General features: G+C 36.2%; 3 protein-coding genes and 3 non-coding genes across 6 annotated transcripts; 4 read left to right on the forward strand and 2 right to left on the reverse strand.

Annotated features, from left to right (window-relative positions):
- Positions 1–7,614: 7,614 nt before the first annotated feature.
- Trnan-guu (transfer RNA asparagine (anticodon GUU)) lies at positions 7,615–7,688 on the reverse strand. Its single transcript has one exon. It is a non-coding gene; the product is annotated as a tRNA-Asn (tRNA).
- A 234-nt stretch (positions 7,689–7,922) lies between these two features.
- LOC131845620 (uncharacterized) lies at positions 7,923–56,323 on the forward strand. The gene is made up of 10 exons (XM_059194699.1): positions 7,923–8,359; positions 39,968–40,124; positions 40,774–40,936; positions 44,223–44,356; positions 45,162–45,321; positions 46,311–46,434; positions 46,800–46,877; positions 47,804–47,921; positions 49,098–49,285; positions 56,128–56,323. Exons 1-10 carry the CDS (start codon positions 8,184–8,186, stop codon positions 56,303–56,305), a joined length of 1,476 nt encoding a protein of 491 aa, XP_059050682.1. The 5' UTR covers positions 7,923–8,183; the 3' UTR covers positions 56,306–56,323.
- Trnae-uuc (transfer RNA glutamic acid (anticodon UUC)) lies at positions 8,397–8,468 on the reverse strand. The gene has a single exon. It is a non-coding gene; the product is annotated as a tRNA-Glu (tRNA).
- Trnag-ucc (transfer RNA glycine (anticodon UCC)) lies at positions 40,991–41,062 on the forward strand. Its single transcript has one exon. It is a non-coding gene; the product is annotated as a tRNA-Gly (tRNA).
- On the forward strand, positions 42,065–42,583 carry LOC131845622 (probable small nuclear ribonucleoprotein E). The gene has a single exon (XM_059194700.1). The coding sequence runs from the start codon at positions 42,183–42,185 to the stop codon at positions 42,468–42,470; it is 288 nt and encodes a 95-aa protein (XP_059050683.1). The 5' UTR covers positions 42,065–42,182; the 3' UTR covers positions 42,471–42,583.
- An 84,694-nt stretch (positions 56,324–141,017) lies between the features above and the next one.
- Positions 141,018–143,052, forward strand: LOC131845679 (uncharacterized). Its single transcript, XM_059194769.1, has 3 exons — positions 141,018–141,305; positions 141,469–141,560; positions 142,307–143,052. Exons 1-3 carry the CDS (start codon positions 141,068–141,070, stop codon positions 142,850–142,852), a joined length of 876 nt encoding a protein of 291 aa, XP_059050752.1. The 5' UTR covers positions 141,018–141,067; the 3' UTR covers positions 142,853–143,052.
- Positions 143,053–144,179: the final 1,127 nt, after the last annotated feature.

The following is a 144,179-nucleotide window of genomic DNA, read 5'->3' on the forward strand; positions in this document are numbered from 1 at the left end:
TAAAAGGTAGTCGTAGGCATCATGTCAAACAATTCATCAGAACACAGTCCGTTGTATATAATATTTGTATGTATATCTTTTTCTGTCACCTTTACGAAAGTGGTTAGGGGAAACTAGTCGTATGATTGTTAAAAAAGAACTATAAAAACAAAGTAAAATTTCTTCAATAGACGCATTCAATAGCGCCCTTCATCTAAAACCGTGTAATAGTTTTTAACGTGAAAGAGTAACAAACATCCATCCAACCTAACAAACTTTCACGTTTATAATATTAATGGATTGTAAACTTAATGAATAATATTAGATCACCGTTGATCTTGTTCATAAATCATTTATTATTTGCTATTAAAAGAAATTTCCAGATACGTATTCAAGTTCTTTAACAAATAACTAATAAATCAATCTCTAATTTTAACAAACAGCGTTAACAGTTAACAATAACTGTTGGGAATTCCTTGATAGGTTTTTATTCTAAATTTGAACTTTATAATCATATTCTTTTTGTTACTTCATCATCATTATCTAGTATAAAATAAAGTCGCTGTCACTGTCTGTCCGTCCCTATATATGCTTAAATCTTTAGAACTACGCAACAGATTTTGAAGCTGTTTTTTTAATAGATATAGTGATTCAAGAGGAAGGTTTATATATTTATTTATTTATTTAATTCAGGCTACATGGCCCATATTATAAATACCTTATAGACTAACATACATAAGAAATAATAATAAAATATGAAAAATAAAATTGTCTCTATGGTCACGGCACTGACGACGGCAATCTGCCACGGTAGCGCCGATAGACCACCCCCTGCGGCCAGTAGTCCTCCTTCATGAAGGTGGGCAGCATATCGGTGGGGACCAGGGCCACGAACGCTTTGAAGCTCGCGTTGTGGCTCGATTCCAACTGCGTCACCCTCAATGTCAGATTGCTTTTAGTCCGGATGTAGTCAACAATGTCCTGTTCCTTATATATATAATACATGTACCGGGTGTACATGTATTATATATATAAACCTTCCTCTTGAATCTAATTTTAACAAACAATAACTGTAGCGAACTCCTTGATAGGTTCTTATACTAAATTTGAATTTTATAATCATATTTTTTTGACATATTCTTTTTGTTACTTCATCATCATTACTTAGTATAAAATAAAGTCGCTGTCGCTGTCTGTCCGTCCCTATATACATATGCTTAAATCTTTAGAACTACACAACGATTTTCTTTAATAGATAGAGTGATTCAAGAGGAAGGTTTATATATATATAATACATGTACACCCGTGCGGAGCCAGGGCGAGTAGTTCTATTATATATCGCTGTCATATTAGTCGCATTTTATTTTATCTCCGTATTTTCCTTATTAAAATCCTCAGCACCTCTCACTCATCAAACAAATTAGGTACCTCCGCTTCGATAACCTTGAAATACACAAATAAGAGGCAAATAAAAATACCACAATTAAAGGAAACCATTAAGCCATCATCGAGATAGTTGGGGAAGCCGTTTAGCCTCCGGTGCAGACAAAAGAAAACAAACTCGACGAATTATTACCGGGGCTTGTTCTATCATTATTTAGTAAAGTTAATGTATGGTGACGTTCATAGAAACCAGACTGGTGCAGCCATATATCCGTCGAAGAACCTGCCGCACACTGTGAATAATGAACCATCTGTTTAAATAATAGTATATTTTTATCTATTGGAACGTGATCTATCTCCACAGAACTCGTAATTAATGAAGACACTTAACATTATAACAATAAGACACAGTTTCGTTCAAAATCATTTTAACATGTCGTGGTTTCGTGGTTCACCATCCCGTCTTACGTCCTCAATGTCGTATATTCAAATCTAGTACATATGTTATGTACCTGCTTTTTGTTATGGATGATAATGGAATGGTACACCCGCCTGCACTAAAGGCTGATGAAGATGCACCGTGCAGTCAGATCAATTAGCCCATTGTGGCAAATTTGTCACGAATTTATGAAGATGCCGATAGTTTTAGAGTGAACTGCGGGGTCACCTAAAATAGTGCATAGCTAGCAATGGAGTCAATCTCCTTCTCCTCTTTTGTATATATTTATATTTATAACTTAAAATCTGCTAAAGGTAACATAACGAAATAAACAAATTTATCACTGAGACTGAGGGAACCCAGTATCTTAAGAATTTGTGTAAGTAATTTGGAGGAAAATATACATACAAATATACAAAACTATTATAAAAAAATCTCCAAATATGACATTCAATCGTAAGTTAGGTTTCATTGTAAAGATTGACCATTCCGTACTATTATACACGTCATTAACTTTTTTACAATTAACAAGACAATATTTATCAGTTGACATGTTATTTATTGCACTTCTGACATGGTGCAAAATTGGTTCTGCAGTCATAATAATATCACACCACAGGTAAAATAATATTACGTAGAATCTAAATATATATAACTCAAAGGTGACTTACTGACATAGTGATCTATCAACGCACAGCCCAAACCACTGGATGGATCGGGCTGAAATTTGGCATGTAAGTACATGTTATGACGTAGGCATCCGCTAAGAAAGGATTTTGATAATTCTACCCCCACGGGGATAAAATAGGGGATGAAAGTTTGTATAAATCTTCTTAGATTTTCCACTGATTGAACTAAAATTAAAGATTGGAGCTACTATGATGAAGACGTTCGTTTAAATAGGATTTTGATAAATTCAACCCCCCCGGGAATAAAATAAGGGATGATGCAGAATGTAAATGTATTAGTTTGAACCTATCAGTACCTAATGGAACGTACAAATTAAGACGAACAAAATAATTTTTATTTCCTTAGGCTACTTTTATTTTAGAAAAATAAAGTTACCTACTATGTTCTTTAATTCTACTATTTTATTTAATTCTTTCAACCGCTCATTCGGAAGCAGTCTCATTACAAGAAAAACGAGAAAGAAACTTGCGTGTTGATTTCTTCAATAATTTAGTTGTAACATTATAAGTTAATGTATCAATACAAACTACCAACTAGCAATAATTCATTAGAGTCAAATATTAAAAACAACTAACTTAACGGCCCCTCGCGACATGAAATTTTAAAGGCCACTAACGCCCTTTACGACCTCAGTCGAGTTGGACGATAACATTATAACATCTTATGTTAATGAATTTGAACTATTGCTGTACCAGTCGTAAAGAGTACGGCAAGTAATATATGTGAAAAAAATAATTATCGCCCTATTTCACTAGCTACTGTCTTGGCGAAAATATTTGACAGTCTATTAAACTCGCATCTGAGAAATACTCTTAGTATACATGACGCTCAATTTGGTTTTAAGCCTGGCCTTTCAACTGAAACTGCTATATACTGTTTGAAGCACACTGTCAAGTATTATTTAGACCGTAAAACACCTGTAATAGCTTGTTATTTGGATTTGTCTAAAGCTTTTGATATGGTATCTTATGAGATCCTGTGGGAGAAGCCTCAGACATAAAATATTTCCAGTGAACTTGTTACAATTTTTAAGTACTGGTATGATAACCAAATTAACATTATTAAATGGGCGGATTGTTTTTCAGATGAGTACAAACTGGAGTGTGGGGTGAGACAAGGTGGTATATCCTCACCCACACTTTTTAATGTGTACATTAATAGCCTGATCGCTGAACTTAGCAGTATGCATGCTGGCTGTTACATAGATAGATAGATAAAAATCTTTATTCGTATCCCGATAACAAAGATAGTACAAACAAAATTCAAATAACACATAAGAATAGTAAATAATTATAAAAAAAATACAACACATAATACTTTAACTTCCACATAAAATAAAAAACATAAAATAAACATTAAAATATATATTAGGTGCCACAGGGATACGAAAGGGTTGAGCTACTCAGTGAACAATTTGCTCAGCGAGCAAAACACTGATTTTCAGTAGCAGCCCAGTGGTGGTGCGATCGCGTGCAGCGACATATTCACTCAACAATCTTAATGTTACCAAAATTTAAATTAAACTAATTCTTAATAAAAATAATAGAAGAAAAAAATAATAAAATAAATAAATCAAAATGTATATCAATATCAATTCAAATACAAATAACTGTTGACGCGGACCATTACCTAAGCGACCAAAGGCTTTCAAAAAATAATAATAATATATAAATGCTAGGAATTGTCTAGTAGAAAAAGTTTTATCTTTTTCTTAAATACCTGTTTTGAAGTAGATAGTACATAGATGGAATTGCCGTTAATAATCTGAGTTATGCTGACGACTTGGTGCTGCTGAGTCCATCGATTAGTGCGCTACGTAAAATGTTAAATGTTTGTGAGCAGTATACCATGATACATGGCTTGAAATATAACACAAATAAAAGCGAATTTATGTTTTTCGGTTTAGGTGGTAAGAATCCTACAATTCCACCAATTATGTTGTATGGTGTGCCTATTAATAGAGTAGCCAAATTTAAATATTTAGGACATATTATTACCGACGACCTGAAAGATAACGCTGATATTGAACGTGAACGCAGAGCGTTGGCTGTAAGTGGTAATATGTTATCTCGCAGGTTCGCTCGCTGTTCGACTGAAGTAAAAATAACATTATTTAAAGCTTACTGTCAATCTTTCTACACGAGCAGCTTGTGGGTTAACACACAGCAGGCATACAGCGCTCTGCGAGTTCAATACAATAATGTTTTCAGAATGTTGTTGCGTTTGCCGCGCTTTTGTAGTGCATCCACAATGTTTGCAGCACCATCAACAGACGACCTGTATGCCATCAGACGCAAACGGATCGCTTCTCTATTGCACAGACTGCGGGGCAGCAGTAACAGCATTCTAAAAATGCTGTGCAATAAATTTGACAGCCCAACACTTTGTTTTTGGACCTAAATTGTTACGGGTGCCCTTAAATGATAATATGTAATTTTAGATATACTAACATAGGCTAAGTACAATTGTTACTAAATAAATGGATCTCTGTTATCTGAATAAATAAATTAAAATTAAAATTAAAATTAATCTAAAACAATGAACCTTACAAATATTGAAATAATATTTTAAACACCAATTGTGAATAAATACAGGCAAACACAATGACAGACAACTGGCAACACTGTAACGCAAGCGAGTGGCGTTTCAGGAAACTAACTGTGGCAGCCGAACGGTTGCAATTTCCGAGCTGTCATTCTGTTAACAACTAAAATTTAAGTTTCGATTTTATATAAGTTATATATACGCCTCGTGGTTTCACGCGTTGTTCAATTTAATATAGATAGAATAGAAATTATTGAAAGAAGAAAGAAAGAAAATAGTTTATTTGGTAGATAACAATATTAAAAATATTTTTTAAATTTTAAATTACATTTCATAGTATGTATGATATATGATAACATACTATGTTATCTGTGATAGTACCAAATAGGTCTCCGCTCAGCATATGTCGTGACGGGGTGCCACAACGCTTGTATTCTGCGGATACCTTATGAAGGTATATCTATAGATATAAATAAAATTGGAGTGTCTGTTTGTAACATTGAAATAACAGTTTTTTACTGCATGCATATGAATGCATATACACACGGTACATATACCAAAATAAGATTTTTTTATAATTTTTGTCTGTCTGTTTGTCGGTCTGTTTGTTCCGGATAATCTCTGAAATGGCTGGACCGATTTTGACTGGACTTTTTTGGCAAGTAGCTGATGTAATGGGGAGTAACTTAGGCTACTTTTATTTTAGAAAATTAAAGTTAAATTATATCATGAAAATGTTTGTACTGTGCGAGGTTCCCGCGACCATCGGAAATAAAGCGGTGTGCTAATCGCTGGACCACCGAGGCCGGCCATAAGTGTACAATAAAAACTAATTTTAGAATCGTAAACAAAAATTGTAGAAAGTAATTAAAACTCAAATATAACAATATCATCCGATGTTTGCACGTTGGTTACACGCGGACGAAGTCGCGAGAACAGCTAGTAATAAATATAATAATTGTGAAAGATGGAGACCAAGATGACGAGCAAAAGAAAACTTCACAGGTATAGTCGTAAAATAATTGTGTAATAATTGACTTATGACATATAAAAACAATATAATATTATAAAAAAATATGGTCGAGCGCAGTGGTGGCTGGCTCTCCGTCATACTCGTGAACGGGTGCTGCTTGTGTGGACTGGTCTGCTCTAATCACTATGACTTATTTTCTCTTATTAATTGTTTAACCAGTTCTTGTATATTGAATGTTTTTTCTATTTTATTATTTCATTGAATTAGTGCTAATCGGTGGTTTGTATTCACACACTTAAACTTAAATTGTAAGTAAGAATAAATTATTTAAAAGAGCAACACACAAGTTTCTTGCTTGTTCTTCTTGTGATGAGACAACATTCCGAATGAGCGGTAGATTAAAAAAAAAATGTTATGACTATTCAAAAGTGCTTCAATATAAGTTTATTTGAATAAATGATAATAAATGGTCTGAGAATCAGCTACTATCTATTTTACATACCCCTAAGTGGTAAGGGACCCCTAAATATTTTTTTTCGACATCTTATTTTATTTTCATTTTATTATTATTTAGGATTGAAAAATACATACAACCCTAAATTTTCACCCTAGCCTGCCCCTAGCATCAACCCCTATTTTTTAATAGCGATTTTAATTTATATGGCAAAATAACGTTTGCCGGGACAGCTAGTATGTATAAAGTAGAAAGTATAGTGTAGAAAGCAGTTTATATCGTGCTCCGTAAGTGCCGGAATGGCAACATTTGTGTGGTTTTTTTAATGGAATGGAACCTAAATCTAAATATATATAACTCAACTCCTTGCCTTGCTCCTTACATGATAACTTTAATAGAATAGAATAGAATAGAATAGAAAATCATTTATTCAAATAAACTTAATTTAAGACTTTTGAATAGTCATAACAATTTGTTTTTTATCTACCACTCGTTCGGAAAGCTGTCTCATCACAAGATTTAATAGTTAATTAACCCTATTTATTTTTGTATGGTTTTGTTACATTGTACACTTAATTTAATAAATATAAAGTTAAATAAAATTTTGTTAATGACTGAATTGATGCCTCATGAACATAATGCTGACGGCGCACGAGTGCAAAGTACATAAACCGTACACTATGTAATAATATCTTATCTGTGTAATTGCAAATATTATCGAATATATATCGAAAATAAAATATTAATTACTAATATAAATCTTAGTATTTCTCTGTTTGTTCTATCTATACACACGCATTATATATCTAACCATCCTCAGGAATATCTGTATCATAATATATTTATTTTAAATACATTAATGAATTCACAAAATGGCAGTATTCAAAATGTGTTTCGTCTTGTCTTGTAGACAAATATTTAAAGTTTTAAAATTCTTTTAAATTATTTTTCCCTAAAAGTTTTGGATTTACACAGAAGTATCTATTATATATCATTTTAAAAGTATTTAGATAATAATTAAGACGGCGTGGTTAATTTGATTGACTTATATAAAAGAAGGCAATTCTAGCTTCTATATTTGAAAAATGACATTTTAATATTTAATCGACGAATTGTTAAATAAAAAATATCAGTTTGATTTTTCAAAAAAGACGCCCCCGGGTGGGCTTGAACCACCAACCTTTCGGTTAACAGCCGAACGCGCTAACCAATTGCGCCACGGAGGCAGACAACTCATATTGTGAAAATTACAATTACAAGCGTATATAAAAACATGATGCCATCCTAACTATATCAGACAAGGACAAGTATATCGGTAGGACTGTTTTTACCTGCGAACAGAAATGTTTGAAGTCAAAACCTGTTTTAAAGCGTCTTCTATGGAAATTCCAAGATTTACTGTGAGATTTCTGTGTCATAACACAATACAACACTTATTCCCAGGTCGAAACACAGTGTACTGTTGGAATACAGTGTACACAATTAAGTTGCTTTTGAGGTTATGTTGACAACTTTAGTTTGTTGAAGGAAGTCTTTGCTAAGCTTTTGTTTATAAAACATTTAGTGCAGTGTTTTACTAAAACTGTAAGTGAATATTAATAAATTTGTGTGAAGTTAGTGGAAAATTGTTAAATATCACTTCATAAATTTGTAAATACATTTGGCGTCATAGGGCAGTGAAGGGACGCGATTATAATTTTGGCCTAAAAAAACTGTAGTCTATGGCGAATCGAGTGGCTGGAGCGTGCTGCGCCGCGTCTGTTGAGCGAGCCGGTCTGCCTGGCTTGCTGAGAGATTTACAAAGACTATCCGAAGATCATGACTCAGCTGACATAATTTTTATCCTCGGTGCTGCGGAAGAAAAAATCTATGCGCACAAAATAATTATGGTTGCCAGGTAAATATTCAGCTGTTACAAAAATACAAAAAGTTTATTCCCGTACCGGGAATCGAACCCGAGCCTCCTGGGTGAAAGCCAGGTATCCTAGCCACTAGACCATACGGGAGATGACTGTTTTGGTCAAATATTCCATTATATTCTTAAGTACATGCTTATTAAGATGCCATAAATTTTATGTCTGGTTATTTTCAACGATTATGTTAGTAAATGTCTTTGTAAGTTTTACAAAAAGCCATAATAAGAAATTTTACTTGATTTCCAATACACGACTTTGTTACCATAGAATATATTAATATTATTTTTTATATGATATTTTTTATTAATACGTGCATATGTGTATGTAGGTACATAGATTTTTCTATAATTCATCGCGACGGTCTTGTACAGTATAAACAAATAGAAAATAACCCAGCCACCGTCAGGGTACATACTTAGAGTTGTTCTGGGATTAAATTTGAACAAAAATAACTTTTCAATTGCAAATTTTCTAGAGACAGTGAGTTGCAAATTGCAACCTTTCATGATTGCAGTAAATTTACTGTTTCAAATGCAAATGTAGTTTCGTCGCAGCTGTGAAGATGCAATTTGTACCATTACCAGAGCAAAGTTAATGTAACGAGCTAAACATAGACAGACATGTTCAAAAATTATTTTATTTTTCTATATATATAATTGCCTACTCAATTTAATTTGTAAAGACACATTTCGTATCATGTTGGATTTTTCAATATTGCATTTAATAAATATTACGAATAGCGCCATCTGTTGGTGGTGATTAAATACTGACATTCTTGTATAGATGTCGCTACCTATAAGGTAGGATCTGTAGTAATGTTTTAAAAAACTATTCCGATTTAAATCCTGAATTGTATATATAATTCTTTTATTAATTAATCAGAAATGTCTTTTTATTCTAAAGTTTGTATTTATAGTTTTAGTTCAGTTCTTGACAATATCTAATAATAATTATCCGTACTGGTAGTGTTTTACCTATATATAAATATAAAAATAACACTATAACAGACTTCAAGCCTGCAACTCTCACCAGAGGAGAGAAAGAGAGTCAATCTCAAAATCGAAAAATGTTCTCACAGATCATAGAATTTGTTTTGTATATATTTTTTATGACATCTTGAAAATCGATACACAATATCAACATTCAAACCCAATGTACATTGTTTTATCATCTGCTTCTTCCTTATCCCATTTATTTGTGATCGTCGTAATATGTTTTTCTCATCCATTCGTCCCTGTTCGTAGTCATCTCGTTATTTACTCCCTTCTTACCATAAGATATGATCACACAGTTTATCCATCTCTTTTTTGATCTTATGCCCAATTTACACTCAGCCCGAGTGGGCAGGGAAGTGAGCAGCGCGAGAGTGGAAACACTGCCCATGCCATTGGCGCTGCACTCGCGCTGCCCGGCGCTCCCTCGATAGTCGGTTTTTCGTGTGCGGGTCAAAGGACTGGCAGCGTGTTTTTACATTCAGCCCTCTCACTCAGTTGTCGCCCGGCAATATTTCCGGCAGCGCGAGTGGCAGGGGAAGCGGCTGAATGGAAACGTAACATTACTCTATCCTTATAACCTCAAATCTCATTCATATGTATTTCACCTTAAAATATTTTTTTATCATTATTTAAGTACTACTACTAACTAATATTGTACTAACATCTATTCAAAAGAGCAACACACAAGTTTGTTGCTCCTTCTTCTTGTGATGAATCTGCATTCCGAATGAGTGGTAGAATAAAAAATATGACTATTCAAAACTGCTTGTATTGAGCTTATTTGAATAATGATTATTTTTATGTCTATTTAAAAAAATAAACCCAATGTACATTGTTTATGAATCTATATATATATACATGTAACTCAAAGGTGACTGACATAGTGATCTATCAATGCACAGCCCAAACCACTGGACGGATCGGGCTGAAATTTGGCATGCAGGTAGATGTTATGACGTAGGCATCCGTTAAGAAACGATTTTGATTAATTCTACCCCCAAGGGGATAAAATAGAGAATGAAAGTTTATATGAAACTTTGTTCATTTTAAACCGATCGGGCTGAAATTTGGCATGCAGGTAGATGTTATAACGTAGGCATCCGCTAAGAAAAGATTTTGATTAATTCTACCCCCAAAGGGATAAAATAGGGAATGAAAGTTTATATGAAACTTTGTCAATTTTAAACCGATCGGGCTGAGACTTTGCATGCATAAATCTACTATGACGTAGACATCCCCTAAGAAAGGATATTGATAAATTCTACCCCTAAAGGGATAAATTAACGCGAGCGAAGCCGCGGGCAAAAGCTTGTTAATAAATAAAGTATAATCGGCCCAGATGATGACATCCAAAATACCATTGCTACCGTCGGCGTTGTACCATAGAGGTTCGGTACCATATTTTCCTCACATGATTAATTCTAAAAGTTTCCGGCTCCCGTCGCGGCCGCTCTAAATATGCAATCAATCTTCGCAATGACGCCACTCTTCTATCAGCTACCTTTACACGTACGCTCTTTTACACGCGTATCAGCTTACACGCAAAAATGTTTTCCGATCGATCGCCCGTCCAATTCAAACGGGGATCGATATTACGACGGCCTGAGTCGAGATTCGAACCTCTCGTATTCTTCAAGCTGGAGTTGGCCTTCAGCCGCTCCACTACTACTCTAATGCTATTAGTGAAGCGGTGAAGCGGTGAAGCTGTAGAGGCCACTCTACAGCTTTACCGGACGATAGGGGGCGACTGCAGATGGCACTCCAAGCCAAAGAAAGGACTTACGGACCGGCTGAAGGCCAACTCCTCACTGACGGATGCGACTTTACTCTGAGGACACCGCTAGGGGTTGAAACCTCGGTTCAGGCCGTCGTAATTGCGATGTCCGTTTGAATTGGATAGGGTATGGATTGGTAGGTTTGTGTGTCTGTGTGTGTTTGTATATGTGTGTGTATACAGAGGGATACGTTTGTGGTTTTGATACATAATATTAATACTAGATTTAAAGATAAACTTGCTGTCCCCAAGTATCGTTTAGAAAAAGTCTTTTATGGGAATAGGTATAAAAATTTACAATAAGATACCAAAGAATATATTGGAATTACCCTTAAATAAATTCAAAACATCTGTTAAATCATATTTACTGAGCAAGGCCTATTACTCACTAAACGATTACTTGAATGACGAGCGTGTTCATGTTCGGGATTGTCATTTAATGTTAGACATAGACAACTATGCATTGTAAATAAACTGGCTTTTAAAAAAAAAGTAATTCAATTGAGTTTCTTGCCAGTTCTTCTCAATTAAATCTATATACCGAACTGGACGGTAGGGAAAAAAATTAAAATGTAAAAACTTGACGTTCATAAGCGGCTAAAATGTCCTACATGAATAAATGATTTTTGAATTTGAGTTTGAATTTGAATATGTGGTCGTGTGCTTTTACACAGAATCATCGACTAAATACCTGAAAATATTATATGTTGCTTCGATAAAACTTATAAATTTATGTATATGTAGTATGTAGAATATTATTGATAACAGTAAATTTAAACATCCCGCAGATTATATAAGACTGGGTTTTATTTGATAGATATTATCTATACATCTATACATAGATATAAATAAAATTGGAGTGTCTGTTTGTAACATTGAAATAACCGTTTTTTACTACATGCATATATTATGCATGTAGTAATATAAATACGGTACATACACCAAAATAACATTTTTTACAATTTTTGTCTGTCTGTCTGTCTGGACAGGGGATCGATCAGAGGAGATGAAACAGGGTCATTATTCCCCATTACAAATAGTCTCCTCCTTGTTGCGACAACTTATGACATACCCTCATTAACAATACCAAGGAATAGCTACATCAAACAAATTGAGGACAAAATGGGAGTCGTGTCGTATCAAGAATTAAAGAGCATGATGGAAGATCGCGGAAAGTGGCGAGAGCTCCACCGACAAAATTAAATTATGAATGAATGAATAGAAAAATACGATGCTATGCGTGTATCATAGTTACTTACAGCTTGCATTATTTTGTGTTGTGTATCTATTTGTTGCATGTTGTTATAGTTAATTTTAAACTTTCGTGTTTAATATACATTATTTAAATTATTAACTGGGTCTTAACACGAATAATTTTATTGCAAATAAAGGTATTTACAGTCAGTTCAGTTCAGTCAGCTCGTGACCACGGCTAGTGCAACCTAGTCGAAACGTCGAGAGAGGTAAATACCTTTATTTGCCATAAAATTATTCGTGTTAAGACCCGGTTAATAATTTAAATAATTCATGTTGTTATGTATGTATGTATATATATATTTATATACCTATATATATAATATTTATATCAATGTATACTGTTTATATATGTAATATGTTATTCATTATTATTAATTTGTCATTATTATTATTATGTTTTTTTCTTTTCTATTCTAGTGCCACCTCCCACCTTTTCTCTTTTCTCCTCTACCCAAAGGTTGCCTGGAAGAGATTGCATAAGCAAGCCTTTTGTGCCCTCTTAATTTTAATTAATGTAATTTTCCTGGTGCAATAAAGAGTATATAAATAAATAAATAAAAAGTCAGCTTTACACTTTCCCACGCGAAAACTCGCGCGCTACTGTGCGCGCGTGAAAAAACGTATCGTGTAAAGGCGCGCTAATATTAACTTGTAATTTCCACGCCTTCCTCATTTACTCGTTATATTTTCGAATCCAAGTTTGTTGCTAATTGCTTTTATATAATTATAACTTCTACAGGTCTACTCTGCTTAATATTAAATCCAATTTTGTAATCTTGAAAGAAAATCAAGGCTAAATCCCATAAACAAGTGGCAGCTAGTTCTTTATTGTCCACTAGCTGTTCCCGCGACATAGACCGCGTGGAATTTAACTTTATTTTTCTAAAAAAAAAAAGAATTTTTCTAAAACAAAAGTAGCCTAAGTTACTCCTTATTACATCAGCTACCTGCCAAAGAAAGTCGCGTTAAAATCGGTCCAACTATTTCAGAGATTAGCCGGAACAAACAGACAGACAGACAAAAATTGTAAAAATGTAATTTTGGTGTATGTGCCGTATTTGTATTCATATGCGTGTAGTAAAAAACGGTTATTTCAATATTACAAACAGACACTCCAACTTTATTTAATGATAATAATAATAATAAACTTAATTTATATGTATAGATGAAATATTAAAGAAATACATTGCTAGTGTATATTAAAAAAATGTATAAAAACAATATGAAACAGTGCAATCCAATGTCCTCTCTGATCAATGCCCCAATTCATACGAGAATCGAAATTACGACGGACCGATGATGAGTCGAGTGAACGGACGAACGATTTTGACGGGACTTTCACACGCAGATAGCTAGTGTTATAAGTAATAACTTAAGAGTACTTTTATTTTAGAAATTTTATTTATATTAATTTTATTGATGATATCAGCTAATTCCAGTATATTCATTGACGCTATACAATACAATATTAGAGTAAGCAAAATAACATAGGTATACGATTATTCATTTATATATGATAAATACTAAAAGTGTTATTACAATAACCATTCTGGGGAACCATTTTAAAATGATTCTGCAGAATTGTTGTGTAGTAGCGGTACGCACATGAAGAAGCATTTTCATGTTCCTCACGTACCTATATGCGAGAACAGGATCTCATTATCGAAGCGGAAACCACATTCGCCAGTTGTTAAATGCTCAACAAATAACGTAACGTTAATGTACCTACATATACTTGTTTATACGAGTGCGAAATCCTGCGGATTGTTTGGGACTAGCTTACAGAAAGACTGCTACAATACTGTGTACGCCAGTAACGTTCTATTAGCAATAATATGCAATACTGATAATATTTGCTAAGAAGATATTTTAGGCGCTTCACAATTTATAATCTACTATATGTGATATTATTTTTTATTCAAATACACGTCCCGTCAACATCGATTATTGGCATTGTTATTTTAATAATTCATAATTCCTACATATATTTATACCAACAGAACTTATACTTTTTTGCGAATTTAGCCTTAGTTTAGCAACAATCTGCAGATTTTGCTAAATAGAAGAGGAAAGGCCAATACACATCCTATGTGGTTGTAGCTCACTCATGCATAAACGAAATCTCCTTTTGAAAGTGTATAATATATTATAAGAAGATAAAAACCATCGCTCCTAAGAATACCCTTCAATTCTCGTGAAATGAACCACCTGCCGAGGTTTTCGAGAGACTATAGTATGGAGCATCAAGAGAAGCTCATTGCCGTATATATCAACCCTTAAGATATCTTAATATAGGTTTCTTAAGAGTCGGCAATGACCGACATGACACCTCTGGTATTTCAGGCGTCCATAAGCTACAGTAAACATTTATCATCAGATGGGCCGTATGCTCGCCACCATTGCAGTATGAAAAAAACTATTATATTCAACTTGGTAAAATAACGGCTTCCGGAAAATCGGTACTGATTGAATATTTTCGTATTAATATAGAATTTGTAAAGACATCTTAAGATATTAATATCGTAAACGTCTAAGAAGCATGTTTAGGATAAAACACCGTAACGGGAACCAATATATACGCAGGTGTTTCAACATTTACGCCTGGCTTTAATAAATTTGCATAGCAAAGTGTCGCTACTGTTTGTCAGTGTGAAACGACCTTACCACACCTGCTTGTTAATTACATAACTCATTCATTCCACTCTCAAACCCTCATAATCATCATCTATCTCTTACAGAAAGCTAGAGAACGAAAGAGATGGGAGATTCTCGTCGTAAATCGAGGGTTTCGGTGAGCGTATCCTGGTACGGGGTGGGAATTATTGGAGACTTAATTATAGCATCGGGAAAGGGTTGATTGATGATTCAGTGACGTCAGTTGTTTTGTACGTGTGTTGTGTTCACAATATGCTACAATCAAAGTAAAGAGGGCGCCACTCTAATTTGAATTCTGTAAGATGAAATATAAAACTTAAATTACAATTTGCTTTTAATATTTTAAATTGACTGCAATTTTGTTTTTTTTTTATATACATAAGGAACAAACTAACTTGCGGCTCACCTGATGGTAAGTGAATACTGCCGTCCATGAACACTGGCAACGCTAGGGGAATTGCAAGTACTTTGCCGTCTTTTAAGAAGGAACAAGCTCTTTTCTTGAAGGTTTCAATATCGTATCTGTTCGGATATATGGCTGGAAGGCGATTCCACAAAATGCGTGGCAATTAAAAAAAAAACTTTTCTCTGTCATAGGTAAGTCTATCTTATCTGTTCACAATAAAAAGTTATAATACTATTATTAATATGTACGTATTTACAAAAAAATGTATCTATGTATTTGTATCAGTTGTCTAATACCCGTATCACGAGCTCTGCTTAGCTTGGGACTAGATGGCGCTGTGTGAATTGTCCTGAGCTATTGTTATTATTTACTAGCTGGCACGTTTACAGCATGAAATTTGTGGCCTATTATTCTGATGTATAAGCTATTACTGTTTCACACTACTACTACTATGTTAAAGTTTCATCAAAATCCGTTCAGTAGTGTTTGCGTGAAAGAGTTTTGGAGTCAAGACATCGGGGTCACCAATTTGGAGTCATTCCTTGCCCTTGTTTATCACACCTGTTTGAGATTTTAGTTTGGAGGTCGTCAATAGACGGACGGCAGAAAAACTCGTACTTGTTATCCAATATATATTCATCAATCTTACAATATAATTAGTACTTTTACTAATTATATTGTAGGATATACTTATCTGCGGAGCTTTATTACCAGCTGCTTACCCAACTTAGTCCGCAAGCATTGTCTTGCATCATATTCGTCATCATCAGTCTCGCGGAGCCTTTCACCACATCAATATATGTGTAATCCTTGTTATAGTATTTATGTAGTATAAGTAGTTTAATAACATAATTCATCACATTATTTACAGTTTATTCATACTTTATATATTTTGATAAACAGCTCGAAGTTTAATATTTATGTCATTTTTTAGTAATAAGTATAGTATAAGTAAGGAGCCAACTGAATATCAGCGCTGCAGAGTTATTTGTAGCATTATGCTGAGTTGGATACCTGTTCAGTTTTGCGGCACATAAAGTCACCTACATTTCTTTTATTAATTCGTGTTTTTTCTGTATCTCATATATATTATGTGTCTGTAATTGTTAATGAAGAATTTATCTATCTATCTTTTACTTACTTTCTAAAAAACACCAAAAACAAGCGACCAGAAATTCTCTGTTCCTTACGATAGACGCGCACTTGCATGAGTTGATTGATGTCAGGGTTGCCAACCTAATGTTAGTGTTATGTATTAATATTGATGGTAGTAGATAAATATATTTTTTTTGTACACCGTCATATACAGTACTTTGTATCGGCCATTAATAAACCTCATTCCGTTATCGTCTGTCTTTCATTGGATACATTACAGTTAGGTTTTTTAACATTCTATTAGATATTTTTTTATATTCTAAATATCGATCAGTGGGAACTGGGGGCCCTTTGATCCTCGGGGCCCTGGGCTGTATTCTAAAAAGCCCATAGGTAGATCTGCCCCTGAGCTGTTGGAATAAAAGGAAAAAAAGCTTGGAGTGGAAAGGGTTAATTTAGAGATGTTATTGTTAATTTTTATATTAAACACTATTTGACATTGGACTCAGCAGTCATCAACTCTGTCTGTTATTTTTGTCCGGCCTTTTCGCGGGAACCGACTGACTGTCAAACTGACGGTGTTGCCACAGAGTAACAAGCGTCCATCCATTTATCTATCCTATACTCACAAACTTTCGCCTTTATAATTTTAGTAAGAAGTAAGATTTCATTCATATTGCGTTTTATATTCAACTAGCTTTTGCCCACGGCTTCGCTCGCTTTAAATTTATCCCCTTAGGGGTGGAATTTATCAAAATCCATTCTTAAGGGATGCCTACGTCATAGTATCTTTATGCATGCAAAGTCTCAGCCCGATCGGTTTAAAATTGACAATATTTCATATAAACTCATCCCCTATTTTATCCCCTTGGACCCCCAAGGTCATCGAGAATTAATGAAAATCCTTTCTTAGCGGATGCCTATGTCATATCATCTATCTGCATGCCAAATTTCAGCCCGATCCGTCTTGTGGTTTGTGCTGTGCGTTGATAGATCACTATGTCAGTCACCTTTGAGTTATATATATTTAGATGTACCTCTTTCTATTATAAACCCAGGCTGAGTATGTAAATGATGTTATTAAAAACGTCACAACGGTACAAATACAAGTCTGTAGCCACACTTGTTCAAATAAATGAGAAAAGTTTAAATCGCTCAGCGCAAAAAACAATTCAGGTGTGGTGTACGGGTGCGGGCGGGCGGCACCTATCGGCAAAACAAACAAACCCGTGGATTGTAATTACAACTCGCGTTTGCCGTTCACGCGAACCGCTCGTTTTGTGGTGACCATCGGTTTCTTTTGATCACGGATTGTATTGTATTTAAATAATAATAATAATCTCAGGACAATTCACACAGCGCCATCTAGACCCAAGTTAAGCTAGCTAAAGCTTGTGTTATGGGTACTAGATAACTGATACAAATACACAGATATTTTTTTTTTGTAAATACATACATATTATATATAGAAAACACCCAGACCGATACAAACAATCATACTCATGAATACAAATGTTTGTACCGTGCGAGGAATCGAACCCGCAACCATCGGTTGTAAAGCGGTATTGTATTTGTAAGATATATCAACTCTATGTACTAGTAAAAGTATGTATTATACTAAAATAACAACTATATAACATTAATTTAACTATGTCTCTAACACAATTCACTTTAGCAATTAAAATACAACCAGCACATCCTGTGCTGAAAGACCGAATGCCGCGGCTTACAAAAACCCTCCCTTTTATACAGAGAAGATATGAGTGGGGGTTATATGCAACTAGTTTAACGATACCGAGTAATAATGAAACTACCTTCTTTTAATATAAAATATCAGATTTTTCGACAATATCGATGTGAACCCTAACATATTGTATGTTGGACTCCAGTCTCCGCAATTAGCCTCTCATTCTCCATTCTCATAACTCCATTTACGGTATGGGTTCCAGGGAGTCATTGCGAGAGTGTTTTAAGGAATCAAATATCCTCACCGTTGCTTCTCAATACATTTATGAAAATATCATCTATGCCAGAAGGAATATAGATAGTTACATAAGAGTTAGTGATTGCACTAATAAAAGCGTAACAATAACAAACTGATTTTACCTAAATGTCGTTTGGCTAAAGTTAGTAATTCGTTTTATGGCAATTGCGTAAGGTTTTACAATAAAATACCAGAGTCTGTTATAAATCTGCCAGAAAAAAGATTGAAATGTCAAATAAAACAGTTCCTTTGCAAAAAAGCTTACTATAAAATTGAAGAATTCGTTAACGATAATAATGTTTTTTTAGAAAAACTTTAAATCCATAGCATTGACAATATTATCTGATTGCATTAATAATGAGTGCGTAGCGACTTCTATGTTGATTATCGCATGCCTCTTACTTGTTATACTGTAATTATTTATATAAAAAAAACATCTATTAAAAAGAGCAACACACAAGTTTCTTGCTCATTCTTCTTATGATGAATCTGCATTCCGAATGAGTGGTAGAATCAAAATATGACTATTCAAAAGTGCTTGTAATGAGTTTATTTGAATAAAGATTATTTCTATTTCTGTTCTATTCGGGCCGTTGTGCATGTAGAGCCAGACTACTAAAGTAGCCAGCCAAGCTCCTCCCAAAAGCGCAGAAGTCTCTTGATGTTTTCACAGGCTTCACGGAGCGACCTCACCGTTCCGAGGATTTGTTTTCGTTGTGGGGCCACTGCAAGCACTCCAGGATTACGTGAGCCGCCGTTTCTTCAGCTTCAAAGCAGCCCCGACAAAGGGGGCTGTCTGTAGCATCTATTGTGTACAGGTGATTGTTTAAGGAACAATGGCCCCTTTGATCACAGATACCGAGTGAATATTTTACTAATCATTACGGGTTATTTATTAACCCTTTCCACTCCAATGTCGAGTGACACTAGTAATACCTTTTTTTTAGCGTAGAGCTGGTGCTAGGGCGGATCGTGAATTTGTGGGGCCCTGGGCCTACTTAGGGGCCTACCTAATTATATTACTCAACTAAAAAAATACACCGACCAAAACCAAGCGACCAGAAATTCCCCGTTCCTTCCGATAGACGCGCACTTGCATGGGTTGATTGATCTCAGGGTTGCCAACCTTATGATAGATTTTTTAACATTCTAGATATTTTTTTATGTTCTAAATATCGTTTCAGTGGGAACGGGCCTTTTGATCCTCGGGCCCTGGGCTGCAGCCCAAAAAGCCCTTAAGTAGATCTGTCCCTGAGCTGGTGGAATAAAAAGGCTTGGAGTGGAAAAGGATAATTTAGAGATGTTATTGTTAATTTTTATATTAAACACTATTTGACATCGGAAACAACAGCTCCAACTCCAAACTTAACTATTAGGCACATTGATTGTGGAATAAAATTGTTGCTAACAGTTACGTCTTATGTGCTACTGTGATGTAATCCGGAGTAAATTATATTTGCTGCTGTATATCCAGTAAACAGCCTCCTAAACACCACCCAAATATATATAACTCAAGGTTACTGACGTAGTGATCTATCAACGCACAGCTCAAACCACTGGACGGATCGGGCTGAAATTTGGCATGCAAGTAGATGTTACGACGTAGGCATACTATTGTCATAATATTGGTCTTGAGTGTGCAATTTGGTCATTTTTGCTGTAACAATGTTAAATATAATTACAATCCAGTTATTTGTTTGTTGTATTGTATTGTACACCATGGTACCACATTTAAGGTAACCTAAATCTAAATATATATAACTCAAAGATGACTGACATAGTGATCTATTAACGCACAGCCCAAACCACTGGACGGATCGGGGCACAGCCCAAACCACTAGACGGATCGGGTTGAAATTTGGCATGCAGGTAGATGTTATGATGTAGGCATTCGCTATGAAAGGATTTTGATTAATTCTACCCCCAAAGGGATAAAATAGGGGATGAAAGTTTATATTAAACTTTGTCAATTTTAAACCGATCGGGTTGAGACTTTGCATGCATGAAGCTACTATGACATAGGCATCCCCTAAGAAAGGATTTTGATAAATTCCTCCCCTAAGGGGATAAATTAACGCGAACGAAGCCTAGCTAGTGTATTATATATATAAACCTTTTTCTTGAATCACTCTATCTATTAAAAAAAACCGCTTCAATTTCGCTTCAAACAAGATTTAAGCATACATAGCGACGGATAGACAGCCACAGCGAGTTTATTTTATTATATCTAATGACTTACCATTACTGTTAACATCTGTCGACTTCCTTATGCTAGTGTAATAAAAACTTTTGACTGCTCATGCATAAATAAATTACTTTTTCATTTATTACATGCCATAGATCACAGTGTTCACTCCACGCAACTTATCTTGTTTATGGTATATATTGCAAGTAAAGCCGTCAGAGTGATGTGAACATAAAACTTTGTTCCCACAAGTGAAATAAAGTGAATTGGAAAATAACATATGTGGATACATATCTATGTACATTTATTCATTCATAATTTAAGAGCTGTGCTCTTGTCGGTGGAGCTCCCGCCACCTTCCACGATCTTCTATCAGTCTTTTTAGCTGTTGATACGACACGACTCCAACTTTTTCTTTAACTTGCTTGATATAGCTGTGTCTCGGTCTTCCCCTTCCTCTCTTCCCATCTATTTTACCTTCAATAATGTTATTAATTAGTTCGTCGTGTCGTATCAAGTGCCCCAACATTTTCCCCGCCTATTCTCAATAATATCTATGATCTGTCTCTTTTCTTTAACCCTTTCAAGCACTTCTTCATTCCTTATTTTATCTTTCCAGCTAATTATTTCCATCCTTCTCCAACACCACATTTCAAAGGCTTCCAGTTTGTCTCTTTTCTTTTGTGTATCTATGAACATAAAGAATATTATTTATTTATTATATTATTATATTTATTTTGTAAAATACATTTTACACGATTATATTTACAAATAATAAAAACTTATTTCAAGAGCAATTTACACAGCGTCATTCACATAGACTCAAGCTAGCCTTATTGAGATATATTATTTTGTTTAATTCCGCTACAATTAGCATGTGTGAGACCACAAATATTTTCTTTTTTTATAACACAGGGGACAAACGAGCATGCGGCTCACCTGATGGTAAGTAATTACCGCCGCCCATAAGCACCCGCAACACCAGGGAAATTGCAAGTACGTTGTCGGCCTTTTAAAAAGGAATAAGCTGTTTTCTTGAAGGTTTCAATATCGTATCGGTTCGGAAATACCATTGCTGGAAGGTGATTCCACAATGTGGTTGTGCAAGGCAAAAAGTTTCTAGAAAACAGTATTCAGTGTGGAAAATTGACTACCGTTACGACCGGTGGACCGATAATTATTACCTATACATATGTACAGGTAATATCATTAGCAGAGGCGGATCGTAATCTTAGTGGGGCCCTGGGCTAAATCTATTTAGGAGCCTATCTAATTATATTACTCAACTAAAAAAATTTACAGACCAAAAACAAGCGACCAGAAATTCCCCGTTCCATTCGATAGACGCGCACTGCACGGGTTGATTGATCTCAGGGTTGCCAACCTTATGATAGGTTTTTTAACATTCTAGATATTTTTTTTATATTCTAAATATCATTTCAGTGGGGACTGGGAGCCCTTTATATCCTAGGGGCCCTGTGCTACAGTTCAAAAAGCCCTTAGGTAGATCCGCTCCTGTGCTTATATTAAGTTTATTTGAATAAACATTATTTATATTTCTATGATCTATCTTGTCTATATGCAATACTAGCTTTTGCCCGCGGCTTCGCTCGCGGTAATTTATCCCCTTAGGGGTGGAATTTATCAAAATCCTTTCTTAAGGGATGCCTACGTTATAGCAGCTTTTTGCATGCAAAGTCTCAGCCCGATCAGTTTAAGATTGACAAAGTTTCATACAAACTTTCATCCCCTATTGTATCCCCTTGGGGGTAGAATTAATCAAAATTCTTTCTTAGTGGATGCCTACATGTTTGACACATCTACCTGCATGCCAAATTTCAGCCCGCTACGTCCAGTGGTTTGGGCTGTGCGTTGATAGATCACTACGTCAATCACCTTTGAGTTATATATATTTAGATTTAGTCTGGTTTGAAATTTAGTTAGTCTTACTTAATTTGCGCCCTGAGGATACAAAGGGTCCCCTTTGTATCCTCGGGGCGCTGGCTGCAGTTCAAAAAGCCCTTAGGTAGATCCGCCCCTGATCATTAGTATGCTTGTTTGTATCGGTCTAGGTGTTTTGTATATACTCGTATTTACAAAAAAAAACATTATCTAATTATTTATATCAGTTGTCTAGTACCCATAACACAAGCTCTGCTTACCGTGTTACTAGATGACGCTGTATAATTGTCCAGGATTATTTATTATTCATTTACTGAATTATTAGAAATCGCATATCCAACTGTCTACATAACCATTTACAAATGACCGTAGTCTCGCTCATGGGAGACTACGGCAATTAAATCATTAAAATGACAATCAAATTTAAATTCAAAATTCTTTTATTCATGTAGGACATTTTAGCCGTGTCCAAACGTTTTTTTTTTATATTATATTTATTCTTTATTGAACAAAAAAAAAAATTTTGTACAACAGGCGAGCTTAATGCCGTATGGCATTCTCTCCCAGCTAACCTTAGGGTATAAACAGAAAGCGTAGTGGGGTATTAGCGAGAGCTGTTTTAAATTATAATATGTTCCCTACCATCCAGTTCAGTATATAGATCCAATTGAGAAGAACTGGTAAGAAACTCAACTGAATTATTGGTCACCCGAGTGGCGCAAACAAAACGCGGATTCCAACCGCGAGCGCTAACTCACCGGAGGAAACGGAAAACAATGGCGCAACGCAAACGGTGCTCCAATTATTTTACTTGATACGTTCACACGTTACAATAAACAATACAGTCTTACATTGTAACGTACAATATGTTATTTTAATGTGCTGTTATTTAGTCCTGGTTGTTTAGCGGTTTAGCACATAGCTCCACCTTCAACTCCTTGTTCCTTATATCTGATGGATTATGACCTAAGAGACCTAAGAGACACATTTCTCATTGAGAACAACAACCACTCCTCGCGTAACTCATCTCTCTCTCTCTCACTCAACCACTCCATCTCTGTCTTAGATTTCCCTCTCATTCCGCTACCTTCTATTATAACTCTCTCTGTCCTGGCTTGGGGACAGCAGCAGGTTGGGAAACTCACTCCCCTCTTGCATTCGGAGCACTCAATCACATGCCAGTTTTGAAGCCACTGTCGAGTCCCATTTTTTCCCTTTTAATTTCTTATAGTCCTTTTAACTAACCCTTTTTCATTTATTCCAAATGTATGTTATGTTGCATATATATATATACGTATATGTATATGTGTGTTGTTATTTTATTGTGATGCATAAGCTATATTGCTGTAAAGCTTCATCAAAATCCGTTCAGTGGTTTTTTCGTGAAAGAGTAACAATCATCCATGCCTACTCCCAACTTATATATAGTAATATGTATATTGTACAAATGCCGTATGACATTCTCCACCAGGTAACGTGCATATATATTCATAATATTTATTAAATAAATATACATGTCTATATTTATAGACATGTATATTTATTTTTGTTTATTACGTGCGCCACCTACACTTACTACCTACCCTTTTCTTATTTTTACTTTCTCTATCCACCCAAAGTTAGTACCTAGCGATAAAACCGTCTTTTGTATCTAAATATGTATAACTCAAAGGTCACTGACATAGTGATCTATCAACGCACAGCCCAAACCACTCCTGTTTACATTCTCGCGCTGCTTACTTCCGTGCTCGCTTCCCTGCCCACTCGGGCTCAGCCCGAGTACTAGTACCCGAGAGAAGAACTAACTTTGGGTGTAAATGGGGCGTCATACCTATTATACTATATTTTGCAGTCGCTGTATTCATTCCGTTAACTAACAGTGCATACTTTGTAATCAAACTCGCTCCATGATTTATGTCCTAAACAAAGTCTTAATTATAAATGCATTCAATAACTCCAGCTCGTTATATTGTCGTTCCTCTAAGTCATGCATACACTTTGCATAAGTATTTTTTAATGGAAAACTTAATGAAATTAATGATGTAAATTCAATTCAGAAATCCGATGCAGAATTCATTATCCACGGAATTAATACAATTATTATTTAAATGTATATGTACTATTTAACGTTTCTTTGTTGCATTATATTTAAAACTAGCTTTTGCCCGCGGCTTCGCTCGCGTTAATTTGTCCCCTTAGGGGTGGAATTTATCAAAATCCTTTCTTAGGAGATGCCTACGTCATAGTTGCTTTATGCATGCAAAGTCTCAGCCCGATCGGTTTAAAATTGACAGTTTCATACAAACTTTCATCCCCTATTTTATCCCCTTGGGGGTAGAATTAATCAAAATCCTTTTTTAGCGGATGCCTACGTCATAACATCTACCTGCATGCCAAATTTCAGCCCGATCCGTCCGGTGGTTTGGACTGTGCGTTGATAGATCACTACGTCAGTCACCTATCTATATACATATACATATATGTAGATAAGTATTTCAAATTAATTAATGGGACAGTTTTCAGTATGAGCGGTAGATTAAAAAAAATGTAATGACTATTCAAAAGTACTTCAATGTAAGTTTATTTGAATAAACGATTTCTATTCTATTCTGTAATATAGTATCATTTATTCATATTCAAACACACAAATATAAAGTTGATTATACATTGGATCCAAACTTTAAAGTTAAATAGGTTAGATATAGGACGACCTCTATGTCTGATAAAAGCAATCTAATCTAAATTATATGTATCTGTATGTAGTAAAAAACCCGCATCTTAGTTTTTTTTATGAGTAATGGAGGCTGCCTGAAAACCAGCGCTGTATAGGTGCACCTCACTAAGGTTGTGCTTATGTCAGCAACAGCTGAGGCAGCTCCTATTGCCAACTTCCATGTTATTATTTCTTTCTTGTTTTGTGTCTTATTGTAAATTGTATTATTTGTGTTATGTTGGCAATAAATCAATTATCTATCTATCTATCTATAAATTCCTGGTAAATTTGTTACTATGGGCTAACTAAGCTGACCTCATGCTCATCTTATCATCCTCCACTAGCGCCCCGCCAGCGTAAACCGTTAGCGCAGGCGGGTGCACCATTTCATTGTAATCCATAAAAAAAAATATTGTATGAGTACTTATGACATTTTGGAACTGTACAAATAGATGGCGACTTTGTAATAATAGAAATTGTTGAAGAGTGCATATCTTAAAGGGTAGTGGGAAAGTTGGAGCAGTGTCGAAATGTCAATTGCAGTCTGCAGTAGTGCGATACCAGATTGGGCGTATTTTCCCACATTTGGGGGTATTTCTGGCGATAGCGGGACTAAATATGTGAAAAAAAAATCTTGAGGAGTTTGGATTGCTTATACATGTCCTTGTAGGCATAAAAACAAAAACACAAGCCTCCAGGATAATAAATAATAAATACAAGAAAAAAATGGCTAAATCAATCTTCCCACATTTGGGGGTATTTCTGGCGATAGCGGGACTAAATATGTGAAAAAAAAATCTTGAGGTTGGTTTTTTACATGTCCTTGTAGGTATAAAAAATGGCTAAATCACTAAACTCTTGAACTGTCTTAGATTAAACAGCTTCTTAACACGTTAAAGATCGCATTGAAAAATCTTATTTCTCACATAGGTACCGGCATTTTATTTATTGTTAATTACGTAGGTAGAACTTATTTAAACCCTAGATTGATTAAAGTCCCCTCCGACCGATCCCCCGTCCAATTCAAACGGGGATCGAAATTACGACGGCCTGAGCCGAGGTTCGAACCCCTAGTGGTGCCCTCAGACTAAAGTCGTATCCGTCAGGCAGGAGTTGGCCTTCAGCCGCTCCATAAGTCCTTCCTTTGGTTTGGAGTGCCATCTGCACTCGCCTCTAACGTCCGGTGAAGCTGTAAAGGCCAACTGCGGCATTAGAGTAGTCCGAAAAAAAGAAAAATTTAATTAACATGCCCACGAGTGATTTCCCTAACTTGTTAATTTACTTTCGTTGCGGAGTGACCCACTGGTCTTTAAAGCGTTAAAACTGGGGGTTTCCAGAACAGATCGAAGGGTATAAAAATAAGGACTTACAGATCAAGGCCCAAAATAAGGTCGTAAGAATGCCAATATATTTGACGGGATTTTTTTTAATTAAAAACTTGAAACTTGACTGAAGACATGCTCACGTTTTTAATAAGTGCACTTGTAAATATATTTTTTATAAAAGAGTAAATGCTTATTATTAAAATCGTCTCTCATAGACCTGACATATGTATATATACCTATTTATTTATTCATTTATTTATTTATTAAAGGAAAACCAAGGCTATTCAAGTACATCTTAAATAAAATCAATATATATGTCATAATAATCCACTGACAGGCTTTCACTAATAACAATAGACTAATTCTTAAAAAAATTACATCACTACGTATAAAGGCATTACAAAGTTAACAGAGAATATGAAATTAATTAACAAGAGTACAGTAACAAATAGTAAATTTATAGAAATATATACATATACATGATTTTCAATAATAATTAATTGTTATTTAAAGAAGGGCTCACTTATTTGGTGTCTCGTTCATTTAATATTATTACAAAATATATCTATATTAACTGTTTTAGATAGTTTATTAAAATTGTTGCTAGCTCGCCAGAGAAATGAATTCTGCTTATAGTTCGATGACACTAGGGGAACAGATAGGAGAGGATTGTGCCTTGTTGATACTCGTGGTACATTAATGGATAATTTACCCAGGAGATTCGGGCAGTCGACAGCACCAGAGGCTATTCTCATGAGATATGTAATATCCGCGATTTCCCTACGCTTCTCAAGAGGCAGAAGGTGGTGTTTTTACAAAACTCAAGATACCTAGATGAATCATACGGATCTCGTAATCTGTAGGCTAAAAAACGAATAAATTTCTTTTGGATAGTATGTATTTTATATATTATATATTTTATATAATGTTATTTAATTAAGTAAACCGCCATCGAGTACGTCAGCACTCCCTAATGTTGGTAGTGAATGCTAATAGCATTAAGTATAATAATAATAATAATAATAATCTCAGGACAATTCACACGGCGCCATCTAGACCCATGTTAAGCTAGCTAAAGCTTGTGTTATGGGTACTAGATAACTGATACATATACATAGATATTTTTTTTTTTGTAAATACATACATATTATACATAGAAAACACCCAGACCGATACAAACAATCATACTCATGAATACAAATGTTTGTGCCGTGCGAGGAATCGAACCCGCGACCATCGGTCGTAAAGCGGTGTGCTAGACCACTAGACCACCGAGGTCGTCGATTAAGTCCACATAAAGTTTACATAAATAAATAAAATTTTGGGGAATATCACACGATCACCTGGCAACACTGTATGTACTTTGTTGCTCGACGCCGCGACACCGTCGCACTCGCATCCCGGCCATCTCAATTCCAATAAAAATCCCGTAAAACGTGAGATTTCATTTCTACGGTGACCAAATAATGCAATCTCCACTGCAATATTGCAGGCTCCGTTGCAAATAGAGGATTTGTCGCGACGTATCTAGTTGTAGTATAGAAATGCTGGAATCCCTCGCCGAGCTACAATTTCAAATATACTATGTAGTATATCAATAAAAATGTCATAAATAAATCTATACATATAAATAAAATTGGAGTGTCTGTTTGTAATATTGAAATAACCCTTCTTTACTACATGCATATGCATATAAATAAGGTACATACACCAAAATAATATTTTTTTCAATTTTTATCTGTCTGTCTGTTTGTTTGTTCCGGCTAATCTCTGAAATGGCTGAACCGATTCTAGCGGAACTTTTTTTGGCAGGTAGTTGATGTAATAAGGAGTAACTTAGGCTTCTTTTATTTTAGGAAAATAAAGTTAAAATCCAAGCGAAGTCACAGGAACAGCTAGTTATAAATAAAAATAAGAACTATAATCGTAGATTGGGTAGGCAGAGTCTATACGGAATGCACTATGTTATTATTGTATATTTTTTGTAGTTCATTTTATTATCTACATTAATTAATATTATAAAGCTAAAGAGTTTGGTTGTTTGAACGGGCTAATCTCAGGAACTACTGGTTCGAATTGAAAAATTCTTTTTGTGTTGGATAGTCCATTTGTCGAGGAAGGCTTTAAGCTATATAACATTACGCTACGACCAATAGAAGCGAAGCATCAGTGAAAAATGTTGCCAAAGGTGGGGAAACGAAACGCAGACGAGGGTCAGCTAGAATTTTATATATTAGAAGTAATTTATTAGGGTCAAATATAAATCTAAATATATATAACTCAAAGGTGACTGACATAGTGATCTATCAACGCACAGCCCAAACCACTGGACGGAGCGGGCTGAAATTTGGCATGCAAGTAGATCTCCGTAGGCATCCGCTAAGAAAGGATGTTGATTAATTCTACCCCCAAGGGGATAAAATAGGGGATGAAAGTTTGTATGAAACTGTCAATTTTTAACCGATCGGGCTGAGACTACATGCATAAATCTACTATGACATAGGCATCCCCTAAGAAAGGATTTTGATAAATTCCACCCTAAGGGGATAAACGCGAGCGAAGCCGCGGGCAAAAGCTAGTATACAATAAGATTAAATCAGTCGTAGTGATAAGAGCAGACCAGTCCGTACAAGCAGCACTCGTTAACGAGTACGACGATGAGCCAGCCATCACAGCGCTCGACCATATTTTAGGGTGCCCAATGACCCGTCCAGAAGAGAAGTCCAGAAATTAACTGCAATGCTTTCTAATGGGTGTACAGCGAGGATGTCCACCTAATATAATAGTAATTTTACCACCTACCTACCACTTTTGTTGTATTTTCTCTACCTAAAGGTTGTCTGGAAGAGATTGCTTCTAGCAATAAGACCGCCTTTTGTATTTCCATATCTCTTTTCTGTATAATTCTTATGTATTAATTCTATTGGTGCAATAAAGAGTTTATAAATAAATAAATAAATATAAATAATTTTCCCATGATTGTTAAATATAAGCCAACTATGTAGTTCTTATTACTAACAATTTCCTGCCCTAAAACACATTTCGGATACAACCCTACATTTCAAGAGTCAGCAATTCCGTTGTCCACACTCAATTACATTGTTGTGCAGAAAACCGGATAGATACGAGAAAACCGTATATTTGAACCGGCGGCGCTGTTTATGCAACTATTTATTTTACGATAACGTCCGCTTCTGTCCGCGAAATTTACCAAAACGTAGTTTGGTATTTTCACAGGCGAAATTCTTTGTAAATTGTAAGCGACATTGTGCTGCGTAGTAAAGTCAAATTTAAAACGATTTCCAGAATCTCTTGCTGTAAATATATAAACAAATTATTTATATTTTATATTAGCTGTACCCGCGACTACGTCCGCGTGAAATTAAACTTTATTTTTCTAAAATAAAAGTAGTCTAAATTACTCCTTATAACATAGCTATCTGCCAAAAAAGTCCCATCAAAATCGGTCCAGCCATTTCAGAGATTAGCCGGAACAAACAGACAGACAGACAAAAATTGTAAAATATGTTATTTTGGTGTATGTACCGTATTTATATTCATGTGCATATAGTAAAAAACGGTTATTTCAATATTACAAACAGACACTCCAATTTTATTTATATGTATAGATTAAGCAATAAGTCACATAAAATAAAAATTTCCTCTTAATTGTCAACTCCTAAAAATAAAAGTAGTCTTATAGAATGCTATATTGAGTAATTTATGCTAATTTTATAGACAACTAATGAAAGATCCGTCAAAATCGGCTCAGTCATTTTAGAGATTAGCAAGAACAAAAAGACAGGCAGACATTTTTTTTATGTAAGTACCATATATACTTTTCTATGCATTTAGTGGAAAATTGTTAATTTTAAATTACAGATTAAATTTTATTTATTTATATATGTATATATATATACAGGCGACGGGAGCCACTCTACAATCATATTTTCCCCTCCGACCGATCCCCGTCCAAATCAAACGGAAATCGAAATTACGACAGCCTTAACCGAGGTTCGAACCCCTAGTGTTGCCCTCAGACTAAAATCGTATCCGTCAGGCGGGAGTTGGCCTTCAGCCGCTCCATAAGTCCTTCCTTTGGTTTGGAGTGCCATCTGCACTCGCCCCCTATCTTCCGGTGAAGCTGTAAAGGCCAGCTGCGGCCAACAGCATTAGAGTAGTCCGAAAAAAAAACCTAGCACATTATCTTTAGTAGTTACCTTAAATAATCTTAATGTCCCACTTGAAACTTATTTACAATAAGATACCAAAGGATATGTTGGAATTACCCTTAAATAAATTCAAAACATCTGTTAAATCATATTTACTGAGCAAAGCCTATTACTCACTAAACGATTACTTGAATGACGAGTGTGCATGGCAATAGTTGTTCATGCACTGAATTTTCATTTAATGTTAGACATAGACACCTATATAAATATACATTGTAAATAAACTGGCTTTAAAAAAAAAAAGTAATTCAATTGAGTTTCTTGCCAGTTCTTCTCAATTGGATCTATATACCGAACTGGACGGTAGGGAAAAAAATAAAATTATAATGTAAAAATTTGACGTTCATAAGCGGCTAAAATGTCCTACATGAATAAATGATTTTTGAATTTGAATTTGAATTTGAATTTGAAATTTATTACATATAATAGTATTATTAGAATAATAATAATAAAAACCAGCAAAGGCTGAGAGAGGGAGACGATAGAGAGAATAATAATAATAATCTCAGGACAATTCACACAGCGCCATCTAGTCCCAAGTTAAGCTAGCTAAAGCTTGTGTTATGGGTACTAGATAACTGATACAAGTACATTGATAAATTTTTTTTTCGTAAATACATATTATACATAGAAAACACCCAGACCGCTAGACCATCGAGGTCGTAGATTAATTACATACGTTTATTGACGACCTCGGTGGTCTAGCGGTCTAGCACACCACTTTACGTCCGATGGTCGCGGGTTCGATTCCTCGCACGGCACCTACGGCATGGAGTATGATTGTTTGTATCGGTCAGGGTGTTTTCTATGTATAATAAGTATGTATTTACAAAATTGTCTATGTACTTGTATCAGTTAAGTACCCGTAACACAAGCTTTAGCTAGCTTAACTTGGGACTAGATGGCGCTGTGTGAATAGTCCTGAGATTATTATTATTATTACATCCTCGCTCCATAACTTATCAGACACCACAATTTTCAAGATTGAATTACAGCAATCAGAATCATTGCAAATGGCAATTTCCTAAAAGAACATGAATAGTGGATTCGTTATTAGCGGCGTCCTGCAATTTGTGCTGGACTTAATAGTAGTGGCTGTGAATGCTTTGAATGAGTCGAATTAGGCGAAGTTCACGTGTGAATTACACTCCTCGCTAACTGCGTTGCAGGGGGGCGGGGGGTGTTAGTAATGTGTGTGTACCATGTCAGGTCGACCTCCACGCGGTCCCCCCTGGAAAACATCGTGATAAATTCCCTGTGAATTTGTCACGTTGGGCTAACTGAGCTGACCTCATGCTCATCTTATCATCTTCCACTGGTCCCCGCCAGCGTATACCGTTAGCGCAGGCAGGTGCACCATTCCATTGAGGGTGACGCAGCTGAAGTCGAGTCACAACGCGAGTTTCAAAGCGTTTGTGGCCCTGGTCCCCACCGACTTGCTGCCCACCTTCATGAAAGAGGACTACTAGCCGAAAGGTGTGGTATATCGGCGCTACCGTGGCAGATTGCCGTCTTCAGTGCCGTGATCACACAGACAATATCATTGTATTCGTTTTTAAATATTATATTATATGTATGTTAGTCCATAAGGTATTTATAATATGGGCCTAGTTATCTAAAATAAATGAATAAATAAATAAAATATCATCCTCAAAAAAAAAAACTGCGTTGCTGGACCACCGGCGACTAGGGCTGTACGAATTAAGGTTAAAAGACTCTTTTGAGTCTATGTTTTCTTAAATAGCTCTTGACAATGCTTGTATTGTTATAACAGGATACATTGTAATATCACACGCCTCTATTACGAATAATTTTTATACCATGATTGTGGCAAACCAGCTTTCGACCCATCTGATATATCTAAATATATATAACTCAAAGGTGACTGACGTAGTGATCAACGCACAGCCTAAACCACTGGACGGATCGGGCTGAAATTTGGCATGCAGGCAGATGTTATGACGTAGGCATCCTTTAAGAAAGGATTTTGATTAATTCTACCCCCAAGGGCATTAAATAGGGGATGAAAGTTTGTATGAAACTTTGTCAATTTTAAACCGATCGGGCTGAGACTTTGCTTGCATAAAGCTACTATGACGTAGGCATCCACTAAGAAAGGATTTTGATTAATTCTATCCCCAATGTCATAATATAGGGATGAAAGTTTGTATGAAACTGTCAATTTTAAACCGATCGGGCTGCGACTTTGCATGCATAAAGCTACTATGACGTAGGCATCCCCTAAGAAAGAATTTTGATAAATTCCACCCCTAAGGGGATAAATTAACGAGAACGAAGTCTCGGGCAAAAGTTAGTTTTTATTATAAATCTCATCAATTACAAATAGAAAATTAATTTCCTCTTTGTTATCAGTTAATACTAGAGGCGCGCACATTTCTCGTTCTCCGTCAGGGTGTCGATGTCTGGTGAATACAATACATACACTGATTAACTTGTCCGTCTGTCCGGTACAGATGTCGGCGGGTAATTGACGGGTAGACCGAGCTCCGCCCCTTGCCAATCGCACTAATTTCTTGTATTCAGGAAAATATTCAGAAAAATATCTGTACATTTCTGATAAATATTACTGTACTGCGTTATGGAGGGGGGGGGGGGAGGTAAGGGGGTTGTTAGTAATGGTTTTTTTTTATTGATGACTAGCCGTTCCCCGCGACTCCGTCCGCGTGGAATTTAACTTTCATTGTCTGAAATAAAAGTAGTCACGTCAAAATCGGTCTAGCCTTTCAGATATTAGCCGGACCAAACAGACAGACAGGCAGACAAAAATTGTAAAAAATATTATTTTGATGTATGTACCATATTTATATTCATATGCTTGTAGTAAAAACCGGTTATTTCAATATTACAAACAGACACTCCAATTTTATGTATGTATAGATAATGGAATGCAAGACAACGCTGGCAAGGCACCAGTGGAGGATGATAAGATGAACATGAGATCAGGTCAGTCAGCCCATCATGATATATTCACTAAGAATTTATCACGATGGTTTCCAGGGGAACTACATGGATGCTAACCTGATATGGTACATTGCTAGAAATAGGGTTATTAGTCGACCTTACTGACAATCCCACTCTCCCTAGTAATGGGGACAAGGATTGCTAGCAATGTATCAAGTCGACCTCTACGTGGACCCTAGAAACCAAGTGATTTCATCTAACGATGGGCTAACTGACCTGACCTCATTCTCATCTTATCATCCTCCACTGGTGCCCCGCCAGCGTAAACCGTTAGCGCAGGCGGGTGCACCATTCCATTATAACACTTTAAAAAAAATACTGCTGTAATTGTATTCTGCAGTTGTTTATTTAGAAATAGAAATAATCTTTATTTAACTGACGACCTCGGTGGTCTAGCGGTCTAGCACACCGCTTTACGGCCGATGGTCGCGGGTTCGATTCCTCGCACGGCACAAACATTTGTATTCATGAGTATGATTGTTTGTATCGGTCTGGGTGTTTTCTATATATAATATGTATGTATTTACGTAAAAAAAATCTATGTACTTGTATCAGTTATCTAGTACCCGTAACACAAGCTTTAGGTAGCTTAACTTGGGACTAGATGGCGCTGTGTGAATTGTTCTGAGATTATTATTATTTAAACTAACTTAATATACTTTTGAAGAATGTACTACTCATTCGGGACGCAGACTCATCACAAGAAGAACGACCAATAAACTTGTTTTTACATTCTATAAACAATAAAAATACCAAATATTTATTCAAAGACCTCTTTCCCTCTCCTATTAAATAAATATTAGAGTGAACCCCAAATATACTAATATTTTATTTAGTTAATTTAAAGAAATTGCTACACCATCAACTTCTGAACGCTTAACCAACAAACAGTCCCCTGGCAACTTTTCAATTTTTTAAGAAGCGTAATCACTCATGCAGTGTCGAGAAACTCTAAACATAATTTGTATCGGAGGCAGGGTACTGTCGAGCGGGCTGTCATGATTGATGACACTTGGGCCGCAACGCGCGACACTTCTGGAACGCCGCGCGACACTGCTGACACCGAGTGACACGCAATTTGCATTATCACGATTAATAGTGGGCACACCGCGGCTGACGCTGACTCCCATACAACTATAATTAATCAAGGGCTGCAAAGCGATTTTTTGCTGGATTTGTGTTTTATTTAGGTCAGATTATTAGGTGACGATGCAATTTTCTAAATGATACTTACGAATACCTACCATAATCGTCACCAATCTTAAGTTACTGTGAGATTTACTTGTTTGTTTAAATTTAATAAATAAATAAAATTTATATCAATTTAATAGGTTGCTAGTTATACTGAGCTATTTATACTGTGTATATTAATACTTAGTTGCTGAGCGAGAGTCATTTGAATTGCCGCCGTAACACAGTTTCTCTTAACAGGTAGTGTTTTTACTTTGGTACTTTTAAAAGCACGAAAACTAACAAAGTTCAGAGATTGTTTGTTAAAAAGATACCATTTTTTTAATGTAATATTTTCTGAATAAATGTAGTATATTCTATTCTAATTAAATATTATAAATATGATGAGATTAATTACTTACTGGTCTAGCTATTTAGCACAGCTTAGCCTTACTTCCGATGGTCGCGGATTTAATTCCTCGCACGGTACAAAAATTTGTATTCATGAGTACGATTGTTTGTATTGGTTCGGGTGTCTTGTATTTATTATATTTTATTATGTATGTATTCATAAAAAAATGTATATAAATATTTGTATCAATTGTCTAGTTCATAAGACAAGCTCTGCTAAACTTAGGACTAGATGGCACTGTGTAAATTGTGTGTGTAAATCGACTAGTCTTATTATTAGTACTTGCACTTCACAGAAATGTAAACGTTTTTATGATATCATCATCATTACATAGTGTAAAACAAAGTCGCTGTCGCTGTCTGTCCGTCCCTATGTGTGCTTAAATCTTTAAAACTACGCAACGGATTTTGAAGTGGTCTTTTTAATACATAGAGCGATTCAAGATGAAGGTTTATATGTATAATATATATACACCCGGGCAAAGCCGGGGAGAGTAGCTAGTTATTAATAATATACTACTTCCATATAATATAGTAATATAACCAGATTACACAAAGAATGAGTGCGCAGCGGTTTCTATGTTGATTATCGCATGCCTCATACTTGTTACTATGTATTTATTTATTTAAAACAATATTTATTTAGATTCTTGTTCAGTCTTCTTGTGATGAGCATTCCGAATGAGTGATAGAATAAAAAAATATGACTATTCAATAGTGCTTATACAGGGGCGGATCGGGAATTTGTGGGGCCCTGGGCTAAATCTACTTAGGAGCGAACCTAATTATATTATTCAACTAAAAAGATACTCCGACCAAAAATAAGCGACCAGAAATTTTTCGTGTCTTTCTATAGACGCGACTTGCATGGGTTTTTTTTTATTAAATATTTTACGGCCTTGGAAATTTCCTTTCAGCCAAACAATTACATTGTACAATACTCAGGGCTGCCACCCTTGCGATAGGTTTTTTAACATTCTAGATATTTTTTTATATTCTAAATATCGTTTCAGTGGACTTGTATTCTAGGGGCCCTATCCTATAGCCCAAAAAGCCCTTAGGTAGATCCGCCCCTGTGCTTATATTACGTTTATTTCAATAAAGATTATTTATATTTCTATTATATGTCTTGTCTATATGCAATACTACTTTTGCCCGCGGCTTCGCTCTCGTTTTTATCTTCTCTTTCCCCTTGGGGGTAGAATTAATCAAAATCCTTTCTTAGCGGATGCCTACGTCATAACATCTACCTGCATGCCAAATTTCAGCCCGCTCCGTCCAGTGGTTTGGGCTGTGCGTTGATAGATCACTACGTCAGTCACCTTTGAGTTATATATATTTAGATTTAGTCTGGTTTGAAATTTATTTAGTCTTACTTATTTGAAATTTTCCCCCACAAAAGCGGTCACGGTAGGGTGAGCAACACTCAAGTTATTAATTAAAAACCGATAATCTTGCTCGAGCAATAATAAGCGTTTTGAAAGCTCTAAGGAAAAACTTTGTGTGTCATCCGAGTTACGCTATAAGTTTTATTTTTTTATTAATATGTTTTACGGCTCTGGATACAAGTCCTTTTTAGTCCAACTTAACAAGTACTCGAATTCACCGCAACTCAAGTTGACACATCTATATATATATCTAGTAGGATTCAACTCATGTACGTATAGCATGTCGCAATTGTCTCCACCTAAATCTTGTACACCATTGATTGGATTTGTACATGCACCGAATTGGATTTAATTTGCAATATATTTAGGCAATCAATTGTGCTACCTGCCGTCACTGCAGCCGTTCAATTAAACGGCGTCGGAGTCGGCTAGACTGGGACATTCAAATTAGGTGACTGAGCAAATCAGGCAAGTCTGGCATGTTAATAGATACCAACACAATACGTCTTATCTGCATATACATAGGATCTATCTATATATCTCTACCTATATCTCTCTGTCTATCTCTGATCTGTCTGTCTAATTGGTAGTATGTATTCACACAGTTTAATTTAAAAATGTAAAGTAAGAATAAAATTATTTAAAAGAGCAACACGCAAGTTTCTTGCTCGTTCTTCTTGTGATGAGACAGCTTTCCGAATGAGCGGTAGATTAAAAAAATGTAATGACTATTCAAAAGTGCTTCAATGTAAGTTTATTTGAATAAATGATTTTCTATTTCTATTCTATTCTAAAAATTGGGAATATTTTTTTGATTTGGCGAGATTTTTGTAAAATTTTTATTATAATTTTTCATTATCAGTAAGAAAATTGTGAAAATGTCCATTTCTGAAATAAGATATGGAAAAAATTAACGCAAACTAACTTTACGATAGTGTTCGACTGTATTCACAAATGGATGTTGCTATACTAATCGTTTATTGTGATATTGTTCCATGGTCGTAAAATGACATTGCAATCGTATTCGATGATTTAACTGACTTTAATGTTACGGCAAAAGTAAATTATATTTTTATTTGATGATCATTTTTAGTTGTTATGATGGTAATAGCCACTTACTGGAGGGAGAGGATTGTTAGTAATGTGGACTAATGACCCCATTGCTAGCAATGTACCATGTCAGGTCGACCTCCACGCGGTTCCCCCTGGAAACCATCGTGATAAATTCCCGGTGAATTTGTCACGTTGGGCTAACTGATCTGACTTCATGTACATCTTATCATTCTCCACTGGTGGGCCAGCGTAAACCGTTAGCGCAGGCGGTACACCATTCCATTATAATCCGCTAAAAAAAAATAGCCACTTACTCTAAAATGTTGACTTTTGAGATTTTTTAACAGGTTTTTGAGTTATTGATCGTAAAAATTTTTCACTCACGTTGTCGTTGAACAAAAACATAAAGATCATTATTGAATGGATAAATCCAAAAGTATTCATCGTCCGATCTTAAAAAATATCTCGAATGATGTAATAGGGTGTGTAGGTAACGAATCTTTAATAAACCCGATTCTATCGTAAAGTACGATTATTAATTCCAGTCAGTAAATTGACAAGTGCAACTGTCACTGATACAAAAAAGGGTGACCATAGGTGACAATAGTGATGTTCGGCCATCAATAGACTTAGACATTTAGTCATACTTTATTTTATTAGGTATCAAAACCTTTTTTTTTTAATTTTTAATATATAATACATATCGTATTAAACATGAATATGGTCCTTACCAGGAAGGCATTGGATGCGAGCAGCGCAGGACCGATCGTCGTGGAGATTTTTGGGGGAGGCCTATGTCCAGCAGTGGACGTCTTCCGGGCTGCGATGATGATAATGATGATGACCTTACCAGCATATTAAAATTTCTCACTATAACATTATTACAAAAGCTGGGAAAAAATGTAAAAAGAGATTCAGAGAAATTAATACTAGAATTTTTATTTATATAAAGGCAAATTGATATTGATTAAAAAAAGTGTAATCTCGACTAACTTTTAATTATAAAAACTCGATTCTACCACATCACTATTTATTTGGGACTAAAACCTTGCAACACTGGAAATGTCATTTTACTGACTGGAATTAATAATCTTACTTTAGTAGCGATTACCACAGTCGTCGGGGGCGGCGATGTTATTCCGATGTACATATATATAAACTAAAGTAAAGTTTTTTATCGGACTACACTAACGCTTTACAGCTTCACCGGACGATAGGCGAGTGCAAATGCACTCCAAACCTTATGGATACTTATGGAGCGGCTGTAGGCCAACTCCCGCCTGACGGATACTACTTCCGTCTGAGGGCACCGCTAGGGGTTCAAACCTCGGCTCAGGCCGTCGTAATTTCGATCCCCGTTTGAATTGGATGGGGGATCGATCGGAAGGAATTACTGTAAAATCCGATCAGTAGTTTTTGCCTGAAAGAACAAAACTTTCGCGTTTATACTATTAATAGGATATATTTTTTAATAATTTATTTAATTCAGGATTCATGGCCTATATTATAAATATTATTATATACTAATATACATACTCGCAATTCATGTCATATTATAGAATAGAAATTAATTTATTTAAATAAACATAATTTAAGCACGAATTTTGATGAAATTTTAAAGCAATATAGCATATACATCAGAATAACATTAAGTTATAAATTTCACGCGAGTAAAACCGCGAGCACAGCTAGTAGAATAATAATTTAAGTTACTAATAAGTTAACAACAAATAACCGATTTAAAACGGACCGCGTCGTAATAAAAAAATGTGTACTAGTAATATTTTTACTATATAATTAGATTATTATAATATGCTAAAAAATATTCCAAATTTAATCATCATTTATCATGTAGGACATTTTCCATGCACGCTCGTCATTCAAGTAATCGTTTAGTGAGTAATAACTGGCTGTGCTTAGTGAATATAATTTAACAGATGTTTTAAATTTATGTAAGCGTAATTCAAGTATATGCTTTGGTATTTTATTGTATGTTTTTATACCTATTCCCATAAAAGACCTATTGACTTTTTTTAAACGTTAGTTTTTCTTTCGTACACAGATGCAAGAGTTTCCAAAATACTAAGCGAGGCGAGGTGTGCCGCATCCCCGGGTGTACGGTAACGCCATCTGTCGGCGCGCAGCCTACACCGATACGTATGCCACACGTCCAACCGGAGACATTTCGATTGTTTATACAATATGTTTATACTGGAAAGGTTTGTAACCTTAATTCTCGTCAATTACAATAATTACTTATTATATTATATTTTAAATAGATTTTTAAACGATAATACTGTTAGGAAACTGCTTTTAATTATATGTAATATAGTTTTATATTCTATGTAAAATTAAATTACGTCAGCGCCATCTAGCAGCGAGTAGTAGAAGTATTAAACCATATACTTTTCTTGCTAAATGAAATTTACCTTGCAGTATTCTATAGTTTATAAATTCGTACTAAAATGAAAAGTATATTTTTTATTAATTTATGTAATGTGACTTTATTAACTGTTCTATTATTAACTAAAACTCACATTCATGAAGACGGAGGTCCTTTAAGATAATTGTGCTTTTTAAATTTATTAACTAAGGCGCTCACTAGATGGCGCAAATTAAGAAAACTGCGAATTAATATTTTCAAACAAATAATTTTAATGTTTAAGAAATATTAACATTATATACCTTTAAACATATTACGGCATCAATCTCTTGACACTAAAAATAATTGCCAATAATGATTCAATTGGCAAAGTTATTTCGTATAATATATGTGATATATGAAACATGCAAACATACAAACACAAGCAATATTTTCAAAGCATTTATTTTTCTAGTAATTCAGATATAAAAACGAATTGTTAACAGTTACTCCTTCAAGATTCTGGAGTATTTGAGATGATGACTCTGGCGGCTGATCTAGGAGTTGAAGATTTGCGTGCAGCTTGCGAAGATCATGTTACATCAACGCTTAGTGTAGAAAGTGCCTGTACTTTATTAGCTGCTGCTATGGAAATTCAAGATCGGCCAGGTAAAACTTATTGAATTTGAAAGTATTCATTAATTTCGATTACTTATACCAGATGCGATGGTGGTGTAATGGTCAGCATAGTTGCCTTCCAAGCAGTTGATCCGGGTTCGATTCCCGGCCATCGCACACTTTTTGTTCTAGTATACAATATTTTTAATGTTAATTCAAACGTATGTTGTTTCTCGATTGATATTACTCTCATATTTAAATAAAATGATTATATTGACATCAAAAATATGTGCTAAAATAAATATTTTAGCACGCATTTTTAAAATTACATTCATCTTTTAAAAAAATTATCTTTTAAATATTTAAAATTAAAATTACATCACAGTTATTACAATTTACATTACATATTATTACATAACTTAAAAATATTTAATACTTATATTAAACGTTATTGTAAATGTATATTAAACTCGTTTTTTTTTTTTTACTAAAACTAGTGACAAAAAAATATTTGTGTTCTGTTATCTACCACAAATGTACTAAACGTCTATGGTCAATATTAAGAAAAAATAATATCGCAGTGAAATTTTTAGTTGAAAGAAGATTGTGCTATTTAGTTACTTATTTATTATGCTAAGTTTGAATTCGTGCTGATAATAAAACTCGGAAGATCAAATATTTGATAATATTCGGGAAGCCATAACACATATTTTCGCGGATGATAGTGAGAAAAAAATAAATAAATAAAAAAAATGGCATGAACCTACAGCCTATGAATGATAAGGGCGTAAAATAAAAAAAAAATAATGCTCATCCGAAAAAATAATTAAATAACTATTATGTAGGCACGACACGTATTTCATATATATATATTAATATATATAAAATACGTGTCGTATATTAATATATATAAAGAATATCAGCGAAATCATATTCATGTGAATATAGATTGATGAAATAATAAAGTGTAAGATGTAACACGTGTTGAAACCCAATTGAAACCCAACCTGCAAACCGATGAGCTCAAAAAATATAATGTAAATGCAAAATAGTAAAAATTAATATATGCATTACAAGTTTACATCAATATTTATTATTTCGCAGTCATGATTTATAGAGATGGAATAATTTGAAAAAAAGATCTGGCAACACTTCGCGCTCTCGCCTCTGGCGGCCATGTTGGTTTGTCTATGAAAGTAGCGTTGTTCTCGTTTTTCTGACATATCGAAGAGAAACCGGCTTTGCCGCTTTTATTTTGCAATTTTTCCTTTATTGTGTTTAAGAAAAATATATAAAAATGGCTTATAAGGGCCCACCGAAAGTACAGAAGGTGATGGTACAACCCATAAACCTTATCTTCAGATATTTACAAAACAGAAGTAGAGTGCAAATTTGGTTGTACGAGAATGTTAATTTGAGAATCGAGGGTCACATCGTGGGCTTCGACGAATACATGAACATTGTTTTGGATGATGCAGAGGAAGTTCATATGAAGTCAAAGAACAGGAAGCAGATAGGAAGAATAATGATGAAGGGAGACAACATAACGCTCATTCAAAATGTGAATCCGAACGCTACAGTGTGAATTGTTAGGTTATGATAAACAATAGTGTGAAGAATGTAAAATAAGGATTAAGTGCGAATACAAACACCGTTTACTAATCTGGTGATTTTCATTAAATTTTAAGGTTTAAACAATTGGCTTTTATTCCATATCCTTTTCTAAAACAACACGATACTTACATATTAATAATATGAAACTGAAGAATAATATACTCTTTATAAAAATGTAGTTATCAAGAACTAAGGTTTTAAATGAAACTTCACGAGGTCTACCTGCACATAGCTTATTTCCATAGTAGTGATTTAGTCTAATAAATTAAATATAAATATAGCCCTAAAATCATATAATACATAGTTATAGTATTCATATCTAAGTCAGTTATCAACTGTGCAAATGGGCAACAGATGTTTATCATTATATACTATAGGGTAATTGCAGTACTGTTGTACATGTTGTAAATAATAATAGAATAGATCATGTTTGATACTTGCCAAGTATGAGTTTGTAAGCTATAGGCCTTGGTCTCTGCTACAAGAATAATACTACCTATTAAATAAAATTGTAATAATATTTTTCATAGAGTAAACATACATTTGCAGTTGATATAAAATATAATGTCTACTAATAATTTATTCTAATAAAAATATCTCAATATGTTGTGAAAATAAAATGATCTTCAATTTTTTATGTGAGTATATTTCTAAGTATTTATTTAACTATTATTAATATTATTTAACACTAAATAAGCTGTTCTTTATAAGATTTATAAAGATGAATGAATAAGAAATTAATGAATCTATCTTGTCAGAGATTTTGTTGTATATTTTAGATTTCTGTATACATATATAATAACATCATTTGTAGTACTCTAAACTCTGAAGTTATGAATGTTGGAAGTCTATTGCATAAATGACTAATATGAAAAATAGAGTAGAGAATAACATGTGGAGTTAATCCAGCGAATTGACAGTTAAACGTGACGCAGTAATTTGTGAATATTTTTAAGCAATTTATTTGTGAATATACTCGAAATAAAATTACTTTAGACTAAATGATTATCATAGTCAAATGAGTAGTGTAGTCTAGTGTTAGTGTATTATATAATTGAACAATCTGATTCCTGTAAATTCCTCTACATAACATTTCTTCAATTTTTGCTACATTTTTCATAGCAGCTCTGCTCCTACAAATCATAGTGTGAATAGAATAGAATAGAAAATCATTTATTCAAATAAACTTAATTTAAGCACTTTTGAATAGTCATAACAATTTTTTATATCTACCGCTCGTTCGGAAAACTGTCTGATCACAAGAAGAACAAGCAAGAGACTTGTGTGTTGCTCTTTTAAATAATCCTTGTAAGTTTACATTTACAAGTCGAAACATGTGAATACAAACTACCAACCAGCACAAATTTTTTGGGTTAAATATAAATATACAAGAATATATTTATAATAAGATTAAATCAGTCCTAGTGATACGAGCAGACCAGTTCGTACAAGCAGCACTCGTTCACGAGTATGACGAATGAGCCAGCCATCACTGCGCTCGACTATATTTTAGGGAGCCCAATGACCTGATTTTATGTAACCTATAGCCTTCCTCAATACATGAGCTATCCAACACTAAAAAAAATCAAAATCTGTATAGTAGGTCCAGAGAATACCCATATAATTTCACAAACTACCTCTTTATATTACTAGTATAGATTACTTGTAGTTATTCTCAATAATTACAATATCACCATTTATAGAACCACTTACAATGTTCCAGGTGGCAAAAGCGCATCATCATTTATGGAGAGGTGTATTGCATTCATTGGAGAGAATGCTGCAGACTGTGTCAAAACTAATGCCTTCCTCAACCTGCCCAAGGAAGCTCTCATCAAGCTTATATCATCAGACTTTGTTAGTACCTATTTTTACAGGTTTTCTGAGAATTTTGTTGAGTATACTTATTTATTAAATTAATAGTTTGTTGAAGGTTGGTCACATATTATATGTTTATTAGGAAAATTACTTGTTTTATAGATTTTAATGTGTGGATAGTAAATTGGTTGTCTTGTAAACTTTCAGTAATTTCACTAATATATCATTTAATGCAGTAACTGGCTGTGTCATGCGTCGTATTTGTAACTTGTAGGAATGTATCTTGTTGATTTATGTTATGTTTATTATATCCAAGTTATTTAACATTACGCTACGACCAATAGAACCGAAGCATCAGTGAAATACTCTGATAAAAACGGGTAAAATTATTCATATTTCCGTTGCGTGCACTGCGCGAACAAGTTGTACAGTTAGTAAATCTAAATATACATATATAACTCAAAGGTGACTGACATAGTGATCTATCAACGCACCGCCCAAACCACTGGACGGATCGGGCTGAAATTTGGCATGCAGGTAGATGTTATGACGAAAGCATCCGCTAACAAAGGATTTTGATTAATTCTACCCCCAAGGGGATAAAATAGGGGATGAAAGTTTGTATGAAACTTTGTCAATTTAAAACCGATCGGGCTGAGGCTTGGCATGCATAAAGCTATTATGACGTAGGTATCCCCCTAAGAAAGAATTTTGATAAATTCCACCCCTAAGGGGATATATTAACGCGAGCGAAGCCGCGGGCAAAAGCTAGTAATATATAAAACATGGTAAGATCCCGTAATTTCTTCTTACGTATGGTGTGTGTGTGTTGCGTTGCTGTCAGCTGTGCCTGGAGGAGGAGGAGGTGTGGCGGTGCGTGCTGGCGTGGGCGAAGCAGCGCGCGGGCGTGACGCAGCCCACCGCGCACTGGGCCGAGGAGGAGCGCGCGCGCGTGCTGCTGCACCTCGCGCCCCTCATGCACCACGTGCGCCTGCTCCTCATCGGTACGTACCACGGCACGTCGTCCAACGTCGCCCGAAGCACGTTCTCATTGACCCCGACGACCCCATAACGGCAGGTAACCTCCCACGGGCCCACCCATTCCACCCCGACCACACTTTTACCCACACACACGACACCGTCCTCGCCGGCGAAGACGATGACCTCAAACACACAATATCGCGCATTCAACCGGGCGCTCCACACCGGCGCCTCCGGGCGCCCCTCCGATCGATCCCCCATCCAATTCAAACGGAGATCGAAATTACGACGGCCTGAGCCGAGTTTCGAACCCCTAGTGGTGCCCTCAGACTAAAGTCGTATCCGTCAGACAGGAGTTGGCCTTCAGCCGCTCCATAAGACCTTCCGCGGGTTTGGAGTGCCATCTGCACTCGCCCCCTATCGTCCGGTGAAGCTGTAAAGGCCAGCTGCGGCCAACAGCATTAGAGTAGTCCGAAAAAAAAAACGCTCGTCGTCACCAAGCAGCACTGGACCGAGGAGGAGCGCGCGCGTGTGCACGCCCCCTCATGCACCACGTGCGCCTGCTCCTCATTGGTACGTACCACGGCACTTCCATATCTCTCCAAGTGGCCAGAAGTTTCTCGATGCTTTGGCATGATTACAATGACGCCACACCTAAAGGTAAGTGACAGTCGTCAAATGACCAAAAATAATTTATTCATGTAGGATTTTGGCCGCTTATGAACGTCAAGTTTTTTGTGTTGCTGTAAGTTGGTGTTAAGAAATGGCAAGAAATTCAACTTAATCTCTTTTTTTAAGCTAGTTTATTTAGTAGACTATATAGGTGTATATGTCTGACATACAATGAAAATCCCGCATGAAAAACTATATGAACTACAATTGCATGTTGCATGCGATGTTACGCTCACGCATTTCTATTTAATAAGACTATGGAATAGAAATACATGAAAATTAAAATATAAAGCGTACGGGACAAAATGGATGTGTGTGTGTTTGTGTGTATGTGTTTCAGATAGCGCAGTGTTCGCGGAGGAGGTGGAGCCGACGGGCGCGGTGCCCATGGAGCTGTCGCTGGAGCGCTACCGGCGCGCCGCGCTGCTCGCCCCGCGCCCGCCCGCCGCCGCAGACCGCCCGCGGTAACACCCACCACCACCACCACCACCCTCACCACCACCACCACACTCACCACCACCACCACACTCACCAACACCACCACTAATTCCAATATTTATTTTATTAACAATTTTTCTTGTCTAGCGGTTTAGCACACCGCCTTATTTCCAATGGCCGCCGGTTTGATTCCTGGCTCGGCACAAATATTTGTATTCATAGATATGATTGTTTGTATCGGTCTGGGTGTTTTTATGTATAATATGTATGTATTTACGAACAAAATAATTATGTATTTGTATCTGTTATCTACTACCCATAACCTAGGGCTGTGTGAATTCCTCAGAGATTATTATTATTCAAAAATAATGAAACAAATTATTCATTTCAGCTTGGCTGTGAACATGTTTGCGGGAAGCATCATTTTGCAGCAGGACAAAAGCGCATTTCAAGCTGTCATCAATAACTGGTAAGGCGAACAGCTGTATGGGCTTAGACTCTTTGCCTTTCCTATAAGGGAAACAAATTTCTATAAAAAAAAAAAAAGAAAAAAAACTAGTGCGGCGAAAAATTGTTTTACAATTATTGTACGGAAAAAAATAAAATAATTCTATCATTTCAGTACATATATAAAAATAAAAATTGTTCATTATGGTTTATTAAATTTGTTTAATTTATCTGTGATACACTACTCTGTACGTTTTCGATTGAAATTGGATTACATTGTATTTTTCATTAGTTTTGTATACCTTTTTGGGATAAAATAGCGGATGAAAGTTTGTATGAAACTTTGTTAATTTTAAACCGATCGGGCTGAGACTTTGCCTGCATAAAGCTACTATGACGTAGGCATCCCCTAAGAAAGGATTTTGATAAATTCCTCCCCTAAGGGGATAAAATTTTGTAGATTTTCGACTGATTGAACTGAAATTTAAGATTGGAGCTACTACGATGAAGACGTTCGCTTAAATAGGATTTTGATAAATTGAACCCCATGGGGATAAAATAAGGGATGATGCAGGATGTAATTGTATTAGCACAGATAATATAATATTGAACCTGTCAGCTTCTAATGGAACGAACAAATTAATTTTTAGTTTTTTAGGCTACTTTTATTTTAGATAAATAAAGCTAAATTCCACGCGGACAAAGTCGCGGGAACAACTAGTAAATTATATACATTCTTTATTGCACTTTTAAAGAGTAGAAAACTTAATTATATACAAAATGGGCAAAGGTCTTATCTCTAAAAGAGATCTCTACCAATCAACCTAACAGCGGCTGTATGGGCTTAGACTCTTTGCCTTTCCATTACGGATAAATAAAAAAAAAAAAAAACCTAACAGTGTGACATAGCTAGTAGTGAGTGGGTATTTATGTGGTGCGGTGTTCCAGGTGCGGAGGTGGCAAGCAACCATGGCGTTTGATATTCCGCGCGTCGTCTCATGGCTACTCAGCGCAGGCGTTCCACTCGCATTGTGATGGACACGCGCCCGTGCTACTGTTGGCGCAGGTAAATTTCACCCTCGATCCAGCGACTCCGGCCATAGGCGCTTCGTCGGGATACCTTGGAGTTTTTAGTGAGTAGGAGTCTCACAGTAACCCTGGCCTACCCCCGGGGCCAGCGGGTCTCCATGAGGGATTTTCTCCAAGTAAAAAAAAAAGGTAAATTTCACCCTATAGGGTAATAATGCCTTCGGCTCATCTTCAATATCATCATCATCATTTCAGCCCTAGGTCCACTGCTGAACAATGGCCTCACCCAAAGATTTCCATTCCATTGGCTCATCTTAGCTTAATAACCTTAGAGCAGATGGATGGTATAAGGGGTCCGGATGGGACTCGTCCTGGCCGTAAAACATCGCGTTGGTGGCCCACACCTGCCGTGACTCAGTCTTGCGGATTGGCCATGTCTCTGAGTGGCCGGCAGTCTCAGGGTTTTTTTTATGGATGATAATGAATGATGCATTCGCCTGCGCTAACGGTTTACGCTGGCTAGGCACCAGTGAAGGATGATAGGAAGTTAGGTCAGTTAGCACACCGTGACGAATATATAACGCATATCTAGTACAATACTGGTGAATATCATAAATTTAATTTTTTTTAAAATAGACTTTATTACTACATTTAAAAAAGTGGACTTTCCAAAATTTGTAATTTTTGAGTTAAGCCAGTATTATAATAAGTGTAATAAGTATTATAAAGTTTGAGATTATCAGTTTATTTTTTAAATTTTGTCACTAAATTATAACCTGGATGAGAAATGCTGAAGATGGTCTAGTGGCGTGCCTTGCAAGAAGTGCCCAATGGCGTGCCTTGATTGAACCCTATATCCAGCAGTGGACTGGGTGATGATGATGATGATGGTGAGTGGTGATGCAGATGTCCCGCAATTGGGTGGACCAACGACACGCGTAGGTTTGCAGATAATAACTGGATGAGGAAGGCTGAAGATGGTCCAGTGCCGTGTCTTGATTGAGGCCTATGTCCAGCAGTGATCTGATGATGATGATAGTGTGTGGTGGTACAGGTGTACCGTAGTTAGGTGGAGAGACGACATACGTAGGGTTACGGGTAATAACTGGATGAGAAAGCCTGAAGATGGTCCAGTGCCTTGGGAGCGGCCTATGTCCAGTGAACTGCAGTGGATGGTGATGATGGGTGATGATGATGGTGCGTGGATGTGCAGGTGTCCCGCGGGGAGGTGGTGGGCGGGTACAGCGAGGTGTCGTGGGCGGCGGGCGGCGCAGGAGGTTACACTGCAGCTGACCACGCGTTCCTGTTCTCCCTCCCGGCCGGGGGCTCGCAGGCCACTACTGCCACTCCTCAACGGTTCCCGCTCGTGAAGAAAGCCTTCGCACTATGCTATCACCCTGAGTGAGTATCATTACCATTACTGTGGGGTACACAATTAAAAGATCTTCGATTTTCAAAATGGACTGTATTTCAATTTGTTTCTTATTCTATGGGTCGGCCGGCCGGAGTGGGGTTTTCTTGGTCGTTGCGCCGGCGGTGGTTCTTCGTCGGTGGCGTATGCGTAAGAGAGCGCGATCGAGAACCAACCCGCCTTTTACGGGCGCCCGAGCGCGTCCTTCCCCACCCCCGCCGAGCCGTGCGCGTCGGCCGTCCCACCCTCCCGACAATTCCTGCACATGTCGGTGACCGACGGGCCGGAACAGCGAATACGCACACATTTAAAATTAAATACAATAGTAACAACACAAAAAACTACAAAAAACCACGTGCGACTAAATGCCACATGTTCAGGCTACACTAAAGCTGTGATCCCTAAGAATTTACACAATGGGCGGACATAGAATTCACAGTATCTATGCCGCTACAAAGGGTATATGGTACAAACAATAGTCTAACCTAAACAATAGTCAAAACACTGGAAAAATACAAATTTATACACAAATTTATTTACATATTTTCGATGCCGACTCGTGGTCCGCAACAGCCTCCCCCCGGCGCAGATCTTCGCAGCCCTTATCCCTAGGGAGGACCACCAGCCTTCGGGTCGGCCTTCGAAAAATTCCCTCGCGTTCGTCCGTCCGTCCGCGTTCACCGCAACGCCACTTGACCCATTTCCCCGCTTCAGCGGGGCGCTCCCGGCCCAGCTTCCATGCCCGTCGCCTGTATTCTTCTGCGAGCAGCAGCACCTGTGCCGGGGTCCTCCTCACTCGGTCATATGAGGAGAACCGCATTCTGTCCATTACGGGCTTTGCCTTCGCCCGGGCACGGGCTACTGTCTCTGCAGGGACGGGCTTGCTTTCCTTGGGTCGTTCTTTCTCTGGAGCGTATACAAGCGCCGGCCCGACGGATCTGTCGGCGGCGGTCCGTATTGTATATCTCGCGCGGGTCGCGTCGTTAGTTACGTCGTGGGCGGTCGGTACCCAGCGCCACTGTGTTGGTTCTGTATGTTCGGCGCTTTCTGCCATCCGGCGGGCCGCGTGTGGATTGTATCGAGCGGTGTCGTTCCTAGTCCAATGTAGCGTCTTCTTCGAGACCGTCCATAGGAAGACTTCGGCCGCGCGACGACGTCCTTTCAGTACGTCAGCGGCCAGTCGGGGTCCTACCAGGCTCGCCTGAAGCTCCATCCGGGGTATACTCTGCGCTTTCATGGGCGCTACCCTCGCTTTGGCTGCTACCAGGACGACGTTAACGCTACGATCCTCGCGTTCCGTCCTCCAATACGCGGCTGTGGCATATGCCTGTTCGCTTGCGTCCGTGAATACGTGCAGTTGCGACCGTTGGCTGTCGTTCGTGCCATACCATCGCGGCAATCTCAGTTCCTCTATATAGGCTAAGTCATCTCTCCATTCCTGGAACATCCGCGCTTCCTCGGCGGGCAGAGGGTCATCCCATTCGACCTTCTGCACCCACAGCGCCTGCAAGATGATTTTTGCCGTGATGGTGTAAGGGCTCAGCAGCCCGAGCGGGTCGAACAATGACATCACCGCTCCTAGGGCTTCCCTTTTCGTCGGTATCCGTGTGCCGTGCTTCACTTCTCGTGGGACGCGTGGCATGCCGGTGTTGAACGCCAGCTGGTCTTCGGCTGACATCCACAATAACCCCAATGTCTTTCCGTATGGATGTGCGTTGGCTCCCAGTTCCTTCGGCGTCCTCGCTCGCTGGTCCTCACTCACATTCTCTAGCAGGCTCGGTCGGTTTGTATTCCAACCCGCCAGCGTGAATCCTATCCCGCCATGAACCTCTGCTACCTCTCGTATGGCGCGGGCTGCTTCCTCTTCGGAGTCAAAGCTATCGACCCAGTCGTCCATGTAGTGGTTCCTTGTTATGGCGGTGTACGCTGACGGGTGCGACTCTCGGTGCTCTGCCGCGTTCCTGTCTCGAACGCTGTGTGCGATGAACGGTGAGCTCCTCGCCCCGAAAATCATTGAGGTCATTACGTATTTCTGCGGCGGGTTAATCCTGTCATCTCCTCGCCACAGAAACTGTTGTGCTGCTCTATCTTCTTCCCGTATCTTAATCTGCAGGAACATCTCTCGTATGTCCGCCGTGATAGCTACGGGCTTCTCGCGGAAACGGTATAACACACCGTTAAGCGACCGTAGCATATCTGGCCCATCCAGCAGTGCGTCGTTCAAGCAAATTCCCTTCGAACGGGCCGCGGCGTCGAATACGAGTCGCAGCTTTCCGGGTTTATTCGGATTCGTCACTCCGAAATGGGGAAGGTACCACGCGCGGTCGTTGTCGAACCGGTCGTCGGTTACTTTCTCGGCGTAACCCTTGTCCAACAACTTGTTTATCTCCGCGGTATACGCCAGCCGGAATTCCGTAGAGCGATCCATCCGCCGCTCTATTCCCCTCAGTCGGCTCGCTGCCATGTCGTAGCTGGGAGGTAGAATGACGTTATCTCTCTCCCACGGCAATCCTACGACGTATCGCCCATCCACTCTCGTCGCTGTGCAGTTGAATGTGGCGACGGCGCGCTCCTCCTTAGCGATGGGTAATCTCTTCGACGATATACCCAACGCGTCGATGTCGTAATGCGCTTTTATTATGCCCTCTATATGCCGCATGTCTGGCTCGGCGTTGCGCTGTGTCAACCGCACGTGGAGGACATGTTCCTCGTCTTCCACGACACTTCTGGGTACCGTTCCGTGGATGACCCATCCCAGTCGTGTCAGCGACGCTGCGGGTTGATCGTGCCTTCCTGTGAGCAGCTTCCGCGTAACAATCAGATGCCAGTTGTCTGACCCGATCAAGACCTTGGGTCTGGCATCTTCGTAGCACACTTGCTCGCAAGTGAGTTGTCGCAGGTGTCCGTACGCGAGTATTTCCGGGTTCACTCGCTGCGTTCCTAGGGTGAGATCCCGGATCGTACGCGCCCTCACCGAGTGTTCTTCGTCCGTATGGTGTCGCCCTCTGATGATGACATCAGCCACTCGGCTTGAGGCTTCGTGCCAGCTCGAGGCCGCTCCCTGAATTCTCAGAGATCGCGTCGGACCTTCGGCTCCGATCTGTTCTGCGATCTCCGCATCGATGAGTGTAACCGTCGAGCCTTCATCTAGCATCGCGTACGTCTCTACTTCGCGTCCCGTCTTGCCTTTCACGATGATGGGACACACCTTTAACAACACTTGGCTGTTCTCTGGCAAGCGTGCTGCGGCTGTAATCGCGGTGTCCTCTTGCCGCTTCGGCGGTTCTTCTGGGGGTGCAGCAGGGCGTGGTGTGGCTTACGACACTCTCTCACACCACATTTGCGTGCCTTACACTTGAGCCTTCTGTGCGTGCTGTTCATGCATTGGAAGCACATCTTATTTGTTTTCGCCCACTCCCATCTGTCCGATAACGACATGTCGTTCAGCTTCTTACACTTCGGCGTTACGTGTGCGGCGCCGCAACAGAGACATTCGGTACTCTGTTCGCTCTTTTCTACGGCGGCGTATACGGCCGCGCCACGATCCGTCATCTGTCGCCGAGGTGCCGACATCGTTGCTTTCGGTATGGGTTGCTTCGTGGGCTGCTTCGTGGGTAGCGCGCTCGTTCGTCTCGTTGGTGATGCTATTCGCAGATGTCGGGTCATGAGATCGGCTTCGCTCATTAAAAACTCTGCCATCTTGATGATCGTAGGTCTAGTGTCCTCCTTGTTTTTTTCAGCGTAGTGACACCAGTGGACCTGTAAGTGAGGGGTCAGCTTCTCTGACACTTCACTCTCAAGCGCGGGATTATGTAGGAATCTCGCCCCCCTGTCGATATCCGCGACGATGGTGGTGATGTTCTGTAGTTTAATGGCGAAGTCAATCACCTCTGTTGTCGATGTTCCTATTACCGGCATCCTTCTCAGATCTTTGAGGGCGCGGTCGATGATGGCCTCTGTCCGGCCGTACCGCTGCTCCAACGTCCTCATGATCTGCGACGGTTCTGTAGCGGATACGAGTAACGCTGCGACTGTCTCTCTCGCTTTTCCACGTAAGCAGGCCCTCAGCCTGGCCAGGTTCTCCGCTGGTGTGATCCTGTACGTTTTTGTAGACTGGTCTACGGCCGCCTTAAACGCTAGCCATTCACTTGCTTCGCCGCTGAAGGTCGGGAGATCTTGGGCTTGCCTCGGCGCTACCCTATCCGCTCGTTCGTCCACAGCTCGTTCAATAGCTTTGGCCAGCCGGGTGAATCCTTCTTGCATCCCGGCTTCAGGAGCGGGGGACCTCCGTCTTTGCTTCGGCGTCCTCGGCGGTGAAGCTTGCCTTTCTGTTGGCTCTTTCTGCGTAGGCGGTGGGGAATTAATTCTCTGCTCCCCCCGTACTTCGGTACGTTGAAACCAATCCGTTATACGTTGCAGGCCGGCACCTTCCTCGGAGCACACGCTATCTCTATCGGTCTCTTCATGTACCGCGGCGACATCGGCTGCCAACTTCTTTCTAATTAAATCAGCCTGTAATTTCGCCATCTGTAGCGCTGCCTCGTACTCCAGCCTCTTTAATTTAGCTATACCGCTAGCGGTGGAGCGGCGCGATCGCACCGACGCGGCCCGGGCCGGACGTACATCTGTCGTCGGCGGCTGCGACGGTGGCGCCGGTGCGGAGTCCGAGGTAAACGCGGCGCGGGCGGCTTGTGCCTGTGGCGCGCTCGACGGCGCGGCGGACGCGGACATCTGCGTGGTTTCTGAAGGGGACGCTTCTGTCTGTTCATTTTCCCGCGTGGTCTTTTTCTCTGCTCCCGGGGCTTGGCTTCTCGTAGTCGGCATCGTGTTCTGGCACTTGCAAGCCCCTAACCTACCGGTCCCTACCTACCTAACCGTCCCTAACAATCCCTCAGGATAACACCCGAGGGGATGGACTATGGGGATAGGAGGGTAGGAATTACCCCGCAGTGGTGCGTATGTACAGACGGGGCGCTCAGGGCCGGTTCGGACTTTCCGACCCCTTTGGCAGTGCCTACAGTCCGGCCCCCGCTATACGATACACACGTACAGGCGTAATAGTGCTATTCGGTTGCGCCACGGTAACAAGCAACAACCGGCAGTGACACACCACTCACTGCACCGCTCAATGGCGTTAACCCACACTCCGACCGTTTGACACCGTTAGGTGGTAAGAGATGTGAGCCGCGGACACACCGCTTAGACGTTATCTATCCTATATGGCGTAGACGTTATTTATCCTATCCTCGCTGCACCCTCAAGTTTTCACCTTACGACGGCAGCTAAATTCGGTAAGCTGCTAGCGTCGCACCGTTGGGTGATCTTCCTCGGCGAGGTACGTCGCACCGTTGGGTGATCTTCCGCGGCGAGGTACGTCGCACCGTTGGGTGATCTTCCGCGGCGATTCGTCGCACCGTTGGGTGATCTTCCACGGCGATTCGTCGCACCGTTGGGTGATCTTCGGTCTTGATATCCGGCTCGAAGGACCACAAAATTGTGGGGTACACAATTAAAAGATCTTCGATTTTCAAAATGGACTGTATTTCAATTTGTTTCTTATTCTATGGGTCGGCCGGCCGGAGTGGGGTTTTCTTGGTCGTTGCGCCGGCGGTGGTTCTTCGTCGGTGGCGTATGCGTAAGAGAGCGCGATCGAGAACCAACCCGCCTTTTACGGGCGCCCGAGCGCGTCCTTCCCCACCCCCGCCGAGCCGTGCGCGTCGGCCGTCCCACCCTCCCGACAATTCCTGCACATGTCGGTGACCGACGGGCCGGAACAGCGAATACGCACACATTTAAAATTAAATACAATAGTAACAACACAAAAAACTACAAAAAACCACGTGCGACTAAATGCCACATGTTCAGGCTACACTAAAGCTGTGATCCCTAAGAATTTACACAATGGGCGGACATAGAATTCACAGTATCTATGCCGCTACAAAGGGTATATGGTACAAACAATAGTCTAACCTAAACAATAGTCAAAACACTGGAAAAATACAAATTTATACACAAATTTATTTACATATTTTCGATGCCGACTCGTGGTCCGCAACAATTACATAGTATAAAACAAAGTCGCTGTCGCTGTCTGTCGGTCCCTATGTATGCGTATATATTTTATTTATTTATTTTTTAAATAAAAAGTATCCTATGTTCATTCTAATACTTTCAAGGTCATTTGTACAAAATTTCATGATGATCGGTTCAGTAGCTATTGCGTAAAAACATACCTACTATCATTTATAATATTTTGTCTCGTTCATTACTTTTAAATTTTATTATTCTACTAGCTACCCGCCCGGCTTCGCACGGGTTTTTTGATAGATAGAGTGATTCAAGAGGAAGGTTTATATATATAATAATTGTTAAAGTCTGTGTTCGAATTGAAAATATATTAATATATAGTAATGAATGAGACAAAACGGTCTAGAACTCAGTGGGGGCAGTGAGTCCACCCTCTCTGCTATTCTGTTATAGCCTTTAAATAAAGCCAGTAAATTAATACAATAAGAGATTAATATTATACTAGCTGTATTCACGACTTCGTCCACGTTGAATTAACTTTATTTTTCTAAAATAAAAATAGCCTATGTTACTCCTCATTACATCAGCTACCGGTTAAAAAAAAATCCCGTCAAAATCAGTCTAGTCATTTCAGAAATTAGCCGGAACAAACAGACAGACAGACAAAAATTGTAAAAAATGTTATTTTGGTGTATATACCGTATTTATATTCATATGCATGTTTTAAAAAATGGTTATTTCAATATTACAAACAGACACTCCAATTTTATTTATATGTATAGAAGAGATTTTTTTTTTATTTCAGTTGCGGTCCGATCTTCGGTGCCGGCGCAGACCTTCTGATATCAAGTAATTGCAACTCCAACACGGAGAGTTACAGCAACCTGCACTCGTACGGCGACCCGGAGTCGTCCGCCACACTCGTCTCTGATTACAACTTTACCGTTAGGGACTACGAGATATTTACATACAAGCACAATTAATATTTTTTATATTACTAAACAACATGTCCACGCCTAAAATGGAGATAAGGTTGGCAACACTGTACGAGTGTTGCCCCCTTTTTTTGACACATTGTTGTGAGCGCTCTCTGTACAAACTCAATGAACAATAAACGATTTAAAAACTTGTAACTCTTTTATATCAAGTAATGATCGCAATGATCATTTGGCGACCGTGACAAATTATATGAATTTATATTGTTAATTAAAAAACTTAAAAAATACTTATATAGTTAAAAAAAAAAATTGTTTACATAAACTATTAATATGTATGTGCTTATTTTTTACTATTCGGGCTTAATTTAAGGTTTATTGTATTTTATAAAAGATAATTCAAAATTAATCTTACATTTTTATTCACAATTAATTATATCAAGTCTTATAAGTCGAATAAACAATATCAATTAAAATTATATTATATTACGATATCAGTACGCTATGATGGTTATAACACACGAGCCGGAATCGAAGGTGTGGGCGTAATAGAGCCAAGTGTGTTACACTTGGCTCTATTACGCCTTAATACGCATTAAGGTGTGGTTAACCAAAATACGCATGCAGTACATCGAACGTTTTTCAAAACACTTGATTTTAAATAAACTCAACCAAAAACTGTGGTACATTGTTGCTTTCCCACCGTTTTACTTTTTTAAAATCAACGCGCTTTTTCTACTGACGGGCTCCACGAGTTTGGTCAGTACGATTTTTAAAAAAAATTGCTGTGGTTATCAAATATAATTTCACTATTTGAGTTTAACGCACTTGTATTTTATGAGCTGATTTATATATCGAAAAGCGTGAATTTATACTTATCTATTTATCGAGTACGTGTGTTGAAAATATAATAACTTAAGTATAAGAAAATATATTTGTTATACGTACCTTAATATTGCGTTTAGTGCATTCATATTGTATCAGCTGATTTATATATTGAAAATTGGTGAAATTATATCCAGGGGCGGATCTATTTAAAGTTTTTTTGGGCTGCAGCCCAGGGCCGAGGATACAAGGGGACCCCAGTCCCCACTGAAACGTTATTTAGAATAAAAAAAATATCTAGAATGTTCAAAAACCTATCATAAGGTTGGCAACCCTGAGATCAATCAACCCATGCAAGTGCGCGTCTATCGAAAGGAACGGGAAATTACTGGTCGCTTGTTTTTTGGTTGAAAGAAAGAACGAAAGAAAGAAAATTGTTTATTTGGTACACTGAAAATAATTTTGAAATTTAATTTACATTTTATATTAATAATTAGAGTACCCACAGAGTTGAGTAATATAATTAGGTAGGCCCCTAAGTAGAGTTAGCTCAGGACCCCACAAATTCACGATCCGCCCCTGATTATATCCACTTTACGAATAAATGTGTTGAAAATATATACCGATAATCATCAAAATATGTTTGTAATACATAATTCCGTAACAGCGCCCTCTGTTAGACATCTTGAAATATACAAAGAGGTAAATTTCCTTGCTTTATCAAAAACGTTATTTAATTTTAGGCATTGCCAACAGATGGCGCTAGTATATACAAGTTTGTTTGAACAAGTCAGTGTTAGCGATTAAACCAGTCTTATTTTCGATGGTCTCAAGTTTGATTCCTCGGACAGTACAAACATTTTTTTTAAGGGATGGAAACGGAATTGTTTAGCAGCCTACGCTCACGGTATACATATGTTGGTGAGGCACCAGTGGAGGTTATGTATGAGGTGAGGTCCGTTAGCCCATCGTGGCTAATTACCTAGGAATTTAACATGATAGTTTCCAGGTGGACTGCGTGGAGGTCAACCTGAGATGGTAGACTGCTAGCAATGCGGTCATCAGCCCACATTACTAGCAATTTCCTTCCCCCCAGTCTTCTGCCGTTCAGTCTTTAAAGGATAATGACTAGACAGACAGACTATTTATAATATGGATTGAAATTATATTGACTACCTCGGTGGTATAGGGATTTAGCACACCACCATCATCCGATGGTCGCCGGTTCGATTCCTATCAAAACAATATATTTTTTATACTCTTACAACTGCTTAAAAATAAGAATAAAATTATTTAAAAGAGCAACACGCAAGTTTCTTGCTCACTCTTCTTGTGATGAGACAGCTTTCCGAATGAGCGGTAGATTGAAAAAAAAAAATTGTTTAAATGATTTTCTATTCTATTCTATTCTATTCTACTGTTTTCACAGGTTTCACAGTATTGTTAGTAATATCGATTGTGGTGAATGGGAAATGGCCATGCAGCGCCAGCGGAGGGTACCTGACCAGAAGTTCGCCAGAGTGGGTTACCCTGACTTCACTTGGGGAGAAAGGGATTTCGTACAGTGCACTAATAGTATATTTCTAGCTCTGTATCAAATCAGGTTGACCTCCGCGCGGTTCCCTCTGAAAACAAGACAAACTCCTGGCGAATTTGCCACGGTAAACTGACCTGACCTCATGCTCATCTTATCCTCCACTGGTGCCCCGCGTAAACTGTTAGCGCAGATAAGTGCACTGTTGCGGGTGAATAATAAGATGTTGTTGGTCGAGACGATGTATATTACATGATGATGATAAACTGACAATATGTACATAGAAATAATGATCTTATATACTAAATAACAATAGGAAAATGTAAGGTGGGGTGACACAGTTTAGATACAGCAGTGCCTAGTACACAATATTGAATTTCTTTTACTAGACATTATTAAATGCAATTATTATTTTGATGTATCTAGGTGACTGTGTCCCATATGCACCATTACAATATCATCGATTTAAAAAAAACTGCTGGACTTGGAAATTTTCTACATCCTATAGTTTCCTTTTTACCTTTACCATCCAACCGTAACCGTTTAAAAATAGCCAAGCTACTAATATTGACGTGCCAGATGACTTTATACAAGCTGTACCTCGGTGAATCTAGATTAGTTCTAGATTTAAGTAACGTTGTTTTTTTGTACACGCTCAGTACAGAATAGTCTTGCGCATAGTAGTTCACGACTGGGATCTCTCAAAATAGTTCGCAACTCTTGTGAACTAGAACTTTCGCTCCTAACTCGAGTAAACTGAATGCCAGATTGCTAATTTTATTTATTTATTTTCACATTTTTATTTTACACAATAAAATAATACTACTTATTGTTAAGAATTAATTAATTTTTAATAATAAATATTGTGTCATATAAGACAGCCTCGGTTTAGCACACCGCTTTACTATCCGAAGGTTGTGGGTTCGATTCCTCGCACGATACAAACATTTGTATTAATGAGTGTGATTGTTTGTATCGGTCTGAATATTTTCTATGTATAATATGTATGTATTTACAAAAACAAAATGTACCTATGTATTTGTATCAGCTATCTAGTACCCATAACACAAGCTTTAGCTAGCTTAACTTGGGTCTAGATGGCGCTGTGTGAATTGTCCTGAGATTATTATTATGGTCGAATTTCGATCACTATATTAATAATTACACTACTAATAATTACTAAATTTTTAAACATTTTCCATGGATTTTTCTCATGTGTTTTTGTGTTCTATTCAAACGAACTAAAGAGCGAAAGACCTACGAACTAGTTCGCGCTGCTCGTCTCAGTGATCGCTCTACTAGTCCGCATTAGTTCGTGAACTACACAAGCCCAGTAAAAACCCTGAACTTATAGTAGAAGCTTGACTAATCCGCGGAACGGGAACAACGCAGTCGTAACTAACGTTTACACCCCATTTCCTGCAGAAAACAGTAATATTATTGAAAAAAAATTCACACAAACGTCGACATTTCGAACTGTATCTGTAATGAGCCGATCATTTTGCATTTGATTCACTTATAAATCGGTTGAGTTGCTTTCGGGATCGATTTATTGAGGCATAGACGGGATTCCCAATGTGTTTCTCTAATATTTATAGAAAAGAACTATAATTGCGTTCAGCCTTATTTAATACTAGCTGTACCCGCGGAATCGTCCGCTTAAAATAGTGATCTTGACCAAATAATTAAAAAATATTTAGTAGGTAAACCTAATTTTATTACGACGACGAGTGTGCATGGCAATAGTTGTTCATGCACTGAATTTTCATTTAATGTTAGACATAGACACATATATAAAAATACATTGTAAATAAACTGGCTTTAAAAAAAAAGTAATTCAATTGAGTTTCTTGCCAGTTCTTCTCAATTGGATCTATATACTGAACTGGACGGTAGGGAAAAATAAAATTATAATGTAAAAATATGACGTTCATAAGCGGCTAAAATGTTCTACATGAATAAATGATTTTTGAATTTTGAATTTTAATAGAAGCCAAATGAAAAAGTTTCATCGTTCTAGCTTCAATAATGACGAATTTATATACAGCTCAATCAACAGCTCAAAAAATAAGTTTCAATCTGCTAACTTTGAAAATAACGATACTTCCATACAAACTTTTAACGAAGAATCATTTATTAATAATCTTTTACGAAAAGGTTTATTAGGGGTTGAAAGGGAGATGCCCTTTCAACCCCTTAAAAACCTTTTCATCATTTATATTTAATTAAAAGCCTAAAAAATTTCAACCCTTAAAAACCTTTTCGTTTATATTTAATTAAAAGCCTAAAAAATAAGTTACTGGTTCTAGGTTTAAAAATTAAGATAGATCCTTGCATCTCCCCTTTCAGCCCCTTACAACCCTAACTTCGCTTTAAAAAGCAGTCTGTCTTTTCTCGGGGTCTAGATTAAGTGTGTACCAAACTTCATTTAAATCAGTTCAGTAGTTTTGACGTGAAGGCGAGACAGACAGACAGAGTTACTTCAGCATTTGTAATATTAGTAAGGATTATAAGTCGTAACCAATGACTTTATTTTACTTTTTTAGATAATAAATAGCCGTCCTCACTATACAGTCGTTTGCATTTTTTTATTGATGACTAGCTGTTCTCGCGACTTCGTCCGCGTGGAATTTAACTTTAGTTTTCTAAAATAAAAGTAGCCTAAGTTACTCCTTATTACATCAGCTACCTGTCAAAAGAAGTCTCGTGAAAATCGGTCCAGCCATTTCTGAGATTAGCCGGAAGAAACAGACAGAGAGACAGACAAAATTGTAAAATATGTTATTTTGATGTATTTATATGCATGTAGTAAAATACGGTTGTTTCAATATTACAAACAGACACTACACTACAATTTTATTTATATGTATAGATTGTGTAGTGTAATTATAAACGTGTGACATTGTAGATTCCGTCCCAGGTTCGATGCTTGGTCAATTCAATTAAGGAAATAAACTTTTGTATATGAACTCGGATGTGTTATGGGTTCTACCGCAGATTTTCGTTTTAGGATTTTCCAAAACATCAACGAATTATAGTTTGAGGACAATTCCAGTTTTTTTGTTAGTTGTTTTTACATGATATATAACTTAATAGCCTTATAACTTAAAATTATGAAAACATGAACCGTACAACAGAAATATTTTAATACCTCTTTCATATATCTCTGTATGTATGAATAATAATAATTTTAATATATTTAAAACATTGTAAATATAAGAAATTTTTAAGGCATTCATATGTTTCGCTAGCAAAGAGATATCATGCAATAAAAAAGCTATTTGTTAAAATCTATTATATAATACTGTACAACTAGCTTTTGCCCGCGGCTTCGCTCGCGTTAATTTATCCCCTTAGGGGTCGAATTTATCCAAATCCTGCCGACGTCATAGTAGCTTTATGCATACAAAGTCTCAACTCGATCCGTTTAAAATTGACAAAGTTCCATATAAACTTTCATCCCCTATTTTATCCCTTTGGGGGTAGAATTAATGAAAATCCTTTCTTAACGGATGCCTACGTCATAACATCTACCTGCATGCCAAATTTCAGCCCGATCCGTCCAGTGATTTGGTCTATGCGTTGATAGATCACTATGTCAGTCACATTAAAAAATTAAAAAAAAATCAATACCCTGAACAATTGACACAGCGACATCTAGTCCCAAACCAAGTACAACTTGTGTTATAGATACTAAACAACTGATATAAATAATTAAGTATTTTTTTGTAAATGTATATACAATCTACATAATACCCAGACCGATAAAAGCAATCATACTCTTGAATACAAATGTTTGTACCGTGCGAGGAATCGGACCGGCGACCATAAGATGTATGGCGGTGTGCTAAACCCCTATACCACCGAGGTAGTCAATATAATTTCAATCTACATTATAAATACTCTGTGACTGGAGCGGAACACAACTACTATTTTAATTAAAAATCGAGTAATAATAAAAAATGTGTATTTTCCCAAAAGGGCTAACAATGAAAGTAACAATAAATAGTCAAAAGTGACATATAAAAAAATAGATATCAAACATAGAATGGAAGACATGCTCCCAGCAACATATTCTGTCTGTCTATTCGTTACCCTTTAACTACTAAACGGCAGAAGACTGGGGGGGGAGGGAATTGCTAGTAATGTGGGCTGATGACCCCATTGCTAGCAATCTACCATGTCAGGTTGACCTCTACACAGTCCACCTGGAAACTATCATGTTAAATTCCTAGGTAATTTGCCACGATGGGCTAACGGACCTGACCTCATGTTCATCTTATCATCATTCATTCCATTACCATACATAAAAAAAAAACATCGCGGGGCCCTGGGCACATGCTCAGCGTGCCCAGTGGGTTAAAGGGACCTGGCAAGGAATCGAACCCGCTACTATCGGAATTAAAGCGATGTCTAAACCGCTAGACCACCGAAGCCGTCAGTACATAAGTTGTTAATTACCGTTAAATTAAATATGTTATTAAGAATAGAATAGAATAGAAAATCATTTATTGAAATCAATTTAAGCACTTTTGAATAGTCAACATTTTTTTTTAAATCTACCGCTTATTCAGAAAGCTGTCTCATCACAAGAAGAATAAGCAAGAAACTTGTGTGTTGCTCTTTTAAACAAGCAGACCAGTCCCTACAAGCAGCACTCGTTCACGAGTATGACGGATGAAGTCTCAGCCCGATCGGTTTAAAATTGACAAAGTTTCATACAAACTTTCACCCCCTATCTTATCCCCTTGGGGGTAGAATTAATCAAAATCCTTTCTTAGCCGATGCCTACGTCATAACGTCTACCTGCATGCCAAATTTCAGCCCGATCCGTCCAGTGGTTTGGGCTGTGCGTTGATAGATCACTATGTCAGTCACCTTTGAGTTATATATATTTATATATTACACTGCAGTCATAAAGCACTGCATTACTTAACTAGTATAATGAAATCAACGTTTGTGGTTTTTCCTGGGCTCGGCCAACGACCCACAGGTATCACAAACACTCTCAAATACTCGTAACTAGGTTTGAAATTATGCAATAGCAGATTACAATAAAAAAACGTTAAGTGACGTTATAGTTCATTTATTGCCCAATATTTTTTTTTTCGGACTGACCTAAATGCTGTTGGCCTCAGCTGGCTTTTACAGCTTCACTGGACGTCTGGGGCGAGTGCAGATGGCACTTCAAACCCGCGGAAGGACTTATGGAGCGGCTGAAGGCCAACTACCGCCTGACGGATACGAGTTTAGTCTGAGGCAACGGCGGGTCCAGGGGGGGGGGGGGGGCATGGGGGTCATGACCCCCTCCCTCTGAGTTGAACATAATGATTTTATTTATATATTTTGACATACAGATTTTATGTAACTACATATCATCAATATTTTATTAATTATATTTAAATAGTGCTTCTGTGGATGTCTTCAAGAGAAGATGGCAATATGTACGTGTATATGTACAAGTTATTATGTGTTAAGTTTTTCAAGTGTACAATAAAGAATAAATATTTTTAAATACAGTACTTACATACAATAATAAAATGTCTACTTTTTACTTGTATCTATTGTTATCAAAATTAAATTATAAGTTCTTGACTTGACCACGACTATGTAAGCTCTCCTGGCGCCAAAGCTGGATCCGCCCTTGGTCTGAGGGCACCGCTAGGGGTTCGAACCTCGGCTCAGGACGACGACCTGGCCGGCCTACATGAGATAAGTCATAATATAAAATAAAAAAGCTATTTATTGCCTACAATGACAAGAATATTAAATGCATTTACTAATTATTTATATAATTGAATAACAGAACATTTACAGACTTAAAAAAAATATTTTGAAAACAATATCCTACTAATAAGAGTATCTATCATTATCCTAACCTATCATTATCATTACATAGTATAAAACAGTCGCTGTCGCTGTCTGTCGGTCCCTATGTATGCTTAAATCTTTAAAACTACGCAACGGATTTTGATGCGCTTTTTAATAGATAGAGTGATTCAAGAGGAAGGTTTATATATATAATACATGTATACCCATGCGAAGCCGGGGCGAGTAGCTAGTTATACAATAAATGAGAAGGTTTTTGATGATGTCTGCTGCTCAGTTTTCAGTAACAAATTCCTTTAATTCTAAACTTCCCAGTATGCTAAGGTAAGGGGCCGTTCAAGTATTACGTAAGCACTACAGGGGGGCGGGGGGTCTTTTCTTTGCTTATTTTGGATGACATGGGGGTGGGGGAGTCTGTATGATGATTACGTCATCGGTCGTAATTTACTTTTTTACACGAATGGCAACCCTCACATTGTCTTTGCTAAAAAAACAATACATTAATTGAGAGATGTTTACGTAAGCATGGGTGGAGGGGGTAAGAGCTTTGCTTACTTTTGCTGACAACGGGGGATGGGGGGTAAATAATTGTGATAAATCTGCTTACGTAATACTTGAACAGCCCCTAACCTAATGCACAGATTTTTAACGGCCTCACATTTCTAAGTGTATGCAAAACATATTTTGGGATGCAGGCGGCATTACACTCACTTGACATTCATCATTATATTAACCATAATATTTATTGAATTATAGCCTATGTGTTATTCTGATATATAAGCTATATTTCTGTATAGTTTCATCAAAATCCGTTCAGTAGTTTTAAAGATTTAATACATAGGGACGGACAGACAGCGACAGCGACTGTTTTATACTATGTAATGTAATGTATTGTTCTCAAAACAATTTTTTTTTAAGTCTGTAAATGTCCTGTTACTCAATTATATATATAATTAGTAAAATCATATAATATTCTTATCATTGTAGGCAATAAATAGCTTTTTATTTTATTTATTTTATATTATGACTTATCTTATATATTACGACCTGAGCCGAGGTTCGAACCCATAGCGGTGGACTCAGACTAAACTCGTACCCGTCAGGCGGGAGTTGGCCTTCAGCCGCTCCATAAGTCCTTCAAGAGTAACAAACATCCGTCCATATATATAATAGTAAGTATAGATTTCAGTAGCAAATTCCTTTAATTCTAAACTTCCCAGTTTACTAATGCACTGGTTTTTAACGGCCTCACATTTCTAAGTGTATGCAAAACGCATTAATGCGATGCGCGCGCGCATAAGTAGGTTTGAAATGTTGAATATAAAGCACGGCAAAACCAGTCAAGGTGGATTTTCCTAGGAAACTGTGCGGATTAGCGGAATCCCCTTATTGATGCTGCACTTTCCCTCAGACAGCTGTCACTGCAGTTGACAACGAGTGGGCATTAATTAACATAAACCCCACGTTTGAACCTATCTACTACAGTAATCTATACATCTATACATCTATACATATAAATAAAATTGGAGTGTCTGTTTGAAGACAGAAATAATGTTTATTCAAATAAACTCATTACAGCCACTTTTGAATAGTCATATTTTGATTCTACCACTCATTCGAAATGCAGATTCATCACAAGAAGAATGAACAAAAAACTTGTGTGTTGCTCTTTTGAAAAAAAAAACTTCTTTTTTTATTTGCACCTTCCGAGGCACGAACCTGCGGCCATCGGAAGTAAAACGGTGGGCTAACCGCTAGACCACCAAGACCTTTCCCGTATTCTTAAGGAATAAGGTATAATGTCTCCGTACATTAATATTCTACTTAGCGTTTCATTAGTTAGTTACACCTAACTGTACACGCGACTTCGTCCGCGTGGAATTTAACTTTATTTTTCTAAAATAAAAGTAGCCTAAGTTACTCCTTATTACATCAGCTACCTGCCAAAAAAACTCCCGTCAAAATCGGGTCAGCCATTTCAGAGATTAGCCGGAACAAACAGACAACAAAAATTATAATAAATGTTTTTTGGTTTATATATCGCATTTATATTCATATGCATGTAGTAAAAAACGGTTATTTCAATATTACAAACAGACACTCCAATTTTATTTATATGTATAGATTGCGCAACGCACATTTTTCATTTGTTTTTTTAAAGGAAAACGCACGAAAATGCGTGCATGCATGCACGAAATGAGTGCATGCCCAGCATGTCATATGACATGCTGCTGTAATGTCATCAGGTTATTGTTATTCTCAACCTGATGACGTGTGAATTAATTGTAATTAATTATTAAGTAATACAATGTCTCATTCATACATGATGCTGTGATCTGGGAATTAGGGTTGTCAACTGAATGAGACTGGCCATGCGGGTGCAAAATTTTTGATCTTTCGTGTAACAGAACGCTCCTAGGAATATCCTTCAATTCTTGTCCCTGACGGGTCCAGGTAGCGGACTCTGAAAAAGGTCGAGCATAATAAATTTATGTAGGTCGCAGTGCTACAGATCCAAGCACCTGACAATAGCCCAATAAAAAAAATAGATAGATAGGTTATGGTTTAACTTGGTCATGGTTTCCTTTACAGTGTAAGTCTCATAATAAAGTAGCACAAATGACACAATGACATCATCAGGCAATGCACAATTACTAGTGTAAGAAACACTAATTATGATGGAAAGAAATATTTGTAATTCAATCATGTGATAATTAGGATAAGTTTTTTAATTTTTAATATAATAAGTGCCGTCGACTACAAAATATAAAACAACAACTTTTACCTATAAACCAGTAAAACATTATTTTATTGAGGATTTTTTTTACACTACTGGCAATTTTCTTTTATAGCTTAAACCTCTTGCCATCTATCCTACAAAATGCAGAAAGTTATCCATTTTTATACGACTTCATACTCAATAATATAAGGACGCTATAGATGTACCTAGTAATTAATAGCTGATTTCCAGGGCCGTAAAATACTTAATAAAAAAAAATTCCAATATTATATTGTCTAAAATTTGATTGAAGACTGTTTGACAACTGACAGCCACTTTAAATACGTTTAAAGAGTTAACCGTAGGAAATCAGAAATTCAGTATTTATAAACGTGTTTACCGAAATTTGTAGTGATGAAATGCAAAATGAAGGTTTGAACATGTTTAAGTTTTAATGGCGTTCAGTTTGAACTAAACACGATTAACAAAATGAAGGTTTGAACACGTTTAAGTTTTAATGGCGTTCAGTTTGAACTAAACGCGATCAGTTTCTTTGGTGAAATCCGACCTTAAGCTTTGAAGCCGGCTACCAGAAGAGAAACCCCAAATAGCGCCCGTGACTTGTGACACGGGTGTAGGTTTAAAAGGCCCTTTTAGAATGCATTAACACTCACCTTCACTACTTGCAGCTTTCCAGGCCCAACTAAAACCGGGATAAACACATTTCTAATAGAATTCACTTTAGTATCCAAAGTACAACCGGCACGCTCTGCGCTCGTCGACTGAATGCCGTGGCTCACCCAATAAAAGAGAATTATTCAACTACCGACCTCCGTATTTATAGTAGATGCGTTAATATTATACTGGTTCCAAAATTCGACGACCTATGGTCTAGTGGTTTAGCACACCGCTTTACGTCCGATGGTCGCGGGTTCGATTTCTCGCACGGTACAAACATTTGTATTCATGAGTATGATTGTTTGTATCGGTCTGGCTGTTTTCTATGTATAATATGTATGTTTCCGAAAAAAGGAAAGCGTGTCCAGAAGGCGTGTCTGTACAATCGCCTACATTATTATAACTTATTCATAATTATAAACTCGGAATGTTTAAGCTGTTTTATACGAGAGAAAAAGTTTTAAGAATGGCAACCCTAACTATGACATATGTGAAGGACGGAGAATCACGTTCAGTGAATCACCTCAGAGAACGAGTTTGCTAAACACGGGCACGTGTGTGTCGCGTGCCAGGTAGAATGTTGCCAGTGTTTATTACGCAATAATTACTAACGCAGAGTTGGTATTTGATACAACTGTACAATATGACGTATCCATATGTTCATATAAATAACCCATCATATGAAAAATGTTGCGTTATTTTTCCAAGTTTAAAACCCACGAGGAAGTTCATATACTATGCTAATTGTTGCACAATTACAATTATTGTTTACCGTTTCCTCCACCGATAATACCTAAATACGATGTGATTATTTAGTAAACAATAGTGTTGATAAATAAACAATTCTATAATTCTATACTGCAATCAAAAAACAATTTTAATTTATAAAGCAGAATTAAGAAGAATATCTATGGGACACAAGATAATTCTATAATGGAAACTCTTCATTCAAATGACAGCCTCGGTGGTCTAGTGGCTTAGCACACCGCTTTTCTATCCGATGGTAGTGGGTTCGATTCCTCGCACGGTACAAACATTTGTATTCATGAGTATGATTGTTTGTATCGGTCTGGGTGTTTTCTATGTATAATATGTATTTATTAAAAAAAATGTATCCATGTATTTATATCAGTTGTCTAGTACCCATAACACAAGCTCTGCTTAGCTTGGGACTAGATGGCGCTGTGTTAATTGTCCTAAGATATTATTATTATTATTATTCAAATAAACTTAATTTAAACACTTTTGAATAGTCATCAAAATTGCAATAGAGTAGTCCAAAAAAAAAATTTAGTATGTACGATCAATATTTTTATATATGATCAATATTATATTATTATCTCCTATCACAAATATTTAATTATGCTTACAAGGAGATCCTTACTTAACAAAATATATAAATAAGAATATACCTATATAATAATAACCTTGTCGATATGTAACAGAACCACATTGTGGAATCACCTTCCAACAATGGTATTTCCGAACCGATACGATATTGAAACTTTCAAGAAAAGAGCTTATTCCTTTTTAAAAGGCCGACAACGTACTTGCAATTCACCTGGTGTTGCGGGTGCTCATGGGCGGCGGTAATCATTTACCATTAGGTGAGCCGCATGCTCGTTTGTCTCCTGTGTTATAATAAAAAAACTATGTAAAACATCTTGGTTAATGAAAAAAAAAATATTTTCACTATGGTCTCACTCGCATTTTCTCAATTTATTATCAGTTAATATACATCGTCTCAACCGACAATTTCGTATTACTATCCCACAACAATTATATTAACTGACAGTTGATATCAATCCATCAATCAAAATATCTTCATTCATGTATTATATGAAGACATGGCTGTATGGGCGCTTTTCCCTTTGCCTTTCCCATAAAGGATAAACAGAACCAAAAAAAAAAATCATTCATGTAGGTCTATTACAGACTCTTATGATATGTCAAATCTACCGTCAGTTCGGAGTGCTTTCGAACTAAGAACTGACAAGAAACTCAGCTCGTATTCTTTTTAGCTCGTACTTGATTACAGAATTATAGATTCATTTTTTAGATATATCTAGATTTATTAGCGAGGTTAAGTGACCAGCATGTGCTATTGAATTTTTGTTAAAAGCAAATAATCTAATCAGTGATTGTAAACCAAACAAAACAATCCTGCTGTTCACGAGTATGACGGTTGAGCATAAATTATTTCATTTATATATATTTTTTCATTACTAGATAGCGCTGTGCTAATTGTCCAGAGGTTATTTATTTTCGCGACTTAATCAATTATTATTAAATATATTTGTGTTTATTGCGTAAATAACGTATTTTCCTTTTTTGGTTTCCTACATTTCATCCCAGTACGTAGAAACGAAGGAAACCCTGTGCGTAAACATATATTCTTTCCCGTTGAGACATATTCAACGACAAATAACTGTCAATGGCTTTTTGTGATGACACGCGTCGACGCGAGCCTGTTTTCCCGCGGAAACTTGTATCTTACGCGCCGCGCCTCCAACGCTCTTCAGTGTTGCCAACAACGTACGGGCAAGTCCGAGCCGCGGTTTCGAAGTTTAGGTAGCTCATAAAGCAACCAAGTTTTGCTTTTATAATTATTAAGCCATTAAATGAATACTGGATTACAATTTGGCATTAAACGAATGTTATTTCTTATTGAAAATATTAGATATCTGTTCCATAAACAAATAAGTAAGTATTTTGTTTCTTTTATAAAAAAAATATAAGAATCATAAAAATCTTAATTTCAATCGATTGTAATAAAATGAGGTTTTTAATTCGACTATTATTTTGTGTGTTTGTTTTCTATGATAACTGACTTTGAAAATTCATTTTTATTTGAAAACTGGCAGGTGTGGTCATAGTTAAATTCGATGTAGACTTGATCAGTAGTCTCATAGTTGTAGTTAATAATGGTATTTAATCAATACCGTCTTTGCCATAAGGGCACACGGGGCCCGTGCCCAGAGCCTCCATTCTCAGGGGGCCCCCGAAGGACTGTCAATTTTTCTCACACATTTATTCTCAAAAGATTTTAGTCGGGCACACTACACTTTTTACACAAATCGGTAATGTTATTGTTCTTATTCCTACCTAATGAGTTTTTTTTACTTTCCAAAAGGGCCCCGTATTCTTATGTGCCCAAGGGCCCCAGTCTAGTTTAAGACGGCGGAATTTTTAATACGGTATTGCATATTGTTTTAAAATCGGATATTATGCGTACAATTATTACCACATTTTATTTATTTGTATTTGTTCCCGATATTTCGGCAGTGTATCAACCATGATCAAGGGTCAACTGAAGAGCAGCTAGCCTAGTAAATTGAAGATAAAACGGTATTTTTAACGAAAAAGTAAAATAATCACAAAACTTTTCCAATGACCGAATATTCAATGTCTAGCAATGGAGGATTTAATCTACCAGATTTTGTGGTAAACCAGTAAGGTGGCAACACAGCTCCTCGAGTCATTGCCATAGTCGTGTCAGTAGTACGATCTCGGGCGATCTCGTCACGCGCTCGTAATTTATTTTCCCAACAACCAGTTCAACTGGATGACGTATCATAAAGTTGCGTAAGGTCGCGCGTCCCTCTTACATTTGCATATTTTTTACGCTATTACCTCTAGCTACGCATAGATAAGAGAATTTATTATGTATACAGAGGACAGGTTTGTATTTTTTTTTTACGGATGATATTGTAATGGTGCACCCGCCTGCGCTAACGGTTTACGCTGGCGGGGCACCAGTGGAGGATGATAGGATGAGCATGAAGTCAGGTCAGTTAGCCCATCGTGACAAATTCATCAAGAATTTATCACGATGGTTTCCAGGGGGAACCGCGTGGAGGTCAACCTGCCATGGACAGGTTTGTATTTTAATTTCCAATAGTTAAACTTAATGTATACATTCAGCGAGCATTATGGTCTTTATATCTTTGCCTTGCGGTAGAGATGGGTCAACTCGAGTTACTAACTCGATTTAACTCGAGTTGGGCTGAATTCGAGTTAACTCGAGTTGATTTCTCCCAACTCGAGTTGTCTTATGAAGGTATGATTATGATCGGAAAGCTTCATGTCATTGTTGGTTTCATTTGGTCGATGCAATGGCGAGAGTATCTACTAAGGCATGAACTTAATGACAGAAGCATGCTCTCGCTCTTTCACTTGATTCGTTTATTTATCGGTTGACTCGAGTTGATTTCTCCCAACACGAGTTGCGAGAAATCAACTCAAGTTAACTCGAATTCAGCCCAACTCGAGTTAACTCGAGTTGACCCATTTCTACCTTGCGTGACACTCTACATTATTGAGGATTTTGTGTCTCAGTATTCTAAATATATAAATATTTGTTTATTTATATATTTAGAATTATTTAGAATTAATCTTGTTAAATTCTAATGAATAGAATGCTAAATCAGTCTAAGTACACGTCTATACGACTTTGACGACCTCGGTGGTCTAGCTTTCTAGCACATCGTTTACGACCGATGGTCGCGGGTTCGATTCCTCGCACCGTGCAAACATTTGTATTCATGAGTATGATTGTTTGTATCGGTCTGGGTGTTTTCTATGTATAATATGTATATATTTAAAAAAAAAACGATGTATTTGTATCAGTTATCTAGTGCCCACAACACAAGCTTTAGCTAGCTTAACTTGGGTCTAGATGGTGCTGTGTGAATTGTCCTGAGATTACTATTATTATTATTATTGTACATATAAATAAAATTGGAGTGTCTGTTTGTAATATCGAAATAACCGTTTTTTACTACATGCATATAAATATAATTACCAAAATGACATTTTCTACAATTTTTGTGTCTGTCTGTCTGTCTGTTCCGGCTAATCTCTGAAATGGCGGGACCAATTTTGACAGGACAATTTTTGGCAGATAGCCGATGTAATAAGGAGTAACTTAAGCTACTTTTATTTTAGATTAGGTTACAGCTAGTTATTAATACGTTTGATGATGAAAAATATAATGTAGATAAACAGTTATCATCATAGCCCTAATAGAATAGAATAGAATAGAAAAGATTTATATTTTATAAAATTAAATATCTCTTATAATGAAAAGGGAGGAACGACTATTTTTTTTTTTCAAAATTATCATATCTGATAATTGTATGTTGTATATACATATATACGAATATTTTTGCAATCAAAGACAAGGTTAAAATTTTGCAATGTAAGGTTGAAATAATGTCGTAGACACTTAATATTATAGGACGTAAAACTGGGGGCATTGCTAGTCATGTACCATGTCATTAAAACATCATCATAAATTCCTGGTGAATTTGCAACGATGGGCTAACGTGACACCCCGGTTGTTTCAGGCGTCCATAGGCTACGGTAACCATTTACCATCAGACGGGCCGTATGCCTGTTTGCCACCATAGTAGTATAACAACAAAAAAAACTGATCTGATTGAAAAATTAAAAAAAAAAATCCGTCATACTCGTGAGTGCTGCTTGTGGAGACTAGTCTGTTCGGTTTACGAACACTGATTAGACTATTTGCTTTTGCAATAGCATATGCTGGTGGTGACTCTATTCTACCAAATTTGAATTTAGAAATGAATCTGTATTATTGTAAACATGTACAACATTTATTTGAAAGGAATACGAGCTGAGTTTCTTGTCAGTTCTTCTCATCTTGAAATCATTCCGAAATGACGGTAGATTTGACATATCATAAGAGTATGTAATAGAACATACAACCTACATGACTTACATGAATAAAGATATTTCGAATATTGAAAAAAATGGTGAATAGATATCTTCAGGGTAAGCGCGCTACATCCTAGGTCTTGCCATCATTTACCATCAGATGAGGTAAGACCAAGCGCAATCCCATTATTAAAAAAAAATATCATCGCTTAAAAAATCCATAAACTTAAAAAAATCATTAATTAACAATGTTTTAAAGAAGACTGCGTATTCTTAACAGCATTACGTAATTCAGCTATAAGATGTAATACTCGTAGTAATTACAAATTGTGTAATGGTTTCAGGGTTGCCAACCTACGAAGATCCTAGGTCGTGCCATCATTTACCATCAGTTGAGATAAGACCAAGCGCAATTCCATTATTAAAAAAAAAAAACAAAGATCCTCGGACAAACACAAATGTTTTGGACTTTATTACGAGGACCTTTTCATCTCTTTTACAAACCAAATTTTCACCTATCAAAATCTAATAGGTTATACACAAATCGAGACATACTAAACGTTACCAGAATGTTGATTTCTTAACAGGCTGAAAGTTTAAATGTTGGCAACCCTGCGTGGTTTACAACAATAGCCGGGTATTTGATTATTGCAATTTTAATTTCATCAATGGGATCCTACACAAATAGAGTGATCGGCCGCCATCCGACCGTGAAATGATTGGGAAGTACGCCCGCGGGGTTACCAGCTTTTTATTGTTTTTAAACATTTGTTTATTCGACATATAGGCCGCATCTATTCAAAGCGAATCTCGATGAGGGGGGGAAGGGCATTGTCAGTAATGGTGTAGTGTCAGTAGCCCCAGTAGTGCCAGCAATGGGACCGCTGGAAACCATCGTGGTTAATTCTTGGTTATTTAATCACGATGGACAAACTGATCTGAGCCCATGCTCATTTTATCCTCCACTGGTGCCCCGTCAGCGTTATCATCCATAAAAAAAATCGATGTAGTATTAAAAGATATTAATGGAATAGTGCACTCGTCTTTGCAACCGGTTTACGCTGGCGGGTCATCAGTGGAGGATGATAGGACGAATATGGGGTCAGGTCAGTTAGCCTTAGAATTTTTCATTATGGGGAGTGATGGGAAACCGCATGGGGGAAAACCTGACAAAGATAGATTGCTAGCAATAGGGTAAACAGAAAATCCATTTGCCCCCTAAATTTGAAGTAGTAGCTCATCCATACTTATATTAGTACTTAGAAAGTATGTATGTTTGTTAATTTTTAATATATAACTGCTGAATAGATTTTAATGAAATTTTATATGAATATCTTTTGTTTTAAAAAAGAAGACGAAGACGCGAGGAAAAGCTAGTATGTTGTAATATTAAAGGAAGTTCTTCGAGTTTTTTACAATTGTAATTTTAATGGTTAGATAGACTAGATCGCTGTTTCCCAATTAGTGGTACGCGTACCCCCAGGGGTACGTGAAGTTGCATCAAGGGGTGCGTGCGGCTATCAGTAACACAAACATACACACACACTCACAAACTCTTACATTTATAATATTAGTGTGATTGCTACAATCAGGGGTACACAAGGTTTGAGGTCTTTTTTGAAGTGGTACGCAGCAAAAACTATTTAGGGACCACTGGATTAGATATATCTAACTTTAGGTAGTTTAACTTGGGACTAGATGGCGTTGTATGAAATGCTTTTTTTTTCCATTTTTTCTTTTTTTTTTACGTGGAGAAATTCTTCATAGATTCAACCACCCGTCCAGGGGAACGGGTGGGATATGTGAGATTGTACTCACTACAAACTCCACGGTGTTCCTTAGTACGCCAAGGCATGGGAAGTACGTTTGCATTCTACCGCGACTGCTATAGCGGCGGCTCGGTCTGTTGTGAGATGTTTAGGTCCGATCCCTCCTCATTTCAAAACCCTAAAATTAAATGTATGTGTATGAAATGTCCTGAAATTATTTTTTTATTACCGTCCAGTTCAGACCACAGATTCAATTGAGAAATAATCTAAATATATATAACTCAAAGATGACTGACGTGATCTAACAACGCTCAGCCCAAACCACTGGATCGATCGGGCTGAAATTTGGCATGTAGATAGATGTTATGACGTAGGCAGCCGCTAAGAAAGGATTTTGATTAATTCAACCCTCAATAGGGGATGAAAGTTTATATGAAACTTTGTCAATTTTAAACCGATCGGGCTGAGACTTTGCATGCATAAAGCTAACGTAGGCATCCCCTAAGAAAGGATTTTGATAAATTCCACCACTAAGGGGATAAATTGACGCGAGCGAAGCCGCAGGCAAAAGCTAGTTAAGTATACGAGTTATTATTCTTTTAATGATACGTCAACAGTAGCCCCGCCCCGTATCAAACCTTAGTTCCAGGACCCCATTTCTCGAAACAATGCAAGTTATAAATATTTAATCATTACTTTGAAAATTTTGGGCCACACCCCGCCGCTGGCATTCACATGTCTCGCACAGGATAAATGGTTTATTTTTATTATTTTTTCGGCTCTAGATGCAAGTATAATATGATATTGAAACAAAAGATATGCTTCGAGAAGAAAAGAGTAGTTCCGCTTTATAAAGCCGACAACAGACTTGTCATTTTCCATCCATTATTTTTTTGCGGCTCTAGATGTAAGTACATTATGATATTGAAACAAAAGAAAAGAGTAGTTCTTCTTTAAAACCCACCTGCCATTTTCCTGGTCCAGCAGCTTGCTGGACTATATGCTCGTTTAAAAATGTATTGAGAGAGAAATCCTTATTTCTCAAAGTAAAAAAACATTAAGAGACGGGGAAGAAATTTATAATTCCATACAATTCAGAACAACTTTATTCATGTAGGTCTATTACAGACTCTTATGATATGTCAAATCTACCGTCAGTTCGGAATGATTTCGAGATGAGAAGAACTGACAAGAAACTCAGCTCGCATTCTTTTGAAGTAATTGTACCTGATTACAATAATACAGATTCATTATCATATCATAATCTATACATATAAATAAAATTGGAGTGTCTGTTTGTAATATTAAAATAACTGTTTTTTACTACATGTATATGAATATAAATACGGTACATATACCACAATAACATCTTTTACAATTTTTATCAGTATGTCTGTCTGTTTGTTCCAGCTAATCTCTGATATGACTAGACCGATTTTGACCGGACATTATTTGGCAGGTGACTGTAGAAATGTAGAGTAACTTAGGCTACTTTTATTTTAGGAAAATAAAGTTATATTCCACGCGGACGAAGTCGCGATTACAGCTAGTCAAAAATAATAATAATACAATTATTTGAATGTTTTATCACTTTCTATCAAATTTAAAAAACAACTGAATAGAAAAGGACAATAGAGTTTAATAACTAACGTATTACACTATTAACGATTTTATGAATCAGAGGGTTGGTGTTGCCATATAATCGAAAACAACAAAAAACAATTTCGAACAGCATTTTCAGAGACTGGTATCTCTTCCAATGAACTGACAATCAGAATGCAATCTCACGGCTTGTTATTTGACTCACCCGCTTTCCATCTCAGTGCGGCCGATCTAAAAAGACGAGAGTGCGAAAAAAATCCTTTTGTGTAACCGTTTGTTATAAATCAGCGTGGTTGTTCTGGAGACATCCGCTCTTTGATCAGTTCCGAGTATCGGAGGCTGCAGCAATGGGTGTGTGTAAGCGGGGTGGTCGATATTCGGGGAAGCTTTTCTTTCTACGTCTCGCCGGATTTAATTAGACCAAGCATATAAATCACCCTTTCTAAGTATTTGTATATTACAGACGGAAAACGATACCAAAAATTAAGGGACGGTTTCGGGCAAAAACTTGAAAATTTGAATTTGTGACGGTTTTTAAAGTGAATTAAAAACTAAGTGTGTTCGTCTCAAAAGAGCCTATAAAAAGTAAAAAAAAATATACAAAAAGATGATATCGTTATCAAAGTAATATGTCAATATTTATAAAAAGAATAAAAGATAACATAAAAAAGGTATTTTTATTTAAATAATATGTAAATATTTATAAAAAGAATCAAAGATTACATAAAAAAGATATTTTTATTAAAATATCATGTAAATATTTACAAAAAGAATAAAAGATTAAATAAAAAAGATATTTTTATTAAAATAACATGTAAATATTTATAAAAGGAATAAAAGATTTGACGAGCGTTCTGTGTAATATCAGAAAAAAACAGATAAGAGTGCATGTAAAAGAAAGAGAAGTTAAAATATATTAGATACAAGCTGTGCCCGAGGTTTCACCCGCTTCAAATTTGTAGCCTATGTTATTGTGATGCTTAATATAGCTTACAGCTTATAGCTTACATTATTGTAAAGTTTCATTAAAATCCGATCAGTAGTTTTTGCGTGAAAGAGTGTTTGAAATGAAACGGATTTTAATGAAACTTTACATCCATCCATAGATTTATTCATCCATACTCACAAACTTTCGCGTTTATGGTGGGTACCATATGAGTACAAAGCCATGAAGTCACCTTAAATGCTAAATCTTTTTCTTACTTTTTTATAACTGCAATGGTAAACTAGGTGACAGTAATCTTATGGTAAATAGTATAAGAGCTACTAATGAAATAAAATATTATTATTACTATTATTTTTATTTCAAAATGACTTATTTTAAAAACATTTAAACATTGCTTTAAATTTTTTAATTACTCTTAAATAATTTAATATAATCTAAATATATTAGACTCAAATGTGACTGACATGAACATCTATGAACGCACAGCCCAAACCACTGGACGGATCGGGCTGAAATTCGGCATGCAGGTAGATGCATAACATCTACCTGCATGCCAAATTTCAGCCACGTAGGCATCCGCTAAGAAGGGATTTTGATTAATTCTACCCCCAAGGGGATAATATAGGGGGTGAAAGTTTGTCAATTTTAAACCGATCGGGCTGAGACATTGCATGCATAAAGATACTATGACGTAGGTATCCGCTAAGAAAGTATTTTGATAAATTCCACCCCTAAGAGGATAAATTAACGCAAGCGAAGCCGCGGGCAAAAACTAGTGATAATATATTCATGGTCAATATTCTGACATATAAAACTAACTATCCGCCTCTGCTTCGCACGGGTGCACATGTGTTATACATATAAACATTTCTCTTGATTCACTCTATCTATTGCTGAAAACTGCATAAAGAAAGTTAAAAAGACTGCATAAAGAAGTTTAAAAGATCTAAGCGAACAGACAGGGGACAGCAATTGGAGGTAGCAAAAGGTCAAAAATATGCAGATACATAAAAAAGTACAAATACCTTTAATGAAGAGTGGTAGGTGTAGTGAAGGATATGATAGGGTTACCAACTGTACGAGGATCCTTATAAAAATACGAGATTTTTTAACTTAGGTACGAGTTCATTTTCGCCATTTATTTAACAAATTTCCTAATAATACAAGTTTGTTAAATCATAAGAGTTTTGTCATCCGATCGATCCCCCGTCAAATTCAAACGGGGATCGAAATTACTACCCCTAACGGTACCCTCAGACTAAAGTCGTATACGTAAGGCAGGAGGATTCAGCTACTACATAAGTACTTCCTTGGACTTGGAGTACCATCTGCACTAACCTCTTATTATTCAGTGAAGCTGTAAAGACGGTATTGGAATAATTTAAAAAAAAAGTTACGAAATAGAAATAGAAATTTATTCAAATAAACTTAATATAAGCACTTTTGAATAGTCAAGATTCTTTATTCTACCGCTCATTCGGAATGCAGACTCATCACAAGAAGAATGAGCAAGAAACTTGTGTGTTATTTTAAATAAATATAGATTTAATTATATTTACATTAACAAGGATTAGGCATGCGACAGTCAACATAGAAACCGCTACGCACTTAATTTCTGTTCAATCAGATAACATTGTCAGCGCCATGAATTTTAAGTTAGATAATTTTTACAAAGTCATTATTATCATTTATAAGTTCTTCAATTTTATATCTATACTTATCTTAAGTTAGATAGAAAATCAGTTTAAATATTATAACGTACGAGGTTAAAGAGCTAAATTCAGCTAATATATAAGAGTTAATCAGATTTTTTTATTACTTCCTACAATACTGAGTTTTGAAAGGTTGTCAACCCTGTCAGGTGCATCCGTGGTGCGTGCGAGAATCTGCAAGATGCATTCCTCCCGTTTCTTGGAACCTTTTTGACTCACGCCCTCACTGATTCGTGATTTGCATACTGACTCAAATGCAGAGACTATTAAAATTATTAACGTAGGAATTTTCATTCACGCATATATATTCTAATGCCCAATTTACACACAGCCCGAGTGGTCAGGGAAGTGAGCAGCGCGAGAGTGTAAACACGAGTGGAAACACTTCTCATGCCACTCGCGCTGCCTGGCGCTCCCTCGATTGTCGGTTTTTCGTGCGCGAGTCAAAGGACTGGCAGCGCGAGTGGCAGCGTGTTTTTACATTCAGCCCTCTCACTCAGTCGTCGCCCGGCAATATTTCCGACAGCGCGAGTGGCAGGGGAAGCGGCTGAATGGAAACGTAACATAAGACTTGCAAATTTAAGATTGAAGGTGTGCATTTTAAAATATAGTTAGACATTTATGGTAAGTTACATTAAAATATTAGAAACAATAGAATATAAAAACGTAGGAAATGGCATCACTATGGCATATAATGGACTGACGTAGCGGGAGTTTTGGAGCGAAAAGTTTGGAGTGTTTATTATTATAAAAACAAATAAGAGATATGTAATTGTGAATATTGTAGGCATTGGGGGGTTTATTACTGAGAGGATACCACAAGTAGTGAAGGTGAGTGTTAATGCATTCTAAAAGGGCCCTTTAAACCTACACCCGTGTCACAAGTCACGGGCACTACTTGGGGTGCTCTCCCTGAACCATCGGTGGCCGGCATCAGGGTCATCATAACCAGTTTTTGTATTATTAACCGGGTCTTAACACGAACTAATTTTATGGCAAATAAAGCTATTTACCTCTCTCGATGTTTCGACTAGGTTGCATTAGCCGCGGTCACGAGCTGAGTGGAGTACCAGCGATGTCAATGTAGATAGGTGACAGCAGTTTTTTCATCTACCGTCACTAGATTGTTCAACGAAAGTTCGCGACACACAGCACTCACTGTATCCGTACACTTATTGGCTATTGAAACGTCGAGAGAGGTAAATACCTTTATTTGCCTTAAAATTTGTTCGTGTTTAGACCCGATTAATAATATAAATAATGTATATTAAACACGAAAGTTTAGAATAGAATAGAAAATTATTTACTCAAATAAACTTAATTTAAGCACTTTTGAATAGTCATAACAATTTGTTTTTTATCTACCATTCATTTGAAAGAGACATCACAAAAAGAACGAGCAAGAAACTTGTGTGTTGCTCTTTTAAATAAGCCTTGTAAGTTTACATTTACAAGTCCAAACGTGTGAATAGAAGCTACCAACCAGCACTAATTTTTCGGGTCAAATATAAATATACAATAAGATTAAATCAGTCGTAGTGATAAGAGCAGACCAGTCCCTACAAGCAGCACCCGTTCACGAGTATGACAGACAGCCATCACTGCACTCGACCATATTTTAGGGAGCCCAATGACCCGGCCCACCACGCCGCCACATGTCTGGACATTTTAGTGAGCATGACTACTCATTCCACTCGACCACGTCACAGCTACAAAAATTACTATATGTTAGTTACAGTTTAAAAATAACATTCATAATCACTGGTTTTAAATATGAATTTTAGTGAACGAATTGATGAATGTATAGAGAAATCATTGATTACAAAATGATTGTAGATAACAGGTTCTGAATTAAAACACACACATAAGAGCCTATGTGTGTGTGTGTTGTATAAATACAAAAGAGAGCAATACGGGCAACGAATAGAATAAAATATAATTAATATAATTAACAATTATAGCAAATTGTAATCGAAATTATCCCTTTTGTATTTGATCGATATCGATATCGATAAAGGGAAGTAGACACCTAACTATATACATATTACTACTAATACTGTAAGTATTACCAACATCTAAATAAAAAAAATGGAACACATGACTTAATAGGAACTAAAGTGTCACCTAGCGCTTGTTACCTAATTAGTACATTTAGATGTATTAACATATAAATGTATACAATCGTAATTATATTACGGTATTGCGGTTTGGTATTACCACATTTCCGATTTTTCACTTTCAAATAATACAATACAAATGTAGTCATAAAAGATGCCGTGGCAACTCGCCTAGTCATAAATTTCCAGTTCATAAGAAAAAAACCGATACAAATCCCAAAATGGCATGAAACACGAACAGAAATACCATCATCCAATTATGCATTATTTTCCTTCACCTATACAAATAAGTCGTGGGAGTTGTGTCGTATCAAGAATTAAAGAGCATGATGGAAGATCGCGGAAAGTGGCAAGAGCTCCACCGACAAGAGCGTAGCTCTTAAATTATGAATGAATGAATACAAATAAGTAGAATTGAAGTGTGCGTTTGTAATTTCAAAGTAACAGCTTCTCACTACTAGAAAGTAGATACGGTACGTACATAAAAAATGAAATAGAAATAATCTTTATTCAAATAAACTTAATATAAAGCACTTTTGAATAGTCAAGTTTTTTATTCTACCGCTCATTTGGAATAGAGACTCATCAGAAGAAGAATGAGTTAGAAACTTGTGTGTTGCTCTTTTAAATAAATATTGATTTAATTATTATATGCACATGAAAGTAGATACGGTAGGTACATAAAAAATGAAATAGAAATAGAAATAATCTTTATTCAAATAAACTTAATATAAAGCACTTTTGAATAGTCAAGTTTTTTTATTCTACCGCTCATTTAGAAGAAGAATGAGCAAGAAACTTGTGTGTTGCTCTTTTAAATAAATATTGATTTAATTATATTTACATTAACAAGGATGACTGTATGTATGTCTGTTTGTTCTTGCTAATCTCTGAAATGACTGGACCGAATTTGTTTTATTTTAGAAATCTCAATAAAATAAGTTAAATTTAGACATGTAGTAATTTAAATCCAATTTATTTACTTGAACATCTATACTAACACTATAAAGCTGAAAAGTTTGTTTGTTTGTATGAACACGCTAATCTCCGGAACTACTGATTCGAATTGAAAAATTCTTTTTGTGTTGGTTAGTCCATTTGTCGAGGAAGGCTTTAAGCTATATAACATTACGCTACGACCAATAGGAGCGGAGCTGCAATGAAAAATATTGTAAAAGGTGGGGAATTGAAAGGCAGACGAAATTTCGCGGATTAGCTCATGTGCACATAAAGGTATTAAAATTATCATTCCTCCAAACAAGTGGTTTCTGGCGTGTAAATTACAATAATATTTACTGAATGCCGACATTAAGGAAAATTGTGTTAATTTAATTTAATTTAAAATAACATAATTTTAATTATTATACAATTATTATGACAATTACATTAAGATACTGAGTCTAAATAAAAATAGAATTTATTATTACAATCCATCACATAAATACATTATCATTTAAGTAATCTTTGTGGTATAAAAATATTTATTTAATAATTTAAACTAAATATTATCAATTTATTTACATAACCTAATTGTACAACTAAGAACCTAAAATTAAAAAGCTTAAAAAATATAATGTAATGACTAAAATATATTATTAAAAGGGGTCCCTTTAAACTACATATAAATACAGCTACATATAAGCTATATATAAATACAGCTATGGGATATAGCTGTATTTATATGTAGTTTACATGGTGGAGGGGTCAGCTTACCTTATTTTTGTCCGCTACTTCATCCTGTCCCAGATATCAACCTCAGAGACCTCACACTCTATCACGTCCCTAGCAACATCTTCCCATCCCTTCCATCAAAGAAACTACCAAAGAGACCAACTGTTTTGGTTGTTTCTTTTAATTTTAAATTATTGAATATTTAATTTTGTATAATTGTCAAGACTCAATTTTTACACATAGAACATGTGTAATAATTGAGTCCAGTAGGCTGTATAATTGTTTACTATTCCATTTGCAAAAAAAACTAACATTGTTTGTAACAATTCTCAAATATATTCTCTGCATAATTTTCTTATATATATAATTCTCGTATCACAAAATTAGTTACCATACTTCTCCTATACGGCTTGACCGATTTTTATTAAATTTTATTAGCATTTAATAAAAATCGTTTTTTCATACCCCTAAGTGATAAAGGTGGTCCATCCCTAACATTTATTTTTTGGACTATTTTTATTTTTGTATATTAAAATTATATCTCTTCTTCAGTCGTTCACTATTGACAGAGTGGTAGTGGCTTTTATGATGGTATATCTTGTGGTACGGTATCGTTGTGGTCCTTGGCGACAGAGCTCCTTGCAATTTGTCTCCATCTGGTACGGTTTTTGCCTGCACGAGAACATTGTACAATGGACTGCTGTGTAGCCGTTCTTATAATGTCAGTCCATCTGTCATCATCTCTAAAATTACATACAACCCTAAATTTTAACCCTTCTACCGCCAACCCCTATTTTTTATAAGCGACATTAGTACCTACCTAAATTTATATGGCAAACAACGTTTGCCGGGACAGCTAACATATAAATAATCTTCTTCTTTAGGGGATAAATTAATGCGAGCGAAGCCGCGGGCAAAAGCTAATTTGTACATATATCCCTACCATCCACATCGGTCATTTGACGTTATTCAAACTCAAACTACTAACTCACTACCTCATCTTATGTGGTAGGCTCTATTAATTGCACTACCTCATCTTATGTGGCAGGCTCTCTTAATTCCTCTCTTATTGTATCAGTAAAGTTTCTTGCCAGTTCTTCTCAAGTGAGGTAGCTAGCCGAAGTGGATGGTAGGGAATAGTTGATGTGTATAAATTGAGTTGTACTGGACGGTGGGGATGTTGATAAAAAGTCTAATGTACACAAGAGATCCAAAGGTGCTACGTGTACAAATTCAGTTTGAGTTCGAATACCGTCAAGTGGCCGAAGTGGATGGTAGCGAAGCCGCGGGCAAAAACTAGTTTCTACAATATATACAAACTAGCATTTGCCCGCGGCTTCGCTCGCATTACTTTATCCCCTTAGGGGTGGAATTTATCAAAATCCTTTCTTAAGGGATGCCTATGTCATAGTAGCTTTATGCATGCAAAGTCTCAGCCCAATGTGTTTAAAATTGATAAACTTTCATATAAACTTTCATTCCCTATTTTATCCCTTTGGGGGTAGAATTAATCAAAATCCTTTCTTAGCCTACGTCATAACATCTACATGCATGCCAAATTTCATCCCGATCCGTCCAGTGGTTTGGGGTGTGCGTTGATAGATCACTACGTCAGTCACCTTTGAGTTCTATATATTTAGATTGAGTTGTACTGGACGGTAGGGATGTTGATAAAAAATTTAATTCAAAATATCTTTATTCATGTAGGTCTATTACAGACTCTTATGATATGTCAAATCTACCGTCAGTTCGGAATGATATCGAGATGAGAAGAACTGACAAGAAACTCAGCTCGTATTTTTTTCAAATAAATATACACTTTTCAAATTTATTATTAATTTATATATATTAATTTTTAAAATTATACACATTTCAAATAATAATGTACACAAGAGCTCCAAAGGTGCTACGTGTATAAACTCAGATTGATTTTAAATACCATCAAGTAGGTTGTATATTGTTTGCTATTCCATTTACAATGAAACTAACATTGTTTGTTATGTTTTGGTGATTTGGCCGCCAGTTCAATTAAAGATCAATAGATTGGTAGCGAATCAAATCGCCACAACGGAGGCAGAGGTCATTGCAATGTTTGACCACAAAGGCCTGACTCGTTCATTGTCCTCGTGGGAAGTCTCGCAGATCAATGCACAGCTGGGGAAATCCTAATTCTTCGCAGCGGCCAGAAGAAACCCACCGTCTCCTCAATATGGAAAGAATTTTGTTCGTATCCTAGCTCCGTCCCGTTACTTTATTTTATTTATTTAATTCAGGCTACATAAAATATTATAAATATCTTATAGACTTGAATACGTAAGAAATAATTTATATCTTATATATAAAATTCTCGTGTCACAGTTTTCGTTCCCATACTCCTCCGAAACGGCTTGACCGATTCTCATGAAATTTTGTGAGCGTATTGAGTAGGTCTGAGAATCGGCTAACATCTATTTTTCATCCCCCTAAATGTTATGGGTAGTCCACCCCTAAATTTTTATTTTTATTTTAAGGCAAAACAACGTTTGCCGGGACAGCTAGTATCTTATAAATAAAATTGGAGTGTCTGTTCGTAATATTGAAATAACCGCTTTTTACTACATGCACATGGATATAAATACGGTATATACCAAAATAACAATTTTTGTCTGTCTGTCTGTTTGTTCCGGCTAACCTCTGAAATGGCTGGACCGATTTTAACGGAATTTTTATTGGCAGGAAGCTGATGTAATAATGAGTAAGTTAGCCTACCTTTATTTTAGAAAAATAAAGTTGAACTCCACGCGGACGAAGTCGCGTGTACAGCTAGTGTTTAAATAATGAAGAAAAAAGGTTCAAAATAGTATCCACTTAATAGGTTTAAGCAATAAATACGAGGATATAACAAAACTGTTAATTGAATTAAACCAGTTAACTCTCGTTTTACTGCATTTATATTAAACCTGCTTTTAGCTATAAATGGGAATATAAACGATGTAAGTTAGCTATGTTTTATTAGGGCCCGACAGAGACTCTTTACATGTCTTTTTTTAATTTAAGGAAAAAAAAGCAGGCAGTTATAATAAAAAAATCAGATAGCCTAAGGTGTACCTATTTTTACTTATTAAAAAAACCACGTTATGGCATGTCTTGCGCTAGTGTGAAACCGTTTCTATGCCATGATATGTTTTAGGAGGTCTAACCGTCAGGTTTTTAGCCGGTATGAGTTCGACAGTCCGTGCGGCGGTCCTCAGCGGTAAAAAAAAAGGTGATATGCCTTTTTTTTTCGCTGAGGACCACCGCACGTCAAAGTCATGTTGGCCGCAGCTGGTCTTTACAGCTTCACCGGACATTAGGGGGCGAGTGCAGATGGCACTCCAAACCCGCGGAAGGACTTATGGAGCGGCTGAAGGCCAACTCCTGCCTGACGGGTACGAGTTTAGTCTGAGGCCAGCGCTAGGGGTTCGAACCTCGCCTCAGGCCGTCGTAATTTCGATCCCCGTTTGAATTGGACGGGGGATCGAACGGAGGGGTATCATGTAACACGTTACCATAGGGGGAAGGGGATTGTGAGTAAAGTGGACATATTTGGGTGACTTCCAAGCAGTTCTCCTGGAAACCATCATGATAAATTAAAAGCAGGTGAATTTGCCACGGTGAACTAACTGACCTAACCTCATGTTCACCTTATGACCATCCTCTGATGCCCCGCTAGTTAACCGTTAGCACAAACGGGTGCACCATTCTATTATCATAAATTAACAAACACATTTGAAAAAAATAAAATCTGAGATTTTTTGTCCGTTTTTCTTAACTCGAAAGTACTCTGAACTGACGGTAGATTTGACATATCATAAGATTCTGTAATAGACCTATATGAATAAAGATATTGTGTGCAATAAAAAATGGTAAATAATTGTAATGAAGATACAGATGGTGATCAAATTCCGACCGTTAGTGAGTCTACACCCATATTACGACACGTGTTTCGACTCTGAACGAGGTATCATCAGGCATTGAATAGTTCGGATATAACTTGGAAGCCTAGTGACTGGCGCGGTTTAGTCGCCGTCTAACAGAGACGACTATTAGAGTCGTAACGGTAGTCCAGTTTCATCAAGTAGTGAAATGGACTTTCGCAAAAATAACATCTAATTCGATTCAATAAGTTATAATAATAATAATACTCATTATTTATTCAGCATCATAGTACAGAGTAAAAAAGAAAACATAAAACTATCTAATATTTCGCCATGAGCTGAAAGGGCCTCCACTCAGCTGGTGCCGCGGCGTGTCACTACAGCGCTGATTTTCAGTGGAGCCACTTGAAAAAAAAAAGAAATAGCACTCGTGATGAATTCCAATATATAAAATGAAGATTGAGTTAAATGGATGAATCTGCTCTAATCACCATGACTGATTTCCTCTTATTAATTGTTTAACCAGTTGGTTATATATTCAATATTTTTACTATTTGAGTATTTAATTGAATTAGTGCTAATTGGTGGTTTGTATTCACACACTTAAACTTAAAAATGTAAAGTAATAATAAAATTATTTAAAAGAGCAATACGCAAGTTTCTTGCTCGTTCTTCTTCTGATGAGACAGCTTTCCGAATGAGCGGTAGATTAAAAAAATGTAATGACTATTCAAAAGTGCTTCAATGTAAGTTTATTTGAATAAATTTTCTATTCTATTCTATTCTAAATTATAGTATGTGTGATAAATAGAAAAATGTGTGATAAATAAGTATAAAATTTCGTAAAAGTGTTGTTAGAAACACTTTTGTGTAATGTAATATAGCTTGATATATTTATTTATTTAATCAATATATATGTATATATAACTACTGTATTTATCTGCCACGTTTAAGATTTTTGTACTTGGTGTAAATATTTTTTAAAATTATGTTTAAAGACGAAACTGACTGAATAGTATTTTGAATAGGGGGTGGTCATATGTTCCAGCACTTCGTGGCAGTATATTTAAATCTTCCACTAAATAAATACATATTATACATAGAAATCACCCAGGCCGATACCAACAATCATACTCATGAATACAAATATTTGCACCGTGCGAGGAATCGAACCCGCGACCATCGGAAGTAAGGTATGTTTAACCGCAGTATATTTAAATCTTCCACGAAATGCTGCAGTTTTATATAATTTGTAATTACAAATTTGATATCTTTGTATAATAATCGAAAATAGATATTTTGATTTGATTTTAGTTATTTCTTATTTAGATCTATAAAGTAGTGTGCGATGACGAAACTTTAAGAGCAAGATCGGGAATGAGCTGTCTTTAGACCGTACTACCAATTAGTGAACCCGGCTCCCAGTTTCCGTCTCATCATTATATGACTCAGTGCTAGGGTCATTATTAGACTATATTTAGATTTATACTACAACAGATGACTCGGTGAATGAACTACCTGGCACCATATATTCGGCGTGGTGGGCCGGGGCAATGGGCTCCCTAAAATATGGTCGAGCGCAGTGGTGGCTGGCTCATCCGTCATACTCGTGAACGGGTGCTGCTTGTGTGGACTGGTCTGCTCTAATCACTATGACTTATTTTCTCTTATTAATTGTTTAACCAGTTGTTGTATACTGAATTTTTTTTCTATTTTATTATTTCATTGAATTAGTGCTAATCGGTGGTTTGTATTCACACAATTAAACTTAAATTGTAAGTAAGAATAAATTATTTAAAAGAGCAACACACAAGTTTCTTGCTTGTTCTTCTTGTGATGAGACAGCATTCCGAATGAGCGGTAGATTAAAAAAAAATGTTATGTCTATTCAAAAATTTTGCTGCCAATAATTTCTTAGCTTAGTAATAGAATTGTTCGCATATTATAAATGCGAAAGTAACTCTGTCTGTCTATCATACGTTCACGCTAAAACTACCGATTTAAATTATTTAGTAATTGACGACCTCGGTGGTCCAGCGGTCTAGTACACCGCTTTACGACCAATGGTCGCGGGTTCGATTCCTCGCACGGCACAAACATTTGTATTCATGAGTATGATTGTTTGTATCGGTCTGGGTGTTTTCTATATATAATATGTATGTATTTACAAAAAAAAATATCTATGTATTTGTATCAGTTATCTAGTACCCATACCACAAGCTTTAGCTAGCTTAACTTGGGTCTAGATGGCGCTGTGTGAATTGTCCTAAAAAAAAAATTATTATATTAAAAAAAAAAATTTGGTACATAGATAGTCTAAACTCTAGACTATCTATGTACCAATTTTAATTAAAGTAGCCTAGTTCTTAATGCAAAAAAGGGTTGTAGGTGTTGACAGGGGAGATGTAATGGTACAGCGGATAGCAATCTTCCGAAATCATAATTTGTGTAGATTGTTATTATAATTTTATAAATTCATGTTATTACTTAACAATAAATTTCTATTTTTTTTCTGAAATAAAAAACAAGATATGCTAACGTGCTAACCTTGGCCTATATACTCGGACATGAACCACGCCGCCATGAACCACTCTAAAGGACTACAATACTATAAACTATCTGTTGTATATGTACAATTTTATGTATTCATCATCATCGGCCCAGTGCAGTCTACTGCTGGACATAGGCCTCTCATAAGGTATGTATTGTGTATTGCTATCCTGTAATTTCCCTGCTCTACCTATCCCCATACATACCACTGCAAGATGTATATAACAGCGTAGATAATAGAAAATAAGATTTCATATAATTGTATATGCAGTGTAAGAATTCATAATGTGTATTCTCACCCGGCCGGCCAGCGGTGGTTCTGGGCCAGACGGATAAGGTCTGCCTCGGTGCCACTGTTAGGCAAATTGTAACATCTCGGCTGGAGTTGTACAAAAATGGAAATTAAATAAATATTATAATATTAAAGTAAATTAAAAAAGGTACGGACGAATATGTCTGTGGAAAAATGTATTTAAATATAAAAAAAAAAATTAAAAAAAAAAACAGCGTAGATATATAAGGAGCTCATAGATAATACCATTACGGTAAATATCCTGTTTATATATTTGTTTAATTATAAAGAAGCGGGATTTTTTTTTTTATAACACAGGGGACAAACGAGCATGCGGCTCACCTGATGGTAAGTGATTACCGCCGCCCATGAGCACCCACAACACCAGGGGAATTGCAAATACGTTGTTGGCCTTTTAAGAAGGAATAAGCTCTTTTCTTGAAGGTTTCAATATCGTATCGGTTCGGAAATACCATTGCTGGAAGGTGATTCCACAATGTGGTTGTGCGAGGCAAAAAGTTTCTAGAAAACCGTACTGTGGAAGACCGCCATTTATCCAGATGATCAGGATGAATGGCGGTCATATAAATATAGCGAAACCGAAAGGTGGATCCTTTCGGTTGCCAGCCCGCTGTCGCTAGTTTCCGTGTCGTTAGTTAAACATGTTTAAATCATCATCATCTGCTTTATCCTTATCCCATTTATTTGTGGTCGTCGTAATATGTTTTTCGCTTCCATTCATCCCTGTTCGCAGTCATCGCGTTATTTACTTCCTTTCTTACCATATCATCTTTCACACAGTCCATCCATCTCTTTTTTGGCCTTCCTCTGCCCTTATAACCATCCACATTCATTTGTAACATCTTTCTTAAAATATTATCTTCGTTCCTACGCATTACATGTTTAAATATTAACCATAATGTTTTAATAGAAGTATCGTCATTTTTAAAGCTCTTAGAATCTTATTTTTATACTGTTGATAAAATATAAACATATATGATACCTAAAGTTTGTTAAAATGTTACCTTTATGGGGGTAAAATAAAATAGGACATAAAAATTTGTTACGATATTTTTGAGGCATGAACGTTAAAACTTTTATCTCTGCCTTTTTTATATTTGTAAAACAATTAGCTTGAATAATTAGGACGAAGTCGCGGGCACAGCTAGTAACAAAATAAAAATACGATAAATTACGAACGTATATAAAGAATCTTATTTCAGCATAGAGAATGCTGGTGGTCACTCTGTTCTCCCAAATTTGAATTTAAATGAATCTGTATTATTGTAAACATGTACAACATTTATTTAAAAAGAATACGAGCTGAGTTTCTTGTCAGTTCTCACCTCGAAATCATTCCAAACTGACGGCAGATTTGACATATCATAAGTCTGTAATAGACCTACATGAATAAAGATATTTTGAATTTGAATTTGATTATATCTGAAACAGTCATCGCTGCATGATTTCACTGATTTCATATGTAGTCATAACGGTTTCTATAGAATCAGACAGATTATCTTTCAAATAGGCCTTGGACCTACCATATGCCCAACTACTGTCCCAGAGCGCTTACTCATTCATTAATTTGTACAGTAAATGATTTCATTTGTTTGTGGTAGAGTAATTAAGCTAAGGACCTGAGTTCATGGGCCGGACTAGTCTTGCGGGGCCCCTAGGCATTTTAAATTCTCGGGGCCCCGAATTGTCTCTGTCAAGAAAAAGAGGTTAATTTTATTTTATATTTATACAAGCTGTAGTCGCAACTTCATCCGCGTGGAATTTAACTTTATTTTTCTAAAATATAAGTAAACTAAAGTGGGCCTGCTTGCTTGTGTAATGGCTGCTAGACAACTGAATACATAGATTTTTTGTAAATAAATACATATTATACATAGAAAACACACAGGCCGATACAAACAATTATAGTCATATATACAAATATTTGCATCGTGCAAGGAATCGAACCCGCGACCATCGGAAGTAAGGTATGCTTAACCGCTAGACCACCGAGGTTGTTGTTTTATATTATTAGAATAGATCAGATGACGTCATCAATTGTTGAGTATCTTTTTAAACTAGTACATCCTGTGCCATAAGGGGCCTAGGAGACGCGTCACGACTAGACATGTGGTGTCGCCGTTCTATTTTATTAAAATTCAAAATATTTTTATTCATGTAGGTCTATTACAGACTCTTATGATATGTCAAATCTACCGTCAGTTCAGAATGATTTCGAGATGAGAAGAACTGACAAGAAACTCAGCTCGTATTCCTTTCAAATAAATGTTGTACATGTTTACAATAATACAGATTAATTTCTAAATTCAAATTTGTGAGAATAGACTGACCACCAGCATATGCTATTGCAAATGCAAATAGTCTAATCAGTGTTCGTAAACCGAACAGACTAGTCTCCACAAGCAGCACCCGTTCACGAGTATGACGAGTATGATATATTTAACATAAGATATGCCTATTGTCCTATCTACAGATTGCCATAAATAATATGTTACAGTAGCTCTTTCCGCGTGTTCATACATACTTATGTATAGGCGACGAGATATTTTTTTTTATTATCATTTAATACGAGCGCTGCAGTAAACGCTGGCGGGGCACCAGCGAAGGGCCATCCTTATCTATACATATAAATAAAATTGAGAGTGTCTGTTTGTAATATTGAAATAACCGTTTTTTACTACATGCATATGAATATAAATACGTTACATACACCAAAATAACATTTTTTACAATTTTTGTCTATCTGTCTGTCTGTCAGTTCCGGCTAATATCTGAAATGATTGGACCGACTTTGACGGGACTTTTCATGGCAGGTAACTGATGTAATAAGGAGTAACTTAGGCTACTTTTATTTTAGAAAAATAAAGTTAAAATATCTAACTTAAAATTCATAGCGCTAACAATGTTATCAGTTTGAACAGATCTTTAGTGCGTAGCAGTGTCTATGTTGATTGCATGCCTAATCCTTGTTAATGTAAATTTATTTAAAACTACATTTATTTAAAAGATCAACACACAAGTTTCTTGCACATTCTTCTTGCGATGAGTTTGCGTTCCGAATGAGTGGTAGAATAAAAAAAATGTGACAATTCAAAAATGCATTTTAAGTTTATTACAATAAAGATCATTTCTATTTACTACATATGGTCTGCAATAATTTTGTCACCGACTGACCACCAAAATATCACAATAGTAATATTTGTCATAGGAAAACCCATAGATAAATCATTTATTTTATAAAGTAAAATACCTTTACGTCAATAATATATAGCGGTTCCATGATTAATTATTTCCAACCCAAACCTACGTAACAATGCAATTTTTTATTTATTTCCACTCATAAAAACCGAGGCACACGTTGTACTGAGTCGTTTCACTTGTGGTTGACGTAACACAGTGAAGTTAGATAGACAGATAGATAGATATATATATAGATAGATATAGATAGATAAATATATAGATAGATAGATAAGAATTTTAATGTTATGTTCAGAAGTTGTTTCAGTTGTGGTTGACGTCACACAGTGAAGTTAGATAGACATGCACATAGATAAATAGATAAGATTTTTTATTTATTTCCACTCATAAAGATCGAGTTATATGTTGTAGGTATACAGTCGACTGTTTTAAGTTGAGATTGTGATAAACCAGTGAAGTTAGATAGATATATATATATATAGATAGATAGATAAGAATTTTAATGGTATCTTTAGTACCCAATATGGATGTGTTGCGGTCACAACGACACCCCTGATTACCCTATTTTGGTTAACAGTCATGATGGTGATAATAATAATAACTATTAATAAGTTTAATTAAAAATTTAAATTAATAATAATAATTATTAATAAGCGCAGATATGGCCGCATATGGAATACTGTTCTCATCTCTGGACGGGAGCACCACAATACCAGCTACTTCCATTTGACCGCATTCAGAACCGAGCAGCCAGAATCATTGGTAATCAACGTCTATGTGACAGACTCGACCCTGGCTTTGCGGCGAGATATTGCATCTCTGTGCATTTTCTACCGCATATATCACGGGGAGTGTTCTGAGGAATTGTTCGGATTAATATCAGCTGCTGAGTTTCACCACCGCACCACCCGCCAGAAACTGAAATACCATCCTGATCATCTGGATGAATGGCGGTCTTCCACAGTGCGGTTTTCTAGAAACTTTTTGCCTCGCACAACCACATTGTGGAATTACCTTCCAGCAATGGTATTTCCGAATCGATACGATATTGAAACCTTCAAGAAAAGAGCTTATTCCTTTTTAAAAGGCCGACAACGTACTTGCAATTCCCCTGGTGTTGCGGGTGCTCATGGGCGGCGGTAATCACCTACCATCAGGTGAGCCGCATGCTCGTGTGGGACACACGAGCATGCGGTTCTAAAAAAAAGCCTGTGTTATAAAAAAAAAGTTAAAAGTACATACAGTTACCTACAAGAGTCAGTAATACCTAATTATTGTATTCGTACAAACCGACAGTTCTATAAATAAATATTACAAAAGTTATAAATGAGTTTCCCGCAATGACTTCAATATTAGGTGTATTTCAATAGAAATAACTAGCGTACTAGTAGAACTTAAATTTAAACCATGACGTAAACAGTTTTGGCCCAATATATAAATGTAAGAATATATAAATATAAAGATGGATGGATAGTGTGAGAGATGATATGAATAAAAGAAGAGTATATTCAGATATGACGGCCGATAGAGAGCAGTGGAAGAGAATGACACACTGCGCCGACCACAAATAATGGGATAAAGGCAAGGCAATGATGAATGATGATATAAATATAAGTCGTTCAGCTGTTCATTTTAGTTCATTAGTTTTCTTTTTATTTTTGTGCCTAAATAACAGTAGATAATGAACAAATGAATGACCTGTTTCATGCAGATTTTTGTCCTCTACAATTTTTATTTGAAACATTTCTTCCTATTCCTTACCGTTATAGAGTTACTATAACGGTAAGGAATAGGAAGAAATGTTTACATATTTTATGTTTATATAAATTTTTATAAATTTTTATATAAATAAATATTTTTCATCCGTTTCCCGTCAAATTTAATTAATAAATAAATTCAAAATTAACATATTTAATAAATAAATCCCGTTAAATCAAAATTTCTTTCTGATTAATTATTCACATATTTGCGTACTTATTTTATGTACTGCGTCAAAACTGGTCATATTATTATTTATTTATTTACTAGCTATTCGCCCCGGCTTCGCACGCGTGTACATGTATTATATATATAAACCTTCCTCTTGAATCACTCTATCTATTAAAAAAACCGCTTCAAAATCCGTTGCGTAGTTTTAAAAATATAAGCATATATAGGGACAGCCAGACAGCGACAGCGACTTTGTTTTATACTATGATTTAACTTCAATACATATAATACAATATATAGTATAGTACATTTGGCTGACATAACATGCGGCACCATTCATCTTGATATTATCGGCTTATAGCCAATATCAACCTATAATAGAAAGCTAAAATTAATTTGATTTTGATGTAAAAACAAAAAAATAGATAAATAACCTTTTCAAGTCGCAAGTTCAAAACATACAGGCAAAACCGCGAGCAACTACTGGTAAACAATTAAAATCGTTCCCCGAATCCTGTATAGGAATTGTCCGAACCGGGACAGTCTAGTCTACGTAATTGTCCGAACCGGGACAGTCTAGTCTACGTCATGGACCAGTCCTCAATGTTACCTACCGTTCCTAGAACAAACGATGTATGACGTCACTAGTCACCCTGACGTCACGGGCCGGTGTCTGCCATGTGGTTTCCATACATACTCACTATTACATATAGTTAAACTATCTATACATCTATACATATAAACAAAATTGGAGTGTCTGTTTGTAATATTGAAATAACCGTTTTTTACTACATGCATATGAGTATAAATACTGTACATACACGAAAATAACATTTTTTACAATTTTTGTCTGTCTGTCTGCTTGTTCCGGCTAATCTCTGAAATGGCTGGATCGATTTCGACGGGACTTTTTTGGCAGGTAGCTGATGTAATAAGGAGTAACTTTAAGTACTTTTAAAATAAAGTTAAATTCCACGCGAACGAATTCGCGGCTGCAGCTAGTATTACATATATAACATATAGTTGGATGCCTACACGCGGTATCACAACCAAATATGGTCAATTTAAGGTGGTAACCGCAGTAACCAAATGACAATTAACGATTTCCCAACATCTGATGTCATAGTTAACTTAAATAAGGTCATTAATATATGTATAACTTAATGAGGTTGTAAAGGAATTGTGTATGTATTTAAAATGTATGGTAACATTATCAAAAATTGGTCGACCGCATTGATGGCTGATGCATCCGTCATACTCGTGAACGAGTGGTGCTTGTTGAGACTGATCTGCTTTAATCTCAACGGTAATTTACGAGCAAAATTTCGTTTAAAGAGATTGCATTAGCGATAAGACCGCCTTTTGCACTTAGTTTTTTTTTTGTTTTTAATTTTGTTCTTGTCCTTTATATGTTGGTGCAATAAAGTGTTATAATTATTTAATTAATAAAACAGAAATTGCGGAAACATTATTTAAATTTGTAACTTTTTCTGTCTTTCTCCTTTTTTCACATTTTTCTGTTAGTTCTCTTTATATTTTCTTTTTCTTTCTTACTTTCAATTTGAGGCAGTACTTATAATTTGATTATCATATCATTATGTATTTATTTATATATTTACTAGCTACTCGCTCCGACTTCGCACGGGTATATATATATTATATATATAAACCTTCCTCTTGAATCACTCTATCTATTAAAAAACCGCTTCATAATCCATTGCGTAGTTTTAAAGAATTAAGCATACATAGGGACGGACAGACAGCGACAGCGACTTAGTTTTGTACTATGTAATGATGTTCATATTTATATACATATTTATGTATATGGATAATTTTTTTATAGAAATTTATATATAAATATTTTGCTTTATATTTATATATCTTTTTTTTATATTTCTCATTTATATTAGTCCACCGCCGCATGTTTCTCTGCACCACTCATGGTTGCCTGGTAGATAAGGCCGCAAGGTATTAAGTCCGCCATATGTACACATTGTTTTTGTGCATTAAACTTAAATAAATAAATAAAAAATAAATTTACTCTAATTTGTATTTTTATTAGCAGTTTTGGGCTATTATTAAGTGCTAAGATTTGTAGCACTGCGACCTACATAGATCTATTGTGCTCGCCCTTTTCAAAGTTCGCTACCTAGACCTGTCAGGGTTATGTATGAGTGGGCTACAGCCACATAGGATGTATAGTGACTTTTCCTCTTCTGCTTGCCGAGAGGATATGAGTAGTTTTCGGTTTTTTTTATATATGATAATGAAATGATACACCCGCCTGCGCTGACGGATTGCACTGGCGGGGCACCAGTGGTGGATGATAAGATGAGCATGATATCAGGTTTCCCCTGGAAACCATCGTGATAAATTTCAGGTGAATTTATCACGATGGTTTACATGTTAAATTTAAAATAACCCCAATTTCATAACAAAACTCATATATTGTAAATAAAAAGTAATAATAAAAAAAATAACGCATTGTGATTAATCCATTTATTGGATACAAAAATACATAAACAAACCTAACAAGCTCAAAGGTATAAGAGAACTCTTTCTTGTTCTTTCTAATAGAATAGAATAGCCATTTCTTTATTAAGTATAACTTATTTTTAAGTATTTTTAATAATCAAATTTATTTTTTTAATCCACCGCCCATTCAAAAAGCTGACTCGACATAAAAAGAATGAACAAGAAACTTGCATGTTGCTCTTTTAAATAATTTAGTTGTATATTTTAAAGTTGAAACATGTGAATACCAACTAAAACATGTTTCAAAATATTAAATAAACAAGCAACTGGTTGAGTAACTAAATAATGGTAAATAACTAAAACTAAACTATATTAAAAATTTAAATTAATTTTTATCACAATTATTTAGTACTAGCTGTAGCGGCGACTTCGTCCGTGTGGAATTTAACTTTATTTTTCTAAAATAAAAGTAGCCTAAGTTACTCCTTATTACATTAGCTACCTGCCAAAAAAGTTCCGTCAAAATCGGTCCAGCCATTTTAGAGATTATCTGTGTTCCAGACAGACAGACACACAGACATAAATTGTAAAAAATGTTATTTTGGTGTGTGTACCGTATTTATTACATATTAATATGCATGTAGTAAAAATAACTATTATTACTCTATAAATATTTGTATAATGTGGGAATCAAACCCGCGACCGTCAAACAATAAAGTGTGTTAAACGTCTAGACCGACGAGGTTGTTTATCATATTTAACAAAATAAACTCTTAACGGATTACTGCGTGTTCCCATATCAACTTGTCTATTTTTAAACGATCTTATTTCGTTGCCATGGTAACAAATAATGTCTCTCACACACTACTGGTAAGGTCAACTTGTAATGTAGGTAGCTTCATCTAAAAATAACCCGCAAGTGTAGGAATATGATATAGCATACATCCGTTTATGTTAACAGGACGAGTAACCGCGTAATTGGAGTTATCTGGTAATTGGATATTTCACACTTTACAAAAAAATTATTAAATATAGTAATAATTAAATTAGTGTCATTTTATCTTTGATAAAAGTTGCAATGATGGCTGGCTTATCCGTCATACTCGTGAACGGGTGCTGCTTGAAACACACAGACCAATACAAACAATCGCAATCATGAATACAAATGTTTGTGGCGTGCGAGGAATCGAACCCGCAAGTTACTTCCGTTAGGAGTCGATTACGATACGCGGATCAACTATTTACATATATAGGTAGTACATATATTATATATTCAAATTCAAAATATCTTTATTCATGTAGGTCTATTACAGACTCTTATGATATGTCAAATCTACCGTCAGTTCCAAATGATTTCGAGGTGAGAAGAACTGACTAGAAACTCGGCTCGTATTCTTTTTAAATAAATGTTGTACAAGTTTACAAGAATATAGATTCATTTAAATTTAAATTTGGGAGAATAGAGAGACCACCAGCATATGCTATTGCAAAAACAAAAAAAACTAATCAGTGTTCGTAACCTGAACAGACTAGTCCCCACAAGTAGCACCCGTTCACGAGTATGACGGATGAGCCAGCCATCATTGCACTCAAGCATATAAGAGAGAGCACATCGATAGTTACTAAACCATTAGTTAACACTTGATTGCATGTTATATGTAATAGCAGTTTGTGGCGGTGACGGTTCCCAGATGCGCGGGTAATTTAGTATGTCTGGGATCTAACTACGAAATGACAAATTCGAATGTCGAATAGTTATTTTTAACTTTGGTATTTAATATACATTATTTATATAGTTAACAGGGTCTTAAAATGAATTTTATTTGTGTTGTGGTCACGGCTAGTGCAACCTAGTCGAAACGTAATATAACCTAAGTAAAAGATTGCTATAATCTATACATATATATAAATCTGGAGTGTCTGTTTGTAATATTGAAATAACCGTTTTTTACTACATGCTATGAACATAAAAACGTAACATATACCAAAATAACATTTTTCACAATTTTTGTCTGTTTGTCTGTCTGTTTGTTTCTGCTAATCTCTGAAATCCCTGGACCGATTTTGACGGGACTTTTGTTGGCAGGTAGCTGATGTAATAAGGAGTAACTTAGGTTAGGTTAACTTTTGTTTTAGAAAAATAAAGTTAAATTCCACGCGGACGAAGTCGCGGATACTGCTAGTCTATACTAATACTACAAAGCTGAAAAGGTTGTTTGTTTGTTTGAACGCGCTAATCTCAGGAACTGCTGGTTCGAATTGAAAAATTCTTTTTGTGTTGGTTAGTCTATTTGTCGAGTAAAGCTTTAAGCTATATAACATTAAGCTACGACCAATAGGAGTGGAGCTGCAATGAAAAATATTTCAAAAGGTGGGGAAATGAAATGCAGACGATGTTTCCCCTCCGATCGATCCCCCAATTCAAACGGGGATCGAAATTACGACGGCCTGTACCGAGGTTCGAACCCCTAGCGGTGCCCTCAGACTACAGTCGTATCCGTCAGGCGGGAGTTGGCCTTCGGCCGCTCCATAAGTCCTTCCGCCTGTTTGGAATGCCATCTGCACTCACCCCCTATCATCCGGTGAAGCTGTAAAGGCTAACAGCAAAAGTAGACCGAAAACGAAAAAAAAGAACGAATTTCCGCGAGTCAACTAGTTATTTAGGACTGGTCTGCTCTAATCACTACGACTGATTTACTCTTATTTAGTTGCTTAAAGTTTTTTCTATTTGAGTATTTAATTGAATTAGTGCTAATTGGTAGTTTGTATTCACAAGTTTAAACTTAAAAATGTAAAGTAATACTAAAATTATTTAAAAGAGCAACACGCAGGTTTCTTGCTTGTTCTTCTTGTGATGAGACAGCTTTCCGAATGAGCGGTAGATTAAAAAAATGTGATGACTATTCAAAAGTGCTTCAATGTAAGTTTATTTGAATAAATGATTTTCTATTCTATTCTATGAACATGCCTGATTGGCTGGTGTACGCGACACATGTCAGGCTCACATTTCGGTATACAAAATTTGTATGCAACGTTCACTAACATTGCTACACGATAAAAACTATTAAATTAGCATACGAGAATAAAAAATCTATATAATTAATATTGAGCGACATCTCAACAGATCAGCGCAACGTTGTGGTAATCAATTTTGGGTCGCAGCGTCGAGTCCGCGGGTCGAGAACCTTCCGAATATTAAGGTGGTATTGTACCACAAAAAGTGAATAAAAAAAGTTCATAAACGGCTGAAATGTTCTAAATTAATAACTCATTTTTGATTTGATTTGATTATAAATAAATAATGTATAAAAGTAGTGTGATAAGTGATAGTGTATACTTATTTATTCATGTCCTATATGAATAAATAATTTTAGATTTGGTTGGTTGGTCATTGGGCTCCCTAAAATATGGTCGAGCGCAGTGACGGCTGGCTCATCCGTCATACTCGTGAACGAGTGCTGCTTGCTAACTGGTCTGCTCTTATCACTACGACTTATTTAATCTTATTGTATATTTATATTTGACCTAAAAATATTAGTGCTGGTTGGTAGTTTGTATTCACACGTTTCGACTTGTAAACTTACAAGGATTATTTAAAAGAGCAACACATAATTTTCTTGTTCGTTCTTCTTGTGATGAGAAAGCTTTCGAACGAGCGGTAGATAAAAAAAAATGTTATGACTATTTAAAAGTGCTTAAATTAAGTTTTGTTTAATAAATGATTTTCTATTCTATTCTATTTGATTTGATTACAAGTAAGTAACGACATTTATTCGGACAGTCAAGCTGCTCTACTAGCACTTAATTCGTACGAAATCCGTTCTAAACTTATTAGAAACTGTATCCTGCTACTAAATGAAGTAGGAAGCAGAAATAATATTATACTGAGATGGGTCCCCGGGCACTCAAATATTGAAGGCAATGAGAATGCCAACCATCTGGCAAAGTTAGGGGCATAAACCGTCCAACTGGGCCCCGAACCCTTCTGTGGTGTGCCTCGTTGCCTAAAACTGGGACATCTGAAATTAATAACCAAACGAGAAGCACTGAATCACTGTTTTCATTACATTCAAAAGATCTAATATCGGGCTACTCGACCAAATACTCCAATAGACTACTGCTATTGAGTAAAAACAACATATGCATGATGACTAGGGCCCTCACAGGACACTGCAAATTAAACAAGCATATGGCTAAACTAGGCCTATGCACGACAAGTATCTGCAGATTCTGCCAAACTGAAGAGGAAACGCCGCTTCACATCCTATGTGGTTGTAGCCCACTCATGCATAAACGAAATATCTCCTTTGGAAAGTTTACACTCTTTCCCGAGAAGATGAAAACGATCGCTCCTAAGAATATCCTTCAATTCTTGTCCCTGACGGGTCTAGGTAGCGAACTCTGAAAAGGGCGAGCACAATAGATCTATGTAGGTCGCAGTGCTACAGGTGCTACAGATCTGACAATAGCCCAAACAATCCAATAAAGAAAAAAGTAACGATATCAACAAGGTATCATCGGCACCTTAAACATTGTCGGTCGCGTGCACAGTGTCACGTAGGGTCCACTTTCTCCCTACGCGGGCCCGGGCACGTATCTACGTCCCTAATCCCTGCCCACAGGCATTTCAACAATGCCACACTTTAGGAACCATTAGTTTTTTTACGAAATCGAAGCGATAGAAAACGAGTTGTATGAACTGATGTTTTCGTTCGAAGTTAACATTTATACTTATACCCGCTGTGACTATGGTTTGAATCGCATAAAATTTATAGCCAATATGATATTCTGATGTATAAGCTATATTACTGTAAAGTTTCATCAAAATTCGTTCAGTAGTTTTTGCGTGGAAGAGTAACAAACATCCATACTTACAAGCTTTCACGACACAAACATTTGTATTCATGAGTATGATTGTTTGTATCGGTCTGGGTATTTTTTATGTATAATATGTATGTATTTAGGAAAAAAAAATCTATGTATTTGTATCAGTTGTCTAGGATCCATAACACAAGCTTTTAACTTGGGTCTAGATGGCGCTGTGTGAATTGTCCTGAGATTATTATTATTATTCTTTATTTTTTCACAGCTATTGCTGGTTTTCTCCACACTTACGGGCCGAAACCAAGTAAGTAGAGCAAGCAGAGTGTGTATATGTGTGTGTGCGCGTGTATGTATGCGTGAGTGTGTGTGTGCTTATTGTGTGCCTGGTATTATTATTATTATTATTATATTATATTAATAGATTTGTAGTCATGCCATCATTGAACTGTATGCATTTTTTTTATATTACAATGGTGGTAAACAGCATAAGTTCAGTCTTATAGTAAATGGTAACCGCAACCTATGGATGCCTAAAACTTATTTTTTTACTAGCACTATCGTTTAAATAAAAAATGAAACTTCTATAACTTATCGTTATATTTCTATAACTTCAAACACTACAAATCGATACGTAAATAAAATAACTGAGGTCATAACATATAAAAAATTGCAATCATATTAAGAAATATCTTTGTGGTCTAACATCTAACATAATAAAAATATATTAGTTATGTAATATATTGAACATTTTTTATAACCAAAACAGTGTATAATACGCAGGAACATCCTTACAAACTGTCGTGTTTATATTATTATTAAGATTAAGAATTGAGATAAGAATATACATATATATTATATACCTATATATATTTACTTTTAAAGTTTGGCATTTTATATATTATTGTATAGTTTTAACCATACTGTACCTATAGTTAATTGAATTGCAACAACAATATTTTTTGTCTATACATACAAATAAAATTGGAGTGTCTGTTTGTAATATTGAAATAACCGTTTTTTACCACATGCATATCAATATAAATACGGACATACACCAAAATATCATTTTTTACAAGTTTTGCCTGTTTGTTTCGGCTAATCTCTGAAATGGCTGGACCGATTTTGATGGGACTTTCACTTTCAGATAGCCAATCTTAGTAGTAACTTAAGCTACTTATATTTTAAAAATATTTTTTTAATTCCACGCAGACGATGGAATTAAAAAGGGAATCGGTTAGTAATTTATATGATATCATTGAATTACGGATTGTTGTTTAATTACTCATACATCATACATACACGTGTACGTACATACATACATACATATCGTACGTAGCGCGCGCCATATGATACCTCAATTATAATAATTATTCCACATATTCATATTATTATGAGGTAATTATTGTTAAATGCCTACGTGTGGTCGTTGACCAATAATGATTCAATGTACCTACACTCATTACACATTATAAATTAATTTAGTTGGTTAAATAAGATTTAATTTACTTGTAATGCAACTTATAACAGTACTAATGAATATATTTTAGAAAAAAGGGGGAAGTGATGTAGAGACTCGACTCTTATGTATGTGTAGATTATATATGTCCTTGTCCACATAAATAATAATAATAATAATATACACACACACTCACACATACACACACGCGCACACACACATACACACACTCTGCACTTACTTGGTTTCGGCCCGTAAGTGTGGAGAAAACCAGCAATAGCTGAGAAAAAATAAAGAATAATAATAATAAGCACCGCCATGATCAAGTTGCTACAATTATACATCAATATATAGCACATAAACATAAATTCATAGAAAGCAAAGTTCCATATTACAAATACAGCCCTATTAATGTATTAGAAAACGATCACTGTAAACTGTACTGGGATAGAACAATAATTACTGACAAAACTGTACATCATAATAGACCAGACATAACATTACACGACAAAATCAATAAAAAAGTATATCTTGTAGATATAGCCATCCCAAACACACACAATATACAAAGCACAGTCAATGAAAAACTAACAAAGTACACAGATCTAGCAATAGAATTAAAAAAACAATGGAAAGCACACACCATCCACATAGTACCCATAGTTTTGTCATCCACAGGAGTTATACCAAAAAGTCTGAACAAACACCTAGACACGTTGCACATCCCCTCCTCTACAATAGACCTATTACAAAAAGCCGTCATACTAAACACATGCCGAATAGTCAGAAAATTTCTATCTTCATCACATAACTCATCCATGCTTGGCTAAGGCCCGCGTGTTTGAATATATTACCCCCGTAAAAAGGGAGATATAATATATATATATATATATATAATAATAATAAGCCCGTCCTTGTGATCACTATAAAATAACCGATATTTATATCGTGAAACGGTGGAAATAATAATAATAATATATACCGTACTATAAGTACGAGCCCCAGCCGGTCCTCGAAAGCGACAGCGTCAAGCTCTACTGGGACCGATCCATCATCACGGACAGGACCGTTCCTACGAACCTGGTATCGTGGTGATGGATCGGGCACTTTCGAGGGTGTTTTTGGTGGACATCACCATACCGCATGACGAGAACCTCGTGAAAGCCGAAACTGAGAAAAAGAGAAAATATCTCGACCTGGCTCACGAGGTGACCGAAATGTGGGGGGTGGTGTCCACCGAAATCATTCCAATCGTTATGTCGGTGAACGGTCTTATCCCAACCAGTCTGGAACAACATCTCAGACGGTTGGGATTCCGAGGCGGCTCACTCCCGGGAAAGATGCAGAAAGCGGTGCTCTTAGATTCTGCCCGCATTGTACGCCGGTTTCTCTCCCTGGGGCCCTGAACCCCGGCCGACTGTGCTTCTGCCGGGGGTATGTTGCCATCTCCTCTCCTTAAGAAGGGAGATGAGAATTTTTGGAAAAAAAATATATATTTAGAAAATTAAAAATTCTCCATCTTCATCATTCATCATTTATATTATTATTGTTTGGTGATTTTTACCCGCAATGGTAAATATATATATATATATTATATCTCCCTTTGATGGGGTAATAGACTTACCATTATTATTTCTGTATACAGAAATAATAATAATGTATATTACATGCGTATTATACATATAAACAATTGTATAGAACAAGTCGAGAAGTCGAGAAATGCATCCGAGAGAAGCTGGGACGAGTCGCTAGACTTATTACTATTATAAACGCTTTTTGTTACTCTTTCACGCAAAAACTACTGATCGGGTTCTGATGAAGTTTTACAGTAATATAGAATCAGAATAACGAATAGGCTATAAGTTTCATGCGAGTGAAACCGAGAGCACAGGTAGTCTATACATATAAATAAAATTGGAGTGTCTGTTTGTAATATTGATCTCCATATAAATACGGTACATAGACTAAAATAACATTTTTTACAATTTTTGTCGGTCTGTCTGTTTGTTCCGGCTAATCTCTGAAATGGCTAGAGCAATTTTGATGGAACTTTTTTGGCAGGTAGATGATGTAATAAGGAGTAACTCAGGCAACTTTTATATCAGAAAAATTCTTTTATTTCAGAAATATGAAGTTAAATTCCACGCGGACGAAGTCGCGGGAACAGCTAGTTTCTTATAAAACCGGGCCGCGCGCGGCGCTCCGCGTAGCATTTGGCATGCGTAGAGTTTCCGGTGCGTCACTGTCCCACGCTCCTACGGGCACGGCCGCCAGCCTTTTTGCTTTAAAAGCCTTTCTAAACCCATCCATTGACCGCCCCGCTCACAATCAACCGATTGCCTTCAGCAGCAACGCGGCAATGTACATAGCGCAGACAAACTGCATTTTATGAACGGAATTTCCGGATTTACACTTGTATTTTTTGTATTTCATTCACAAGTCGATAACAGATGTATTTGTTCTAAAACAAAATACATTGCTGTGTATTTTAAAAGTGTTTAAGTAGTTTTGTTTTCCGAATGTTCAATGTATTCGATGGTATATAAAATAGTAGTCTTTTAAATTGTTGCTTGGCGATCATTGGATATAAACCTTATATAGTGGTAGTTCGACACAAATTCGGCGCATGCGCATGCTAATGTAACCGCAACAGGTCCTGCAGATAACCTTATGCATATAACATTTAATATTCCATGTAAAACGTTCTGTGAATGTTATATATGGTAAACGAGTATGCACGTAACACAATTTACTGATTTTTATGTAATCGCAATGGAAAACTGATGATAAGTGATAATCACTTAATAATAATATATCTCTCTCCGAACAATTCACACAGCGCCATCTAGTCCCAAGCTAAGCAGAGCTTGTGTTATGGGTACTAGACAACTGATATAAATACATGGATACATTTTTTTTTGTAAATAAATAAATATTATACATAGAAAACACCCAGACCGATACAAACAATCGTACTCAAGAATACAAATGTTTGTACCGTGCGAGGAATCGAACCCACGACCATCGGATAGTAAAGTGGTGTGCTAAACCACTAAACCACCGAGGGTGTGTAATAAAAGTACTACATACATCACGTTATCATGTGATACCCGTGATACTCACTCGTTGTCATTCTAGAGGACTAACATATCATGCTTCTTACTCTATAATTTCGCTGACTAATCTGCACCTTCCAAGCTAAACTCAGCTAAAACTCAGCTAAAAGCAAAGCTGCTTGGTGGCTGACATAGGTGAGACCAGGAGCTGACCCGCCTCTGTATATTCCACCTCTGTTTGATATCTAGTAACATGTTTTAATTGAGAAAAAGGGCAAGATACTCAAGTGATTTTCTTTTTTTTTTAGAGCCAATTTTTTACATATATAGGTCTCTATGAAAACTCGGGAATAAACAACGGGCGTAAACCGTTAGCGCATGCAGTTTCACAATATCATAATCATCCATTAAAAGACTAGAAAATCTTTATTTAAGTGATGAAAATACCAAATCACATAGAACAAGTTTTGTAAATTATTCATTGTTTTCTTTAATCTATCTTGGCCAGTTAAGAGCTAGCAAGAAATTTAACTAAAATCAAAACACTGTCAGAAACTTTCCAAATAATATTACTCACACATAATAAGAGAATGTTCTTCGAATATGTGGATACATATCGTTCGTAAACCTAGCGTCACCTGCAGTCGGCCTCTTTACGATCTGGACGCAAGATTTCTCGTTAAAATTATTACGTATATGCTTAAGCCCGACGCCACACCACTCTAGTTACACTGTAGGAATCTAAATGAACGGGTGCCTTGCAAATAAAAAGTTATGAGTCAGAAACTGAGTAGACTAAACGAGTTGTAGGCATTTCTCTCGGTTTTTTTTTCGGACTACTCTAATACTGTTGGCCGCAGTTGGCCTTTACAGCTTTTTCGCTCGCGTTAATTTATCCCATTAGGGGAGGAATTTATCAAATATTTTCTTAGAGGATGCATACGTCATAGTAGATTTATGAATGCAAAGTCTCAGCCCGATCGGTTTAAAATTGACGAAGTTTCATACAAACTTTCACCCCCTATTTCATCCCTTTGGGGGTAGAATTAATCAAAATCCTTTCTTAGCTGATGCCTACGTCATAACATCTACCTGCGTGCCAAATTTCAGCTCGATCCGTCCAGTGGTTTGGGCTGTGCGTTGATAGATCACTATGTCAGTCACCTATGAGTTATATATATTTAGATTTATTTATCAGAAACAATACATATACAAAACAGATTACAATCAATACAATAATAGAAATAGGACCGCGTAGTACAGTACAACTAGGATACTAGCCCAAACTACGTTAACAACAAAGTACTTATATAAAATAAAAATTTAAAGTTTTCGTCTGTTTCTTTGTTATTGCAAATCTCAGAAACAGATGGCTGGATTTTGACGGGGCTTTCACTCGCAGATGACTACTATTAATAAGGGGTAATGTAAGCTACTTTATTTAATAAATGTTTATAATTTAAAAAGGTCAAATTCACGAGGAGGAAGTCGCGGGTAGTAATTAGTAAAAAATAAAAAAAACTAAATAAAGACAAATACATTTTTTTTGTTTTTTTACCATGACATTAAACAGTAGTGTGTGTGTGAGTTTCCACTAGTTCTTAAATGACAACATACTGTTCGTTCATATGTGACTGCCTCGGTGATCCGGTGGTTTAACACACCTCTTTACTTCTGATGCACATGGGTTCGATTCCGGTGCGCGGTGCGAACATTTGTATTCTTAAGTATAAATGTTTGTGTCGGTCTGGGTGTTTTCTATGTATACGAATATTATGTCTGTATTTACGATTATCTAGATCAGGGTGTGTCGTGGTGTCGGGACCTTTATGCATCAACGAGCCATTTTTTTTTTAATTGTTTAATGGGGTCATTGACGTGCCATCAAATAATTTTGACTTCTGATTATTTGGAAAATAATAATAATAAATACTATCAAAACTCTCTATAAAATAAAGTAAACAAAAGAGGTACATTTTGCATTGTTTTCGTCACACGCATAAATTAAATTACTGTAAAATTAGTGTGACTTCTGTTGCTGCAGGTTAGATGACAAATAATTTATGTCAGGCTTGTACGATGTTACTTCTAGCAAAATGCATGCTGAACTGGATTCATCTGTCAAACGGTTTCTAACTGAGTTTTTAATGTTATTCATCTCTGAAAATAATGACTCGCAGGCATAGGTAGGTGGAAATATTGTTAAAATAGCATGAGCCAGCTCCTTCAAACAGTTTTATGATCGACGACGTGCCCAAAATATTGTGACGCGTGTCGTCAATGGCACGTGCTATTGGTCCGCCTACCCTGATCTAGATATTTGTATCAGTTGCCTGGTACCCATAACACAAGCTCTGCTTAGTTTGGGACTAGATGGCGTAGATATTTGTATCAGTTGCCTGGTACCCATAACACAAGCTCTGCTTAGTTTGGGACTAGATGGCGTAGATATTTGTATCAGTTGCCTGGTACCCATAACACAAGCTCTGCTTAGTTTGGGACTAGATGGCGTAGATATTTGTATCAGTTGCCTGGTACCCATAACACAAGCTCTGCATAGTTTGGGACTAGATGGCGTAGATATTTGTATCAGTTGCCTGGTACCCATAACACAAGCTCTGCATAGTTTGGGACTAGATGGCGTAGATATTTGTATCAGTTGCCTGGTACCCATAACACAAGCTCTGCATAGTTTGGGACTAGATGGCGTAGATATTTGTATCAGTTGCCTGGTACCCATAACACAAGCTCTGCTTAGTTTGGGACTAGATGGCGTAGATATTTGTATCAGTTGCCTGGTACCCATAACACAAGCTCTGCTTAGTTTGGGACTAGATGGCGTAGATATTTGTATCAGTTGCCTGGTACCCATAACACAAGCTCTGCTTAGTTTGGGACTAGATGGCGTAGATATTTGTATCAGTTGCCTGGTACCCATAACACAAGCTCTGCTTAGTTTGGGACTAGATGGCGTAGATATTTGTATCAGTTGCCTGGTACCCATAACACAAGCTCTGCTTAGTTTGGGACTAGATGGCGTAGATATTTGTATCAGTTGCCTGGTACCCATAACACAAGCTCTGCTTAGTTTGGGACTAGATGGCGTAGATATTTGTATCAGTTGCCTGGTACCCATAACACAAGCTCTGCTTAGTTTGGGACTAGATGGCGTAGATATTTGTATCAGTTGCCTGGTACCCATAACACAAGCTCTGCTTAGTTTGGGACTAGATGGCGTAGATATTTGTATCAGTTGCCTGGTACCCATAACACAAGCTCTGCTTAGTTTGGGACTAGATGGCGTAGATATTTGTATCAGTGGCCTGGTACCCATAACACAAGCTCTGCTTAGTTTGGGACTAGATGGCGTAGATATTTGTATCAGTTGCCTGGTACCCATAACACAAGCTCTGCTTAGTTTGGGACTAGATGGCGTAGATATTTGTATCAGTTGCCTGGTACCCATAACACAAGCTCTGCTTAGTTTGGGACTAGATGGCGTAGATATTTGTATCAGTTGCCTGGTACCCATAACACAAGCTCTGCTTAGTTTGGGACTAGATGGCGTAGATATTTGTATCAGTTGCCTGGTACCCATAACACAAGCTCTGCTTAGTTTGGGACTAGATGGCGTAGATATTTGTATCAGTTGCCTGGTACCCATAACACAAGCTCTGCTTAGTTTGGGACTAGATGGCGTAGATATTTGTATCAGTTGCCTGGTACCCATAACACAAGCTCTGCTTAGTTTGGGACTAGATGGCGTAGATATTTGTATCAGTTGCCTGGTACCCATAACACAAGCTCTGCTTAGTTTGGGACTAGATGGCGTAGATATTTGTATCAGTTGCCTGGTACCCATAACACAAGCTCTGCTTAGTTTGGGACTAGATGGCGTAGATATTTGTATCAGTTGCCTGGTACCCATAACACAAGCTCTGCTTAGTTTGGGACTAGATGGCGTAGATATTTGTATCAGTTGCCTGGTACCCATAACACAAGCTCTGCTTAGTTTGGGACTAGATGGCGTAGATATTTGTATCAGTTGCCTGGTACCCATAACACAAGCTCTGCTTAGTTTGGAACTAGATGGCGTAGATATTTGTATCAGTTGCCTGGTACCCATAACACAAGCTCTGCTTAGTTTGGGACTAGATGGCGTAGATATTTGTATCAGTTGCCTGGTACCCATAACACAAGCTCTGCTTAGTTTGGGACTAGATGGCGCTGTGTGAATTATCTGGGGTTATTGTTGTTCTTACGGTCATGTATATAGGCAATGGGTATTTTCCATCAAGTGAGCAGTCAGTTTAATACTATTCCAGTTACAATAAAAAAATCTGATAATTCCACAGACTATATAATACGTGCGTATGGATTCACGTCTAAGGAATAGCAAATATCGTTGGCACCACGTGGGAGATCCGGGATGAGTCACGGATGAGTTTTACAATGAAAGCCTAGTGTGCTATGTCATTACTGGTATATGTTGATTTAACACATACCGAAGCGATTCTAGAACTTTGTACGGTGGTGTAATAGAGATTGGAATCTACATTTCAGAATGTATTAAAAAAAAAATTAACACTTTATTTTAACAAACTATAAAATTTCTTTGCAATTTGTTTTTTCTGTATAAGTACTATGCTTTCGTATGCTTTTAAGTTATGAAAAATTATTACTTCAATTTTATTTATGACTAGCTTTTGCCCGCGGCTTCGCTCGCATTAATTTATCTCATTAGGGGTGGAATTTATTCAAAATCCTTTCTTAGCAGATGCCTACGTCATAATCCAAATCGTCGCCAAATTTCAGCCCGCTCTGTCCAGTGGTTTGGGCTGTGCGTTGATAGATCACTATGTCAGTCAACTTTGAGTTTTATGTATATATATAATAGATGATATGTATGTACACAAATATACATAAAAACTAGCTGATTCCGGAAACGTTGTATTGCCATATACATTAAAAAATAGGGATTGGATAGAAGGATGAAATATAATAATTATGAATCCATTAAAAAAAATACTAAATAATACAAAAATAAAATTAGGGATGGGCAACCCTTACCATTAGGGGTATGAAAAATACATAGTAGCTGATTCTCAGCTGTTTTAATATATGTAAACTTTCATAAAATTCGGTAAAGTCGTTTCGGAGGAGTGTGGTAACTAACAGTGTTACACGAGAATCTTATATACAAGATAAGAAGGTAAAATAAATGCATGGGTCGGTTATTTCCAAGTCCAAGTAAATGCTTATCTATACTTCTATACTAATATTATAAAGCTCAAGAGTTTGTATGTTTGAACGCGCTAATCACTGGAACTACTGGTTCGAATTGAAAAATTCTATTTGTTTTGGATAGTTCATTTGTCGAGGAAGACTTTAAGATATACAACATTTTGCTACGACCAATAGAAGCGAAGCATCAGTGAAAATTGTTGCAAAAACGGGGAAAGTTATTGATATTTGTGTTGCGTTGCGCGAAGTCGCGGGCAGAACTAGTTTATAATATAAACCTTTTCATAGATTTCCCAACCACCTTACATAAGCTAGTACACGTTCGAAAACAGTCCATTTCTATATAAACATTGCGACTAAGAGTTTAATAATGAAAAAATTTTGTAAGTGAATGTTAATTGGGCAAAAACATCTCGAATTAATTAACCGCAAACCGCAACGATCGTGTTAGATAATGGATGTGATAAAAAACCGGCCAAGTGTGAGTCGGCCAAATCTCAGGACACAGCATCCAGTCTGTATTAACTTATTGAGAAATTAAATGGATTGCGGCATTTCATAGACAGATATCTTTTGTAATTTGACAATTCTTATAAAATGAGTAAGAAATAAATTGTCAAGTAAACTAACTAATATTATGAATGCGAAAGTTTGTACTCACAAACTTATAACAAATATCCTTCTCTTCATACTCATGAAGAGAAGGATATTTGTTACTCTTTCACGCGAAAATTACTGAACTAATATTGATGCGGTTGACAAGTATTATGCGAGCGAACCCGCGGGCACAGCTAGTAATTATTAATTAATAACATACTATAATAATAATAATAATAATAATAATAATAATAATAATAATAATAATAATAATAATAATAATAATAATAATAATTTCAGGACAATTCACACAGCGCCATCTAGTCCCAAGTTAAGCTAGCTAAAGCTTGTGTTATGGGTACTAGATAACTGATATAAATACATAGATTTTTTTTCGTAAATACATACATATTATACATAGAAAATACCCAGACCGATACAAACAATCATACTCGTGAATACAAATGTTTGTGCCGTGCGAGGAATCGAACCCGCGACCATTGGACATAAAGCGGTGTGCTAGACCGCTATACCACCAAGGTCGACCGTTATTCCTCCGGTCTTATGCTGACTTAACTGGGGTGGGCTCGTAATAGCGTAACTTCGCAAGGACGCATTACAAATATTTAAATTTCTCGACTTGGTCTATATTATAACACGCTTGTATTATACATATAAACCTACCTCTTGAATCACTCTATCTATTGCTAAAAACTGCATTAAAATCCGTTGCGTAATTTAAAAGATATAAGCGAACAGACAGCGGTGCCAACTTAATTTTATACTATATGTATATATATATATATATGTATAGGTTTACGTATATTCATGTAAATCTGTTTAAGTAAAAAGTAATAATAATGAACATTGACAATTTACACGGCAACTCAAGTGCTAAGCTAAATAGAGCTTGCGTTATATGTAGGTATTTGACTACTTATACAAATACAAGTATACATTTTTTGTAAATATAGGTATAGCTAATAACCCAGATCTTTATTGTATAAAAATCTTTATTGTCTAAAAATTTTTTTTTTTTTTACAAATACAATATATATATGTATAGGTATACATGTATTATACATATAAACCTTCCTCTTGAATCACTCTATGTATTAAAAAACAGCATCAAAATCCGTTGTGTAGTTTTAAAGATTTAAGCATAGATAGGGACGGACAGACAGCGTCAGCGACTTTGTTTTATACTATGTAATGATAAATATTTGACATCAGAATCATCAGCGTTTGTAAATCATAAATTTGACAAATACTTAACCAATTAAAGTCTTTAAAAACTATATTATTAGCACGTGATAATAGTTTTAATGAAGTAAATTTATTTATATAGATATTTATTTTTGTTTCGAAGTAAATACGAGCATCATCATTACATAGTATAAAACAAAGTCGCTGTCGCTGTCTGTCCGTTCCAATATATGCTTAAATCTTTAAAACTACGCAACGGATTTTGAAGCGGTTTTTTTAACACATAGAGTGATTCAAGAGGAAGGTTTAGATGTATAATACATGTATACCTCGGCGATGCCGGGTCGAGTGACTAGTTGATTATAAAACGGATCCCTAAAACTTCACAAGTCTTATAGCGACGATTTGATAAATGTCAACTATTTATTAATATTACGTTCATATTTTGTATAAATATATCAATGTAATAACTATTTAATCATGGCAACATAAGGTTACACTAAAATAGTACTCATCTTGAGCGATTTATGTAACTTTTTTATATATATTTATCTTATATATACAATTCTCGTGTCACAATGTTAGTTACCAAACTCGTCTGAAACGGGTTGAGCAATTTTATGAAATTTTATATGCATATTCAGTAGGTCTGAGAATCGGCTACTATCTATTTTTCATACCCCTAAGTGTTGCCCACCCCTAACATTATTTTTTATTTTTTGGCATAATTTTTTATTTATATTTTTTTGTTATGTGTCATTAAAAAATACACAGAACCCGAAATTTTCACCCTTCTGTCACCAACCCCTATTTTTTTATAGCTTTATTAATTTATATGGCAAAACTACGTTTGCCGGGACAGCTGGTTATTATATATAAAAAAGTTATATAAAGCGCTCAATCTTCATTACAATTACATTTAGAATAATAATAATAATAATCTCAGGACAATTAACACAGCGCCATCTAGACCCAAGTAAGTTAGCTAAAGCTTGTATTATGGGCACTAGACAACTGATACAAATATATATATTTTTTCGTAAATACATACATATTATACATAGAAAACACCCAGACCGATACAAACAATCTTATGACTACAAATGTATGTACCGTGCGAGGAATCGAACCCGCGACCATCGGATGTAATGCGGTGCGTTACACTACTAGACCATTGAGGCCGTCGAATTTATAATTAGCATAGATTTAGCGAAACTATATGTATAAATAACTCTACAGATTAAAAATAGATGTCGTTGCACTTTGTATGTTTATAATTACACATTCAAACTTGTTATTTCAATGTTTGTAACCGATGCAATGTTACAGGTTACAGGTTCTTCCCGCCGTGCAAACACTTTCGTATGTGTTTTGTTTCGTTGACATAGATTCGCTTTTAAGCTTATTTATAATATTTGCTTGTTGACAATACCTGATAACGGATAGTAGGTTACATATAGGACCTATATTGTCCAAAACATACTTAAATACATCGCGTTTATATATATATATATATATATTTCTTTGTATATATGTATATATATATATATCTATATATATATATATATATATATATATGTATATATATATATATATATATATACGGGAACGGGAAGAACCTATAACCTGTAACATTGCACCAGTTACAAACATTGAAAAAACAAGTTTGAATGTGTAATTGTAAACATACAAAGTGCAACGACATCTATTTTTAATCTGTAGAGTTATTTATACATATAGTTTCGCTAAATCTATGCTAATTATAAAGTTTTATACTAGCTTTTGCCCGGTTTCACTCACGTTAATTTATCCCCTTAGGGGTGGAGTTTATCAAAATTCTTTCTTAGGGGATGCCTACGTCATAGTAGCTTTTTGCATGGAAAGTCTCAGGCCGATCTGTTTAAAATAGATAAAGTTTCATACAAATTTCATCCCTTATTTTATCCCCTTGGGGGTAGAATTAATCAAAATCCTTTCTTAGCGGATGCCTACGTCATAACATCTACCTGCATGCCAAATTTCAGCCCGATCTGTCCAGTGGTATGGGCTGTGCGTTGATAGATCACTATGTCGGTCAGTTGTTCTGGAGATGGGATGTTTTTATAAATTAAGGTAGTTGTTTATGTTTAACATGTTATTGTAATAATTTCGTATTCATTAAAATAAATTCTTTAAAATTTCTTAGTCCTTAATGAGCCCTAGGTGATTTACCCTATAAATCTTATTTTATTTATTTTAACATATATTTCCAAAGTTTCACCCTTCTTCCCCTATAGCAATATTATTACATCAATAATTTTCTCTCGGCGGTCGATTATTGATTAATTTACCTGTTCAAAACAATGTTTGGCGAGTTACCTAGTAAAATATTGAGATTTAATTTAAATACCGGCTTGATAGAACCTCATAAATATATTATGAGTAATAGGAAATAAATTATTTTATAATCGATACACGTATCGATTATTATACAATACGAATAACGTTTAGCGGTCGCCGTGGGACGTGAATCGATTAATTGCAATAGCAACTCGATAGTACGTGACCAGACACATACGCTTCTCGAGTCGCCACAGAATCGAGTCGTGATGACCAAAACATGTTATGAACTCGTTGTGACTATGTGAGCATCTAGGCCTTTTATTTATTGGGATTAACAAACAGTAAAACATGTTATTATTGATGACCTCGGTGGTCTAGCGGTCTAGCATACCGCTTTACGACCGATGTTCGCGGGTTCGATTCCTCGCACGGCCCAAACATTTGTATTCATGAGTATGATTGTTTGTATCGGTCTGGGTATTTTCTATGTATAATATGTATGTATTTACGAAAAAAAAAATTATCAATGTATTTGTATCAGTTGTCTAGGACCCATAACACAAGCTTTAGCTAGCTTAACTTGGGTCTAGATGGCGCTGTGTGAATAATCCTGAGATTATTATTATTATTCTTATTATTTATTATTATTATATATTATATACATATGTACAATATATTATGTACTTATATTTAATCACACAAAAGTTATCTTCTTTTTATTGGAAGAATAGAAAATCATTTATTCAAATAAACTTCCATTGCAGCACTTTTGAATAGTCATCACATTTTTTTTAATCAACCACTCATTCGGAAAGCCGTCTCATTACAAGAAGAACGAGCAATATAATTTTATTCTTACTTTACATTTTTGTGTGTGAATACAAACTACCAATTAGAACTAATTCAATTAAATACTCAAATAGAAAAAATGGTTAAACTGACTAATGGATAAAAAGACAGAGCTCAGTAGAGAGTGCTGTAGGTGGCCTATGCCAAAAGTCATACCGAGTTACGGGACATTTTGTAAACATCAAACTTTCGGAAAAAGGGCTATATTATTATTATTACTGTCCCTCTTTTGTCCTAACTTTGAATACAGGAGAGCACAATAGATCTATGCAGATCGCAGTGTTACAGGTCTTGGAACCTGACAATAGCCCAAATACCCTAATTAATAAAATACTGTCCCTCTTGCAAGAATTTCATCTGGTACAGTTTATTAAATAAGTGGTCTCCGAAAATATGATCATATTTCCGAGTTTCGCACTAATTCTTCATGACATTCTTTATAACCCTTCAACTCCTCACTACTTGAAGGAGCGGTTTACCTTCCTCCATGCCTCGAATAGCGTTGATCTTAGGTCGTCAGAGAGTCTGCAGTTAAAGACACCAAGACATAGCACTACATTCTACTACAAGTCGCTTAGTGTGCTAGCTGTTCGTCTTTGGAACGAACTGCCCACATCTGTTCGAAGACTAAAATCACTGCAGAGCTTCAAATTAGGTATCAAAAACCACTATTTACGTAAGTCATCGTAATAGCAGTATTATGGTCGTATGTATGTGTGATTGTATATATATTCATATATATGTATGTATATGTAATTGTATGTATTTCTTCCAATATTGTTACCATCATTACACTTGCAAGAATTTCATCTGGTACAGTTTATTAAATAAGAAATGATTCATCAGTCAGTCAGTTAATGATTACTCATATAATTAAGATTCGTCTAAATACATTCCACCTCTCGAGAATCCTGTTCACAAACATTAGATACACGTATGCAGGTAGTCACGTGGTCATCACTCACGTGGTCAGGCTCCGTAGCGCCGCTCTTCCTTCTCGTTCTCTTCCATCCACGTCAATACAAACTTCGTCATAATGCTGTATTTTGCAATCTCCATACAATATAGTCATAATTATTATCTACTAGCTAAACTCGCGTTTTCGTCCGCGTGGAATTTAACTTCATTATTCTAAAATAGAAGTACACTAACTTACTCCTTATTACATAAGCTACCTGCCAAAGAAAATCCCGTCAAAAGTTCCAGCCATTTCAGAGATTAGCCGGAACATACAGTCAAACAGACAGACAGACAGACAAAAATTGTAAAAAATGTTATTTTGTATGTATGTACCGTATTGATATTCATATGCATGTAGTAAAGAACGGTTATTTCAATATTACAAACAGACACTCCAATTTTATTTATATGTATAGATATATAGAATAAGAGTATAGAAATAATGTCGTTTTTAAGCGTGAAAAAACTACAGAAAATGTAAATTTCTTAGTAAAATGATGCAGGCAACACAACTTGAACAATATACGATATTTTCCAAATATGTTTAAATAGCATTAATTCTACTCAAGTAGCTCCCTCGAATGTTTATTTATACAATCGCAGCCCGGAAGACGTCCACTGCTGGACATAGGCCTCCCCCAAAGATCTCCACGACGATCGATCCTGCGCTGCTCGCATCCAACGCCTTCCAGCAATCTTGACCAGATCGTCGGTTTAATTTATACAATAATCCAAGAAAATAAAGTATTTTCAGTAAAAGATATAAATTAGATAAATAAATAATATATATACAAACATAACATATCTATTGGCCCCGGTGGTCTAGCGGGTTAATCACACCACTTTACTTCCGATTGTCACGGGTTCGATTCCTCGTGCGGTGCAAACATTTGTATACATGAGTATGGTTGCATCGGTCTGACTGTTTTATATATATATATATATATATTCTATGTACATGATATAGTTATTCTTGCATTTTCTGCAGTTTTTTTCACGTTTAAAAACGACATTATTTCTATAGTCTTATTCTATATATCTATACATATGAATATAAATACGGTACATACATACAAAATAACATTTTTTACAATTTTCGTCTGTCTGACTGTTTGTTCCGGTTAATCTATGAAATGGCTTGACCGATTTTGACGGGACTTTTATTGGCAGGTAGCTGATGTAATAACGAGTAACTTAGGCTACTTTTATTTTAGAAAACATTTTTTTTTATAAAAACATAGTCAAATTCCACGCGTACAAAGTCACGGGCACAGCTAGTTACGAATACAATTTCTAAATATCTTTACAGTATTTTTTAGCGAGTCTACGCAGAATCAATTCTGATTCTCGGAACGTCGGATGGAAATCTGTATAATATTTATTTATAAACTTTGTTGATCAATAAATATTGCGCAAGATTTGACTAATACTGTAGGTATTCTGTACCAGATTGCTTTTGGGAATTGTTCTCAAGCAGCCTTTTGAGCTTGGGAAATTCACATGTCGGCAAAACAATTTGCATACCTAAAGTAAAATAAATTAACTGTACAACGACAGACTCTGTGGTCTAGCGGTTTAGCATAACGCTTTCCCGGGTTTTTGGGTCATTGGGCTCCCTAAAATATGGTCGAGCGCAGTGATGGCTGGCTCATTCGTCATACTCGTGAACGAGTGCTACTTGTAGGGACTGGTCTGCTCTTATCACTACGACTGATTTAATCTTATTGTGTTTTTATATTTGAGCCTGAATAAATTAGTGCTGGTTGGTAGTTTGTATTCACACGTTTCGACTTGTAAAATGTGAACTTACAAGGATTGTTTAAAAGAGCAACACACAAGTTTCTTGCTTATTCTTCTTGTGATGAGACAGCTTTCCGAATAAGTGGTAGATTAAAAAAAATGTTGACTATTCAAAAGTGCTTAAATTAAGTTTATTTGAATAAACGATTTTCTATTCTTCTATTCTATTCTATTCTTTATTTCCGATGGTCGCAGGTTCGATCCCCCGCACGTTGAAATTTTTTGTACTTCTAAGTACGATACTCATTGGGTGTTATCTATGTTTTATTATTTAATTTATTTAAGTATTTGTATATTTTGACGATCTCAGTTGTCCAGTGGTTTAGCACATCGCCGTGACTACCATGGTCATGGGTTCGATTCCTAACACGGTACAAACATTTGCGTTCATGAGTATGATTGTTTGTATCATTCTGGGCGTTTTCTTTGTGCATTATGTATTTATAAAAAATTTTTTAAAGTATTTGTATCAGTTGTCTAGTACCCATAACAAAAGCTCTGCTATCTGGATGGGGCTGTGTGAGTTGTTCTAGATTATTATTATTATTATTACATACCGTTACGACTATTATCTCAGACGGGGTAGACTGAGTCATCGTCACGACATTTTGATATATTTTTGAAACCAACGTAGTAGAGTCAGTACTGGATTTATATATTTATGAGTGTAGGTCACTTTATTTCCGCCCCATGTATGTACCTTCCTAAAATAATCATTTTATCTAAGTTATTATTTTCATCGATCGACGATTAAAACATATCCTCAGCGCTGAATACAAGAAGCTCTTCAAACACGGATTATTTCCTATAAATGTAATAAATTATTTTTATTAAATTTAATTTTAATTCTCTAATCTTAATTTGGACGTACATATTGTTATCACTTCATTTTGGACATTTAACAATTTAAATAATTATTATTATTACTAATAATTATTTATTTAAATTTGCATGCTCAAAATGTAGCTAAATATGGTACTGTAAATTAATTTGTAAGAACAATGTAACCTATTCAAAGCAAATAAATAAATAAATAGTAATAACTATATATCTTTTCATAATTGATTACTATAACATAAAAAAAATTTTTTTTTTGGTGTCAAATTAGTGAGCGTTGATGTCTTTTGTACGTGCGGTATCTTTGTGACTAGATAGTAGAATTGCAATACAAGCAACGTATAAGTTCGAATTATGAACTGCTCAAACTTACAGTATAAGGAAGCTTTTATGATTATTAAAAGTAGAGTTTACAAGAGTTTTTATTTTTATATATTCATGGATTATTTTATACAATACTAGCTACTCGCCCCGGTTTCGCCCGGGTGTACATGTATTATATATATAAACCTTCCTCTTGAATTACTCTATCTATTAAAAAAAACCGCATCAAAATCCGTTGGGTAATTTTAACGATTTAAGCATACATAGGGACGGACAGACAGCGACAGTGACTTTGTTTTGTACTATGTAATGATTTTTTAATGGACTAGCTGTTCCGGCAGATTATGTACTATCCGGAAATTCAGAGCCACCTACCGGTTTTGATTATACTTTCAAACTAAGCAGGATCCTATTGAAATGCACACAAATCTTTTTCTAAATCGGTTCAGCCATTTAAGAGAGAATAATTATTTATATTAACATTATACCATAATGTAGTTCAATTAGTGAGTCATTTACGTCAAGTTTATTAATTATTGTAAACGATTTATTAATTATATTTTTTTATATCCGTCTGAGTATATATCCACTCAGACGGATATAAAAAAAAATGAAAAACTCTTGCTAATTTATATTTAATCGAATTATGTGTTATTTTACGGAAGTCCATTTCACTATTTCATGATCAACTGCTTCTTCCTTATCCCATTTATTTGTGGTCGTCGTAATGTTTTTCTCTTCCATTCATCTCTGTTCGCAGTCATCTCGTTATTTACTTCCTTTCTTGCCATATCTTTTACACAGTCCATCCATCTCTTTTTCGGCCTTCCTCTGCCGTTATAACCATCCACTTAATAAGTAACACCTTCCTTAAAATATTATTGGGACGGTGTCACATATGAATGTGGATGGAAGGACCGTCCATTTCACTACTCGATGGATTTATACTATTTTGTTTAGTTCCGCTACAATTATCATGTGTGAGACCACAAACATTCGGTGTGGAAACTTAACTACCGTTATGACCTTCTCTGATGGTGATCAAATTCCGACCGTTATTGAGTCTACACCTATATTGCGACACGTGTTTCGCCTCTAAACGAGGCATCTGGCATTGAAAAGAGTTCGGATATAGCTTGGAAGCCTAGTGTTGTCTCTTCGGCGACCAAACCGCGATTGAGTATATCTATGTATTTGTATCAGTTGTCTAGTACCCATAACATAAGCTTTAGATAGCTTAACCTGGGTCTAGATGGCGCTGTGTGAATTGTCCTGAGATTATTGTCAATAAAGTGTGTGACATGCTCGTACGTGTCACAATGTAACCATAGACCTAATAGCATCAAGTTTATATGACCAAAAAGTGATTACTATGTATATTATGTATGTATTTCCAAAAAAAATCTAATTATTTATATCAATTGTCTAGTACCCATAACACAAGCTCTGCTTACCGTGAGAATAGATGGCGCTGTGTGAATTGTCCTGAGATTATTATTAATAAAGTGTGTGACATGCTCGTACGTGCCACAAAGTAACCCTAGACCTTATATCATGCTCTGTTGCACAACTTTATGTGACCAAAACGTGACAAAATACCGAAAATACCCGACCTAAGTTATCTAGACACGGGACACGGGACACGGCCAACGGGAGTGTGTCAAAGCCAACTTCAAGTAAGAGAACTGGCGAGCAGCACCGTGTGTAGTTTTAGTTATTTTACTGTGTTATGTGACTGTGTGAAAGATGATATGAAAAGAAAGGGAGTAAATAACGATATGACTGCGAACAGGGATAAATGGAAGAGAAAACCATATCACGACAACAAATAAATGGCACAAGGAAGAAGCAGATGTATTTTGAATCTGTTAAATCATATTTACTGAGCAAAGCCTATTACGCACCAAACGATTACTTCAATAACGAGCGTGCATGGCAATAGTTTTTCATGCACGGGATTTTCATTTAATGTTAGACATAGACACCTATATAAATACCTATGCATTGTAAATAAACTGGCTTTTAAAAAAAAAAGTAATTCAATTGAGTTTAGAAACTGTATGGTTTCTCAGAATTTTATGTAAAATAACTAACAAAATCCTGAGCGCGGGAATATTTTTACGTTATATATTTAAATATTTTATAAATTAAATTTGTAGATTCCGAGAATTTTATTATTCTATTCAGCCAACCAATATGAATATAAATTATAAACCAGCTCGAAATACCTTTGTGTCTGAAGCGAGTTTACTTTGAAATTAATAAAAAAAAACAACATATTAAAAAGTTTACATCATCTTGAAGAGCTTACACCAAAAAGCTCGCTTTGTAAGCTGAGGGTGAAGATAAGATCGTGGAATGTAAAGTCTAGAAAATACGGGAGCACAATAACAATCACCTGTAGTTTGAAACTTAAGTTTATTCACAACTACCTACGGATTACAGATTACTTACATTACAGAGGTATAATATCTTACCATGTCAGGTTGACTTCCACGCGGTTCCCCTTGAAAACTATCGTGATATATTTCGTATGAATTTGTCACGATGGGCTAAAAGACATGATACGCTCATCTTATCATCGTATCATTATCACTGGTGCCCGCCAGCATAAACTGTTAGTGTAGGTGGGTGCATTAAAAAAAACACCTCCGGAACTTACGAGAGGTATCACGAGCGTGATATGATAACGTGATGATCATATTTCTGTTCATATAGGAGTATATTTTCTGTTACTGCTTACAATTAGTTTGCTGTTTCAAATTGAATCAAATAAAAATTATTTATTCATGTAAAATTATCCATTAAATTCATTTGCCTTTTTAATGCATAAATCTAATTCCCCCAACTGCGAAACATGCAATACTATAGAAGATCTGCATCACATATTAATGGAGTGTGTCCGAGACGATGTAAAAAGGGAATTGTTTTTGAAAAACTATACTAACTAATAACTATACTAACTAACTAACTATACTAACCAATTAACTATACTAACTAACTAACTATACTAACTATACTAACTAACTATCTGATCCTGTATCATCGCCAGCAAAATTTTTATTTTCATTGTGCAGTAGAAGATAAGATTAGTAATAAGATACGATGGGACTGGCATTATCATATTACGATAAAAGTCCCTAAATAAATGTAAGAATAAAAAAAAAAAACATTACAGCTGCATATGAACGTCGAGTTTTTCATGTTATTATTTTTTCTATGATTCAAATTCATATTTAAATTCAAAAATCATTTATTCGTGTAGGACATTTTAACCGTTTATGAATGTAAATTTTATTATATTATAATTTTATTTTTTTCCCTACCGTCCAGTTCAGTATATAGATCCAATTGAGAAGAACTGGCAAGAAACTCAATTGATTTACTTTTTTTTTTAAAGCCAGTTTATTTACAATGCATAGGTATTTATATAGGTGTCTATATCTAACATTAAATGAAAATCCCGTGCATGAAAAACTATTGCCATGCACGCTCGTTATTGAAGTAATCGTTTGGTGCGTAATAGGCTTTGCTCAGTAAATATGATTTAACAGATTCAAAATACATCTGCTTCTTCCTTGTGCCATTTATTTGTTGTCGTGATATGGTTTTCTCTTCCATTTATCCCTGTTCGCAGTCATATCGTTATTTACTCCCTTTCTTTTCATATCATCTTTCACACAGTCCATCCATCTCTTTTTCGGCCATCCTCTGCCCTTATAACCATCCACAATCATATGTAACACCTTCGTAAAAATATTATTGTGACAAATACATAAAAGAAAAAATAATTTAATTATAAGTAATATTTATTACAGCATTATTCAAGTAATTACCGTAATATAAGTCGAGCCGGTGAGCGATGTCGAGTCGGACGCGCGCAGGCGCGGCCAGACTGCGCGGCGCCGGCGGTACGCACGCCAGGAAAACGCTGCGTCTTACCCGCCCAGGGCTGTCAAACTGAAGTTTTTTTAATGACTGTGTAATTTTGGTTAGGTATACGCTGTCAAGGTACAGTGGAGGATGATAAGATATGTATGAGGTCAGGTCAGTTAGCACATCATAGTAATTTCCGATCGATTCAAACGTGGATCGATATTACCACGACCTGAGCCGAGGTTCGAACCCCTAGCGGTGCCGTCAGACTAAAGTCGTATCCATCAGGCGGGAGTTGGCCTTCAGCCGCTCCATAAGTCCTTCCGCGGGTTTGGAGTGCCATCTGCACTCACCCCCTATCATCCGGTGAAGCTGTATAGGCCAACTGCGGCCAACAGCATTAGAGTAGTCCGAAAAAAAACCATCATGCTAAAATCACTATGAATTTATCATGATAGTTTCCTTGAGGTTCACCGTGAAGGTAGACCTGACAATACACTGTCATCAATGGAGTTATTAGTCCACATTACTATTAATAAAAAATATGAATTAGTTTAATTATAAAAAAAAATATTAAAAAAAAAATTATCTTCTCCTCTCAATTACGTAAGCTGTGTTTCTGTTAAAGGGGTAGGTATGATATCTTTGTCCTCTGGAATAAACTCGTGGAATCACGGACGTCACGTAATAGCACTATGAACATAGTGCTGTTAACCATTTAATATTTTCCGCGTAGGCTGTCCTATTATTATATAAAAAAATATATCTTATTGTATATTTCCAAGTATTATCAAATTTAACACTGGCAACCCTAACTATACGCACGTGCCATTGCAGCAATTAACTGGCAAATTGCGCGTGCGCAGGCCGCCGTGCGCCGCGTCCGCTCACTCACCTCTATTAGCTCATACGCACCGCCTTCTGATATTATGATATCTAATCATATCTACATCATAGCCAGTTCCTAGAATAACATTACACAAATATTACAGACACATAACTGACGCTACGTTAGTCATTAGACAGAATTGTTTTCTAACGCCAATTGAATCGACAAACATGATGAGTCAATATATATGTTGAGGTAAAAATATGTAATATATATGTAATCTTGCGTTTCAAAAGCGTACTGGTCTAATTTATTACTGCTGGAAGCCTTAGAAGCCATCAGAAATCTAGTTTATCAATCAACACCAACACCTAGAGCAATACAATTATGATCTACTCACGACTACAATATCGAATCCGCAACCATCAGAAGTGAGGTGATCTGCGGAACCGCAAGACATATGGGTATATATAATAAAAACATTTCCATTTATGATATTTAAGACATTATAGACTTGCTCGTTCTTCTTATGAGGCAGCTTTCCGAGTGGGCGGTAGATTAAAAAAACGTTATGACTATTCAAAAGTGCTTAAATTAAGTTTATTTGAATAAATGATTTTCTATTTTATATACATATATATACAAGCTTTTATTCCTAAACAAAGATTAGCACTTTTTTCAAATAAATAATTTGAATAAATACATTATTTGAAAAAAGTGCTAATCTTTGTTACCATAAATAAATTCAGTCATCTTCCATACAATTATAGGATTGAACATTAAATTATTAACTAAATGCTATTATTCCGTAAAAGATTATTTAAATCATAATAATGGATTAAAATAATAATAATAATTTATATTTAGACTCAGTGTCTTACTGTAATTATCAGAATAATAATGTAATTTAAAATACTACTGTAATTTTTTTTTTCGGCGAAAACGGCATGGTATGTTTAGTATAAATATAATTATAAGACCATTATGTGTGCTCCTGACGACCCCACGGTAGTTAACCGCTCTACGGGTCCTCCCGTTCCGTCCCGACTACACTTTTGTACACACACGACACCGTCCTCGCCGGCGTAGACGACGACCTCAAACACACCATACTGCGCAATCAATCGGACGCCTGTGCGCGCCCGGGCGCTCCTCCGATCGATCCCTGTCCAATTCAGACGGGAATCGAAATTACGACGGCCTGAGCCGAGGTTCGAACCCCTAACGGTGTCCTCAGACTAAAGTCGTATTCGTCAGGCGGGAGTTGGCCTTCAGCCGCTCCATAAGTCCTTTCGTGAATTTGGAGTGCCATCTGCACTCGCCCCTATCGTCCGGTGAAGCTGTAAAGGCCAACAGCATTAGAGTAGTCCGAAAAAAAACACCATTATATCCAGTAATAAATTTAAATTTTGTTATTTTATTATATTATTTTTATTTATTATTTCTATTTTATTATTTCATTGAATTAGTGCTAATCAGTAGTTTGTATTCACACACTTAAACTAAAATTGTAAGTAAGAATAAATTGTTTAAAAGAGCAACACACAAGTTTCTTTCTTGTTCTTCTTGTGATGAGACAGCAATCCGAATGAGCGGTGGATTAAAAAAAGAATGTTATGACTATTCAAAAGTGCTTCTATTCTATTCTAAATTGAATTATATATATATATAGATACACTGTCTTCGAGATGTATATCTGTAAGGAAGGTTATATTCTGCAGGTAAGTAAGTGGTCAGTTATGATGCATTACCAAATGCGTTGACGCAATACAACATACACGCGTATACATCCACGTAGTCACCGGCATTTCCCACTTGTCTTAACAATTGGTGTGTATGAGGTTTCGAAGAAAAAACACATCTCAGAACTAGATCTATTGATGTCATAGCTGTGTACACATGTGTTAAAAACAACTTCATATGTCTTCTTACGCACATACTATATGGAGGTATTCAACTATATGTTGAACATCTAAATATATATAACTCAAAGGTGACTGACTGACTGACATAGTGATCTAATTAGTGATTAATTTCAAGTAGGTATGCTAATGTTGACTTTTTCGCTAAATAAATGTATATTATTGTTATTATTATTATTATTATCTATTAATATATATATATATATTGAAATTAATATGTACAACATATATGTACAATATATGTACGCACATATGAAACATATATGTACGCACACACACACACACACAGTCATACATATATAGGTACATACACATACACACACACTTAGAATAATTACAAACATATTATGTTTACTATGTAATGGTTACATGTATTTCTTAATGTGAAATCATAAAACAAAATAAATGAAGAAATTGTGGCCAAAAGGAAATGACCTTTACAGCTTCACCAGACAATAGGGGGCGAGTGCAAATGGCATTCCAAACCAGCGGAAGGACATTTGGAGTGGCTGAAGGCCTGAGGGACACGACTCTATGACACTTCTAGGGATTCGAACCTCACTCGGGCCGTCGTAATTTCGAACCCCGTTTGAATTGGACGGGGAATCGATAGGAAGGGGATCTTACAAATAGAAATAATTTAATTTAAACACTTTTGAAATGAAGCACAGCCTGCCACAATTTAATTTATTGTTTATTTTATTTGTTTTGTTTATTGTCTTTGTTATGTAAGATTAGGCTAAGATTTGTTCCTGGATGTATAAGTTATTATATTAAGATGTTCTCTAAGTAATAGTGTAATTGTTACACTATCTCGTATATACAATATATATTGATTATAATTAGACTTGTCATGTCTGTTATGGACCTACATGAATAAAATTTTTTTGAATTTTGAATTCCTTTTGAATAGTCATATTTTTTTTATTCAACCACTCATTCGAAACACAGACTCATTAAAAGAAGAATGAGAAGAGAATTCTCGTGTTGCTCCTTTCATTATTACACAGTATAAAACAAAGTCACTACCACTGTCTGTCCCTATGTATACTTAAATCTTTAAAACTTTTTTCTTTTTCTTTACGCAACGGATTTTGAAGCTTTCTTTTAAATAGATACAGTGATTCAATAAGGTTTATATATGCATACTAGCTGTATACGCGACTCAATAAGAAGGTTTATACATGCATACTAGCTGTACACGCGACTTCGTCCGCGTGGAATTTAACTTTATTTTTCTAAAATAAAAGTACCCTAAGTTACTCGTAATTACATCAGCTACCTGCCAATAAAAGTCCAGCCAAAATCGGTCCAGCCATTTCAGAGATTAGCCGGAACAAACCGAATAACCAGATAACATAACCGGATTGGTATATGTACCGAATTTGTAATATGCATGTAGTAGTTGGGGCAGTAAAGTCCTCGAGTGGCGACCACGGACCGGAAGACGCAGCGTGGGAAGGCCTCCAGCAAGGTGGACCGACGATCTGGTCAAGATCGCGGGAAGGCATTGGATGCGAGCAGCGCAGGACCGATCGTCGTGGAGATCTTTGGGGGAGGCCTATGTCCAGCAGTGGACGTCTTCCGGGCTGCGATGATGATGATGATGATGATGTAGTAATAAACAGTTATGTCAATATTACAAACAGACAGTTCTACTTTATTTATATGTATAGATGTATAGATAATGTAAAAAGAAATAAAAATAGCTACATATTTAATTTTATATACATATATTTTAAGTATCATTCTAATTACTTAAAAATTTGTATGTAGGTATTTTTATTTCGGATCCATATCAAAATTAAAAATTCGAAGAATAAAACGTTATAACAAAATATCGCGGGGAAAATCCCTTTAACATTCTTTGTTGGTCGGTGACTTTGTCTATATGGTATTCAGAATGAGGGTGTGTCATATATTGTCACAACATGAGAGGGGACTATTAGTAATGGGGAATGACCCCCTTTTATCCCCTCCTCGACCCCCATGTTATGTATATTTACACAGAATTATATTTATTTACTAGCTACTCGCCCCGGCTTCGCTCGGGTGTACATGTATTATACATACAGAACTACCTCTTGAATCACTCTATCTGTTAAAAAAAACGCTTCCATTCCGTTCCGTTGCATGCATACACAGAATTATATTTATTTACTAACTACTCGCCCCGGCTTCGCTCGGGTGTACATGTATTATACATACAGAACTTCCTCTTGAATCACTCTATCTGTTAAAAAAACGCCTCCATTCCGTTCCGTTGCATGCATAAATCTACTATGACGTAGGCATCCCCTAAGAAAGGATTTTGATAAATTCAACTCCTAAGGGGATAAATTAACACGAGAGAAGTCGCGGGCAATAACTAGTATTCTATAAGCATGTCTCATTCATAGTAATTATATTAAAATGCAATTATTTGCAATTCTCTATATGATATTTATTGCCTTTATAAGGTAATGAAAATATTTTTTTTTTTCGGACTACTCTAATGCTGTTGGCCGTAGCTGGCCTTTACAGCTTCACCGGACGTTATGGGGCGAGTGCAGATGGCACTCCAAACCCGCGGAAGGACATGGAGCGGCTGAAGGCCAACTCCTGCCCGACGGATACGACTTTAGTCTGAGGGCACCACTAGGGGTTCGAACCTCGGCTCAGGCCGTCGTAATTTCGATCCCCGTTTGAATTGGACGGGGGATCGATCGGATTTAGATATAGCGTAGTTTAAATTAGGTGGTGCAACTAGCCGAGTTCGCGTTGGTTGGTGGGAGCTAAGCAATTAAGTGGGGAGACTTGCATGCGGACAGTACAGCGAATCATTGCACATACCTGTACCTTTAATAAAAGGTATACGTAGGTGCGTAATACAGATATACATACAGTTATAAACAATAGAGCAAAAAAAGAACATCTTAAAGAACATGACATAGAAATATTCAATAATTTATTTATTTATTAACTTTAAATCACAGATAATATAATATTACATACTTAAACTAAGCGATTCTTACAGCTTCCCAATATGCTCGCTTAGGAAAAAATGTACAAAATATTAATAATTACACAAATAAATATATATTAAAACAATAATAACCGACAATTTTACGTGTTATTTAGGAAATCTATTGCCATTCTGATAAAATTCAACAAGTCACGTAAATATATCCAGATCAGGAAATCAATTAACGACACAGTTGAGTAGACTCAACAAGAAAGTAGTGCAAGAGTATATATAAGTGGTGCGTCGCTCACAAGGTATTTATATGTTAATTTAGATACGAGTTCCATTCAGTTCTGCAAATTAATTTAAAAACAACTATATATATATATATATATTCATATTATGGATTACATATATTGCCTTTTCTGAGACACTCCTCGTTTTCAATTTAGTTTGAACTAGTTTCTGCCAACAGCTTCAACGTGGACACGCCTGAGTTCAAGATTATTCAAGGTCCAACTATATAACATTTGTATAACTACACTACTAATAGAATTACTACAACTACTAGTGATAGAAAAAAATGTTTAGAATTAACAATATTGTCACTTTGACCATGTAACATATGTAATGTTTAGGTTTTTTTCGACTACTCTAATGCTGTTGGCCGCAGCTGGCCTTTACAGCTTCACCGGACGATAAGGGGCGAGTGCAGAACTTCCGCCTGACGGATACGACTTTAGTATAAAGCCACAGCTAGGGGTTCGGCTCAGGCTGTCGTAATATCGATCCCCGTTTGAATTGAACGAAGAGAAATTATAATAGTTTATTCAAATTCAAAATATCTTTATTCATGTAGGTCTATTACAGACTATTATGATATGTAAAATCTACCGTCAGTTCGGAATGATTTCGAGATGAGAACTGACAAGAAACTCAGCTCGTATTCTTTTCAAATACTTTCAGCCGCACCATAAGTCCTTCCGTTGGTTTGGATTGCTGTGCACTCGCCCCCTATTGTTCGGTGAAACTGTAAAGGCCACTTACGGCCAACAGCATTTGAAAAAACATTATAATTTGTGTCATTAAGTTGTTACCTCAGTGATACTCAATACAAAAAGGCCGTAAGCGCAGTGTGAAAGATTGTGCAGTAAATTTTCCACTGGTGGTACCGTACTAGTGTAAGGAGGATCGCCTCCTTACACTAGTACGGTACCACTAGTACGGTAAGTATCGACTTAGATTATGGAATGAACTACCTGCCAGGGTTTTCTCGAGAGATTACAGTGTGGGATTTTTCAACAAGGGTATATTAAGTGTCGGTAACGCGCATGTGTCACCCCTGGTATTTCAGGCTTCCATAGGGTACCGTAAAATTGAAAATCATTTATTCATGTTGGACATTTTAGCCGCTTATGAACGTCAAGTTTTTACATTATAATTTTTTTTCCCTACCGTCCAGTTCGGTATATAGATCCAATTGAGAAGAACTGGCAGGAAACTCAATTGAATTACTTTTTTTTTTAAAAGCCAGTTTATTTACAATTCATAAGTATTTATATAGGTGTCTATGTCTAACATGAAATGAAAATCCCGTACATGAACAACTATTGCCATGCACGCTCGTCATTCAAGTAATCGTTTAGTGAGTAATAGGGCTTGCTCAGTAAATAGGATTTAACAATTTACCATCAGATGGGCCGTATGCTAGTACAACCATCCTTGTTCAAAAGACGAGTGGAGTATTTCTTTATCTATACATATAAATAAAATTGGAGTGTCTGTTTGTAATATTAAAATAACCGTTTTTTACTATATGCATATGAATATAAATACGGTACATACACCAAAATAACATTTTTTACAATTTTTGTCTGTCTGTCTGTTTGTTCCGGGTAATATCTGAAATGGCTGGACCAATTTTGACGGTACTTTTATTGGCAAGTAGCTGATGTAATAAGGACTAGGCTAGGACTTAGGCTATTTTTATTTTAGAAAAATAAAGTTATATTCCACGCGGATGAAGTCGCGGGTACAGCTAGTCATCCATAAAAAAATATGGAAAATTGGTAGGAAATTTATTTGACGCACGTTGTGAATGGCGCGGCGACTGAGTAAGCGTGGACAGTACAAGGTTCGTGACTCGTTGGCAGTGAGTGTCACACCCAGCAGACAGCGTCTGGTTCTGGGGAGTCACCACTACGTCAGTGGTCCCGCCCGAGGCGCCCTCCGCCTTCCTTCCGCAGGTTGGCCTCGACCAGTTCGAGGTTATACACCAAAATAAATGACTATATTTAACAATACAATGCTCAGGCATGACTCGATATATTATCATATTTATAAGAACTAGGGACACGCCTCGACTTCGTGCGAAGTTGTAGATGCTTATTCATATACATAATATAGATAATATAAGCGCATTGCATATATTATATATATAGAGAAAAACATATTACGACGATTATAAGAAGCCGATGATGATGGTGATGATGATGATGATGATGATGATGATGATGATGATAAGCGCATTGCATATATATATTGAGAGTGCTAATTTTTAAATTCCACGCGGACGAAGTCGCGGATATAGCTAGTATATGTATATAGATGAGATTCAGTGTACGTGCCGGGTGGCGAGTGCGTTGATCACTCCATTACGAGTCGTATTATATCGGTATAATTAATTCAATACAGATTCATCAGTTCTACCTATTATAAGCAAGTTTTTTTATGTAACTGTATGCCACAAAAACTGACGACCCAGTTGAAGTACTAGCTTTTGCCCGCGGCTTCGCTCGCGTTAATTTATCCCCTTAGGGGTGGAATTTATCGAAATCCTTTCTTAGGGAATGCCTACGTCATAGAAGCTTTATGCATGCAAAATCTCAGCCCGATCGGTTTAAAATTCACAAAGTTTCATACAAACTTTCATCCCCTATTTTATCCCCTTGGGGGTAGAATTAATCAAAATCCTTTCTTAGCGGATGCTTATGTCATAACATCTATATGCATGCCAAATTTCAGCCCGATCCGTCCAGTGGTTTGGGCTGTGCGTTGATAGATCACTATGTCAGTCACCTTTGAGTTATATATATTTAGATACGTTATTTGAAGGTTTCAATAATTCAATTTTGTTACAAATTCCTGGTGAATTTGTAATAATGGACTAACTGAGCTGACCTCATGCTCATCTTATCATCCTCCACTCGTGCCCCGCCAGCGTAAACCCTTAGCGCACGCGGGAGCACAATTCCATTATCATTACATAGTACAAAACAAAGACTCTATCGCTGTCTGTCCGTCCATATGTATGCTTAAATCTTTAAAAATACGCAACGAGGTTTGAAGCGGGTTTTTTAATAGATAGAGTAAGTCCTCCTGACTTACTCTATCTAAACCGCTTTATATATATAATAAGGTTTATATATATAACTAGCTGTCCCGGCAAACGTTGTTTTGCCTTAAAATAAAAATTAAATTTGGGGTGGACTACCCCTAACATTTAGGGGGATGAAAAATAGATGTTGGCCGATTCTCAGACCTACTCAATACGCTCACAAAATTTCATGAGAATCGGTCAAGCCGTTTCGGAGGAGTATGGGAACGAAAACTGTGACACGAGAATTTTATATATAAGATATACATGTACACCCGTGCGAAGCCGGGGCGATAAGCTAGTCATTCATAAAAAAACCTGTGCACGCCCACAATGCTCTTAACACGTAGTAACAATATTTACAATTCACTTTGACGGCCTCGGTGGTCTACCGCTTAAGCACACCGCTTGACTTCCGATGGTCGCGGGTTCGATTACTCGCACGGTGCAAACATTTGTATTCACGAGTATGATTTTTTGTATCGGTCTGGGTGATTTCTATGTACAAAAAAAATTTGTATTTATATCAGTTGTCTAGTACCCATAACACAAGCTCTGCTTACCGTGGAACTAGATGGCGCTGTGTTAATTGTCCATGGTTATTATTATATAATAATAGCTGTACAAGCGACTTCGTCCGCATGGAATGTAACTTTATTTTTCTAAAATAAAACATTTTTTTAATAAAAGTAGCCTTGTTACGTCAGCTACCTGCCAATAAAAGTCCCGTCAAAATCGGTCCAGCCATTTCAAAGATTAGCCGGAACAAACAGACTGACACACAGACAGACAAATTTGGTTAAAAAATGATATTTTGGTGTATGTATCGTATTTATATTCATATGCATGTGGTAAAGAACAATTATTTCAATATTACAAACAGACACTCCAATTTTATTTACATGTATGTTATTAGTAAGATGATGTTGACAACCCTGTCGATGTGTCATCGGACGACCTTCAAACACCGTTATACATATTCAATAAGTCTCCAGCATCCAAGTTTATCACAAAGTGATTAAAATTAAAATATTAATAATAATCTCAGGACAATTCACACAGCGCCATCTAGACCCAAGTTAAGCTAGCTAAAACTTGTGTTATGGGTACTAAACAACCGATACATTTACATAGATTTTCGTAAATACATATTATACATAGAAAACACCCAGAGCGACATAAACAATCATATTCATGGATACAAATGTTTGTGCCGTGCGAGGAATCGAACCCGCGACCATGGGACGTAAAGCGGTGTGCTAGAGGTCTTATATAATATCATATTATATTACTATAAATAATACACTAATTAGTTTTTGCTACGTTCGCTGATAGTCAATACAATTGCCCGCGATGATTCCATATATTGCAAAGTTCAGTGGAACTATTTATGTCTGTTAAAGATTCTTATTAAGTTACATTTCCGTTGAAATAAAGTTTCCAGTACTAAATGTAATGCAGTTATTACGAGTCAGGAATCCCCTATTCCTGGCAGGTTGACAAATTTATATATTAAGCTGTATTAACACTTACTATTAGTGGATCGATTAACAATAAGTATAGTGAATAACGCACGCCACTACTCATCATCTCAGCCCGGAAGACGTCCACTGCTGAGCAAAGGTCATCCCCAAAGATCTTTACGACGATCGGTCCTGCGCTGCTCGTATCCACCTTCCACCTTTCACATTCCACCTTCCACTTTCCACCTTCCACCTTCCACCAATCACCTTCCACTTTCCACCTTCCACCTTCCACCTTCCACCTTCCACCTTCCACTTTCCACCTTCCACCTTCCACCTTCCACCTTCCACCTTCCGGAAGGCCTTCCCACGCTGCAACTTGCGGTACGCGGTCGCCACTCGAGGACTTTACTGCCCCAACGGCCATCTGTCCTACGAGCTATGTGCCCTGCCCATTGCAACTTCAGTTTCGCAATTCTTCGAGCTATCTCTGCCACTCTGTTTCTTCTGCGCATCTCCTCATTTCTGATATAAGCACGCAGAGAAACTGCAAGCATAGACCTCTCCATCGTCCTCTGAGTGACTTTGAGCTTGTTTATGAGTCCCATAATTAGCGACCACGTCTCTGTACCGTAAGTCATCACTGGCAACACACATTGGTCGTAAACCTTCGTCTTGAGACACTGCGGTAATTTGGACGAAAAGATATCGGAGCTTCCCGAATGCTGCCCATCCGAGCTGGATTTGACTATTATCCTCTTTTTCAAATTACGGCACTACTATTCATACCTGATCAGCTTTGATGTAGAAGAACGATGTACGTCAGGCCAGTTTATCCATTATATCTTATGTAAAATGTGAATACTATAACTATCAAATGGCAATTGTAAGTAGCTATGACGTGGTCTAGTGTCTTGAGTAGTCATGCTCACTAAAATGTCCAGATATGTGGCGGATGGTGGGCCGAGTTATTGGGCTCCGTAAAATATGGTCGAGCGCAGTGATGACTGGCTCATTTGTCATAGTCGTGAACGAGTGCTGCTTATAGGGACTGGTCTGCTGTAATCACTACGACTGATTTACTCTTATTTAGTTGCTCAAACAGTTGGTTGTATATTTAATATTTCCTCTATTTCAGTATTTAATTGAATTAGTGCTAATTGGTAGTTTGTATTACACACACTTCATCTTAAAAATGTAACAGCTCGTTCTTCATGTGATGAGACAGCTTTCCGAATGAGCGGTAGATTGAAAAAAAATGTGACGACTATTCAAAAGTGTTTCAATGTAAGTTTATTTATGAATTTATATTTATTTATTTGTAAGTTTATTATAAATGATTTTCTATTCTATTCTATTCTATAAAGAACACATTGGAAATCCATTACGATACTTTATTAGACCTATTCACTTGCTGTACAGATTTAAGAACAATAGTGGCCCTATTGTGACACTAGTCCCATCTCATAATAATCTCTTACGAGAACTTAAAAATCATAACTTTTTTTACTAACAACTAGCTGTTAACGTGACTTTATATATATACATCTATACATATAAATAAAATTGGAGTGTCTGTTTGTAATATTGAAATAACCGTTTTTTACTACATGCATATGAATATAAATACGGTACATACACCAAAAAACCACTTTTTTAAATTTTTGTCTGTCTGTCTGTCGGTCTGTTTGTTCCGGCTAATCTCTGAAATGGCTGGACCGATTTTAACGGGACTTGGCAAGTAGCTGATGTAATAAGGAGTAACTTAGGCTACTTTTATTTTAGAAAAAAACATTTATTTTAGAAAAATAAAGTTAAATTCCACGCGGACGAAGTCGCGGGAACAGCTAGTATTAAATAAAATAGCCTACGTTACTTACATCATTCGCCATGTACGAGAGAAAGTCCCATCAAAATTGGTTCAACCGTTTCAGAGATTAGCAAGAACATACAGACAGACAAACATAATATAAAATATTATTTTATTAGATGCAGCGTCGTGTCATACATTAACATTAATTTTTTTAGTGACAAGCTTGTTGAAGTTACAAACAGACACATTATTTTTATTTATGTGTATTGTGTATAGATAATAATTATGACTATGTTGTATGGAGATTGCAAAATACAGCATTATGACGAAGTTTGTATTGACGTGGATGGAAGAGAACAGGAAGGAAGAGTGGCGCTACGGAGCCTGACCACGTGACTACCTGCATACGTGTATCTAATGTTTGTGAACAGGATTCTCGAGACGTGGAATGTATTTAGACGTCAAATATTAATTATATGTATATAGTAAAAAGGTCTTAATTTGACGACCTCGGTGGTCTAGCGGTCTAGCACACCGCTTTACGACCCATGGTCGCGGGTTCGATTCCTCGCACGGCACAAACATTTGTATTCATGAGTATGATTGTTTGTATCGCTCTGGATGTTCTACGTATAATATCTATGTATTTACGAGAAAAAAATATCTATGTATATGTATCAGTTATCTAGTACCCATAACACAAGCTTTAGCTAGCTTAACTTGGGTCTAGATGGCGCTGTGTGAATTGTCCTGAGATTATTATTATTATTAAAGGATTATTATTGATAATTACAAACAGACAAGTCGATTTTATTTACGCATAGACACATAGACATTCTGATATGACTCACCTTCCACACTCAAGTGTAGAATAGTTTTTTCGTGATATTAAATTGCTTCTTGTCATTAATACACTGACTGAGTTTGCTCTAGGTTGGTGAGAATCAATCGGTTAAATAATAATTATCATTTCATAGTATAACACAAAGTCGCTGTCGCTGTCTGTCCGTCCCTATGTACGCTTAAATCTAACTACGCAACGGATTTTGAAGTGTTTTTTAATAGTTAGAGTGATTCAAGAGGAAGGTTTATATGTATAATACATGTACGCCCGTGCGAACCGGGGCGAGTAGCTAGTAAAAAATAAATAATAAACAGTAATCGCCAGTCGCCGCCGCTATCTGTTCGCTTACATATATCTTTTAAATTGCGCAACGAATTTTCATGCAGTTTTCATCAATAGATAGAGTGATTCAAGAGAAAGGTTTCTCTATATAATACATTCGTGTTGCATTATAGAACAAGCCGAGAAATAGAATTTGTAATAAACCCGTACGAAGTCGGGACGGGACGTTAGTTTAATATTAATAATATATTTAATTTGCAAATGTCATTAAAAAGAGCTGTGTAAATTTTGTTTCATAGGTATCACATATAAAAATTACATCTACGGAAATGTTTAGAATTATAGCACGGCACATATACACTACAGTCAGTTCGTGATAGAATATTATCTGTGGCAATAATTAGAGTCAAGAGAACTGGCGATATAAAAGATAATAAGCTCGATGATCCCAATCTCTCTGGCGGTATCGAGCCACTTAGCTTGAGGCGAGACTTCGCTTGGTTTTGTGTGTTTTACCGATTATACAACGGACTGTGTTCTGAGGAATTGTTCGACATGATGCCGACGGCCACCTTTTACCAACGCACCGCTCGCCATCGACAGGGAATTCATCCCCACACACTGGAACCTAAGTGGTCCCGAACAGTGCCGTTTCAGAGGAGCTTCCTTCCGCGTACACTTAGATTGTGGAATTAACTTCCTGCCGAGGTTTTCCCACGAGACTACAGCATGAGGTTTTTCAAGAAGAGTATATTAAGGTTTCTTAAGGGTCGGCAACGCGTACGTTACCCCTGGTGTTTCAGGCGTTCATAGGCTACGGTAACCATTTACCATCAGATGGGTCGTATGCTTTGCCACAATCGTAGTATAAAAAAAAAGTTCGTACTCTTTTCAATACTCTGCTACTTCTTCTCTTTTCAAATGAGTAAATCTAACGTTTGCAGACACATAAACGCTGCAGACGATTCTCATACTACGATTAATTGTATGTACGTACAATTAATCGTAGTATGAGAATTGTCGTGTAAGGACGTACCAATTCGAGTTGAACAGCCTCTAGAGGTGGGGCTTGAGTAGTCGTAACATAATTTCATTAGCCTTGAAATATATCCGCCACCGGTTCACAAACATCATTTATTTTCTCTCACTTTTGGAATATTTTTGCCTTCATTTTGGCGTCAATCAGTAATGATTCACATTGTTGTGTCCGGTTTCAGAGTCCGGTATACGATTTGATTTTATTACCTACAGACCCCTCTTTCCCACTGGGCACGTGCACAGGGCCTGCGATGGATTAGGGCCCCCTAGTCTAGTCTAGCTCCTATTCCATTACCAATGGTAGATTTAAAAAAAAAATGTTGTAATTCAAAAGTGCTTAAGTTAAGTTTATTTGAATAAATTATTTTCTATTCTATTCTATTCTAAAGATAACCGATACACTACTCTCGCCTGAAAATCATTCTTAACAAACGCTTACCGACTATGGTCAATTTGTTACTTTCTGTTATTTTTTTATAAATATCTAACAAGAACTTAAATCCCTTATCACATAACGACTTTTTAAAATTATTTCTGTCTGGTTTGTTTTGAAGGTAGAGCATCTCTAGAGTCATTTACAAAAATGACTTTATCTATTCTAACAAAATAGTGCTCTATTACTATAGTCATAGCGGTCCCATTATCCTAATGTACCCAAGGCCTCTAATAGGTCATCTCTCACCTACATCCATTCACACGATACTTTCAGTATGTCCTACAGCTTCATGACAAGTTCGGTATTTGACATAACTATAAATATTTTATGTGTAACTGTGTGGCATTTGTAAGAATTAAAAAAAACGTCTTTACTATCTATATATCTATTTGTCTGTCTAAGAAATGTTTGTGCAAATAAAAATATACCTATAAGATTTTTTTTGCAAACGCTCTGTAGAACTCAAATCTTTGCACGATTATATTACGCATTCCTTTGTGCTTTGAACGCTTTCGTGTACTAAGCTTTAAAATCGACGTACAACAGCAAATGTTTGTTCAAACTTTGAACACGACTTTGAGCAACCCGATTTTGTAGATAATAGCTCATTTGAAGATATGTCTGACCGGCTTTGCAATCGCATATTTTTCCCCAATCAGACCTAAGATACATTTGTATTGGTTTGTGCTGATTAAATTCTATTTTAATATATGTAATCTGAAGAATCTTTACTCATTTACATCGTATCATTTTCCCGATCATGTTCAACGTATCATATAATATCATTATATTATACTTCTGCTCGGAGCCATGTACTATAAACACGAACCATGATACGCGTATCAAGAATATTAATATCGGCGGTTAATGATACACAAACAGAACATGTGTCCTCGATTAACAACCTTATAACCAGTTATATTACAACCAGTTTCGTTTCGAACGGCTCGTGTTCGAACCTCATTCTTCGTCTAATGATACGGATACGGCGTCCAGTCAGTGAGCACGTGGCCGCCGTTTGAAGCGCACGTATCATTTATCCCGTTGCTGCCGTCTCAATAGAAGTCATGAACTGGACTAACGAGAAGGTTTTAAAATACATTGAAGCCTACAAAGATAAAGACGTGTTGTGGAACCCAGCACACAAGAACTATTACAACAAGAACTTAAAACAGGAGGCATGGGACGAACTGTCCGTGGAGATGAACTGTTCAGTTCATGAACTTAAAAAGAAGATGGACTATTTGTTGGCAGCGCTGCGTCGTGAGAAGGCAAAGATAAAGAAATCTAACGTACCTGGAGTAGGTTAGTATTTAGTTGATATTTTTTTAGATCTACATCATGGTTGATAATATCCTGTTTACATAATTATTACATCTGGTGTAATAATTAAAGTAGCTACTAATTATGTGATATTTATATTTGCACATAAATTATTGTTTTGTAATTATGATAATTTATACTTCAGGTCCTGCCGAAGTCTACCAGTCCACTTGGTACCCCTTCAAATACATGCAGTTCCTGTTCTACAGAAATAAACCTCGCCAGAGAATGAATACTGTAAGTAAACACACTAAAATTATATTTTTTAATAAAGTACTTATAATAACTAGTTTGCTGGTTTTTATCGTTAATGCTTACATTTTTTTATCCTAACGTAATAGTTACCAAGATACATTCTTATGAGTTATTAACTTAGCAAGTTATACAGCAGTATTTTGTTGTTATTTTTCCTGTACAGTTTTAGAGAGTACTTATCAGTACTTATTATGTAACTAGCTCCACACTTCGGCTACACATATGCGCAATTTCTGTATGCATCTAATTGTTTGACAATAACATACTCTGATAATGGACCTTTCTATATATGAAAGTATTTTCTGAGTTCATTTACACTAAACATTTGTATTTCTCCCTGTTTGCAGTTTAGTTACATTATTAATGACAGCTTTAGTCGTTGGTTCTCAGGATAGCATTGCGTAAGGATCCTTTAACTCACACAAAGTTAAACGAACCTTATCCAAAACTATTTTATTCCATAAAATGATCAAACAGAACGGTCAACTGTATGATGACCAAATTGTGTGTGTCTTTACAAACTGCAAGGAATATCCTATAACACTGACATTGTTTTCGCATATTTACAAATACCAAGCGTCCGCAACGCGCCCCAGATTGGTCGATCTGCTCTTATAGTGGTAGTTTTATTTGTTGGGATTGCCATGCTTATTTTGTTATAGTCTAAAATTTGTGTAACATTTTTTTTACAATCTTTGATGTAAGTATTTAATTTGTTCTCATTACAGGAACAGGAAGATCAAGAAATGCACAATACACGGACTCCTTCAATCGATACAGTTTCGTCTGCAGAGCAAACTGTCAGCAATAACACAATAGATTCTTCCACATCCTCATTGAAGCACAAATTGAACAAGTTCATGGTATGTGCCGAGGCTAATGACATAAGATCGGCGTCCACAACTGATTTCGCCAAATCTTCTGCTTCTAAAGTAGTTCTCGCTTCTGAAGCTTCAGCGGTTACTGAATTAGATGAATATCAACTTTACGCTAATTATTTAGCTGCTAAATTTAGAACTTATTCTAAATTAACCTATATTGATATACAGCATCAAATAAACAACCTTTTGTATCACTCGGATTGTGAGCAATATGACTATAGATGCGGATATTCCTCTAATCAAAGATTTTCGGGGTACCCTCGGCGAGATTCTCCTCCACCACAGATACCGACCACAGTTGAGGATCTAGTGCCAGAAATGAATAGCTCTCAAGAATCTCCTTCGAATTATTCGTTCCATCAACACGTGGAAACGATTCAACGTAGTCCGTAACACGAGTATGTATGACTACATACTGATTTATATCTTTTGGAAACCTCGGTAATCCAGCAGAATAGTTCGCTGCTTTACTTTCCAGTGATCGCAGGTTCTTGTGTCAGATATCTCTGTTTTTAACGATTTCAGTATTTTTATATATGTGTGTAAATAATTGAAGTATTGAATTGAGTGTGAAATATTGAAATGCCAATCAATAGTCCTAGTAGTATCAATTTTTAAAGTTGTGCATAGTTTGGCATCAGAAGACGCTCTGCCAGTTATCAATTGTTCATTACCATATGTCTATTTTTGTGTCTTTTATTTGTGATTGTGCGTTTTATATTGGCAGGTAAGATTCAAAATTGATCCGTTTTTTATTTTATGTAAATTCTTTATTTTCCTTAGTTATTTTTATGTAATTGCTTATCATTCTGATGTAAATTATGTTGTAATGTTATTGTAGTTTTTATAATGCTGTATTTTATTATCATGTTGAAATCCGACACGATCGAATCGATCGGTCGGAATCAAGTTCGATCGATCGACTAATTGGTAACTACATATGTTACAGTTTCATCTAAAGTTTCACAGATCATTTAATTTATTTTCTATGTAATATAATTATTATAGCAATTAAAAGCAGTTATATAATATTTGAAAATTAAGAATACAATTACAAGGATTTTGATGTGGTTTTAATAATATTCTGAGTGTGTAAGTTAGGATGGCTGTGCGTGAGATTATTTCTGCTAATTTCATATGGTTCAGATTTAAGTAGATATTTTCCATTTTATTTTATATTTTGTATATCCTAATGTATACATTGAATTTTAAAGAAGATTGTAATTGCCATTATTATTTTTCGATCCAATCAAAAGTGGTCCAGACATTTATTGTTTAATCATTTAAGTTGTCAAAATACTTATTGCAAATTAAACATAAATATATGAGAAGGAATCTAGTAGTAGAAAGACATTCGTTTTTTTTTTCTTGAGGAAAATCCTCATGGAAATCCGGCTTCCCCCCGGGGGAGGTAAACGTTACTGCCGGACTCTTGCACTGATCCGGCATGATGATAAATCGAGAAAGTTATCTGTTTTTTTGTCGTATTGCGATCATTATAATCACAGCAATAAATACTTGCATTTGATTATATTCAACTTGAGATTACTCCTAATTTATGTTTAATCATTTTAGATCTCCTGGATTATAACTGTCGTCAAAAAAAATAGAGGTTATTTTGGAACGGGAACCGTCTACCATCAGATGGGCCGTATGCTTGTTTGCCACCTACGTGGTATAAAAAAAAGGACGTAGTATTCCTAAATGTTTTTATAATCAT

The sequence above is a fragment of the Achroia grisella genome, unplaced genomic scaffold, assembly GCF_030625045.1.
Source record: "Achroia grisella isolate CSIRO2021 unplaced genomic scaffold, CSIRO_AGI_Agris_v1 utg478, whole genome shotgun sequence".
NCBI classification, from domain to species: Eukaryota; Metazoa; Arthropoda; class Insecta; order Lepidoptera; family Pyralidae; genus Achroia; species Achroia grisella.

Coding starts and splice junctions, on each gene's coding strand:
- LOC131845620 (XM_059194699.1), top strand. CDS start 8,184: ATGGCGAATCGAGTGGCTGGAGCGTGCTGCGCCGCGTCTGTTGAGCGA. Junction 40,937..44,222: donor GGAAATTCAAGATCGGCCAG/GTAAAACTTATT, acceptor ACAATGTTCCAG/GTGGCAAAAGCGCATCATCA. Junction 44,357..45,161: donor AGCTTATATCATCAGACTTT/GTTAGTACCTAT, acceptor CGTTGCTGTCAG/CTGTGCCTGGAGGAGGAGGA.
- LOC131845622 (XM_059194700.1), top strand. CDS start 42,183: ATGGCTTATAAGGGCCCACCGAAAGTACAGAAGGTGATGGTACAACCC.
- LOC131845679 (XM_059194769.1), top strand. CDS start 141,068: ATGAACTGGACTAACGAGAAGGTTTTAAAATACATTGAAGCCTACAAA. Junction 141,306..141,468: donor ATCTAACGTACCTGGAGTAG/GTTAGTATTTAG, acceptor TTTATACTTCAG/GTCCTGCCGAAGTCTACCAG. Junction 141,561..142,306: donor CTCGCCAGAGAATGAATACT/GTAAGTAAACAC, acceptor TTCTCATTACAG/GAACAGGAAGATCAAGAAAT.